General features: G+C 50.2%; 1 protein-coding gene and 1 non-coding gene across 6 annotated transcripts; one reads left to right on the forward strand and one right to left on the reverse strand.

Moving 5' to 3' along the window:
- Nucleotides 1-16,008: 16,008 nt before the first annotated feature.
- On the reverse strand, nt 16,009-78,260 carry VWA5B1 (von Willebrand factor A domain containing 5B1). 5 transcript variants are annotated; one of them, XM_061394415.1, is made up of 22 exons: nt 78,141-78,260; nt 69,671-69,835; nt 67,379-67,531; nt 65,859-66,078; nt 60,363-60,499; nt 59,347-59,478; nt 58,643-58,767; nt 54,393-54,569; nt 49,810-49,920; nt 47,483-47,685; nt 46,440-46,554; nt 44,812-44,997; nt 41,473-41,656; nt 40,297-40,487; nt 34,231-34,432; nt 33,484-33,798; nt 29,810-29,947; nt 24,756-24,884; nt 22,583-22,651; nt 20,766-20,835; nt 19,733-19,850; nt 16,009-18,258 (listed from the first exon to the last, which is right to left on the reverse strand). In XM_061394415.1, the coding sequence occupies exons 2-22, from the start codon at nt 69,807-69,809 to the stop codon at nt 17,764-17,766; spliced, it is 3,609 nt and encodes a 1,202-aa protein (XP_061250399.1). In that variant the 5' UTR covers nt 69,810-69,835; nt 78,141-78,260; the 3' UTR covers nt 16,009-17,763. The 5 variants fall into 5 exon arrangements, with proteins under 5 accessions (XP_061250399.1, XP_061250405.1, XP_061250390.1 ...); XM_061394421.1 differs by having other exon boundaries at nt 41,473-41,587; nt 60,363-60,502; XM_061394406.1 differs by having other exon boundaries at nt 60,363-60,502.
- A 3,460-nt stretch (nt 78,261-81,720) lies between these two features.
- TRNAC-ACA (transfer RNA cysteine (anticodon ACA)) lies at nt 81,721-81,793 on the forward strand. The gene has a single exon. It is a non-coding gene; the product is annotated as a tRNA-Cys (tRNA).
- Nucleotides 81,794-142,924: the final 61,131 nt, after the last annotated feature.

Consider the following 142,924-nt stretch of genomic DNA (forward strand, 5'->3'; position numbering starts at 1 on the left):
TGGCTTTAATTATGTTCGTGTGCTCTCCATCCTCACACTGAACTGCTCCAGGCAGAGATGAGATGCCTTTATTGTGGTATTTACTCTTCTAGATACTTCTCTTTCCCTGTGAGACCCTGAAGAGAAAATTGTCGGTGGAGGAATAGTCACAATGGACATTCTACCAAAACGGATGCCAGCAGGATGGGGCCAGAGAGCTTCACTAGCCTCTGACTGCCCCCTTGGGGAGGAGGGTGGGTTGGACCCTTGTAAGCTGCATTACCCTCTTATTTGATTTCCAGATTCCAGAGCAGCTGGCTTTGAGGTTGTCAGGAGGTACAGAATAGTGATTGCAAGCACAGGCTTTGGTGTCACGTCCAGATTCAAAAGCTGGTTCTGCTTCTTGCTAGCTGTGCCATCTTGGACAAGCTGCTCCTACTTCCTGACCCTCATTTGCCTGGTGTGTGAAATATGGACAGTGCTATCCATGCCTCGACAGGGCTGATGGAGAGATCGCATGAGAAAATGGACATCAAAGTGTCATCCTGTAAGTCACCATGGAAAGTCAGAGTTTCAGTCACTCAGTCGTGTCCAACTTTTTGTGACCCTATGGGCTATAGCCCACCAGGCTCCTCTTTCCATGAATTTCTCCAGGCAAGAATACTGGAGTGAGTTGTTATTCCCTTCTTCAGGGGGTCTTCCTGACCTGAGAATTGAACCTGTATCTCCTGCATTGCAGGCAGATTCTTTACCATCTGAGCCCCCAGGGAAGCCCCCCATAAGTTATTATAATCATACAGAGGAATCTGAACCCAGATGATGGCTGCAAACTTAAGCGGGGCATTTATTTGCATTTTATTATGATATTCTTCATGTCTTGCTAACTTCCATTTCTCTCCCCTTTCTCTGGAGACAAAAGTCTCAAGATGAAGTTGAAGGTAGATGTTTGGGGTAGTGGAAGGGCAAGGTTGTGTGTCCAGAGCAGTGTTGCTCATTGTCCCTTCTCAGGCATCTTCTTGAGTTGCCTCCAAAGGGTAATTCAACCCAGAGGAGGAAAGGGAACTGTCCCAGGTATTGGAGGAAGTCGCTGAGTCTTCCCAGGCACCTGGTGTGGAAGCCTTGTGCAAGTGGGGGCCTGGAGCTGCTCAGGTCTTAGGGTTGACCTGGAGGAGCAGAATCAAATCAGCAGTGGGGGGCCCATCCCCACATTGTGCACGTGGCAAAATGACCTGACCCACACAGGCCAGCTGACCTGTCCCAGGCCTCAGTCAGTGGGCAGCAGAACCAGTGGAAAGAATCAAGTTTCCTTTCAGTGTGCCACACGGCCTCCTGGGCACAGTGCCACGAGTCCAGCCACTGCTTCAGTCCAGAGTGAAAAAAGGAAAGATTTGAAGGGCTGTGGGTTAGCTTCTGGGAAGATGGGTTGGTTCTGTGTTGTTCCCGGGGGGAGCAGTAAAAGTTAGGTGTTAGGAACATAGATTTTGGCATCAGACAGGCTGAAATACGAGTTCTGACTCTGCTATTCACCGTTGCTAAGAGCTTGGCCTCCAAGAGGCTGGATTTCTTCACCTGCACAGTGGGGCTAATAGGGAACGCTGCCTCAGTGATGTTGTGAGTCAATTAGCTAGGAGCGATATGGACTTCGCTCCTTTTGCAATTAGTTCTTCTGTTCTTTGTCTCTGCACACGCTAAGATGTTGAATGAGAAAGTGAAGAGCCAGGAACAGCCAAAACTGTATGCAAAATGAAGGTGCAGGCCTCCAGTGAAGAAGCTACCTGTGAGACAGTGGGCTCCCCATCACCAGAGGGGAGCAAGCTCCTGCGGTGGGTGCCCCCAAGAGGATTCAGGCATCTGCTGGAGAAACGGACCAGCGCCTCTGTGGTACCATGATGCCCACTCTCCCCCTTCCCACGTCTCTGGCTCCAGCTCACCGGGGGCCTCTGTTTTCCAAAGCAGCAAGCAGCCTGCATGGTAATTACTTTTGGACTTATTAAGCATAATTATCCCCTAATCGCATACAACCAGTAATTACTGTGGCTGTTACCAGGGGCCTACCCATGCAGTACCGCCCGAAACCCTGGGGTCCAACACCCAGCTGGGGCTTGAGGTGGGGCTGGTGCTGCCTGCCACGGGGCTGGGGGCTCAGCAGAGATGGGGCCGCCGTGTCCCCCACCGGTGCTTCTCCAGCCAAAGATCAGGCTGGTGAGGAAGCCGCTCAGATGTAGCAGCCCCAGGGCTTTCCGTCCAAGTGTCTCCCCAGGCTGCTGTGCCTGCCCAGGCCACCCGGCCTTCACAGGCACCGCTCCCTCCTCCCGGGACTGTCTCTCCTCTTTTATTCCCCTTCCTTCCCTCCCACCAACTCTACACGGTTCTTGCTTTCCTTCAAATACTTTTGAGTCTCTTTTAGGTACCTGGCCCTTTGCAAGATACTGGAGACATAGCAGTGGGGGAGGGGAAAGGGCCGAATCCATGCTTTCGTGAAGCTGACTTTCTACCTGGGAGAGAGAGAGAGAGGCCAAGAACAAGATAATTCAGTTACATGGCACATTAGAAGGGGCTGAGTGCTCTGGAGGAATCAAGCAGAGTGTTGAGGACGGGGAGCTGTTCTTTGTGGTGGGGGAGAGAGAAATTCACAGTTCTAATGGAATGGCTGGCCTCATGCAGAATGGGAGATTTGAACAAAGCCTTGAAGACCTGCAGGTGATGGCTAATCTCTGATGGTGTGTGGGGAAAGAATTTTCCAGGACGAGGGAAGAAGTAGTGCAAAGATCCTAAGGTAGGAACAAGTTTGGTGTGTCCCAGATACAGAGAGGAGGCCGCCGGGCTGCTAGTGCAGAGGGAGTGAGTGGGGAGAAGTCAGGGAGGAGGTCAGTGCCAGGATGGGGAGTTGGAGGGTTCGAGGTGCTTAGGCCTGGTGTGCCCATGTTAAGGATGTTGACTTTTCCTCCGAATGAAACATTCAAGCAGAGGAGGGGCTTAATTTGACACACACACTCATATACATTTTTTAAATTTTTATTAATTTTTTGATAGCAGCCATTCTGACCGGCGTGAGATGGTACCTCATTGTGGTTTTGATTTGTATTTCTCTAATGAGTGATGTTGAGCATCTTTTCATGTATTTGTTAGCCATATGTATGTCTTCTTTGGAGAAATGTCTGTGTAGTTCTTTGGAGGGTGGGATGATCTGAGAGAATAGCATTGAAACATGTATATTACCATATGTGAAATAGATCACCAGTCCAAGTTCGATGCATGAATCAGGGCACTCAAAGCCGGTACCTTGGGACGACCCTGAGGAGTGGGATGGGGAGGGAGGTGGGAGGGGGTTCAGGATGGGGGACACAGGTACACCCATGGCTGATTCATGTCAATGTATGGCAAAAACCACCAAAATATTATAAAGTAGTTAGCCTCCAATTAAAATAAATTAATAAAAAATTTATTTATTTGGCTGCACTGGGTCTTCGCTGTGGCACGTGAGATCTTTAATTGTGGCAAGCGAACTCTCATTGCAGCTTGTGGAATCTAGCTCCCTGACCAGAGACCTAACCTGGACCCCTGCACTGGGAGTGTGGAATCTTAGCCATTGGACCACTAAGTAAATCCTGTATGTTTATTTTTAAATCTCCATTCTGTCTGCAGAGAGGCTGTTGGGGTTGAGGGAGCCCCACAAGGAGAGATTGTTACAGCAATTGGGTGAGAAACGTTGGGAGTTTGGGCTACAGGGCACCGGGAGCTGGGCGGTGTGGAAAGATTTCAGAACCCTTTTCAAGGTAGAGAGGACAGGATTCCCTGATGGGCTAGATCGGAGGTGGGAGGGAGAGGCAGCCAGAATGACTGCAAGGTTTTTGTCCCAACAACAGGGAAAGAGGGAGCTGCCCCCACCCACCTGGGGAGAATTTGAGGGCAAAGGGGAGGGAGGGCAGTTTGCCGGACCGGCCATGTGAAGGTCTGGACATCTAAGAGGCAGGTGAGCCAGGGGCTCGGAGGAGACAGGTCTGGCTGGAGTGTGTCCGTGGGAGGCCTTCACCCACGATGGCAGTTAGCGAGCAAGTGAGGAAGGGTAAGAGGCCCTGGAATTGAGCGCTGGGGGGCCCCAAGGTTGAGCCGTTTGCGGCCAGCAGAGGACTGAGGAGGAGCCATCAGAGGGAGGAGGAGAATCCAAGGGGAGAAGGCGCTCACCTTTCTATCCTGGGGCGCTCGACCCTGCCTGTGACTTCTGTCCTCACTGCCCTTTGCCTGGTTTATGTCCTTTCTCTCTCCCCGCCCTGCTCAGCCTCTGGGGCGCGGGCGTCCCCTCGCAGCCGCCGGCACGTGCCAATCTCCCCGCGTCTTGTCTGGGAACCGCTCGTGGGCCCCCGCGCCGCGCCTCCTGCCCGCGTAATGCGCTCTAATATTTATTTACATGCCTTTCAGACTATTATTTATTAAGGTATCGCTGCCAACTGTGCGCGGGCTAATTGCTCTTAATGTGCCCCCTCCTGGTTCCCACGGCGACGCCTTTGTGGCGGCGGCGGAGTCAGCGCCGCAGCAGCCGGGAAACCGAGGACCGGCGCGCGGAGGGGGCGGCGGGTGGGCCCCGCGCGGGCGCGGGCGAGGCGCAGAGGGTGCTTAGGGTGCGCGCGTTTGAAGGGCTGGGGACCTGGGGAGCGCGGGGTGGGGGTCCCCGAGCCAGAGCGAGAGAGGCCTGCCTGAGCGCAGTTTGGAGTCTTGGGATGCGGTGGGGGTTGCGTGGGACCCAGATGGGGGTTCTTGGAGCAGGTGGGGGATCACGGGATGGAGGCACGGTGCAGAGGGCCCCAGCTGGGGGGTCTTGGAGCAGGTGGGTACTCTGAGCACGAGGCTGGACGGGACTAAGGTTTGGACGGGCGGCGCTTGGACCTTGGAGGCTCACCTGGCTGTGGGCTGACTGACAGACGGCGGGGGCCGCGGGGGCGGCATCGCCTCCCCGCGCCCCACCCGCGTAGGCGGCCGCCTCGCCTCGCCTGGTTCTCCCGACGTCAGCAGCAGCCGCCGAAGCCGGAGGGAGCGGTTTAATTGGCAGGATTTTGGGTTAAGGACAGATGTGGCTTCCCTGGGTCTGGAGGCTGGGCGCGCGGGGGCGGGGGCGGGCGCTGGTCGGAGTGGGGAAGGGGAGCGGGCGGAACGGACTGGGAGAGACCCCGGCTGGGCGCCCCTGGAGAGAGGAGATAAGACAAGGGGAGGCGACGACTGGGAGACAGAGGCAGAGGAAGGGGACAGAAGATACAGCTGGGCCCAAACTGGCGAGCTGGAGGCTGGAGAGGCAGCCAGGAGAGGGGGCTGCCGGCGGCCGGCTTCGGCCCGGGACCACCCCCTCCCTGATCAGCCCAGCCCCACCCCAGGCAGCAGACTTAATGCGGAGGCCAGCTACTTTGAGGACCTTTATTCGTTTAATTTTATTACCGGTACTGTGGGTACTGTGCTTAATCGGGCTTCCCTGGTAGCTTAGCTGGTAAAGAATCTACTTGCAAGGCAGGAGACCTCCGGGTGGATTCCTGGGTCGGGAAGATCCCCTGCAGAAGGGATAGGCTACCCACTCCAGTATTCATGGGCTTCCCTGGTGGCTCAGACAGTGAAGAATCCACCTACAATGCCAGAGACCTGGGTTCGATCTCTGGGTTGGGAAGATCCCCTGAAGGAGGGAGTGGCAACCCACTCCAGTATGGGTGCCTGGAGAATTCCATGGACAGAGGAGCCCGGCAGGCTACAGTCCATGGGGGTGGTAATATGGTGTTTGCCAACTCTCAGGCCTGGTTGGTGTCACCCTGAAACTGTGTCTGCTGGATGGGAACTGCAGTTTAATAAAGCCCAGGATACTGTGCCCCACCCCCACCCCACCCCAAAGACTGATTTAAAGGGGCGGTGCAGGGATCTCGGGTCCCTCTTCTGAGCTGCAGCGAGCCAAGTGCATTTCCCTCTGTGAACACCGCGCAGGTAGGCGGGATGGTTTTCCAGAAGTACACACAACGTCTCTGAGAGGTGATGTGACTCCCACAGCTAGTGACAGGCAGAGGCTGGATGGAGCGGCCAGCCCAGAAGCTCACGTTTTTTTCCACTACCCAGGGCCAAACCTCTGATTGATGGTGGCTGTAATTTCATCAGGCTTCTGGCCTTGAGGGATGTTGGGGTGGCCGCAGAGCCTTCTGGAACCGAAGCTGGTCGATCTGCCTGGTTGGTGGTTGCGGGAGGCTCCGGGGGGTGCTGTGTACACTGGACATTCCCCAGGTCCCCAGAGCGCGTTTCTCCACGCCTGGACCAGACACGGCCATGCTGGGTGCTGCTGCCCGAATGCTGGGGGCCTTGTGGTCCATGGGGAGGAATCCTCATCCCCAGGAGAGCTGACCCAACCTCACGGGGGCTGAGAGTCCAGGGCGGGGCGGAGGGGGGCGGAATATCCGTACCATCCTTTCATCCTGGAAAGTTCTGGAGTCTGGGATCAGGATGTTACACTAAGGCCTCAGAGGTGAAGGGAACCTTGGAGCATATCCAGTTCTCTGGCACTGAATGATTGCTGGGAGGTGCAGATGGCCCTGGGGCTTCCCCAGTGACTCAGCGGTTAAAAAATCCACCCGCAGTGCAGGAGATGTAAGAGATGGGAGTTCGATCCCTGGTTTGGGAAGATCCCCTGGAGGAGGGCATGGCAACCTACTCTAGCATTCTTGCCTGTGGAGCCTGGCGGGCTATAGTCCATGGGGTCACAGAGGGTCTGACACAACTGAGCTCACACGTGGATGGCCCCTCCCCCATCTTATTTCAGCCTCGGGGATCTGGGTTTTACTACAGAATGGGGCAGGCCGCAAGATTTCTTTCCTGTATTTCCCAGTCTTCTTTCCAGCCCTTGCTCCCCTTCACCCAGTCCTCTCGGCTGCCTAGGACCCATCCTCACTGGCCTAGGTTTCTAGCTTGCAGGTACTGCCCCTCTGAAATCACCTGTCTCTAGCTCTGACCTACACATACATGTTTTCCCACACCCAACAGGGGCAGATTTTGCAGGATCTGAGTGACTTTGGTCCAGGCTCTGTCCCTCTCTGGGCCTCAGTGTGTCCGTCTGTAAAGTGGGGGTGCTGTGGACATTTGGGGGTTCGTAAGCACCCTTTGCAGCTCTTCCTTCTCAGGACTGACCACCGGAGGAGCAGCTGGGATCTGGGTCCCAGGCCCGGGCCCATCTGCTGCTTCCCGTCCTGGGGTGTAGACAGTGGAGAAAAAATAAGGGCCTCTGAGCCCCAGGAAGCAGCATGAAGAGCAGGGAGAGGCAGGAGCTGTTACCCATCCTGCTCTTGTGTCTTGAGCTTCCTGGCTCCTGGCTGCCTCCTGGGAACAGACAACAAGAGCTGGGCTATGGTGGCCTTCTAGGGATGGTGTGGGCAAGAGAGGACTCAGTGGTCAAAGGGGTAGTGAGCCTGCAGTCCCGGGACCTGAACTCGGAAGGGCAGTTCTTCATCTAATGCGGAGGAAGTGAAGCACTCTCAAACACTTCCCTCTCCTACTTGGCTGGGTTAGCCTGGCCTTGGGGTAGCCAGCACTCAGTAGACATGGCGGAGTGAATGAATGAATGAGTGTCTTAGAGTAAAGAGACCTGGCCCTAGAGTTGGGCAGACTTGGGTTTGGTCCAGAAACTGGTGGGTGACCTTGAGCAGATTCCTTCGTGTTTCTGAGCCTCGGTTTCCTTATCTATAACATGGAAATGGTACTTCCTAGGGTTGTGAGGAGCCAAAAAGATGAGTCAATGGGAAGGTCTTAGAATCAGGTCTTAGAATCCTTCTGACATTTAGGATTCCCCAAATCAGACCTTCTATTTATTTTCACTAAAGAGAGAATGACTGGGTTGCCCTCTAACCTTGCACTTCAGTCTGCAGTTACTGAGCCTGTAAGATGTTCCAGGCACTGCAGAGGATCTAGGCGTGGCTGAGGCCCCATCTCTGCTCTCAGATTGCTTATAGTCTGCGAAAGGAGACATCTGAACATGCAGTCTGGAAATATCCCCTGAGAAGTGCACATAATAGCTGCTACCTGGAGTCCAGAGGGCTGTGGGAGAGAGAGGCTGAGTCTGCTCTGGGGTGGGGGAGTGCAGGTCAGGGAAGGCTTCCTGGAGGAGCTGTGCTCCGCACTGAGCTCAGAAGAACTTTGCTTTTGGTAAACCTCCATCATAGGCAGAGAAAACGTGGTGGACATGAATGGCTTGCTTGGGGGACACTCAGAATCCAGCCTTCGCTCTTATGCCACTTTCCCAGGAGGACTTCTCTAATTGCGCTTGAATACACAGCACCCTCCCTTCCCTGTTATTCCCTTCCCCCATACAGCTTCATTTTTCTGCCTTACCTTTTGCTCCAGCCTATATTTATTTGATTTTGTGTTTCTTGTGTCTCTTGGCACTAGGACATCAACCCCATGAGCACAGTGCTATGGATTTAATTGAGTCTCCTCCCACCAAAAACATTTTCAGATATTGAATTCCTAACCCCTACTACCTAAAAAATGTGACCATATTTGGAGACGGGCTCTTTACAGAGGTAATCAGGTTAACATGATGTCATCGTGGTGGGCCCTGATCCGGTATGATGGGTGTCCTTATTCAAAGGGGAAATTTGGAGGCAGGCACGTACACAGGGAGGATGCCGTTTGAGGATGGGGGTCATGCTGCCCCAAGCCGAGGAACCACCAGATGCCGGGAGAGGGGCCTGGAAGAGATCCTTCCCTCAGCTCTGAGAAGGAGTCAGTGCTGCAGACACCTTGATGTTGGACTTATAGCCTGCGGAGCTGTGGGACAACACTTTTCTGTTATTTAAGCTCCTTGTCTGTACTGCCTTTAGGACAGCCTGAGTTCTTCCCCGACTGTATCCCCAGTCTAGAGTGCTGCTGTTCAGTTGCTCGTTTGTGTCTGACTCTGCAACCCCGTGAACTGCAGCACGCCAGGCCTCCCTGTCCATCACCATCTCCTGGAGCTTACCCAAACTCATGTCCGTTGAGTCGGTGATGCCATCCAACCATCTCATCCTCTGTCGTCCCTTTCTCCTCCTGCCCTCAATCTTTCCCAGCATCAGGGTCTTTTCCAATGAGTCTGCTCTTCACATTGGGGGCTTCCCTAGTGGCTCAGATGGTAGAGAGTCTGCCTGAAGTGTGGGAGACCTGGGTTCGATCCCTGGGTCGGAAAGATCCCCTGGAGAAGGAAATGGCAACTCATTCCAGTATTCTTGCCTGGAAAATCCCATGAATGGTGGAGCCTGGCAGGCTACAGTCCATGGGGTCGCAAAGAGTCTGACATGACTGAGCGACTTCACTTTCTCCACATCAGGTGGCCAAAGTATTGGTTTTCCAGTTTCAGCCTCAGTCCTCCCAGTGAAATTTGGGATTGATTTCCTTTAGGATTGACTGGTTGATCTCTTTGCAGTCCAAGAGTCTCAAGAGTCTTCTCCAGCACCACAGCTCAAAAGCACCAGTTCTAGTCCAGAATGGGCTCAGCATTTAGTAACACAGTTGCTTGTGGCTCTCGAATGAACGAACCTTGCTGGTGACATGCAGTGAGGAGGACCAGGTCCTGGATGACCATGTAGCTGGAGGAGAGGACCTTCAGGACAGGACAGAGGTGCGGGGCAGACCAGGGGCTGGTGGCTCCATCCCTTACAAAGCCCGTCTGCCCGCCTTCTGTTCTGCTTTCCAAAGAGGTGAGCTCTTACCGATCAGATTCCATCTGTCTCTTGCCCAGTGTGCCAAGCTCATGGGACTTGAGGGCAGCTCGGATGCCCCCACCTTGGGGGCGTGGGGGAAGAGAACTGGCCCCGGTCTGCTCACCGTCTGTGAACAGAGTCCCGAAACAGGGGCCATGGGCTACACAGGAGTTGCCTCAGAGAGTGCACCATCCAAGGGCGGAGACAGAGCCCTGTTTGGGAAACACCCTGGTCTGATGGAGGAAATGAGATCTGTGCCCTTGGAGAGCCTCCCACCTGATGTGGGTGCACAGCCCCTGCCCCGGGGGAAGAGATTTTCAAGGACGATGGGGGAGACATACACGCATAGGTGCACTAATAAAGTAGCCCATTAGAAGCTGCTCCTGGGAGGCCTGGAAAGGTGTCCTGAAGGAAATGGGTTTGCACAGAGTTGGGGTGGGCAGGAGGGGGTTCTCCGTGGTGGGGAGGGGGAGGCGTGGGCAGGGCAGGGAGGGACCAGGTTGTCACCTCTCCTTTGCAGTCCCAGGTGAGCTGGTCTGGTGTCTGGACACACGGGTGAATACGTGGCCTGCACAGCCTTTCAGTGGGCTTCTTGGCCATCACGAATCACCCATTTTTAGGAGAGAAAAAAAGACTGTTGGCAGGGGACAGGAATAGCTTCTAAAGCCTCCCTTCATCCCTGCTGCTCCTCTTTTCCCAGATGTCTCCGCAGGCCTGGGGTCTGGAAGGCAGTGCATGCCCACAGCACCCTCTGCTGGACAGCCAGCCTCCTGGTTTCTGGCTCTGGGGGAGAAATTCTGAAGTCAGGTAGGAAGGACAGACAGGCCCTGGGTCCATGTCTGGGAGGATCTTGGGGGCTTGAGAGTAGTGAAGGGAGAGGCTAGTTTGGCTTGGGATGACTGCAGGAGCCATCGGGGTACCTTGTCCCCCAGATCTCGGAGGGGGGCGTTCAGGAGCTGGGGTGGCCACCACCCTGGGTATCCAGGACTCCTTCTCCACCCCAGATCATGAGAGAGGATCCCCTCCCAGCAGATCCCCTATGTCTCGTTATATCCCAGGGGACGTGTGTCCCCTTCTTCCTCCAACCTGGCATCTGGGGTGGGTGGACTTTGGGTGGGTGGTCGGGGTGCTTCCAGGAGGGACTGATGGTAGGGGGACTCAGACGGGAATGAGAGCAAGTGTGCTGGATGGAAGAGCAAGAGAGCTTGGCAGAGCCAGGCTGGGACTCAGTGTTTTCTCTCCGTTTCAGGAGAATGGAGCCTAGAGGAGCTCAGGTGGTTTCCCTGGTGGGAACCCCTTGGGGTTTCCCAGGTGGCGCTAGTGGTAAAGAACCCTCCTGCCAATGCAGGAGACATCAGAGACATGGATTCAATGCTGGGGTTGGGAAGATCCCCTGGAGGAGTGCATGGCAACCCACTGCAGTATTCTTGCCTGGAGAATCCCATGGACAGAGGAGGCTGGCGGGCTACGGTCCATGGGGGCGCAGAGTCAGACACGACTGAAGCAACTTAGCACACAGCACAAGGGAGCTCAGTGCCTTGGAGTGGGACGGAGGACTTCAGAGGCTCAGAGACCACAGGTTCACTTTATTCTCTCCTTCTACAGAGCTCCTGGGGAGACCCTGAGTCCCTGCTTCCCTGCACATGTCTTTCCCTGTGGGAGGGACCAGGAGACCCGTACAACCATCCCAGCAGGACGTGCATGTTCACACACACACCTGGCTTTTGCAGGGTGAAGAGGACCAAGCAGCCAACTGCAAGTTTCCTACAAAGGTAGATGGTGCCTGGCTCGTGTTAAGTCAGTGAGGTCTGAAAGGACTGTGCGTCCTCCAGCAGCGTGGAGCTGTGGTGGTGATCAGAGAAAAGGGCTGGTCTGTCTCAGTGAAAGCCATTAACCTGGTTGAGAAATCACCCGTGGGGGCTGCCCGTGAACAGTGTTTCGGCTGACCGTTTAAGCTCAGCCTCTTGGCTCCTGGAATTGTTTCCACGAGGGGCTGTTGGCATGCTGCTTCTGGCCCATTGGGAGTTCCTGTTTTAATCAACTGTTCTCCCTGGACTCTGCCAAGCTATGACTGATTTTGAAGAAATGAGGCCAGCTGCTAGAGGACTTCCGAAGGAGCCTCAGTGTCCTGACTGGGGGTCAGTGTGGGTGGCTTCCCAGGCAACACGGTGGCCCTCTAAGGACCATATTTTGTGGGATCACTGGTGACTGCTGCGAAAAAGCAGAGATGGAAGCAGCTCGGCAGAGAGGCCACAGCAGGCGTCACCAGCACCTCTCAGCTCCGTTCAGCTCGGCGCACCAGGGCTGAAGCCCTGCCGGCACCTGCCCTTTGCCAGGTGGCTTTCTCTAGCTGCAGAAGTCAGCTCGGCCAGTGCACCCATGGCTGGCCATGGATGCCGAGGGGTGAAGGTCCCTGGGAGGGACCCTCAAGCAGTGGCCGAGTGGAGCTGGTGCGCCGCCCCCCATTCCATCCCTGTGAGCGCTGAGATGGGCATCCACTCTCCTTCCTAGAGAGTTTGAAACTCAAAGTCCCACATCCTGGGAAGATTCCCACCCCATGCCCAAGTTCCAGGCAACCTAGGGGACAGTTGGTCATCCGAGAGAGAGAACCCAGATCAAGACAAATGTAACCGTACTAAGTGAGGCAGAAAGCTCACTGAACCTAGTTTGAAAGCCAAGCATGAGCTCTGAGAACAAAAGAGGGTCCACACCCAGAGTCATAAGCTGGTTAGTACCAGTCCTTCTATGGGTGTCCTCTGTGCTATTATTTTAATTCTTCACGTGCCTAGGAAGTGAAGTGCTTCACGTTCCTGGAAGCACATGAATACACTATTTACAATGAATCCTCATCTCAGACTCTGCATCTGGGGGAACTACAGTGACCAACTTGTCCTGATTTTCCTGGGATTGTCACAGTTTTGAAACTCAAAGTCCCACATCCTGGGAGCCCCGCCCCCCCCAACTCCTAAGTTCCAGGCAACCTGGAGGGACAGTTGGTCACCCAAGAGAGAACCCACATCAAGAGTGATGCAAGCACACTGAGGCGGAAAGACCACTCGATTCTAGTTTGAAAGCCAAGTGTGAGCTTCGAGAACAAAAGAGCAGACTCGAGTATAATTTTTGTCACATCGTCAACAGTTTTTATGAGCTAAAAGCCTTTAAGAGAACAGTAGCCACTGTGTAATATACAAAGAAGCCATTCTGCTGGGAACAGGCACAGGCACACAGCTCCAGGGTGGGATGCACTAACTGTTGGTGGACGTTAGACGCTGGTGTCCAGGATTCCACAGTGTCTACAGAACTGGCTACCAGGCAGAAAGGTGAGACGTGGTCCAAGATCGAGAAGTGTGGGGATATTACAGGTGAGCAGGCAGGGGTGGGGTGGCGCGCGGTAGGCACTTGAGGCTCTGGGGTTGGGGGGACAAGCACCGGCCATGCCACTTGAGCTGAAGCCGTCTGGGCGATTAGTGAGACTGGACTGTGGTGCACCTGTGTTCAGCCACAGTGAGACGAGGCGCTTGGCCTTGGGAAGCGGCTGTAGGCTCAAGACAACTGGCTCCTAGCCAAGGAGATTTGCAGCATGAACAGGAGAAATCCCACTTTGTCAGGTCACCTGGAAGGCAGTGCTGTGGAGAGGCTGGGGGCTGGGTGAACACGTGGGTCAGGGAGCTCCATTGTGGGGGCTGGAGGCCTGGCCGGGAGATGCTGCCAAGTTCCTGACCTTGGGATGGATCTCTGTAGATCAGACTATCCAGCTGCAAAGTGCCGCACCCGCCCCTGCCCTGGTTATTTTTACGCTGGCTCCGCAGAGCGTGGCACAGCTGAGCCATGTGCCCATTTTTGTTGTTTTCTCTAGTCCCTGCTAGGTTGGTGGGGTGGGGGGTAAAAAAAGATCTTCCAAATGCCATAGCAGTGAACACACAACCTACTTCCTGGGGTAGCGGCTGCCTTCTCTTTCCCTCCCCAGGGCACCATAAGGGCGAAGAATGCATTTGTGTCTGGGGACCACCTACATTCCAATATGCAAATATCTTGAGGCAGTATTTGGACCCCACAGTGGAAATTGCCAGAGTGTCACGAAGGTTCCAGCTAGGCAGGTGAGCTGGGTGGCCGGTCCCCTGGGGTAGGCTGCACTCAGATCTCAGGAGACCCCTCCAAATAAGGGTAGGGACAAAACCTGGGGCAAGTCAGGATTTAGAGGAAACTTCCAGAGGACTTTCCGAAAGCAGGAAGAAAGGAGGAGGAACCTGGCTTTCTCAAACATCTGAGAAGCGGAAGAAAACCCACCAGCAGCTAGTTTGGGAATCAACTCCTCTTTTCATCAGTCACAGTAGCAGAGCACAGTCGGTGACATTGGTTTGGTCCACAGGCAAGGGACAGGTTGGGAAGCATGAGTGCTGGCTGGAAACCGATGCTACTTATCTCCAAGTCCAGAGTAAGTCTGCCTACGTGAGGCGCCCAGTTTTCCTGGGATCTGGAGTTGGTTTCCTCGGATGAGGGGTTCTCAGAGAGAGGGCTCTGCCTCTGTGTGTAGCAGCAGGTTGAGCCCTTGAGGCCGGACAAGGAGGCCCCCAGCTGTAACAGCTGGGGGCTGTTACAGTCAGTTTTACCCCCGCCCCACACACACACCAATGAAAAAGCAAGTTTAGGGCCGTCTTCAGGGCCGATGGGGCCTGAGGCCACACCCACAGGTGGCAGGACCACAGGAAGGGGGCGTGGCCCGTCAAGACACACCCACCTGGATTGCCAGGAAGTGAGGAAATGTGCGCAGAGGAGACACCCTTCAAATGCTTCTCCCCAACCTCCAAAAAGAACAGGAACACCACACCGCCCCAGTGTGTCTGGCAAACAGTAGGCTCTCAATAAAGGCTTTTTATGGTGACTGCAGCCATGAAATTAAAAGACGCTTGCTCCTTGGAAAAAAAGTTATGATCAACTTAGACAGAATATTAAAAATAGAGACATTACTTTGCCAACAAAGGTCCATCTAGTCAGAGCTGTGGTTTTTCCAGTAGTCATGTGTGGATGTGAGAGTTGGACTATAAAGAAAGCTGAGTGCCAAAGAATTGATGCTTTTGAACTGTGGTTTTGGAGAAGACTCTTGAGAGTCCCATGGACTGCAAGGAGATCCAACCAGTCCATCCTAAAGGAAATCAGTCCTGAATATTCATTGGAAGGACTGATGCTGAAGCTGAAACTCCAATACTTTGGCCACCTGATGTGAAGAACTGACTCATTTGAAAAGACCATGATGCTGGGAAAGATTGAAGGCGGGAGAAGGGGTCGACAGAGGATGAGATGGTTGGATGGCATCACCGACTTGATGGACATGAGTATGAGCAAGCTCTGGAAGTTGGTGATGGACAGGAAGGCCTGGCATGCTGCAGTCCATGGGGTCGCAAAGAGTCAGACAAGACTGAGCGACTGAACTGAACTGAAAGGCTTTTTGAATGTCAGCACCTGAAGAACCTGAATGGAGATCTAGCAGCATGTTCCCAACTGAATAACCTGGGGAGAGAGACTCACATCACCTCCTGGAGATGGACGATGCGTATGTATGCATTCATGGGACTGGTTGTCCTGACTTCAGGAAATCTGTTTCCTTAGTGTTTCCCCAGCATATTTGCCTGCTGGACAGATTCTCATGAATGGCTGACTCACCTGTCCACCAAGAAACAGTGCTGGAAATGCTGAGCTAGCGTCACCTCCTCCTCCTGCAAAAGATGAAATGAGGCCCAGAGGAGGTGGGCGACTTGCCAGAAGTCACACAGCACGCTACCGGCGGAGTTTAGAATGGCACTTAAATTCCCCAGCTTTCAACTCTGCATTCTTTTGAGCGGTGCCATTAAGCATTTGTATCCTCCTGATTCTTGAGCCAGGCAGGACATAAACGACCTTCTGCATGACCTAGAAAGCAGGGGCCAGTTAACAAAGAATCCAGATGAGTCCACATCAATCCTGATTACAGGGGCAGTGGTTCATCTACACAAGACCTTTTGTACTATTTACCTAAGGTGCTTCCCTCTTCCTTAGAACTAGTCCCTCTGGTCCTTTGCTTGGCAACCCTGGGGGCAGATTTCTGAGACCCGTGTCCTGTCAATACCACCAGAGTTCTTTAAACAAAGTCTCTTATCCAGATGTCCCCCAAAGCCCTTGGGTTATCTGAAGTCAAGGAGGATCTGTTCCTCTGCACCTTTCGGTGCTGGGTAGGGGAACCGCTCCCTGGAGAAGGGGGTGGTATGCCCACCACCCTGCTGGGCTTCTCAGTTCCTCCTTCTAGGAGTCTTACAGTACTGGTTTCGTACTGGGCAGGTAATGGACCACCTGAGCCCAGGTCACCCAGAAGCAGCCGAACACAGGAAGTTGGACAGCCCAGTCCCAAACTGGTCATGGTAGAGGGGGAGAGAGGCCCAGAAAGCATGTGGGACTTGTTCAAGGTCACACAGACAAGCACGCCGCGGTCACCATCTCAGAGATGGAGGATCCGGGACTGTCGGAGCAGGAGAAAGTCCCCGCTTCTCAGCTCCGGGGCACCCCGAGAGGGGAAGCCACTTGCCCAAACTAGTGCCAGGCGTTTCAGCTCTCAGCCTGACAGTAGTTCCATTCACGGGGATGGCACGCCCTGTCCTGAGCGGACTGCCTTTTCTCCATGTGTGATGGGCGTCCTGCTGACCCCGCCCTCTCTCTCACCCCTTGAAGACCGGGCACTGAGTCTTCTTGGGGCTTCATGAAGGCGTTTGATCCTTGGGGTCCCCCTGAAGGGGACATCTGGCAGGGGCAGGCTTCATGCCAGGGTCCTGGGCCAGAAGGGACCACCTGGTGAGGAGAGATTAAGGCCTTGGGGAGGGGGGTGGGCAAGGGTGTGGACTCAGCCTGGGGTCCCAAGCTGGTGGGCTTCCCAGGTGAGGTCCAGACCCACCCCAAGGGAGTCTGCAGGGCAGAGGTGACTGGGCACCGGCCATGAGGGAATCCTAGGCTGGGACACACCTGTCCCCAACACGGCGGGCCTGAGAGAGGGAAGTCCCCAGGGGCTCTCTGCTTTGACGCTTGAAGCGTCTTTCACTTCATTGACTAAATCACAGCCCCCAGCTGAAGCCACCATCCCCAAATGCACTGCAGCCAAGCATGGGGCTCTGTTGCCAAGAAGGCCCCTTTCTTTCTCTCACCGTGTGCATGGCAAGAGAAGGCCTCCACTATCCCAGAGTGCAGCCAACACCGGGAGCCTCTCTAGCCCCTCAAGACAAGTGGATAGAGCTTGCATTACGTAATTCTGGAAAGTGTATATCAATTACTTAAGGAGTCCTCTCATTTCTCCACTGACTTCTGTGACCATGGCTCTTCTTTTGGGACTGGTTTTGCACAGAATGTGGCTTTATGCTAAACCTCACCTTGCAGGGAGTCTTCCCTCGTCCTCTTTTTGAATAGGAAATCACAGTCTGCAAACCAACACTGAAATATAGGAAGGGCTTCCAAGCCAAAATAAAAGTTCCCCAGGTGACTGTCGTAAAGTGCTGGGGAGGATGGTTCTCCAGGCAGTTTGTGGGTGGGATTTAGGGTCCTGGACTGTCACCGTGGAGTCAAGGGCCTGTCCCAGAATGCAACTGGCGGAGGTGGTCTCCCCCTGCCTAGATGCAAGCTTGCAGGTCTGGTTACTTTCAGCTTTGGGGTCTGTTCATCCATCCTTTATCTGGGTCGGGGGTGGGGGGTGCTCTGCCCATGTGCTCCTCCTCCAGAGAGAACTGAGATTTAAACTGTATATAGTCTTTCTCCAACCCCCAGTGGCAGTCAGTTCCGTGGCTCCCCAGAAGTCCAGGCAGAAAGGAATCTGGACATTCTCAAGACCTAGTCCAACTCCCTCACCTCACCCATTTCTTTTACGGGTGGGGACACTGAGGCCCAGAAAGGAGGCAGGGGCTGGCCTAAAGTCACACAGGTAGGTGGTAGCAAAGTTGGTGTTGAATTCAGGCCTCTCGATTGCCAGTCTAGGACTCTTTCTAGCAACAGTATATTGGCTATAGTTTTCAAGAGTGCCGCTTACAAGGCCCACGGGGTTCCCCTCACTCTCCCACGCCACCCCAGCCTCCCCACCGCCCCCCTACACGTAATTCGGGTTATAGCAGAGCATATTGAACTCCAGGTTCTCGTCCCAGTGCCGCAGGAGTACGAACAGCTGGCGGGCGGCAGCCTTGAGTGTGCCCTGCGTGCGGCCCTCAGGTACCTCCTGCTGTTCCAGCCATGAGCTGGCCTTGGCAGCCACCAGCTCCCACTCGACGAAGTAGGAGGCAGAGCTGTGCTCCAGCCACGCCAGCGCCACCACGGTGGCCCACAGCTTCCCCATGTGCTCCACCACGGCCCTGGGCTCCTGGCCCGGCCTGCCCTCGGCCAGCGGCTCCTGGGAAAGGCCGTCGCGGGAGGGGTGCAGGGGCGCGGGGCTGGTGCACGGCTGGGGACTGGGGGGCTGGCGGGTGGTGAGCGACACCCGGTGGCAGGTGAAGGGCGAGGTCCACTTGAGCTTCTCCATGGGGACGCGGATGGCCTCACAGAAGGCTTGGTTGAGCAGGAAGGCCCCGGAAGCCAGCTGCAGAGACACCTGTGTGTGTGAGGGGAAGCCCCTCAGTGGGCATCACGCTTTTCAGCCCACAGAGCCCCAGGCCACGGCCAAGCCTGGGCACACAAGCGCACCCGTTCACCTCCCCCAGCCAGCTCGCCCTGCCCACCCATGGGATTTGTGGGACCCCCAGACCAGCTGAGCATTGCCGCACCTTATCCCACTGGTGCTCACACTGATGGCTCTTCCAAGTGCAGCTCAACATCTTCACTCTAAACCTGCCTCTTGTCCTGGGCAGCTGGACCCACCTCAGCCCCTGGGACCATCCACTGTGGTCCAGGCAGCTCAGCACCTGCTTCCTCCCTCTGCCTCCACTGGTTTCTGAGTCCCAGTGAGCCCACTCTCTAGTCAGCTCTGCAATCCGCCATCTGCCACTTCACATTATCCCTAACCCTCCTTACCTTCCCTGTCCCCCCACCTCCCCCCATCCTTTCCGTGTCCTGAGGGGTCTCTGCAAGGCATAGGGCACGTCACTCTTTGGAGGCCATCCACTCAGTAGTTTCAATTTTCTTCTGGGATAAATCCAAGCTATAATCCCCAGAGCTCTGGTTTGTGCTTGACTCTTTCCCCTCCCCGCTGTTCTCTAGCCCCCAGGTGCTCTCTCTCCTCTGTAAACTGTCGCCACAACTCCTCGCCCTTTAGGTCTTGGCTTAACCATTTGCATCCTTCCAGAAGCCATGCCTCATGTCTCCCCATCCTCAAGCCTGGAGTTGGTGTCTCCTCCTTCCCTCATTAGTGAGTGAAGTCGCTCAGTTGTGTCCGACTCTTTGCGACCCCATAGACTGTAGCCTACCAGGCTCCTCTGTCCATGGGATTTTTCAGGCAATAGTACTGGAGTGGATTGCCATTTCCTTCTCCAGGGGATCTTCCCAACCCTTGCCTCCAAACCTGGTGTCTCCCATCACAGCACCTGGCGATCAGAGCTGCCTGGTTCCTTTGAGGTGTCCCCACTGGACACTGAGCGACTGGAGCTCAGAGACAACACTCACCTGGTCCAAGGTCATCTCCCAGGGTCTAGCACCATGCCTGACTCAACAGACCCTTGTGACTACATGCCTCCTGCTCTGTTGTCCGGGGTGTTTGGAGACTCCAAGTGACCGTAAGCACTTGGGTGTTCAGGGGCTGGGACAGGGCAGGGAAGCTCCCACCCTGTCCATCCTTCCAGCACCTTCTTTCCCCAACTTTGCTGAGCCCCAGATGTGGCAAGACCAGGCCCCCTTGCTCCTCAGTTCAGAGACACTCATTCCTGGCTGGGGCTCCTCACCCTGCCCCGCAGGCTGGCGTGTCTGCAGAGCCACTTGCTAAACACAGTACACGTCCCCAGGGTGTTCTTTTCACTTGCTGGTGACTCATTTCAAGGCTTTGTTTTTATGTATTGAAAAACAGACACACACATGGCACCAGTGTGGCCCCTCTGCTGCATGTGGGGCTGAGGCCTGGGGTCTAGGGCACTCACCAGCGGGATGTAGTCAGAGCTCTGGTTCCCCTGGGCTGAGTCTGGAGTCTTGGTCAGCGGTTTGCCCAGGAAGCCCTTGGCTGCTCTTGTCAACAGCCTAGACTTGTTGAGACTCAGCCTGTGTGGGCAGAACCGAGGAGGAGTGACCACCGCCATCCCGGGGGTGTCCCTGGTCCACCCCCCACTTCCCAGAGGCCCCTCGACAGCCTCTGAAAGTCCGGGCCAGAAGGGGTCTGACAGATGATCTCCTCCTTGGACAGCGGGGGAAACTGAGGCCCAGGGAGTGTGTCTCCCCAAGGCACTCACTCGAGCAGCAGCTCGAGTGAGGGGCGAGGTAGTACTCTTTTTAGGACCTCTTTATTTTAAAAAAAAAAAAAAAGTTTTTAATTGGAGGATAATTGCTCTACAGTGCTGTGCTTGTTTCTGCCACAGGTCAACATGAATTAGCCAAAGGTATCCATCTGTCCCCTCCCACGCGAGGGCTTCCCACCTGGTAGCACAAGTGGTAGAGAACCTGCCTGCCAATGCAGGATCGTGAGACGCGGGTTCGATCCCTGGGTGGGGAAGATCCTTTACTGGAGGAAATGGCAACCCACTCCAGTGTTCCTGCCTGGAGAATCCTCATGGACAGGGGAGCCTGGTGGGCGTCAGCTCATGGGGTCGCAAAGAGTCAGACACGACAGAGCGCACGCACACCTCTCTCTTGACCCTCCATCCCATCCCGGGACCCTCTTTTGACACCATGTTCTTGGTCAGCCCAGTGTCAGACAGTCATGTGCCAGCCCTCCCGGGGGGACCTGCACTTGTAAAGAGACCATGGAGGTGTGGGAAGGGGATGTGGGGCGGGGGGAGGTTTCAGCAGTGTGACACCTGAAGACGATGCTGTCTCTGGGCAAGGGTCCTTCCTGCCACCTTCAAAGTGTTCACGTTTGTGCAGCTGTCAGGCTGGGCCTACCTCTGGCCCCCAAGCCAGGGGCAGTGCCCTGAAAATGGATGGCAGTAGAAGGATCCCCCAGTGGAAATCCCCACGTACCTGGATCCAAAGAGAGTGTCTGAGGCCTTCAAGGAAGAAACGGTGTTGGTGGCCAAACCTCGCAGGGGACCTGGAGAGCCATAGAGTGCAAGTTAGGACCTGAGAGATGACCTTGTCCCACTGCTCACCACCCCGCTGGGGAAACAGTCCCAGAGAGGGGCAGGGGGCTTGCCTGTATGCCTACGGATCCAAGCTAATGATGAGGCTGTTTCTGAGCCAGTGGGTGTGGGGAGGGGTGAAAGATGTGGGTTTCTGGGGAAAGAAGCAGCCCTCCAAGTCCCCTTGGCTGGCAGCCCTTGCATTTTCTGGAAGTTTCCCTGTGGGGACAGTGACAGCTGCAGCCCAATCCCCCTCAGCCCCAAGCAGGGACACTGACTTTCTTCTGTGGGCACACTGACAGAAGATTCTGGGCAAAGGGAGGTGGGAGACTGGTCCTTCAGCTGGGAATTGGGATGCCTGACTCCTGGCCTAGCTCTGTCACCAACTTGCTGTGTGACCTTGGGCAAGTCATTTCACCTGCTCTGAATCTCAGTCTCCTTCCTTTAAAGCTTTAATTCCAAATAGGAAAAGGAGTACGTCAAGGCTGTATATTGTCACCCTGTTTATTTAATTTATATGCAGAGTACATCATGAGAAACGCTGGACTGGAAGAAGCACAAGCTGGAATCAAGATTGCCAGGAGAAATATCAATAACCTCAGATATGCAGATGACACCACCCTTAGGGCAGAAAGTGAAGAGGAACTAAAAAGCCTCTTGATGAAAGTGAAAGTGGAAAGTGTAAAAGTTGGCTTAAAGCTCAACATTCAGAAAACGAAGATCATGGCATCTGGTTCTATCGCTTCATGGTTAATAGATGGGGAAACAGTGGAAACCGTGTCAGACTTTATTTTTGGGGCTCCAAAATCACTGCAGATGGTGACTGCAGCCATGAAATTAAAAGACGCTTACTCCTTGGAAGGAAAGTTATGACCAACCTAGATAGCATATTCAAAAGCAGAGACATTACTTTGCCAACAAAGGGTCATCTAGTCAAGGCTATGGTTTTTCCTGTGGTCATGTATGGATGTGAGAGTTGGACTGTGAAGAAGGCTGAGCACTGAAGAATTGATGCTTTTGAACTGTGGTGTTGGAGAAGACTCTTGAGAGTCCCTTGGACTGCAAGGAGATCCAACCAGTCCATTCTGAAGGAGATCAGCCCTGGGATTTCTTTGGAAGGAATGATGCTAAAGCTGAAACTCCAGTACTTTGGCCACCTCATGCGAAGAGTTGACTCATTGGAAAAGACTCTGATGCTGGGAGGGATTGGGGGCAGGAGGAGAAGGGGACAACAGAGGATGAGATGGCTGGATGGCATCACTGACTCGATGGACGTGAGTCTAAGTGAACTGCGGGAGTTGGTGATGGACAGGGAGGCCTGGTGTGCTGTGGTTCATGGGGTTGCAAAGAGTCAGACACGACTGAGCGACTGATCTGATCTGATCTGATTATGCATGGAGCTGTTTGGAGACTAAAAGAACCACCAAGGACTTTGTTGGGTTAAGACACTCTCTCGGCCCAAAGATCAATTACTATTTTAACTCAAGGGAGAGCTGGCAGGGACTTTGCTGGTGGTCCAGTGGCTAAGACTCTGCACTCCCAATGCAAGGGGCCCTGGGTTCCATCCTTGGTCGGGGAACTAGATCCCATGGGCCGCGACTAAGTGTTCACATGCTGTGACGATTGAAGACTCCAGGTCCTGCAGCTAAGACCTGGCACAGCCAAATAAGTAAAAAAATATCAAAATGAAAAACAGGAGCACTGGCAGACTGCGCTCACCTTCAAGAGTAGCGTACTTCTCACGGGCCATGCTCTCACTGAAGGGCGTCAGGGTGCTTTCCTCCACGTCTACAACAGAGGGAGCCAGTGAGGCCTGAGCTACCCGGCCCTCCCCTTCGCACCTCCAGACCCCCCAGGAGGATGCTGGTCTGAATTCATGGTACCTAGGGGGGCAGGGGGAGAGCAATGTCCAGGTTCCTGTCCCTGCTTGGATGGGTCTTCACCTCCCAGAGACACTGCCACGGCTCCACCACAAGAGTTGGACACGTCTGGGTTCAAATCCCAGCCGTCCCAATGGATAGCTGTGTGACCCCAGGGAAAGTTACTTCCTTTATAAGCTTCGATTGCAAACCAGGGCTAATAGTACTGCTTGGTGGTGTTGTAAGGATTAGATGAGATAATACACAGATAGTGCTCAGTGCCTGGCCTGTGGTATGTAATCTGCAAAGCTCCGAGCTATGCACTCAGCAGGGTAGTGGGAGCATGTTAGAGGCCTGAACGTGGTGGTTGGAGGTGGTGGGGGGAGGGGTAGGTTCATGTCAGTTCTCCAGGAGGCACCAGAACGTGGCACTGACTTGTCAGAGGGCTCTGAGCCTCAGTTTCCCCATCTGTAAAATGGGGATAATAATTACACATATGTGTACTGTGGTGATTATTCTTATGATTATTATTTAATAGCTGGAGAGTGATGGGCAATGTACTGTTCAGGAATGATCGAAATTATGGGAAAAACTTCACACACAGAAATGTTATGCTGAGCCTCTGTCTCCCCTCTGAGACTGTTAGCAGCTCTTTGAGGGCAAGAAGCTCTGTCTACTGCTGGGTGCCTGTGTGGGGTGGGGTAAGGTGAGCACAAAAGTGAACCAGTGGCTGAATGACTGAAGCAACCAGAACATGGTAGTTAATCAATCTCATGGGCTCTGGAGCTGACAGGGCTTGTTCGCATCTTGGCTCTACTGTGCCTCTGCTGCGTGCCCTCGTGTAAGCCACTTATCCCCTCTGAGCCTCACTTTCCTCATCTCTTAATGTGGAAAATGAAAGAAACTCTCTCAGATGGGGGTGAAGAGTCATGGATAATGAGAGTAGTGCTGAGCACCTAGAAAACCCTCTGTCAGTGTTAGGCATTCCCTCCTTGGGGAAGGAAAGGGAGGGAAGGGCCTGGGGTACACAGAGTTTAGCAGTCATGCACACCGGGTATGAATTAGGAGACAATTAGAAAAGGAGGGATTTGTGATTTTGATGGGAGTCATGGGCCACCAAGAGCTGAGCTACAGAGGATGGAAAGGGTAGACCAGAAGTTTCTTCTAGACTGGGAGCCCAGCTTGACTCAGGGGTAGAGCAGGTTCCCCTTGGAGGCTCTGAGGAACCAAGGAGTGGGCAAAACTCCTTAATCTCTGAGGAAATCCTCGGATTTTCACCCCCTCTCACACTATTCCTTTTTGAACCCATCAGTGTCCGTGAGTACTTTCTAATCCCTCAGGTACAACAGGGCTGTTGTCTGGGTGTTGGGGCTGGCAGCCAGGTGGGACTCTGATGCCCTTTCCACACGCAGAGGAAGGCAGGAGATGCTCAGGGTGCGTGAGGGCACGGACGAAGGGGCTGGGATGGGTGCAGCGGTCAGGCTGTCTGTAGCAGGACAGAAAGACACGCAGACTTCCAGGACACAGGCTGTCCTGTGAATGTGAGCAAGGTCGCCAAATGACCAAATCATGGATCTTCAGGGACCCAAGCTTCAGGCACAATGGAATTTGGTGACGGTCGAGACGAAGCTTTGGGGAATCCTAGAGTAAGCAGACGGTGGGACCCGAACAGATGGAGCTGCCTTTTCCCTGGACTTTTAGGTTTCCTGACATTCAGTGCCTGGGAGGACTCGGATGTTGGAAGCAGGGAACAGCCTGGGGTCACTGGACCTTGAAAAGGGAGAGCTGGGGTGTGGTGTGGGGCACGTGGGCAGGGAGGCCAGTCTGCTCTCTGGTCCTGGCGGCATACCTGGGCCATGCTCAGCCCCTCTGCCTTTCTCAGGCCTCAGAGAATTCAGGAAGCCTGACCTTGCTCTGGCTCTGGCTCTGTAAGGCCCGGACTGGAGATTCAGAGAGAATCCGTCATGGCTTCGGACACGAGGGTGCAGGAACCCAGAGGCCCAGACTCCAGAACACACTGAGGCAGTTCTTACTTAGATTCTGATATTTGCTGTCCCCTGCAGCTGAGTCTTCTCCGAGCATGGTCTGGGACCGCCCGAATCCAGAAGTGCCCTTCCACTGTCGAGTCAGGACCCGAGAGCTGACCATCCGCAACGCAGCACCTTCACGAGGACGAGGAGAAGGTGGTCAGGTGGGTACAACTGTGCTAGGCTTTTGCCTTGTCCCCAGGGTCTCCCTGGTGGGCCAGATGGGAAAGAATCTGCTTGCAATGTAGGAGACCCGGGCTTGGTCCCTGGGTCGGGAAGATCCCCTGGAGGAGGAAATGGCAACCCTTTCCAGTATTCTTGCCTGGAAAATCCCATGGACAGAGGAGCCTGGCGGACTACAGTCCACGGGGGTCTCAAAAGTCAGACATGACTGAGCGACCGGCACATTCAAGGCTGGCAGGAATGGTTCTAGCTTCAGCCTGTCAATTATCTAAAAGGAGGAAGGCATTGCAGAAGGCAAGACTGTGAGATTTGGAGCCAGAATGACCTCGGCTTGAACCCCAGCCCCATCTCTTACTAGCTGGGTGGAGTGCTGACCACTCTGAGCCTCAGTGTCTTTACCTGGAAAATGGGGATAATAATACTCACCTTGCCAGGTAAGTAGTATTGCTGAGATAATGTTCAGAAAGCACAGTGTTAGTTAGAAAAGGTTGGTTTTCTCAGAAGCACCCCATTTCCCTTCCTCCCAGTCTGCCACCTCAGAAACTGAGGTCCCAGTTTCCGCCTCCCCAGAGCATCACCAGAACGTCCCAGAGCATCACCATCAGAGATGAAGCTACAACACCCAACAGTGCGTTCTGGGGAACTCCGTTCTTGGAGAAAACTAATTTGTAAGTTGTGCCTAAAAGTGAAGAGTTCTACCGAAGAATAAATTTTGAAGACGTTTCATACTGTTAATTGCTCAGTTGTGTCTGACTCTTTGCAACCCCATGGATTGCAGCCCACCATGCTCCTCTGTCCATGGGATTTTCCAGGCAAGAGTATCGGGGTGGGTTGCCATTCCCTTCTCCAGGGGATCTTCCCAACCCAGGGATCAAACTGAGGTCTCCCACATTGGAGGCAGACTTTTCACCGTCAGAGCCACTAGGGAAGCTTTATTGACTATGGCAAAGCCTTTGACTGTGTGGATCACAACAAGCTGTGGAAAATTCTTAAAGAGATGGGAATACCAGACCACCTGACCTGCCTCCTGAGAAATCTGTATGCAGGTCAAGAAGCAACAGTTAGTACTGGACATGGAACAACGGACTGGTTCCAAATTGGGAAAGGAGTACGACAAGGCTGCATATTATTACTCTGCTTATTTAACTTCTATGCAAAATGCGAGGCTGGATGAAGCACAAGCTGGAATCAAGATTGAGGGGAGAAATATCAATAACCTCAGATATGCAGATGACACCAACCTTATGGCAGAAAGCAAAAAGGAACAAAAGAGTGTTTTGATGAAAGTGAAAGAGGAGTGAAAAAGCTGGCTTAAAACTCAATATTCAAAAAATGAAGATCATGACATCCAGTCCCATCACTTCATGGCAAATAGAAGGGGAAACAGTGAGAGACTTAATTTTCTTAGGCTCCAAAATCACTGCAGATGGGGATTGCAGCCATGAAATTAAAGGACACTTGCTCCTTGGAAGAAAAGCTATGACCAACCTAGACAGCATATTAAAAAGCAGAGACATTACTTTGCCAACAAAGATCTGTCTAGTCAAAGCTATGGTTTTTCCAGTAGTCATATATGGATGTGAGAGTTGGACTATAAAGAAAGCTGAATGCCAAAGAATTGATGCTTTTAAAGTGTGGTGTTGGAGAAGACTCTTGAGAGTCCTTTGGACTGCAAGAAGATCCAATCAGTCCATCCTAAAGGAAATCAGTCCTGAATATTCATTGGAAGGACTGATGCTGAAGCTGAAGCTCCAATCCTTTGGCCACCTGATGTGAAGAACTGATTCCTTAGAAAAGACTCTGATGCTGGGAAAGATTGAAGGCAGGAGGAGAAGGGGACACTAGAGGATGAGATGGTTGGATGGCATCATCGACTCAATGGACATGAGTTTGAGCAGGCTCTGGGAGTTGGTGATGGACAGGGAAGCCTGGCGTGCTGCAGTCCATGGGAAAGAGTTGGACATGACCAAGTGACTGAACTGAACTCGTCCTGTAGTCCATTCTCTGGGCCTCTTGATGTATACTAGCACCCTAAAGGCTCTGAGAAGTCCTACAGTAAAGAAAGCTTTTGAGCTTTATTTAATCCAGTGGTTGGGAAATGTTTTCCCCCAATCTGGTATTTCCTGTTTTTTTTTGTGCTGAATGGCCATTAACAGGACATGAAACTGGGGTTCCAGTCTGCTAGAACACACTTTGGGAAGTGTTGATCCAGACCTCAGGGGGCTATGAGACTTCAGTTAAGACACAGGCCTGGTCCCTAAAACTCCCAGACTGTTTTTTCAGCTACAGGGGCTAAAATGATCAGAGACGAGTGGGAGGGGGTGAGCATCATTCAGGGTGACAGTGCCCAGTGGGTGAGAAGGCCAGTGGAGTGACAGCTTGGGCAGCTGGTCAGAATCTGAAATCAGAGGAGGTGAGGCAGAGAGAGAGGGAGTTGAATAATGAAAATTTTGGTGCCGTAGATTTTTAGAAAGTAGGGCAGAGGGGCAAGAGGAATGAGAAAAGGCGTATTTTATTTCCAAATACAATTCTGTCAAGAGGTCTGCTTTAAAAAGAAAAAGCTGCTGCAAGGGACAGAAAATGAAATTTAGGAAAGAAAAAGTACATAGAGTTTATAAACCTATGAAAAGTTTTCAACAAAGAAGCTAAAGAAATTCCCCAAAGATACTTTCTTCCCCTCTCAGATTGTAGGTTTAGAAAGATAAACAATTTTCAGTGTTGGCGAGAGTGGATAACACAGGATAACCTCTGAAGGCAGGGCTAGTTTGATAGCTTACGTTACAACAATTTAAGATGAGTCAGGACTTCCCTGGTGGTTCAGTGGTTAAGAATCCATGCTTCCACTGTAGGGGGCATGGGTTTGATCCCTGGTTGACGGGCCAAAAGATTTTGTTTTTTTTTAAAGGGCCAATCCTTTGATATGCAATCTTAATTCTGAATGTCAATTAACCCTGAGGGGATAACCAGACCATGTACAAAGATGTCCTTTGCAGCATAATTTACAATAATCAAAAGGGGGAACAAACAGACGGTTTAATAATAATAGTGTTAGTCGCGCAGTCGTGTCTGACTGTTTGTGACCCCATGGATGGTAGCCCGCCAGGCTCCTCTGTCCATGGAATTCTCCAGGCCAGAATACTGGAGTGGGTTGCCATTCCCTTCTCCAGGGGATCTTCCTGACCCAGGGATTAAACCTGGGGGCTGGTCAAATAGGTTGAGATAAACCTTAAGAGGCAGTGGAGTGGGATCGCAGAGGGTGCAGACTCTGAAACCGGGTCGCTGCGAATTAAAGCCTGACTGCCCTTTGTGCTGCGTGACTGTGGACATGACTCACCCCCTTTGCCTCTGCTTCTGCATCTGTAAAACGAGGGTAATGGTATCTTCTCTGCAGAGCTGTTTGAGGACTAAATGATTTAATATATATAAAGTGCTTGGAACACTGTCTAATTGGCTGTTATGATGATTGCTCCCTGCCGTGTGCTTAGTCATGTCTGACTCTTTGTGACCCCATGGACTGTAGCCCATGAGGCTCCTCTGTCCATGGAATTTCCCAGGCAAGAATACTGGAGTCGGTGGATCTTCCTGACCCAAGGATTGAACCCCCGTCTCTTGCATCTCCTGCATTAGCCAACAGCTTCTTTACCACTGGAATTGTTACTATTAAAATGAAAAGTGGAAACATATTTCCCACACCCAGAGTTTGTAAGATACAGCACATATTGATATGATTCAATTCACGCAAAATGATCTATCTTTTGATTTCTCTACATATAGATACTCATAGAAGTCTGGAAGGATGATCACACCAAGGGGGTAATTAGTACTCATTTCGGGATGACTGTCAGTTCCAGTCACTTTTACGTGCTTAATGTCTTCCTATATTTTATTTTTATTTATTTTCCATTGAAGTGTAGTTGGTTTACAATGTTGTGCTAGTTTCGGGTATGCAGCAAAGTGATTCAGTTATACACATTGTATCTATTGCATTTAGGTTATTACGACGTATTGAGTATAGTTCCCTATGCTATACAGTAGGTCCTTACTGTTCACCTATTTTATATACAGTAGTGTGTATCTCTGAGAAGGAAATGGCACCCCACTCCAGTACTCTTGCCTGGAAAATCCCATGGATGGAGGAGCCTGGTAGGCTGCAGTCCATGGGGTCGCTAAGAGTCAGGCACGACTGAGTGACTTCACTTTGACTTTTCACTTTCATGCATTGGAGAAGGAAATGACAACCCGATCCAGTGTTTTTGCCTGGAGAATCCCATGGACCGAGGAGCCTAGTGGGCTGCCTGCCGTCTATGGGGTCGCACAGAGTTGGACACGACTGAAGCGACTTAGCAGCAGCAGCAGCAGCAGCAGCAATGTGTATCTGTTAATCCTCAACTCCTAATTTATCCTTCCCCCACTTCCCTCTTTGATAACCACAAGTTTGTTTTCTCTGTCTGTGGGTCTGTTTCTGTTTTGAAAGTAAGTTCATATGTATCATTTTTTTGTAGATTCTACATATAAGTGACAGCCTATGAAATATTTGCCTTTCTCTGTCTGGCTTACTTCACTTAGTATGATCACCTCGAGGTCCATCTGCATCTTTCAATATTTTAGAATTTTCTACAGTGACACATGCCAAATGGAAATAGGACAATAAAGTCAAATTCATTTAGTAGGAAAAAAGGGAGCAGGATAGTTTCACAGCCCTCTGCAGAGCAGTAGGCTGGGAGCTCGTGAGCCTCCCACACCCTGGAGGTCAGACCCTCTCTGCCTGGGGCTTTTTCACTTCTAGGCCTTTCTCTGCACCCGTTCCCACCGGTCTAGGCTCCTTTGCACCCCAGACCCCCCTCCGGCCCACTGGGAGGACCCTGCCTCTGCCTTACCGGAGTTGGGGTATCCCACCACGGTGGGCAGGTAACGGCTCTTGTTTATGTCCACGGGCACAAAGGCTGTGTACTTGCTGATGACGTTGCAGGCCTTGCTGGTGTGCACGGCATTCACCTGGTAGCGGCGGCTGGACCCTGCAGAGGGAGGAGCCGAGGGCACTGTGCGGACTCGGAAAGCCCTACTCCACAGGTGCTAAAAGGAGGGCCAGGCCAGTGGCCCCGTCTTCAGAGTTCAATCAGGCCTTGCAATTAAGGGGCTACCAACTCGCCATTCAGATCAGATCGGATCAGTCGCTCAGTCGTGTCCGACTCTTTGCGACCCCATGAATCGCAGCACGCCAGGCCTCCCTGTCCATCACCAACTCCCGGAGTTCACTCAGACTCACGTCCATCAAGTCAGTGATGCCATCCAGCCATCTCATCCTCTGTCGTCCCCTTCTCCTCCTGCCCCCAATCCCTCCCAGCATCAGAGTCTTTTCCAATGAGACAACTCTTCGCATGAGGTGGCCAAAGTATTGGAGTTTCAGCTTTAGCGTCATTCCTTCCAAAGAAATCCCAGGGCTGATCTCCTTCAGAATGGACTGGTTGGATCTCCTTGCAGTCCAAGGGACTCTCAAGAGTCTTCTCCAACACCACAGTTCAAAAGCATCAATTCTTCGGTGCCCAGCCTTCTTCACAGTCCAACTCTCACATCGATACATGACCACAGGAAAAACCATAGCCTTGACTAGATGAACCTTTGTTGGCAAAGTAATGTCTCTGCTTGCCATTAAGGATGTTAAAAAAATAAACTCTCAAAATTATTAAAAACTCCACCATCATTTCATAAAATAAGGCTATTTTAATGTAAAAGAGGTAAGATAGCTAATAAAAATGACAGTTACTTTCCTTAAATAACTTTAGTGTTATTTAAAAAACCCAAATCTCTGTGTTGGCAGTATTTTCTATTTTCATTTTGCAGCTGTGTGCTGATAATCTTTCTGCAGGTCTCCTGGCTGCATGGGGACCATAGATCCACCTCATAGAGACAAACCAGAAAGGGGGAGTGGGGCACACAGGGTCACACAGCAACTTAGGAATGGACCTGAGATCAGGACACAGGATGGCCTGACCCCAAAGTCCAGACTCTTCCTACTGAACAGGTGAGGAGGCTTCTTGGCATGAATGATGGACAAATGTCCTGTAAACCATAAGGAAAAGTGCTCATGGGAAGAAAAAAATAACATATACAAAACTACAAATAATATAAAACAAAAACCATGTAGTATTATTATATAAATAAGGCATAAATTATAACAAACAATAGAACTATTCTCGATGTATATCCATATCTGTTCTCCAAATATGCTTCATCAAGAGCTCACCGATCACTTTCTTGAAAGTTTGCCCCAGTTCCTGGAGTAAATGTGCCTCCCCACCATCCCTGTTACACAATTGCTTGAATTCCTAAGTTTCTTCTTAATAGCATTAGGACAAATGCACTCAATTAATGGTGTGCAGCCATGAAATTAAAAGACGTTTACTCCTTGAAAGAAAAGTTATGACCAACCTAGATAGCATATTGAAAAGCAGAGACATTACTTTGCCAACAAAGGTCCGTCTAGTTAAGGCGATGGTTTTTCCAGTGGTCATGTATGGATGTGAGAGTTGGACTGTAAAGAAAGCTGAGCACCGAAGAATTGATGCTTTTGAACTGTGGTGCTGGAGAAGAGTCCCTTGGACTGCAAGGAGATCCAACCAGTCCATTCTGAAGGAGATCAGCCCTGGGATTTCTTTGGAAGGAATGATGCTAAAGCTGAAGCTCCAGTACTTTGGCCACCTCATGCGAAGAGTTGACTCATTGGAAAAGACTCTGATGCTGGGAGGGATTGGGGGCAGGAGGAGAAGGGGACGACAGAGGATGAGATGGCTGGATGGCATCACTGACTCGATGGACGTGAGTCTGAGTGAACTCCGGGAGTTGGTGATGGACAGGGAGGCCTGGTGTGCTGCGATTCATGGGGTTGCAAAGAGTCGGACACGACTGAGCGACTGAACTGAACTGAACTGATAATTATTTGATTTATATTGGTTGGCCCCCCAGCTAGTCTGTGTCAAGCACTCATAAGTAAGGACGGGGATGACGGTGGTCACTATGCTGTTCAGCCTGACCCCCAGCTGATCCGTACTCAATAAATGGCCTCGAAAGGCGACGGGTGGACCGATTAGACCCAGAGGGTTCTGTGGGAGGAGAGGTGTGGTCCAAGAGGAGCTAGGGAGGTGGAATAGGGTGGTCCTCATGGTACTGTCTCCAGAGTCCGACAGTCCAGTTCAGTTCAGTTCAGTCGCTCAGTCGTGTCCAACTCTTTGCGACCGCGTGGACTGCAACATGCCAGGCCTCCCTGTTCATCACCAACTCCTGGAGCTTACTCAAACTCATGTGCATATAGTCAGTGGTGCCATCCAACCATCTCGTCCTCTGTCATCCCCTTCTCCTTCTGCCTTCAATCTTTCCCAGCATCAGGGTCTTTTCCAATGGGTCAGTGCTTCACATCAGGTGGCTAAAGGATTGGAGTTTCAGCTTTAGCATCAGTCCTTTCAATGAATATTCAGAACTGATTTCCCTTAGGATGGACTGGTTGGATCTTGCAGTCCAAGGGACTCTCAAGAGTTTTCTCCAACACCACGGTTCAAAAGCATCAATTCTTCAGCACTCAGCTTTCTTTATGGTCCAAGTTTCACATCCATACATGACTACTGGGAAAACCATAGCTTTGACTGCTGCTGTTGCTGCTGCTAAGTCGCTTCAATCATGTCTGACTCTGTGCCACCCCATAGACGGCAGCCCACCAGGCTCCTCGGTCCCTGGGATTCTCCAGGCAAGAATACTGGAGTAGGTTGCCATTTCCTTCTCCATAGCTTCGACTAGATGGACCTTTGTTGGCAAAGTAATGTCTCTGCTTTTTAATATGCTGTCTAGGTTGGTCATAACTTTTCTTTCAGGGAGCAAGCGTCTTTTTATTTCATGGATGCAGTCACCATCTGCAGTGATTTTGGAGCCCAAGAAAATAAAGTCTGCTACTGTTTCCCCATCTATTTGCCATGAAGTGATGGGACGGGAGGCCATGATCTTAGTTTTCTGAATGTTGAGTTTTAAGCCAACTTTTTCACTCTCCTCTTTCACTTTCATCAAGAGGCTCTTTAGTCCTTCACTTTCTGCCATAAGGGTGGTGTCACCTGCATATCTGAGGTTATTGAGGGACCCATAGCAGGGGGGAAGGAGGGAAGAGAGAACAGGTCACCGGGCAGATCAAGCAGGAGGTGGAGCCCTCGGCTGTGTGTGTCGGTGTGTGTGTGTGTGTGTGTGTGTGTGTGTGTGTGTGTGTGTGTGTGCGTGCGTGCGTGTGTGTGTGTTGGGAGGGGGACAGTGGGGGTCAAGGGATGCAACTGGAGGCAGCGATGGGGAAAGGAGGTGGAGCGCTGGGCGGTGGCAGGGCTGATGAGAGAAGTAAGGGGTGGGGCCGGGAAACAGGGCGGCCCCTGGGGGAGAGGCAAGGGGCGGGGCTTATCGGAGGGGCGGGGCCGCTGTGAGGGCCAGGGCTGTGGTGGGGGGCGGGTGCCGCGCGGCTGGGAGGGGTGGTCCTGTGATGAGGGAGTGGGGCCGCGTGGAGGGGCGGGCCCGCTGCGCTCACCTTGCTCAATCTCACCCTCTCGCTCCGCCAGCTGCTCGAAATCCCGGATGATGGCGCGCGCTGCCAGGTGGTGGAAGGTCTCGCTCCACAGGTTGGGCTCTTGCGCGCCGCCCCTCTCGGGGCCGGGAGGCCCCAGCTCGAAGCTCACTTCCCACTGCAAATGCTGGCTGTCCCGCAGGCCCTTGACCACGGCCTTGCCCAGCACGGGGCCTGGGGTGGCGGGCCTGCTGGGGCTGGCCCGCTCCTCAGACTCGGCCAGGGGCTCCCAGTCGGAGGACGTCTCCGTCGCGAAGGCAGAGGGGTGATGGGACGGCTCTGCGGGCGGAGGAACAAGCAGGCTGAGAGCTGAGCTGCAGGACAGAGGGCCCACTCCCAGGGGACATTACATACCTCCCCGGGATGCAGACACTAGGCAAGGACAGTCCCGCCTCGCTCCTCCCGCCCCAGGGAACCCACAGTGTTCCTTAGGAGAACAGGGGTAGCACGGGCTTGTCCCCAAGAGTAGGGCAGACCCCCCTCCCCGGAAGTCAGTACCTGAGGGGGCCAGAGAGTGGGGAGCACTCTGCGGGGAGGACATCTGGGACCCTCGCAGGTAGCCCAAAGACCAGGTTGATTGGGAAGGAGGGGTTGGTGAGGTCCCTGGCAGGGATGGGCCATATCAGACACCGCCCCACCTCCCCCAGGATGGGCTCCAGCTTAGGATTCCTCCGTGTCCCCAATCAGATCTTGGACCCTGTGGACACTTACCCAGGTCCCCAGGGCTGCGGCTCTCTGAGGAAGGCTTCAAATTGGACCCAAGATCCAACTCTTTCATGGGGCTCCAGGCCTGGGTCTCCTGGTTGGAGGGCAGGAAGGGCTGGCAGCCTTGGGGCAGCAGAGAGGGCCTGCGGGCCCCTGGACCCCGGAGTTTGGGACCCTGGCTCAGGTCCGGGCCACCGTTCTGCAAGGGCTAAGAACGAAAGAGGAAGAGGAGAAAGCTGAGCTCCTGGTGGTGGGCCCCCTCCCCTCTGCCCCCAGCCACAGCTCTTTCCCTGGCACATCACAGCTCCTCCCTGGGTACTGCCCCCATAGCACCCAAGGACACGTGACCTGCTCTCCACTACCCATGAGAAACATCGACACAAATAATCCCAAATCGTGGATAAAGTCCAAACCACAGAAAAACATGGGAAAATCATGTACCATGGATAATATTCTAAACCCAATTTTTTGTTTGTTTTGTTTTTGGCCGTAAAGTTTAAAACTTTGTGTGTGTGGTTATAATTATCAACCTTTCCCCTTATGTCTTCCCATTTGTCATGCTAAAAAGTCTTTCCGAATAGGAAAAAAAAATTCTAGAATTTTTGTGATTCTGTTTTTGTTTAAATCTTTGATTCACACAAAAACAAAAATTATTTTGGTGTGAGGAAATAGAAAACAGCCTTTTCTTTGATTTTCCGAATAGTACAAATGTCATCACCGTTTACCGATGACAGTTCATTCATCGAGTCCCTGCAGTTTATCAGTTCTCCATCTCTATCCTAACAAAGCTGTCATGAACATTTGGTTTTATTTCTGGACTTCTGTTTTGTGGATTTAATCTGTCCAATGCTAGTACAAAACACTTCAAAAGGCAAGAAGTCAACTGGGAAATGTATTTGCAGCATGCATGACAAACATCATTTTCAACAAAATGCTTTTATGAGAAAAGTATTATATAAGCCTGTGAAAAAATGCTCAGTCTCAGGAGCATATTCTAAATTGAAATAAGTTATGGTTTTTCCATCTATGGATTAGCAAATATTTAAATGTTTGACGACACCCTTGTTGCCAAGGAGGAGACAGGAGTTCTCATGGACTGTTGATGGGCCACTGCGCTGAAGCACTCCTGTGGGAGAACGATTTAGCAATGTGCCATCTGTCAGCATTGAAAATGCACAAGCTCCTTTGACCCAGCGATTCCACTTTTAGGAATTGAATTCTGTGGCAACACACAAGGATGAAAATATCCATGTGCATGTGCTGTATATTTGTTGTGGGACTGTTTGAGAAAGTGAAAATCTGGAAACTTTCTAAAAGGCCATTGATAGGGGATAGTGTATACATCATGGTGGTTGTAGTTCAGTCGCTAAGTTATGCTGGACTCTTGCGACCCCGTGGACTGTAGCCCACCAGGCTCCTCTGTCTGTGAGGTTTCCCAGGCAAGAATACTGGAGTGGGTTGCCATTTCCTCCTCTAGGAAATCTCTCCAACCCAGGGACTGACCCTGAGCCTCCTACATTGCAGGCAGATTCTTTACCACTGAGTCACCTAGAAAGCCAAAATATGTTACGGTACCTCTATGCAGTGGAGCATCACACAACGCTGAAATGAAAGTCGTGGGTTTTTTCCACACCAAGACACGAAGATATCCAAGATAAAATGTATATTTTAAAAAATTTCAGCTGTTCCATATTTTGATTGTGGAGAGAGTTACATGACTATATGTATTTGTCAAAACTCAGAGAGATGTTCACCAAACAGAGTAATTTTTACTGGATATAAGAAGTGAATTAAAAAGACATTTAAAAAGTAAATTGGAGAGCAGTTTGTATATGTGATTATTCAAAACATATACGTGTGTTGCATATGTGTGTTTTTGAGTGTGTGTAGTATTTTTGGAAGGAAATGGCCCAAACCAAGTGGGCACAAGGCACAAGAGAGGGGTACTTTGACTTTATATTCAACCGAACTGTTTGAGGGTTTTTCTTTATTGAGAACACTAGTATGCAGGTCAGGAAGCAACAGTTAGAACTGGACATGGAACAACAGACTGGTTCCAAATAGGAAAAGGAGTATGTCAAGGCTGTATATTGTCACCCTGCTTATTTAACTTATATGCAGAGTACATCATGAGAAACGCTGGACTGGAAGAAACACAAGCTGGAATCAAGATTGCCGGGAGAAATATCAGTCACCTCAGATATGCAGATGACTCCACCCTTATGGCAGAAAGAGAAGAGGAACTCAAAAGCCTCTTGATGAAAGTGAAAGTGGAGAGTGAAAAAGTTGGCTTAAAGCTCAACATTCAGAAAACAAAGATCATGGCATCTGGTCCCATCACTTCATGGGAAATAGATGGGGAAACAGTGGAAACAGTGTCAGACTTTATTTTGGGGGGCTCTAAAATCACTGCAGATGGTTACTGCAGCTATGAAATTAAAAGACACTTACTCCTTGGAAGGAAAGTTATGACCAACCTAGATCAGATCAGCTCAGATCAGATCAGTCACTCAGTCATGTCTGACTCTTTGTGACCCCATGAATCGCAGCACGCCAGGCCTCCCTGTCCATCACCAACTCCCAGAGTTCACTCAGACTCACGTCCATCGAGTCAGTGATGCCATCCAGCCATCTCATCCTCTGTCATCCCCTTCTCCTCCTGCCCCCAATCCCTCCCAGCATCAGAGTCTTTTCCAATGAGACAACTGTTCGCATGAGGTGGCCAAAGTACTGGAGTTTCAGCTTTAGCATCATTCCTTCCAAAGAAATCTCAGGGCTGATCTCCTTCAGAATGGACTGGTTGGATCTCCTTGCAGTCCAAGGGACTCTCAAGAGTCTTCTCCAACACCACAGTTCAAAAGCATCAATTCTTCGGCGCTCAGCCTTCTTCACAGTCCAACTCTCACATCCATACATGACCACAGGAAAAACCATAGCCTTGACTAGACAAAGCAGAGACATTACTTTGCCAACAAAGGTCCATCTAGTCAAGACTATGGTTTTTCCTGTGGTCATGTATGGATGTGAGAGTTGGACTGCGAAGAAGGCTGAGCACTGAAGAATTGATGCTTTTGAAGTGTGGTGTTGGAAAAGACTCTTGAGAGTCCCTTGGACTGCAAGGAGATCCAACCAGTCCATTCTGAAGGAGATCAGCCCTGGGATTTCTTTGGAAGGAATGATGCTAAAGCTGAAACTCCAGTACTTTGGCCACCTCATGCGAACAGTTGTCTCATTGGAAAAGACTCTGATGCTGGGAGGGATTGGGGGCAGGAGGAGAAGGGGACGACAGAGGATGAGATGGCTGGATGGCATCACTGACTCGATGGACGTGAGTCTGAGTGAACTCTGGGAGTTGGTGATGGACAGGGAGGCCTGGCATGCTGCGATTCATGGGGTCGCAAAGAGTTGGACACGACTGAGCGACTGAACTGAACTGAAGTATGTATTACTTTTGTAATTAAAGAATATTAAATTAGTTAAAAATAAAAGTTGTACCTCTGGGAACATGTACACCTGCCTGGAAGGAGGAGGGTGTAGGGGAACAAAGACACTTGGGTGTAACAGAGAGAAACTGCCCCTTAGTTTTTAGACTAATGGTTAACTACAGAGTCTTTCTCATCTCTATCAAATATTTACTGGAAAGAGGACTGTACTTCCCCAGTAGAGGGGGCTTCTTGGGGGCAGGGGTTAGAGATGGCCTTCCTGGTTCCTCTGGGCCTGAGGTCCTGGGGATGATACAAGGGTCTGGGAGATGAAAGAGACTGGTCCCTTTTAGGATGGCCTCAGTGGGAACTGGTACCCAGACAAGGCTGCTGAGTCCCGGGAGGTCCTTAACCCCTTTATCGCCACCAGAGACTGGGAGTCCCCTCACTCCTGCTCCACGATCACCACCACACTGAAAAACAGAGACTCCTACAGGTTCCACAGCAACAAATTAGTCTAAGACTCAGCCCTTCACCCATCCACAGGCTGCAGGGAGTGTGTACGTGTGTGTGTGTGTGCATACATATGCATTCGTGTAAGGATACTGGGAATTATCACGTTGTGGAAGAAATCAAGACGGGGATAGGGAACAGTAAACAAAGATGGGTCAGAAGTGAGCAGGAGAGAAGCCAAACTGTCCAGAGCTCTCACCAAGCAGAACTGTGTGTAAAGGATACCATTTCACCCAACGGTCTCACCACGGGGCATATACCCTGAGAAAACCACAACTTAAAAAGACACATGTACCCCAACCTTCACTGCAACACCATTTGCAATAGCTAGGACATGGAAGCAATCTAGATGTCCATTGACAGATGAATGGATAAAGAACTGTGTTACATATACAAAATGGAATATTACTCAGCTGTAAAGAGGAATACATTTGAGTCAGTTCTAATGAGGTGGATGAACCTAGAGCCTATTATACACAGTAAAGTAAGTCAGAAAGAGAAAAACAAATGTTACATATTAACGTGTGTGTATATGGAATCTAGAAAGATGGTACTGATAAACTTATTTGCAGGGTAGCAATGGAAACGCAGATGTAGAGAGCAGACTTGTTGACACAGGCAGGGAAGGAGAGAGAGGGACGAGTGGAGAGAGTAGCCTGGAAACGTACTCACTACCGCATGTCAAATAGAAGCCAGTGGGAATTTGCTGGGTGACTCAGGGAGCTCAAACCAGTGCTCTATGACAGACTAGAGGGGTAGGCTGGGCTGAGAAGTGGGAGAGAGGCTCTCGAGGGAGGGACATACGTTTACCTACGGCTGACTCGTGTTGGTGCGCCGGAGAGACAGACACAACATTGCAAAGCAATTGCCCTTCAGTTACAAACAAATGCATTAAAAAAAGAAACCAAAAAATAAAGGACACCTACTGTGTGCCAGGCGCTGCACTAGCTACTTTATCTCTTATCAGCAGATGCTGCAAGAGTCTTCCACCTATGGTTGGCTCCCAGTAAACATCTGTTGGTGACTCTTAGTCCAGTCGTCTGACAAGCTAGTCTCTCCTTTGCAGACATGAAAAGGTGGGACTCAGAGAGGTTAGGCAACGTCTGTCTGACTCCAGTCAGTGTCTTCTAACCACATCGAATGGTTCCTGGCTAAGCACAGAGAAGCACCTTCAGGGACAAGGTGGCAGTGTTTCCATCGCTGGGGAGTGCAGAGAGCTTATGTATATGTGCAGATAGGGGAGGATGGGGTTATTGGGGGGAATGGGAGGATAAAAGGCTACTTTTATGGAACCACAGACTCACAATGACAATGCTATGCAAAGCCCATTTGTAAGAAAATGGGCTGAGGCATACAGATCATAGCAAACATCCATCTGGGTTACCACGGTGTTTCTCAAACCCGGTGATTTTGCTGCCCTGCCCTGGGGACAGTTGGCAGTGTCTGCAGACATGTTTGGTTGTCCCAACTGGGGATGGTAGTGTTACTGGCAACCAGTGGATAGATGCCAAGGAAGCTGCCCAACATTCTACAGTACATAGGACAGCCCCACAACCAAGAGTTACTGCTTCAATAGTGTGGGGGCTGAGGAACCCTAGTCGAGCTGGACACTGGATAATTGGTCCTGCTGTGCCTCTGACTCTGAGATGATCTCTGCCCCAGATGAATGTACAACCCTTGAGGTTTGCAGAGGGTGCAGAAAGGGATGAAGAGGGGAAAGCAAGGGCTTTGCAGGCAAAAGGTCCTGGGTTGCAATCCCCTGACTGGCTGAGTGACCCTAGGTAAGTCACTTTACCTCTGTGACCCTCACTTTCCACACCTGTACAGAGTAGGGGTGGCTAGCTCCTACATTCCCTCCTTTCCAAGGGGTACTGTAAAATCAAATGAGAGTGCAAATGCGGTGCTGTTTGACAACTGGGAAGTTCTATGAGAAGAGAATATGTGATGTCGTTGACCGATGAGTACCATTATTAGGAAGGTGTCAATTGGAGGTCAGGTAGGTAAAGATTTGGAAACAGGAGGAAGTGACTCATGTTGGTGTAAATTGCAGTCAAGCTCCATCCTTCTGACTGAAGCAGGAGACACAGCTCCTCCCATCTATGGTGAGCCCTAACTCCAAAATTCCCTGCTAGGGTACCTGCAAATCAATCTGCCACCAAGGAGCATCCAGGCTGGTCTGGTTGGTGAGGTCCTGCAGCTTGGTTTTCCGCAGCGGGTATCTCCTGGTAGCCGTTGTGGGGTCACTGGCTATGAGGGTCCTTGGGGTGGGCTTATGGTTGGTGATCTGGTTGGTGCTATATGCCCGCCGTCGCTGGGAGAGGTCTAGACCTGGGCAGGAGTGGTGACAGAGAAGCAAGCCATCAGGGTGGAGAAAGAGAGAGTGGCTTATAGACCCCTTGCCTGCTTGGATGCTTCTTGAGGTTTCTACTGCTTACCTAATGGGTTGGGAAGATCCCCTGGAGAAGGGAAATGCTACCCCTCCTGTATTCTGGCCTAGAGAATTCCATGGACTGTATAGTCAATGGGGTTGCAAAGAGTTGGACATGTCTGAGTGACTTTCATGTTCACTTACCTACTGAAACATAGGCGGGTGTCTCACCTCACCTGGCATCCAAAGCCTTGCCTAACCCAGCTCTAAACTATCTGCCCAGCCACTCTTTCTACTCCTTTTCCAGGCATCTGTGCTCCAAACATACTGGCCGTGTGTGTGTTCTCTAGCCACAACACCTCGACGTCTTAGCTCAGGCAGTCCCTGCTGCCTGGAATCTCCTCTCCCCACTTCTAAGAACTGGTGCCCTCTTTATGTCTTTGCTAATATCCTCTGCCAGATGTCCTTTTCCCTGGGATTCCTACAGTTTGTTAAGCTTTCCTATGGTCCTTGTCACTCTGCTTTCTAACAGAATTAAGGACAATTGTGTCTTTCTCAAAGTCAGAAGGCTTCTGAGGGACAGGTGCCATGTTTGAGCCATCTTTGCTTCCCATTCTGTGCTCAGGACCTAGCCTTAGTAGGTGACCAGTAAATACCCTACGGATGGAAACTAATGCCATAAAGAAGTTTTGGAGGAAGATGGATACAGACTCTTTATCTGTACTCTACCTCTTTCAGGTTCCATGAGCTTAGTCAGCTGAGTTGCTAAAATTCTCCAAGTCTCGGTTTCCTCATTTGTAAAGTGGATGTAATAGTAACCCGCCTCTGCAGCTGCTAACCATTCACTGAGATTGTTAATAAGTACTTAGCACATAGTAGGTACTCAGTAAAAATGTAGCAGTCATGGCTTCCCTGAAGCTGAAGTACAAACAGCAGCCAACTAACCGGGATTGGGGGTGGCGTCTCCGCTGGACGGCTGGGCGTCTTTGGCCTGTCTCGGGTTGAACGGTGCCCCCACGCTCCTGACACAGTCCCCGCTGTCTGGGTTGGGCTCCTCATCCTGTGAGTGGTAGAAGACAGAGCTGCCGGACTCCTGAGAGTGCAGCATGCTGTATCGTCTTCTCTTGTCCTGGAGGGAGGGAGAGAAAAGAGGACTTAGAGTGAAGCTAGGTGTCAAGAAGGACATCCAAAGGGCAGCAAGGGGTGTGAGAGGAGATGGTGGAGGCTCCACCTTTGAAGAACCAGAATAATAGGCAACGGTTTTGCTTGCTCGGGGAATTTAGGCAGACTGCTGTTTAAGGGCGGAGAAGGCAATGGCACCCCACTCCAGTACTCTTGCCTGGAAAATCCCATGGATGGAGGAGCCTGGTAGGCTGCAGTCCACGGGGTCGCTAAGAGTAGGACATCACTGAGTGACTTCCCTTTCACTTTTCACTTTCATGCATTGGAGAAGGCAATGGCAACCCACTCCAGTGTTCTTGCCTGGAGAATCCCAGGGACAGGGGAGCCTGGTGGGCTTTTGTCTATGGGGTTGTACAGAGTCGGACACGACTGAAGCAACTTAGCAGCAGCAGCTGTTTAAGGGACGATGAATGGAAATGGCTTTTCATATCACTTATGCTGTTAATTGGAGATCAGCCCTGGGATTTCTTTGGAAGGAATGATGCTAAAGCTGAAACTCCAGTACTTTGGCCACCTCATGCGAAGAGTTGTCTCATTGGAAAAGACTCTGATGCTGGGAGGGATTGGGGGCAGGAGGAGAAGAGGACGACAGAGGATGAGATGGCTGGATGGCATCACTGACTCGATGGACGTGAGTCTGAGTGAACTCTGGGAGTTGGTGATGGACAGGGAGGCCTGGCGTGCTGCGATTCACGGGGTCACAAAGAGTCAGACACGACTGAGCGACTGATCTGATCTAATCTGATGCTGTTAATATTTATAATTATATTCTTTGTTAAATTAAAAGTGTAATTCTAAATGTATTGCTGTCTCCAAATAGATAAACAAAAACAGCAGCGTGAACTATCTGCTGCCCTCATTCCATTCCCCACGTTATAAACTATAAAAAATATAAAGGTTTTTGTGGCCACCTTGTATTACAAAATCTGGACCATATTACTTACATTTTGTCAGTAGCTTGAATTTCACACTTAAAACATTTTGGAAATCTTTCATATCAACTACTCTTTTAAACATTTGACTGTACGATACTGTACCACCCCTTATTATAAAGCATTTGCTTTGTGGCCATTTATGTTTTTGCCACCATAAAAAATACTACAATAAATTCTTGGCCATAAATCTATTATATCACTTTTGTTTCTATGTATTTGACTCTTAGGAGGTTTTGCTGGGTTGAATAGTTATATATGTCTAATTTTATTAGTTATTTCTAGAAGGCAATGGCACCCCACTCCAATATTCTTGCCTGGAAAATCCCATGGATGGAGGAGCCTGGTAGGCTGCAGTCCATGGGGTCGCTAAGAGTCGGACACGACTGAGCGACTTCACTTTCACTTTTCACTTTCATGCATTGGAGAAGGAAATGGCAACCCACTCCAGTGTTCTTGCCTGGAGAATCCCAGGGACGGGGGAGCCTGGTGGGCTGCCATCTCTGGGGTCGCACAGAGTTGGACATGACTGAAGCGACTTAGCAGCAGATTGCCTTTCAGGAGGGTAAGTCATAATCACACTCTTTACCCAACAACTGTTCTAGTAGGAGGAGAAAGCATTGCTCGTCTCATGCGTTAGGACAAAAGAATGGACTTGATAATCCCTGCTAGTAGTAGTAGTCTGGGGATGACCTACTACCTCCCAGGCCTCCAAGAAGGGTCTAGTCTGTGCAAAGTCTTGACCAGCGTTTGGTTTAGCATGTTTTCTCTGCAGTTGAACACCCTACTCTCCAGAATACACTTAATATTACTGACCATGGTTCTTAAGAGATTCCATATCTATATAACATCTGAAAATTTCAAATGAAATCCTAACTTTTCTTGAAAGATTGGAAATACATTTAACACAAGGTCTACATTCTTCCATGGCAATGCTTTGTTAGACCTGAGTAGGGGCTGACAATTTAGACAGGATGTGTGAATTGATGCTTTTGAGCTGTGGTGTTGGAGAAGACTCTTGAGAGTCTCCTTGGACGGCAAGGAGATCCAACCAGTCCATCCTAAAGGAGATCAGTTCTGAGTGTTCATTGGCAGGACTGATTTTGAAGCTGCGATTTCAATACTTTGTCCACCTGATGTGAAGAGCTCACTCATTTGAAAAGACCCTGATGCTGGGAAAGATTGAAGGCGGGAGGAGAAGGGGACAACAGAGGATGAGATGGTTGGATGGCATCACCGACTCAATGGACATGAGTTTGGGTGAACTCCAGGAGTTGGTGATAGACAGGGAGGCCTGGTGTGCTGTGGTTCTCGGTGTCACAGAGAGTCAGACACGACTGAGCGACTGAACTGAACGGAACTGTGTGATCCAGTTTGCTATATTCCTCACCACCACTCATTTCCTCTCTGTCAGGAATGTCTGCCATCCTTCATGATATTTTCCCCTTCAATTTTTATAACAAGTTCATTTCATTCATTTTATACCTGCCCAGTCCCTCTGGGCATTGAGTTTGTGACTCTGGTTTAAAAAGAAAATAAGATGACAAATCCTTTAAAGGGGAGTTGAGAGACTTACTAAAGAGTAAAGAGGGAAGCTAAGTGAGAAAATAGCTTTTGGGCAATCTTCTACATTTTAGCATTTAGGGTTTCACCTCCTTTGAGAAGCTCCTCGCTTTTATCCCACTTATGCCACCACATACAACAGAATTATCCATGTTAAGAAATAAAACACAAATTCTTCTAAGGATATATGGCTGGATTAGAGTGTTTGGGGGAAGGAAACATAAGTGCTGTTCTGAACTGAATTGTTCATCGAATATACCCATAACCTACTTTGGGTCAATTATGTAAAATGTATGTTCTTGGGCCTTAGCCACTAAGTTTTATTCAGTAGACCTGGGTTGGAGCAAGGGCTCTACATTTTAAACATGTTCCCCAAGTTCTTCAGCTGCAGGGGACCTAGAGAACCGCAGACTGAGATAGTAGCATTTATCCAAGCGGTGTCACCACTTGACTGAATGCCTATGGCCTAACAACTATACCCCACAGCAGTAAACCCAAATCCAATTGGCTCCTGGCTGCCACAAATAAACAGTCTTTCCAGCCAAGGATGGCCTTGTGGGCAGGGTTCTGGACCCCCACCGACTCCTGGAATTTCTAAAATACTTACAGTTCTAGGATTGGAGATGTATAAAGAGGCATCACAGACAATGCCATACCCCACCAGCCGTTCTCCAGGGAAGAGGGAGCTGGTGCTGACAGGTGAGATCAGGACCTCGGTGGTCTCAGGAAAGACCCACTCCACAGTCACATCACTCAGGACTGGGGCCATAGCCTTCTTCAGGGATTTGACCATCTGTTGGGCAAGGTCAGAACACAGGTTGCAGGGGATGTGTGCGTGGGGATATGCACACGTGAGGAGCATGAAGACCATGTGAGCGTGAGCATGAGGAGGAGTAGCAGACAGGAAGTGATGAGAGACCTTGGGGCGGCCTGTTCAGCGGTGAACATGCATCTGAGCATCTCAGACTCCTAGAATGTCAGAGCTGGAGCAGATCTTTGCTGTCACCTCTAAGCTTAGCATTTTATAAATGAGAAAAACCCAAGACTCAAAGTAGGATTATGATGAGTCAGGGGCATACAGCAAGTTGTGTCAAAACATGGCTCGAATAGTGATTTTGAGCAAGTCAATTTGTCTTCCTGGGCCACAGACCTTCCTGGGCCCCTTTCTGTTAAAGGGAGTTGGTAATTCTCCACTCTCAGTGTAGTTGAGAGGACTACTTGGGATACTGCATTTCAAGTATCTGCCACAAGACAGGTGTTCAATAAATGACAGCTAGTTTAGCACTTAGTGGCTTAGCATCCCCTAGAGTGATTTCCTCAAATGTACTACAAAGGTGGAGAAAAAATGATCTGGGGAGTATGGCAGCCGTAGAGATGCACTTTCAATCTTTCCTTTGAGACAGACTGTGCTCTTTTGCTGCAAGGAATGCAGTTAGATGGCAGTCTCCACATGCAATGCCTCATCTTTCAAACCAAGACCGCACAGCTCCCTGGAAGCCCCGAGGCAACAGATGAGCAGTGCCTGGCCTTTCCACCCAACACAGATGACCTAATGGGCAACTCTTGCTCCAGAGATCCCTGGTGGGTTGGTTAAGACCTTGCCAGACCCACACTGACGTCTGAGGCTCTCCCTGCTCAATTCTGTTTCCCTCCTTCCCTTTCACAAGTGCTGCATCTGCACATGGACTCAAGAGTTTTCCTTCCTGTTTCCTCTTCCCTTCCACAGATTTTAATCCCTCAAGAAACCTCTTGCTCTTCAGCTTTCTTGTTTCTTGTCCCTGGAGGATATGGACCAACACAGAGACTCTCTAAGGGCTGGATTACTTGTGCCAATTATACAGGACATGGAGAGAAGACTAATGGCCTTGATTTCTTCTGGGCCCTTTAGATTCTTCTGAACCATCATTTATCATCATCAGGAACACGTCCAGAAAGGACCCCAGACACAACTCATATCCAAGAGGCAGTGATTCCTTTGGCAGCCCCAATCCAACCCACCCAGGATGAATGGAACATATGACCCAGTGGATGGAGACAAGGGCATCTAGTGTCCTGCACTAACTCCAGAAATTGCCCACTCTGTGCCTCCACCTGTGATTCTCCCTGAGGTGCAATGTGGCCTAGTGGAGAGCTCAGATTTGGGGTGAAATCCCAGTTCCACCACTGAGTTGCTGTGTGGCCAGTCTGGGCTTCTGAGGTTCCAGCACCAGAAAAGACTGAGGTCCTTCTGCCTACCTTGGGTTGCAGCCGCTCCCCCTCCTCCAGGAACTCAGCACTGCCCTTGGACACAGTTGCCAACCCTTTCACCAGTCTGTGGCAGACGTTGGGTCCAATTCCAAAGCTATAGCACCTGGGAGAGGAGGAGAAAAGAGACTGGTACTTCCCACCCTCTCTGCTATTTTGTCCCCTGATAGGAAAGGGGCAGATCATGAGCTATCTCAAAGCTGGCCCTGGCTTCAGGCAGAGGGTGAGGGAGAAGGAAGAAGGGCATCCATGGACACTCATTCACACATGGACAGCCCATCACCTCCCACCCCAGTGCAGAGCCAAAGCAGGAAGGGCTTTCTCTGTTGAGGCTAATCTTTGGGACCTGGATGCAAGGTCGTGAGCATCTTATCCTTCCTGAACTGTTGTGAGGAAAAGGCAAACTTTGAAGTCAGCCACACCACCAAAAAAGGTCCATCTAGTCCAGGCTATGGTTTTTCCTGTGGTCATGTATGGATGTGAGAGCTGGACCATAAAGAAAGCTGAGTGCCGAAGAATTGATGCTTTTGAACTGTGGTGTTGGAGAAGACTCTTGAGAGTCCCTTGGACTGCAAGGAGATCCAACCAGTCCATCCTAAAGGAAATCAGTCCTGAATAATCATTGGAAGGACTGATGTTGAAGCTGAAACTCCAGTACTTTGGTCACCTGATGCGAAGAACTGACTCATTTGAAAAGACCCTGATGCTGAGAAAGATTGAAGGCAGGAGGAAAAGGGGATGACAGAGGATTAGATGGTTGGATGGCAATACAGACTCAGTGGACATGAGTTTGAATAAAGTCTGGGAGATGGTGATGGACAGGGTGGCCTGGCCTGCTGCAGTCCATGGGGTCACAAAGAGTTGGACATGACTGAGCAACTGAACTGAACTGGACACCACCCTGGAAGCAAAGCACTGGAGGAATGTGGGTCCTTGCTTTTCCTTCTGGCGTTTTCCACATTACCCCAGGTCTGGCATCCCCAGCCCAGGGCAGCCCAGAAAAGCCGAGCCCTAGACCTTCAGCCTGTGCCCACCTGGTGGAGAAGGCATGGTTTCGCACCAGCTCCAGCACCTTCCCGGTGTTGCTGATGGCCCCGTCTGTGATCAGGAAGAGAAGCCTCGGACAGCCTCGGAGCACTGGCTGCCGGATGACCCACTTGAGCGGGGAGAGGATGTTGGTGCCACCCATGTCAGCTCGCATTTTCTGGATGCTATCGCAGGCCATGGCCAAGTTCTCCTACAGAGGAAGGTGGAGGGCAGGGAGGTGGTCCCCAGGGCTGTCATGTGGCATGGAGACGCCCAGAACCCGGAGGATGAGTGCTTTGTTGCCCTGAATTTTAGTTCAGCCTCACTAGACTTGACTCCTCTTCCCGGTTTCATCTCTGCCTCACGTGCAGGAGGAACAGGTGGTCATTTTCTGGTGTGAAGTGCCTAATAACACCATCTACCAATGCCCCAGATGCCACCACTCACGATGTATTAACTCGCTGTTGCCCTTTCTTTGTTCCTCTTTAAAAATGTAAACATCCCTGGAAAAGGTAGCACATTAGATCCTGATTGCTCAGCACAGAGGAGGTTTCCTTTTCTGATGAGTGAGGCAGGAGGTGTGGTGGAAAGACCAGTAGTCTAGAAATCTTAAGACTCAAGTCCTGGCTTGACTGTGGCACTAAATTCCTAGGATCCTTTGAGGAAACCATTTCCCTCATCTGGGCTTCAGATCTCCACCCTTGTGGACCAGTACTGTGAGACACAGTTGGCCAAGGGTTCTGGCACTGGATGGATGCCACTGGGCACGGACAGATTCCTGCTGGATGTTGCATCCTCCTGATCCTGACTCAGGAAGAAGCTCTTCCAACATGCACACTCGGAGCGATGGAATATATCAAAAGTCCTCAAAGGCATATGTACCCTTTGAACTAGCAAGACTAGAAATTTATTCCAAGGGAATCATTAAGGATGGATGCAAGGCCTTTGCTGCAAAGATGACTAAATCGAAAAAAATGGGGACGACTTAAATGCTCAACTGGAGGGGCTTAGTTAAATAAGTCACAGTCTATCTGTGTAGTGAGATACTAGGCAACTATTGAAATTATGTTGCAGATTAATACTTACTGGCATGGACATACGCTCAGGATAGGCTGTTCTGTTAGAAAAATAGGTTATACAGACAGTATGGGAGGTCTAATCCTATCTTTATTGAAAATGTGTGCAAATGCTTAGAACAAGAGGGGATTTATACTAAGCTGTTAATAGTGGGTTTTTTTCTCTTTTTTCTGACTAATGATGGGTGATTTTCAAATTTTTCTTTTCAACCATCTCTAGATTTAAAAATCATGGGACAATCAATATATATTATTTCTGTATTGAAGAAACCCATAAAGAAGTTATTTTTAATTGAAAAGGGGTTCCTATGTCCCTCTTTTCTCATTTCCTACACCTTTTCTCCCCCTTTCTCTCTCCTTCCCTCCCTTCATTTCTTCCTTCCTTTTCCCCTTCTTCCATCCATCCCTCCATCCCTCTGTTCCTTCTTCCCTGTGTCTAGACCTGTATAGGGACACACCCTCCTCCCCCTTCTTTTTGGCCTTGCTGGACAGCTTGTGGGATCTCAGTTCTCCAACCAGGGATGGGACCTGGGCCACAGCACTGAAAACCCAGAATCCTAACCACTAGGTCACCATGGAATCCCCTAGGATACTCCTGTTCTGAACATCCTGCTGGGGCCAAGGTCTTCTTGTTCCAAATTGTGCCTTGTGGTTTGGAAATCTTCAGAAATCTTAAGATTTCTAGACTAGTGGTCTTTCTGCCACACCTCCTGCCTCACTCATCAGAAAAGGAAACCTCCTCTGTGCTGAGCAATCAGGATCTGATGTGCTACCTTTTCCAGGGATGTTTACATTTTTAAAGAGGAACAAAGAAAGGGCAACAGCAAGTTGGCACGTCGTGAGTGGTGGCTGTGGAGCTGTGTGGAGCACCACGCTCAGCCCCCTTGCTCACCTATTCACTCCTCTGCCCCTTGCCATTCACGCCTTCACTCAACCTTGCGTGAGTCCATCATTCTTATGAGAGGGAGGCTTCAGTGGGTGGGAGGCCTAAGGTACCCTCTTCCCTGTGCTCCCTCGCTGAGCACACCCATACTTTGCCCCACATGTTCCTTATTTTGGGGAGGGGGAGGTCAGCGGATGGCCTGCAAGGGGAGAAACTCCCCTGTGGTTCTCTGCTCCTGGCCTCAGCAGCTAGGTTCTACACGGGGTTAGGGTCCTCTGAGGGCAGGCCTTGAGGTTACCTCCTTTTTCCTTTTCTTCCCTTGCCTCTGCTCCTCACCACCCAACGCCTCTTCGTCCCAACCATGCCCCCTCCTTACCTCACTGTAGGTCTGACTGGAAGGGAAGAGGGTTTTAAATGTGGATCCAAACCCAATGACATTGAAGAGGCAGGTTGGCACGAGGCTCTTAAGAGCCACCAGCATGGCATCCTAATAGGGAAGGAAGGGACTTTTAGGATTCCAGAAGGGGTTCTTCCTTTGGTCATTACACAGCAGTGTTCTCATACCAGCAGAGAGGCAGCCTCCAAGGGAACCTTTCGCCCTCTGCCTGTACCCGATCACGCTTCCTCCCCCAGAGCAAGAAATTCACTGATGCTGACCAGAGGCTGGGCCAAAGCCATCATCATAAAACTCCTCATCCATGTAGCAAGTCTGATTTCTCAAAGCCATTCTATTATAGTTTGCCAGTTCCATTTCACCTCCTACTGACCCTGAGCGGTAAGGAGAGCCGGAAGTATGCATTCCTTTCCGCCAAAACAAAATTGACATCTAAGGGAGACACATGGCCTGGTCTCGCTGCCCATGGAACAGGCTTCTGTCTGGCTGTCATCCAGGGCCTCATCAGAAACCGCCCCCCACCACTGTCATGAGCTAGGGATACATTTCTTAGGGAGAGTCTCTTTAGCTCATCTGTTGAATGCCCAGAATGTACTTTACATGCATTATCTCACATAATCTTCACAATAATGCTTTGAGGCAGGCACAACATCACCCTCATTTTATTCAAGAGAAAACTGAGGCACAGAGAGGTGGAGTGACTTGTTTGCGAGCATCTGGATTGTAAACTAGTGGAGCCAGGACTCAAATGTGTCACTCTGACTCCAAGCCTGTGAACATTAAAGGGTCTGACCCTATTTGACTAGGCAACACCAGGAGACCTTCATCAAGGTATATTCTAAAAATAATGACGCAGAGAGAAGGTGGTGATGACAAGTGGGAAAATGATGGTATTGATGATGAGGAGGATGTAATGCAATGATCAATGTCAAGCAATCACTATGTGCTAAGCACTTTACATTATCTCTTTTCATCTCTATAACATATATTACAGCATAGTGGTTAAGAAGATACACTTGGAAGTTAAACATATCTGGGTTTCAATCTCACCTTTACTAACCTGACCTTGGGTTAGTTATGTTATTTTTCTGAACTTCAGCATGCCACACAGTAGAATATTCAGTAAATGGTTATTATTACTTACCCTATCAAATACATATTAATAAAAATACCTCTATTTTACAGATAAGGAAACTGAGGAATTGCACTGGGTCATAAAACCTAAGAACAGGGCTGAGGCTTTCAAAGCACAGCACTGAGATCTTCAGTCATGTTGGTTCTGCCTTGGCACAGAACTCGGGAATGAGGGGCTTTTCCCCACCCTCACAGAGTTTATTGATGGCATCCCAGGGATCTCGGCATAGCTTCACAGAAACAAACTGTTATACTCCAAAATCTAGAAGCAAACAGTTGCAAGTAGATCCTGGCAACTTTCACACCATATGGTCTTTCAGGCTCCACAACCCTGCAGCCCCTCTCCCACCCCGCTTTGTAAATATTAACATCACTGTTCTGTCCCTCTCCTTTTATTACTTGTGTCAATACATTTTGGTTTTCTGCAAAAGAAGTCAATATCTGTTTATTTTTTCATTGGCTGCTAATGTGTATTGCTGCTAGCAGGAGATTCTGCTGATCCATATAGACTGTCTCTGCTCACACCTATTACAATTTTTAAAGCCATGTTTTTGGCAGCAATTGGTAGCTGAAGGAGACCAGCTGCAGGAAATTAAATTGGCTGAACTTTGCCTTTTGGCGTGACTGTTTAGATTTCTATTCTCCCTTATATCCCAAAGCCTAGGTTTTCCTAAAACTTCAACCTAATGGGCCACCTAAAGACTTCAGCAACCCCAAAATGGCCTCATTGTCAATGGGGAAAGGGACATGTGGCTTGAGTAATTTCTGTGACTTTTTCTAACAGGGGCACATTTAGCAGAATGGGTTGTGCCAACACAAAGCCATTTGTGAAAGGATGACCTTGAGCTCCCTGAGCTGAACTGGAAAAGAAAGCATGAGCGACTCCAAGGGGAAAGGGACCGAGACACAAATCAGAGCTAGAGAAAGCTATTGTCAGGGAATTCTGACAATAGGTCTTTAACTCAGAAACTGGATTTCCACTCATCAACAAACTCCATCGAACTGGTAGTAACTGCCTGGAACACCAAGCTAAGAAGGATATACAGATTGAGACCAGGCTCAGCATTGAAAAAAATGTCATGGTCAATTATATTTTTATTTTTAAATGAAACAGAGATTAATATTCTTTAATGATAAAAGGTATAATTCACAAAGAAGATGGACATCATAAACCGTTAGACATCATGGTCAATTATTGATGTCTGTCTGGACTTGGGAGAGGGGAATGGAATGATGTGTGACATATGCTTGCCCTCCCTGAATGAATCCTCCCTTCTCATCGAGAATAAATAAAGCCCAGAGTTGAGAATCAACTTGTCCAAAACCACATAGCAAGTCTGTGGCAGAAGTGACCGTGCAACCCAGGCATTGCTTTTCCCACAGAGCTATGAAGCAAGAATAATAATCAGAGAAGACAGGTTTTCTTAGTGGAAGAGTCTGTATAATCCCCTGCCAGCAAGGTAAGGAAAATGAGCACCAAGTCAAGATCCAGAAGGCTTAGGTTCTTGAACCAGCTCTGTGATGTTGGGAAGAACACTTAGCCTTCTGTGAACTCAATTTCTTTACTTGGAAAATGGTGGGGAAAGGGGATTGAATGCTCTCTAAGCGATGTTTTAGGTATGTGATCCCATGATACTCTAGAGTAACTGAAGAGATGTCTTACAAATTGGTACAGCTGTGGAATGGAATATACATGGCCACACAGGCCTGCCGTGTGCTTCAGCACTCTAGCACTGTGGACAGCTCCCCACCTTGCTGCTTGCCTTTGATGGTGGGCAGGGGTAGTCCTGCACCTGAGTGTCAAGAGGCCTCAAACAGGAACTTGGATCTGATGTATGACTGCTCTGTCATACTTCAAGAGCAAACCCAGTCATGGCAAGGCCGAGGAGACAGCTGCCATCATGGATCCCACTTAACCCCATCCCTCCCTGCTGGTTCTGTTGCCCTGGAAACAAGAGGTTGCTCCAAGGACAAGCTAGGGGGAGGGATAAACTTTCAGGCAACAGCAGAGCCCTCTCCTTGGTCACTCACCCCTTGCTCTCTTGAACTGTAATCCTTTACCCAGTTCAGTAAACAGTGACCAAGGGCTCTTTATGCACAAACACAGAGCTAGACCCTATGGGGAGAGAGACGAGGAAGATCTGCTCTTTCCCCTCAATAAGGGAATAATTCCAGAGAAGGAGGCAGACATCTGCACAACTGAAAACACACAGAAGAGTTGGGTAATGCCATAATTGAGGTGAATGATCTTCTGAAGGAGCCGGGCTGCTTCTGGATGTGTGTGTGGGGGGTTATTCTTCTTTCACCTGCTCTCCTTCGGAACTCCCAAAGCATCAAGACCACACTCCCAGGAGCGCTGGGTTAACAGGGCTGTGCACCTCACTGGACTGTGAGCTTCTGGGTTTTTCGTTTGGTTTGGCCAAGCCACATGCTGTGTAGGGTCTTTGTTCTCCAACCAGGGATTGAAACCCAAATCCTCGGCACTGAAAGCATGAAGTCCTGACCACTGGACCACCAGGGAGTTCCCCACTGTGAGCTCCTTGAGGGCAGAACTGTATTTACAACCTGCCCTCTTTCCAGACAGTAAAGAATCTTCCTGCAGTGCAGGAGACCTGGGTTCCATCCCTGGGTCAGGAAGATCCCCTGGAGAAGGGAATGGCTACCCACTCTGGTATTCTTGCCTGGAGAATTCCATGGACAGAGGAGCCTGGTGAGCTACAGTCTGTGAGGTTGCCTGGACATGACAGAGCAATTAACACTTACACTCTTTCTGGATTTCCAAGCATCGGGGCTTTGCACATATTAGGCATTTGAAAAAAAAGAGAAAAGATGAATCAAATCATTTCACTGGATTTGACACATTCCTTGATGGCAGGGGCCATATCTAATGAATCTCTGATGTCACATGGTAGAAACAGACAGACAGGGGTTTAATTTTAGACCATGACCTTGGGTACATTACCGAAACCCTCAGGATGGGTTTTCCCATTTGGAAAACGGGGACAACTGGACCAGCCTCACAGGATTACTGTCCGGATTAAACACCAAGCTGTGCACTAAGTGGCTGCACAGAGCCTGACTCATAGCAGGTCCTCAGCCAATGCTAATTTCCTTCCTCTCTGCTCTACATCCCTCTCCACTGAGTACTTAGTGAAGCGTTTTAGCCAGAGCAGGCACACAACAGAGCTGTGGAGAATTCCAAGGGGAGTTGCTGATGACTTCATTCCTTGAAAATGGACAGCAGTTAACCTCCGCTCATATCACTGAGCAGAGAGATCTCTGTCTAAACTGATACAAAAGAAATTGCTCGTCATGTCTCTTAGCCAGAGATAGTCACTTAAGGAAGTGGCTCAGGTGTGGAAGGAGAAAGTGCTGAGAAGCTCGTTACCCTGGAACCCTAGATCCTGGGGGTGGGGTCCTCGTAAATGTACCTTGACACATTGGATGTTGGTCCCATTCATACTGCCACTCCTGTCGACAAGGAAGATAAACTCCCCACGGGTCTTCCTCAGGTTCGGCTGGACTGATTGGAGGTCGGGGCAGAAATTGAGCATGATGACAGAATGGTGGGGGATGTCCTTGTGAAGGCGTTTCCGGATGATTTCTGTCTGGAGGAGAAAGGAAAACTCTCACTTGAGCATTCAAGGGGCCCAGAGCTGGGGGCTCACCCTGGTGGCCCCCATCACTCTCCAAGTTTGATCAGAATCCCACTCATCCTCTGCGTATAAGACTTCCAGGTTGACCCTACCTGGCTCTTCTGCTAGATGTTCACAGGTTGCAATAGCAACAGGGACTTTGGAGGCGGGAAGACCCGGGTTTGAATCTCAGCTATCACTGTCCAGTCGTGTGATGTTGGGTCAGTCCCTCCTCAGGGTCTGTTGCTTCTTTGGAAAATGGGACAGATAAAGTCCATTTCTCAGGGTGGTTCTGAGGATGAACTGGGCTGGCCTGCAGATGGGAAGGCCCCGACACGCGTGCAGGCCCTCAGCTGAGTAGCCGTTTCTTTCCCTTTCACATCCAGGGATAAGCCACTCTCGGGCTCACCTTGGCTTCTCTGGTTTACCGATTCTCTCCCTCTGATAAACTTCCTACTCACGCTTCAAGTTTTACCTCTTTGGAAATCCTGCCCCCATCTTACATGAACTTAATTACCTAGTTTTCTTGCCCATGAAATGAGGACAAGAGTACATACATACTTCACTGAGTTGTATGGCCTAAATGCAACACTTGTAGGGCACCGCTCAGCAGAGTAATTGTTGCTGAACAGCAACCATCGCTGCTCTTGCTATTTGCCGCAGGGACCCAGGCATTTCTCACACTGTGAGTTTTTTGCTCATCTCTCTGTCTCCCCTCTAATTTGGGGGCTACTTGAAGGCAGACCATGCTTGAGTCTCTTGCATCTCCAGGGCTCCACATAAAGCTTGGTATAAAGATGGGCTCAGGAAACATTAAAGGAAGGATACCACCACAATTCTGTATCTTTTCATGGATCCTCTTAGCTGGCCTTGTCATGCTGCTACTGAACTGTCTTTGACTCTTGCAGTCATCTCTGCACCAAATCTCATTTTCTCCATCCTCACCGCCACCCTCCCTCACCACCCCATCTTTCTCTGTCTCTGACTGTCTCTGTGTGTACACGTCTTTCTTTGTCTATTTCTCAGTCTGTCTGGGTCCCTTCCTCAGTTCAATAGATGACATCATCACCTGCCCATCGGGTTAAAGCAAAGATCCAGGAGTCGTCCTTGACCCCTCCCTCTTCCTCATTCTGTGTATCTACTCCCTCAATAGAGAACCGCCAGTTCTGTAGCTCAAATACCTTCTGAACGTGTCCTCTTCCCTGTCCCCACTGTAAACACCCAACTTGGGCTTCCCTGGTGGCTCAGATGGTAAAGAATCCACCTGCAATGCAGGAGACTTGGGTCTGATTCCTGAGTTGGGAAGATCCCCTGGAGAAGGGAATGGTAACCCACTCCAGTATTCTTGCCTGGAAAATCCCATGGAGAGAGGAGCCTGGTGGGCTGCAGTCCATGGAGTTGCATAGAGTCAGACATGACTGAGGGACTAATACTTTCACGTCACTTTCTTTTTTTCAGGACCTTTGCCTGGACCTGTGCAGTAGCCCCTTCCTGGCCTCTTTCCTTTTCTCTCCCTGTGATCTGTTCCATACAGAGCAGGCAGTGTGATCATTCCTGTTACTCTCATGCTTAAGCAACAGCGTCCTCTCATTCCCGCACCAGGGCTCATGAAGCCCCTTATGGATTGACCCCTGCCTGCCTGTCCACCTCGTGTTTGCCCCACATTTCAGGCCACAGGGGGCACATTTCTGTCTTCCAAGCATATCACCATTGTTCTGCCTCCAGTTCTTTGTACCTCCTCCCAGGGTTTCACAACCCACCAGGTCTCGTTTTGAGATAAGCTTCCTCCAACATTTGGCTTCAGCACCCAGGCCTCATCACTCATCCTGTCACTCTGTTTCAGGTCTTTCACAGACCCTGGTCCTTGCGTAACTGATCTTGCTCGTATGTTTGCTTCTTGTCTGTTTCCCTGGGCTAGAATGTAAGCACCAGGAGGAAAGGATGTGACATTTTCAGTCCTCCCAGTGCCTAGAACAGAGCCTGATGCCTAACAGGGCACTTACTGTTTGCTGAATGAATAAATGAGAAGATGAGTCTCGTGGGTTTTTCTGTCTGCAACTGACCTATGTACATCATTTAAAAAAAATTTTCAGTCTGTCTCTCTTTCGTCTCTGCTTCTCTCTGCATCTCCATCTGTGTCTCCCTCTGTGTCATTTGCCCCCACTTTGTTAAATCACAGTTTTTGACAGCTCAGCCCACCCAGCTCTCCCTGGCTGATGCTTCTGGGTGCTCACCTCCCTCCCTGGTGAGGGATCAGGTCCTCCCTCCCACAGCGAGGTCCTTAGCCAAAAGCTACTGCCCAACAGAGCTCTCTAGATGACAGAGCCCAAGGCAGCAATGGCCACGTCAGTGACAGGAGCCTGATTTTCGCCTCTCGGAGGGTTGGGGTGGGGGCCTCGGGCTCAGGATTCTCTGATGTCTCCTTGAGCTGCCATTATCCAATTACAATAAACTCATCACTTCTTAGCAGCTTCGGGTTGATGGCTGTCATCCCTGAAGCTCATGAGAATACAGGGTATTTGCATAACCAACCCAAGGTGGCAAATTAATTCTCATTTGCTCTGGCGGTCCCAGAGCTAATTGATTTAAGGCTTGGCAGGCGGGCAGGCAGGGAGGCTCACTGCTGATCCCCCCTGCCTGCACGCTGCAGTTCTCGGAGCCCAGTGGCACCCCGGCATTGCCACCCCTACTCTGAGAACCTGGCTCCAGCCTCTTCTCCCAACTGACTCATCTGGGGGCACCTCTGGGAGGGCAGATGTTTCCAGCAGGGTCTCCAAGGTGGGGGTGGGCACTGAGCCATCTGTACCTTCCCTGAGCCATCCCCTACCTCCCTCCAAGTAGGGGCCTTCGGTGGGATCTCTACCAAAGGGAAGGATATCAGCTGTAGGTTTTCTCTGCATTCCTGTCTGTTCCTCTCCACTGTCCTCTGTCCGTCAGACCAGCAGGGGCCAGAGAGGCCCTTAAATTCAGCACAACCTCCCCACATGAGCGGGGTGATGTCCTTAGCCTCAGTGTCACGAAAGCCAACTCCCTTTTCCCAGCTCACCAGTTATTGTGGGTGCTAAGCTGCAGTTTTCTCACCTAAAAAGGGAGATGATAGAAAGCAGTGTGCCCTGATTCTTGAGCCTACCTTGGCACTCAGGACCCAGGGCGGTGTGCGGTGACACCAGGAGGAGGGAGACTGTGGGGGTGGCTTGTGGCTGAGGCTCAGCATCCTCTTACCCCCCCCTTCCCCACCCCCAGCCCCTGCTGAGGATCCCCTTATCCTTGAACTTCATGGGGGAGGGGCAGGCTGAGGGAGAGGGTTTCTCTGGCTTCCCTGGCTCTGCCTTTATTCTTTACCTAATAGCAAGCAATGACCCCAAAGGAAGGCAAATCAAGAGACCCATTCAGCAGGTGGGTAAAGGGAGACCCAGAAGTACAGATGGAGCCTGGAGGGCACCCAGCCGTAGGGCCGTTGGTGCCTTTTGGGGGAAGACTATCCTGAAGAAGACCAAGGTCGTTTCTGCCACCAGCCTAAAATTTTTCTAGCTTAGGCACCTTGAAGGGCTTCCCTGATAGCTCATCGGTAAAGAATCTGCCTGCAATGCAGGAGACCCCGGTTCAATTCCTGGGTCAGGAAGATCCTCTGGAGAAGGGATAGGCTACCCACTCCAGTATTCTTGGGCTTCCCTGGTGGCTCAGCTGGTAAAGAATCCACCTGCCATGCGGGAGACCTGGGTTCGACCCTTGGGTTGGGAAGATCCCCTGGGGAAGGGAAAGGGTACCCATTCCAGTATTCTGGCTTGGAGAATCCCATGGACTGTACAATCCAAGGGGTCGCAAAGGGTTGAACACGACTGAGCGACTTACATGCTTTCAGGCACCTGGATGGCACTGGGAGCAGGTGACCTGGCAGGAGGTGGGATTGTCAGCTTGCTGTGTGACCTCAGGCGAGTCACCCCCACCCCTGCCCTGAGGCTCAGGCTTCTCCCTGGCCCGGCGCAGACCCGGTGCCCAGAGCCACCCCAGTTCTGCCACCGCTGACGCTGCTCAGCCACCCTCACCTTTCGCTCTGCACTGCTGTCCTTCTTCATCCCTTTGATGAAATCTGCTCTTCCCTTCAGGTGCTGGTCAAACTCCCCCAGGGTCATGTCCCCTTTCTCCATCAGGACATGTGGCAGGTGGGGCTCTGTAGAGATGAGACAGTACTGTCCGAGCGTGAAGGCAACATAGGGGACCTTGGTTGAGGGGTGGATCTTCGCTGTGGGGGAACTCCCAGTTGGAAGAGGGGGATGGGAACCCTGGACGCTTGAGGCATGTGGGGCCATGAAGACTCCTTAGCTGGGAGTCAGGAGAGTGCATGACTCGACTTTACCCATCTGTAAAACGGGAGTGATCCTGGGCTCCAATCTTTTTGCATCTTGACATTCTAACAATTCTTAAAGAGATAAAAGAGTTGCTCCCTGGGGGTAAAGAACTGTTGGGGTCTCACCAAGCAAGCTTAGGTGTTCAGCTGGCCTGAGAGCAAAGTGCAGCAATGGGTGGATGAGACAGTGGGGCCTCAGGAGCTGAAATGGGGCAGGAGACACTCAACTCTGCTAATCAGAGCCACGTTTACACGGAAGCCAGTAGTTGGTCTCCTCTCCTCTGCCACATAGCCTACCCTCTCCCTGGCTATGGGGTGGGCAAGGGGCAGTCTGTGTGCCCTGGGATCAGCACCTCCTCCCTCCCACCAGCAGCCCCGGGGGCCCCCGCTGGTGCACAGTACCGCTGGGGTGGATGAGGATCTCCACGGGCCGGTCGAAGGTGTGCCTGTTGGCCAGGGTGACGATGATGCTCTCGGCCGAGCTTGCGGAAGGGGCGGCATCGGCTCGGATCTCATGGGTGGGACTCTCTACCCCTGAGTGGCGCAGAAAGATGGGATAGGTTCAGGGGTCCCCAGAGAGAGAGGGCCTTGGTGGGGGGACCCGGAGACCCAGGCCGGAGGTGACTGCCACTCCAGCCCCATCAGGGGCTCCTGGCCTGCTGGGGTGCAAAACTGTGGACAGCCCTTCTCAGTCTTCCCATCTGTAAAATGGGAGCTTAGCTAGACAGGGTCGGATAACCTCTCCTGCCCTGACCCCGGGACCCAGTGGGGGTTAAAGGGGTGGCTTCCTCTCAGGCCACAGAGACAAAAGGAGCTTCACGCTCCATCGGAGGGCACTCCATAAACGCCTCTCATGCTGAATGTCGGCTTGCTCTGGGAGAACTTACTCATGGACCGAAACCACATTCTTTTAAAACCTTGACTGGGAGGGGGAGGGGAACCATCAGAACAGTGGTGCCTGACTCTGGCTCCCAGTTAGAATCACCTGGGAGCTTTTCAATGTTTCTGGTGTCCAGGGCTCTCACCCCCAGACCAGTGTCATCATCAGAAGCTCTAGGGTGGGATCTAGGTGGCTGGATTTGGAAAGGTACCCCACTGAGAGGACCCCCACCTCCACCCCAGGGGAGGACCTGAGAAGCATCTCTGTGGCTGTGGCCTCCTGGAGAGGACCTTGGACCTCCGACCTCGGACTTTGGACTGCTAGGCCCATGTGGACATTTCCCCAGGGAAGCCATGGCGGGGAGGGGAGCGGACAGTCTTGAAATCTGTCCTTGGGAAAGAGTCCTGTTGGGTGGCAGGTTGGCTGCAGGCTGTCATCCACCTGGGCCGGCCAGCTTTCCCTCCTTCCCTTCCTCTCCCCACCCCGGGACCTGGAATCTTCGTTCCAGCCCCATCAGGGTCTAGGCAGCTCCGCTCACCTGCGAGCAGGCAGGGCCCACGAATCTCCAGCTGGAAGTTGAACTCGTATTCCATGGGGTTGGACACGTCGGTGTCCAGTAGAGTCGACAGGCACAGTCTGTTCCAGGAGTCCAGGCTGCCAAAGCAGTGCTTGTCTCTGCTGGGAAAGGGGCCGGGAGGAGGGGAGGGGGGAGGAGACTCAGCAAGATGGGAGCACTGGCCTCAGTTCCCACACTCGCACTGGGCAGAGCGTACATCCTCACCTGGGTCTCTCGGACTCAGCCGTGGGACAGTTTACATAGCATCACATCACATCTGGAATCCCTGCTCTGTCTCTGTGAGCTGGGGACCCCTGCCTGAGCCACTCCTCCTCTGAGTCTCGGTTTTCTCGTTGAATAGGGATCATGGCAACACAGCTGTCTCTCGTGAGTGCTTAGCAGAGTCATCTGCTGCTCAATCGTCTCTGGCCCTCTGTCTGTTGTCCCCACCTGGGCTCTCATCCCGCTCTATTTCCCTCCCCTCCACAGCCTTGGCCTCTGAGGTTTTTGTTCTGAATATGCACAGAGCGTTGTAAGGCACCATGACATTTGGTTGAAAAGATGGCACTGTGTTAGGAATCTCATTCAGCAGCTTCCCTTTTTTTTCACCCAATGCTGCATTTTAAAGGTCTGAAAACCAAAGTCTTTGCTGCTGCTGTGATTCAGCTTGTTTCCATGATGGCTCATCGGTAAAGAATTTGACTGCCGATTCAGGAGACTCGGTTTGATCCCTGGGTGGGGAAGATCCCCTGGAGGAGGAAACGGCAACCCACTCTAGTATTCTTGCCTGGGAAATTCCATGGACACAGGAGTCTGGCAGGCTACACTTCACAGGGTCGCAAAAAGTCGGATGTGACTTAGCGACTAAATAACAGCAACAATGGTCCGACTTGAGGGCCTGTGACATTGTCCTGGTTTCTTCCTGCCTCCACCTCCCGGCGTCCACAGGCCACCCCCATGAAGACCCTCATCTGTGTTCCCTTTTTGAACGTATGAAAGGATTTCTCTGGGATCCCTGGGTCAAAGGGCACACATCAAATTCCGCCAGACTGCACTGCAAGGTGTCTGGGCCAGTGTTCACTTCCACCGGCAGTGAACCAGAGTTTCCCTCCTCACCCTCACTAACATTTGGTATGGTCTGTTTTTCTTACTTTTTCTCATGTCACTCTATCTAAGCCACTTTTTCATCGGAATTTGATGCAGGCAGGTGTCTGCATCCCCTGCAGTCCCAAGGGTGCCTCTGTTAACTCTTTACAGCTGGAATGGGCAGGAATCAAAAATTTATCAGGGCCACCTCAGGGGAGCTGTGTACTCCCAAGCCTCTTGTTCCTTGATCCACCGAGGTCTGAATGTCCTCAGCTCTGCTAGTCCTGCCTCTCAAATGTACCAGGCTTGCATTTACCAAGTGTTTTGCATTTACAAATGCACGATGGCAGCGTTTACACAGCTGACACACGAGCTGGTGCTCCCTGGCCTGACCCTGGATGGTGCCAGCAGCTTCTCTGTTGTGCCAGCAAGTGTCCTCACTCTAGATTTCGAGGCCCTCCATGATCTGACTCCAGCACTCCTCTCCTGTTTGCTATGTTCATACGAGCCTTCCTGCTGCTCTTCAAACACACCAAGCCTGGCACTGCCTCAGGGCCTTTGCACTTCCTGCCTGCTCTACTCCCGGCTCAGGATGTTCTTCCTCCAGATGATTTCCATGGCTTGCTCCCTTCATTCAGATCAGGCCTCAGATGTTGCCTCAGTTCAGCTCAGTTGCTCAGTTGTGTCCGACTCTTTGTGACCCCATGGACTGCAGCACGCCAGGCCTCCCTGTCCATCACTAACTCCTGGAGCTTACTCAAACTCATGTCCATCAAATCAGTGATGCCATCCAACCATGTCATCTTCAGTCGCCCCCTTCTCCTCCTGCCCTCCATCTTTTCCAGCATCAGTCTTTTCAATTAGTCAACTCTTTGCATGAGGTGGCCAAAGTACTGGAGTTTCAGCTTTAGCATCATTCCTTCCAAAGAACACCCAGGACTGATCTTTAGAATGGACTGCTTGGATCTCCTTGCAGTCCAAGGGACTCTCAGGAGTCTTTAACACCACAGCTCAGAAGCATCAGTTCTTTGGTGCTCAGTGTTGGGGGCCAGAGTGAGGTACTCCGCCCGTGGCAAAGGTCATGAGGAAGGAGGCTCGACATACGCAAAGGCGGGATCGAGCCTCAGGAGTCCCCCTGGAAATCCTCGAGCATCTACCCTCATAACCAGAGCCTGCCTACTTTACTACTTTGTGCTCTCACCTACACCTCTGACTTTACGGGTGGCTGTCCCCCACCACCTCTTTCAGAGAAGGAGTTAACCTAGAGCTCCAGTTAATAAAAACTCCTGGGCATGACAAGAGTGTTTTAACCTACAAACTCCTCTGAAGGTTCTCTGGCCTGCCTGACAGGCTTGTCCGGCCACATGTGATTGCTCACAGCCTCCCAACCATGAGAGGCACGAGATGCTTTAAACCTTCTAAAAACAGGTTCCTTAGAAAAGTTAGAAAACTATTAGTATAAGTATAATGGGCTGATTAGAAATTGTATTGGTGAAGGGTTTTTCATTTGTTGAGCCAATGTTTGTTGCTAAGTCTCCATATCCCCTGCCCTTACACACATTAATGAATATATAGAAGAAATAAGTATTAACCTTTGATATTAATCATGTTAGACCTTAGGCTAAGTAAATTCTTTCCTTAACTAAAACCCACTACACCCTCACCCTATAGGAATGTAACTTTATTTGGGTGGCGTCTGTTTTAAGAATAATCACCCCTGGAGAAATAAGTGTCCTGGTTGACTAATCGCTGTCACAAGGAGAGGGTCATAAATTGTCAGCAGGCCCCCCTGGCCAGAAGATGCTGTAACACCCCTAAGACCTCTGTATACATTTGTATGAAGCACCTGACTTTGATAAAAGTCAGGATTGCTGACCCCGTGTGACTTTTGCATAACATCTCAGTGTATAAAAGTAGACCATGGAAAATAAAGAATTGGGATCAGTTCCTTGAAAGACTGGTCTCCCCATGTCGCTCTCTCTCTCACTCAGGCTGAGTCTCCATCTGGAGCGAGGAACCCGCCATGCTTACTAATTATGCCTGGGCTTCTAAGATCCGACCGGGGAGGCCTCAGTGTCTCCTCTTCTTTGGGAGAACAGAAGGACGCCTGCGGCCTCCGTAAGTGGTGCAAACTTCTTGTCTTCAAGTTTTATTGGTCTCCCGCGTAAACCAAGCTACTCAGCCTCTTTTCTCCACTGAATTTTCCTACTGAGCTATCCTCATTCTATTACTCGTTACATCTCTAATTAATGTCTAATTGAAGCTATTGTATCCTGATCCTCGCCGACGCCATCCCCGCTTTGAATACCCTGGATCAGCCGGGGCTGGACCCCGGCAGCTCAGCTTTCATTATGGTCCGAGACTCAGATGGTGCCTAAGCCTCGTCTCTTCTAATGAGCACCTGCCGCATCCTGTCCCTCTCCAGCCTCAGTAGTATTTATCTCCATAGACCTCATCACCTAATGTCTGACATATCTATGAGCCTGTTTCTTTATTGTCTGCCGCCTTCATTAGCATGCTAGCTCCTTAAAGGCAGGGACCTTGCCGCTCTGGTTTACTGCTGTATTCCCAGCACCCAAAACAGTGCCCGGCCCATGTGTGTGCTTGGTCCTGGCCCACAGTAAGTGTTTAATCTGTGGAATGACTAAGGAGTGCCCTCCAGGCTGGCCCCTTATGGGAGGCTGCAGTAACCCCCTCCTCGCCAGCCTGGCCATCAGTTCAGTTCAGTCACTCCGTCGTATCCGACTCTTTGCAACCCCATGGACTGTAGCACGCCAGGCCTCCCTGTCCATCACTAACTCTTGGAGCTTACCCAAACTCATGTCCATTGAGTCAGTGATGCCATCCAACCATCTCATCCTCTGTCATCCCCTTCTCCTTCTCCCCTTTCCCAGCCTAGTCACAGATCATCCCTTTAACCTGCAGTGTCCAGGAGACTATTGACATGGCCCTCTGTGATCCAGTGGGCACATGCCTCCAGCTGTCCCCAGAGCCCTACAGAGTATGTGTATGAAGCTCCTGGATATGGACAGTGTTTATATCTTCCCGTATTTCAACTTGACTCAAAGATTCAGAACGAGAGTAGGGGAGGGGGAGTTAAGGAGTTTGTTGTTTAGTCACTAAATCATGTCTGATTCTTTGAGACCCCAGGGACTGTAACCCACCAGGCTCCTCTGTCCATGGGATTTCCCAGGCAAGAATACTGGAGTGGGTTGCCATTTCCTTCTCCAGGGGATCTTCTGACCCAAGGATTGAACCCACGTCTCCTGCATTGGCAGGCGGGTTCTTTACTGCTGAGCCACCAGGGGAGACCAAATGATAAGATGCATCAAAAGGTACCTCCCGTACGCAGCAGGCTTCTTAAACCGGGCTTCCTCTCTCCCTGTGGAGGAGACGCTAGTCCCCTGGGTCCACGGTGGGGAAATAGGAGGATCCCTGATCTCAGCTGCAGGTGCCTCAGGCTGTGACCCCTTTGCCCTCCTCCCTACCCCTGGGGAGAGTACAGAGAAACTGTGCTGCAATGTCCTACCCGACCCTGTTGAAAACCCTTGTTAATGGCTCCTTATTGCTCTGGGGAGCAATCCAGAGTTGGCCAGGGCCGCAGGGTGTCCTGTATGTCTGCAGCCTCATCTCATGTCACCCGTGCTTCCGGTCCTCTGGGGCCCCGTCCTTGCTGCCTCAGGGCCTTTGCCCCTGCCGTTCCCACCTATAGGAACGTTTCTCCCTGTGCCTTATCTGTCTGCCTCCTGGCTCAGCCCTCAGCTGAAATATCACTCCTCAGAGAAGACTGACCTGGCCCCTGGACCTCCCAGGGGTTGGGTCCCTCTTTTATATTCTTAGCCAATGAACGTCTCTTCCATTGCACTTTCACGTAATTAATTATGCATGCAAGTTCACAAACAGTTCACCTTAGCCGTGTTATTGGCTGCATAATGATCTCTTCCACCAAGTTCCGGAAAGTTCCAGAACCGTGTGCGTTTGTTCCCTCTGTGTTCCTGACACCCACCCCAGTGACTAGACACAGTGTGTGCTAAGCCGTGTCAGTCGTGTCTGACGCTCTGTGACCCCATGGACTGTAGCCCGCCAGTCTCCTCTGTCCGTGGGACTCTCCAAGCGAGAATACTGGAATGGGTTGCCATTTCCTTCTCCACTAGCACATAGTAGGTGCTCCAAAAATGCCTCTTGGGTGCATTAAAGTATCAAGCCTGGATATTCTGATCCCAACTCCAACACTTCTGATCAGTACCAACATCAGCCATTTCAGGGAGATTCTTTGACAGTCTTCAAGAGGTGGCAGCTACAGAGCTTAGCATCACCGCCTATCCTTTATCTTCCCCCACACCCTGACCCCCCACTCCATGACCCTGGCCTTGTCTGGCAGGGGGTCCTCACCCGTGGACCTGCTGGCTGGGGGTGCCGGTGCTCTCCGTGCAGAACTGGGGCACGGTCGGGGCGCAGACAGCAGGCAGCTGGACCCGCACAGCCCCACTGGGCAGCGTCGGGAGCTCCGAGGAGGTGCTGATGAACACGAAGACATTCTCCATTGGGGCGATGGTCCCCAGGTTGACCACAAAGAGGATCCGCTCCAAATCCTCGTCCAGAGCCACCTTTCCTGGTTGGCAGGAAGGAGGGATAATGGAACATTTGCAGAATGGTTCCTACATGCCAGGCCTGGAGTCAGGGGCCGTGAGCTGCTTCTCTCTCATCCCCTCTAAGCTTGCTGTGTGTTGGGTTAGAGGAGCTTGTGCGCTGATGGGAAAACTGAGGCTTAGCGTGGGGGCGCAATGAGTTCGAGTTATTCAACAAATAACTAATTTCTTGAACCAGGACCTGAACCTACGTGGGTCTGACGTCAGGCCTGTGTACTTTACACTGTGCCCTGCCGGGAGTGGGAGGCTGGGACCCATTCACCCCTGATGGAGGGTGACATCTCCATCTTCAGACTCTATGTCCCCCTAGGATTTACACTGGAGCGTCTCACCTCTCTCAGAATCTGTGCTGTTTCTTTTCATCGGAAAGGCCCATCCCTCATTATTTCTTAGCCCATCTTATCCACCCACCCAGCCCCTCCACGAAAACCTCCCTGGTCCCAATGTGGCCCCTTCTTTTCCCCCTCTGACATGATCTGGACCATTTTTGGCATGGCCACATTCAACTTCCTATCGTAGTCACTCCCTGGCATGCCCTAGCTGTTCTTCCAGGCTGGGATAAGTCCTAAACTCTTGGGGGGCAACTTTGCATCTTACACAGCATGGGTGTTCAAAGATTCTTGAACATCAATGATCAGGTGAACAAACTTCATTTCCATCACAGATCCAATGGTGAGAATCTTTTATATCATATGATCCTTGGTCTGGACTCAAGCCTTGGCTCTGCCACTAATATGCTCTGTGGCCTTGGGCTGGGCACTCCTGCTCTGAGCCTCAGTATCGTCCATAGCAGGAACCCACAGCCGTTGTGTGAGTACTGACTCTGCACCAGTGACAGGGATGAGCGTTCTGCACGCTCTTTGTGAGATTTCGATGGATTATTAGTTACATTTTACAAAGCAAGTCTTCATTTCTTATCTAAGCTTGCAAGCGACAGGACTGGAAGTCAAATCCTGGTATGACTCATTCTACAACGTCTGAGCTTAAATGATAATATGCTTTTCTTGTGTTTAGAGATGTCTTAAATACCCTTCAGTTGCCTCCTTTGACCCTTACCACTCTTCCCAAGTGAGAGGAGAAACAACTGCCTGTTTTACAGACAGTAAGGTGAAGTTCAGAGAGGTTAATTATTGGGCCACGGTCGCACAGGATTCCCGACTCTTAGTACAGTGCTCTCTCTACCTGATCCCACTGCTCCCCTTTCGGTCTGCATGAGACTTCAGCCTCGCCCAGGTCCCGCCACAGCCCCTCCAGCCCTCTTACCTGTGACAGTCGCAGCTCGAATGCCGGTGGCCTCAAAGTGGCCACCCTCTATTTTGGCTTTGTCCTTGATCTGTACCGTCACGACACGGTCCCCAATGACCGCCTCAAAGCCGATCACCGTGGTGTGCTCGTCCAGGGGGTACACGAAGAGACCTGGCGGAGCAGGGCCCGGGGTCACAGGGTGACCCAGCGCCGCTCGGCGTGCCCGCCCCCCGGATGGAACTAGAGCCCCTGGTCTGCCGTTTGAGCACACCATGGCGCTCACTGCCACTTAGAGGGCTCCCGAGGGGACTCGGGCTGGCTGCCCCCCGATAGGATGCGTAGAGTGGCGGGTTAGTAAAGGGACCGCTGCTCCCCTGTCCCAGCCATTTCTTACTCTGTGCCATGCTGCAAGCTCACCACGACCACCCAGCACTCTGCCCACCTGCCCCACCCTCGTGGCCCCAGGGAGTAGAAAAGAGAATGAAGAGACCGAACCTCTAAAACAGGCAGCCTCATCCACCCGCTTCAGGGAGGAACTGCACTCACCGCGGGGCAGGTGCCAAGATTCGCCCCCCGGTGGCCCTGGCCTGGGGCTGGTCTCTGTTGAGTCTTTGGGAGAAGGGGGCGCTCATGCCTATGTGGACCCTGAGCCTCTGAGAAATGTCCTGACCACCTTCTCCCCAGAGCATCTGCCTCCTCCTTCCTCCCAGGTTTTAGATTCCCCCATCCTCCTGGCTCCACTGGTGTGGCCAGGGTTTCTGATTTTTCAAGAGAGAGCGGCAATCTGGATTTCTATGTGAGCTGTTGTGTGGGTCTAACAAGACACTCCTGTGTGGTGGATTATCACCCGTGGTGCCCAGGAGCTGGTCTTTGGAGGAAGAGGACTAGGGTTCTAATCTGAGCCCTGCCCTCTGCCCCAGTCTGGTGACATTCAGCATCTCGAAACCTCAGAGCCCTGTCTGAAAACGGGGATGATAGAGTCAAACTCAGGGTCATTGTGAAAATGGGAGAAAGAGCCACCATTCACTAAGCTCCACTCCCCATAGTGTGCGTCCTACATTTTTATGTCTCAGGGCAGCGCTTATCAGACTTTAAGAAAACACGAGTCACCTGGGGGAGGGGGGCGGGTCTGGTTAAAATGCAGATTCTGATTTAGTAGTTCTGGGGCAGGCCGAGATTCTGCGTTTCTAACCAGCCCTGGGTGATGCCGATGGCTGGGGGAGCACACTCGGAGGACCGAGGTCCTATCTCATTTAATCAGCCCACTAACCCAGGGGCAGCACAGTGGCAGGACCATGGCGAGCTCTCCATAAATCCCAGTTTCCCATCCCTCTGAGCCTCAGTCTCCTCATCTATAAAATGGGGGCACTGGTTTTTCCACACATGGAAAGCTAAAGGACTGTCTTAAAGCTGTTCAAGTAACACAGTCTCTTTGGTTCCCCGTCAGTCTCACATTAAGCTGTCCTCTGTAGGCTTCCTGAAACAGAGGGACAGGATCTTTGTTCTGCCTGCAAGATTTCTGTGGGGAGGAAAGTTTCCCTTGTAGGTTTCTTTTGGGAACTCAAAGGATTTCAGACACTCAGGTCAGGTTGGAGGGTGGGTGCCCCAAGAGGTGAAGTTTGGGAGTTAGGAGGCCCCCATCACTGTGAATGAGAAGGGATGCGAAGCATAACTATCCTTTATACAGGACCTTCCTGGCCAGGCTTCTGGTAACTCCCTTCCTTACATGCAAAGACTAGAGCACAATTTACAAACAGCCCTTGCAGGGGAACGTCGGTGCACACTCCTGACTTCCGAACACTGATGATTCACATTCGCAGACTGTTTTCCATTCCACGCTGCCCTTCCTCACGCATTACCTCATCTGCTTTTCCCTCAAACCCTGGCATCCAGAGAGACACAGGAGCATCCTGACATCGAGGAGGACTGCGGCTTCCCCAAGGTCACGGGGACGAGAGCTATGCTTAGCACTGGGAGCTCCGGGCCTCCAGTGAGTCCACACACATCTCCTCCTGTGAGACTCCCTGGGGGATGTGGAGGACTGACTATCTGACCGGTGGGCATGATCTGTGGACATCAATAGGGCTGGGACAGGGCTGGGGCAGAGCCCAAAGCTGGCTTCAAATCCTGACATGACTTGCCCCCAGCTTTAAGACCTGTTGGGCAAAAATGGTATTCCTACTTTGCAGGTGGGTAAACCGAGGCTCAGAAAGGTGACGTGACTTGTCTGATGTCAGCTGGCTGATGCATGTCAGGACGGGGGATTAAGCATGCCCGTGGCCCTGGGGAAGCCCCCGCAGGGACCCTTACCCTGGAAGGGCTGGGCTTCCAGGTTTCCATAGGTGAGGGAGGCGGTGAGCCCCAGAGCGTAGCCGCTGACGAAGGAGGTGACGTCGGACGCGGTGAGGGGCAGGGCCGCCCCTGTGATCTGGTTCAGCAGACCCGGCATCTCGCGGGCTACTCGGCCTTCAGGACCTGCAAGAGGTGGCAAGGCAGGAAGTGGGGAGAGGCCCCCCGCGCCACCATGCCGCCCGGCTCAGTTATCCCCCTTCAGCCTCCACAGGCAAGCAGAGCCTCATTCTCTCCATTTCCCCCCAACCACTTCCCACAGTGATGCTCGACCACCCCTCGGAAGAGAAGGCGTGATTATGCCCTCTGTTTTCACCTCCCAGTAGAGGAAATGAGGCCTGCAGACACGAGGCCTGGCTGGATTCACGTGGGTCTCCCACTTCCACCTCATCCCTCAGATGTGACCTGGGTGCTCTCAAACCTTTGTCCGTGCCACACTCTACCTGGAAGGCTCAGTCCGTGAGCCAAAATAAACCAGCCACGTCCCACTGCCCTTAGGTGTCAACTCAGGGCCCCCTTTGCAGGGAAGCCGGTCCACCATGCCAGGCTTCTCACAGAGCATAGCTTCTCTCCTTCCAGCAGTCTGTCAGGATTCATCCTGTCTCCATGAGATTACGTTACTCACGTCTATCCTCCCCTTTAGGAGAAGGAAATGGCAACCCACTCCAGGATTCTTGCCTGGAAAATCCTGTGGACAGAGGAGCTTGGGGGCCACAGTCCACAGGGCCGCAGAGTCGGCCACACTGAGGGACCAAGCAGCAGAAGCATCATCCCCTTTGGAGAGCGCGCTCCTGGTCTCTTGGTGCTTTGCATGGCATCCTAAGTGCTGACTGAATAAGTAAAAGCGTGGTTGGGAACTTCCCTGGCGGTCCAGGGGTTAAGAATCTGCCTGCCAATACCGGGGACACAGGTTCGATCTCTGGGCCAGGAAGATCCCACGTGCTGGGGAACAACCAGGCCCACGGGCCACAGCTACTGATGCCCACCTGCTCGACAGCTTGTGCTCCACCACTAGAGAAGCCGCCGCAGTGAGAAGCTCCTGCAAACTGCACCAAAGAGGAACCCCGCCCTCGCTGCAGCTGGAGAAAGCCCGTGTGCAGCAAAGAAGACCCAGCACAGCCAGAAACAACAAAAAGATGACTGTGATCACGCCAACACCAGTGACTGCCGAGCGCATTTCAGGGCAGGTGCCGATTCTCTGTGAGGTTCCTGAGACCCTCCCAAGCAATCACCTGCCTTCGAGGGGTGGGGGAAGGAGCGGGAAGAGAAGCCGACCAAAGGTTGCGGATACAAACTTGAGGTCCTTTTTGGGTCTTCTTCTGGGTGATGGCTGCGGAAGCCGCAGCGGGCTGGTAGCCTGTTGCCATTTATTTGCAAGGCTGTTCTGTGACTGCTGATGACCCTGTCTTTTCTCTGAGAAGGGAACTCTGTGCTTTTCCATCTTCCTTGTGTTCCCAAGCAAGGATCCTCAGGTGCTCCCACCCTCTCTGCCGGCCCAGGAGTATTGATTTAATTAGTGGCTCCAGCCCAGACAGCTCTCAGCCCCCCGGCATATCTGCAGCATGCTGACTGACAGCAGGAGGCAGATAAGGAGCCAGGAGAGAGGGCTGGATTCCCAGCCGCCTTCTCCCGGGAGTTCTGTCTCAAAGCCCAGGGCAAAGCCGGGGGCAGAACCAGATGGTGGGGCTCCTTTCCTGAGAGAATCACCTCCCTGGCCCTCCACACTCCTTCCCTCCACCTCCTCTTCCTGGTTCCCTCCTGTCCAGAAGGTTGATGGCAAGCCAGCCCCCAGATGTGTGGGGAGCTTGAACTTCAGCTTGGGTTCATCCTGGGGTGGGGGGTGGGCTTCCCCGATGGCTCCGTGAGTAAAGAATCAGCCTGCAATGCAGGAGACACAGGAGACTTGGGTTCAGTCCCTGGGTCGGGAAGATCCCCTGGAGGAGGAAAAGGCAACCCACTCCAGTATTCTTGCCTGGAGAATCCCATCAGAGGAGCTGGCGGCCTACAGTCCATGGGGTCACAAAGCGTTGGACGCGACTGGGAGACAAAGCATGCATGCACAGGGTGGAGTTTTGCCAAGGGTGCCCCAACCAGCCCAGTCATGCCACACCGCCCTGTGCCCACCCAGTTTCCTGGGGCCACTCTCCCCCAGGGAGTGGGGCTTGGGTGACGGATGTCGCTAATGCAGGCAGACTCACTGAGCGCTGATCGTTTCCCATTTGCCCTCTTGGAAAGAGTGCACTTGAAATTCTGCAGGGTCTACTTCATGCGTCATCTTTATCAATTCCTCCAGCATTGATAGGAATCTACTGTATTCTGGGTCCTGAATTAGCCACTGGGGATGCAAAGATAAGACACGGCTCCATCCTCAAGGAACTTACAATCCTCAGTTAGAGGGGACGAGGAGTGGGGGAAGTAATAGAATAGCATCAGTGGCTGGAATTTGTTGAAAATTGAAACTGTGCCAGGCACACCTATTATCTCATCTAATTCTCACAACCTTATAAAGTGCATTGCTTTGCAAGTGAGGACATCAAGGTCTCAAAGAGGTGTGTTTGTTTTTTGCACAAGAGTTTGGGGCCCCCCAAGGACATATGGGTGCCAGGGATGCGTGGGTGGGACTTTCTCCTGGAGGACCCCAGGGGCATCCCTGCAAGAAATGGGGACCAGCGCCAGGAACGCTGAGCATCATCCCTCCAACCATCCCAGCCTGGGGCTCTGGTGGGCATCACCCAGGAGACACCTCGTGGGGAGGAAGGCACCAGCATCCCCTGGACAGTGTGAGAAGCCAGGCTCGACTTCAGGAGCAGAGCGGTGTGAATTGGTCCAGAGAGTGGCAGGGGCTGCTCTCAGTGGGTCAGTGTGTAGCCAGGCCCTTACCCTCCTCGTCTTCTTCCTGATTGGCCAGAGCACCTGTCTTTCCCCAAACTGCTGAGATGCAGGATCTGGAAAATGGGCTGGTGAGGTGAGAGGGAAGGGAAAAGGGGATGAATGGACTGGCAGAAGGAATGGGAGGGGCCCCTGGACCTTAGAGGAGCCATGAAGAGAGCAGCGGGTGCAGAGAGGGTAACAAAGAGGATTTCTAAGCGAGGAGCCACTTTAATCCCTGGCTATTCATTCCCTCTTTTATAAAACCAGGTGAGGACTTCCCTGGTGAACCTGTGGTTAAGACTCCGTGTTTCCAATGCAGGGGGTGTGGGTTTGATTCCTGGTTGGGGAAGTTCCCTGTGCTGTGCAGCACAGCCACACACACACAAAGGAAAAACAACAACAACAAATCCCAGGTGAGTGGAAGGGCCAATAGGTCCTATTTCCCTGGCACTGAAGGTTAAACCGAGTAAGCATAAAGTACCCAGCACAGTGCCTGGCATGTAGCAGGCACTCAATAAATACTTGTAAAGTGAAATGAACGAATGAATGCGGGCAGTCTCCCAGGGACGCTAACCTTTAGTGCTCAAATACGTGCTGGGCAGACGGTGGAGAACAAGGCAGATGAGGGATATGAACTAACAGAGGCTACAGATCCCAAATACAGCTGCAAGCCAACAGATTCAAAACCCAAGTCCTTGTCTCTGTCACAGCTGCCTCCGGCTTGTCCCGCAGTGATGTCCACTCCCAGTAAAGCCGCCAGAGCAGTCCTTAGAAGCCATGGATCCAGTCATGTGGTCCCAGAGTTCGCCGCCCTGCCAGCTCTCCACGCCCCTGGAGACCCCCGATCCAGGCCCCACACCGGTTTCCTCTCTGGTTTCCCCACTGGTGACTCTGCTTGGCTCTTCCCCCACTGGAGAGCTTTCCAGCTGGGTGTTTCCACTTCTAGGGATGCTTTTCCCCTAGCTCCCTCCCTCCTTCAAGTCTTTGCTCAAAGGACGGCTTCTTCTTAATCCTGGGTTTAAACTTGTAACCTGTTCCCCCAGCTTCACTTCCAAACCCTCATCCTGCTGTTTTATTTTCCCCAAAGCACATATTACTAACATACTCCATGTAAAGCATTTATTATGTTTATTGCTTATCGTCCGTCTCCCCGCACGAGGGCGAATCCTGGGGCCTGTGTTTCTCACCGATACTTCCCGAGCGCCTTGAGGAGTGCTTGTGCTGTTAGTAGGTGGTGAATAAATAGTGTCGAATGAATCAATCGATACGTATGGTCACAGGGCAAAGCCGGCCATTTCCGAGTTTCCCATTTTTCCAGGGGACGGAGAGATATCCCCTGACCACCAGGTCCAGGGCAGCTCTTCAGGGAAAATGTTGGAATTAAATCCATCGTTTAGGCTTCCCTCCCAGAGCTTATCAGTCAGGGGCCCAGATACACCCTCCCAGCCAGCACGGTGGTCCCGCCCGTCTTTGAACAGACCATCCACCCAACTGCAGAGGGTGCTCTGTTGTCCTGCCCTTGAACCAACCCCCGGCCAGCTTCTCCCTCTCCTAACCGCCCACCACTTGGCGGCCGGCAGGCTCCTTGACAGGCTGTCTGTGTCCTTGTCCGAGGACCTGCTTCCCTCCTTCCAGCAGGGGCTGCTTATTTCTTGCATCCCCCAGGTTGGGAGGCTGACATCTCTCGGCTACATCCCACCCGCTCTGTGTTGCTTGCCATCCTCAAGGCTCCAACCACGCCCTCCTTTTAGCAAACACTTGGCCCCAGGCTCCTGGCTTCCCTGCTCCCCAACCCCTGCCATCACCCAAGGGGACTTCAGCTGCTGTGGGAACTGTGCATGCAGCGTCTTGGGGTTTTATCCTCCAAATCCCACATCTCAGGAGCCTCTGCTGCCACTCCAGCTCAGCCTCCCATTGCCATGCAGTCCTTGAACTTGAGGCACAGCCCGTGGTCACTCCATCTCCAGAACCTGAGTCACTTGGCACTTTTAAGAGCAGCTTCTCAACACGTCCCAGCTCTTTCTTATTTGTTTTTTTCCTTTGCAGTCATCACCCTCGGATAGACTGTATCTTCTGCTTCTGTATTTGTTTAATGCGTCTCCCCAACTCTCTAGATGATGTATAACCTCCAGTGAGGGCAAGAATTTTTAGCTTGTTTCTTGGCTCTGTCTGCCACCCAAAGAATATTATGGGGTATAGTAGATATTCAATAAATATTTGTCAAGTAGCTGAAGTATCATTGCGAGTGCTTTATGTATACTGCTTGGCAAAAAAATTCATTCGAGTTTTTCTGTATGAAAACTTGAATGAACTTTCTGGTCAACCCAATACAATGAGGGCAGCACCCCACAGAGAGCGGGCTATAGTCCATCAGATCAGTCGCTCAGTCGTGTCCGACTCTTTGCGAACCCATGAATCGCAGCACGCCAGGCCTCCCTGTCCATCACCAACTCCCGGAGTTCACTCAGACTCACGTCCATTGAGTCGGTGATGCCATCCAGCCATCTCATCCTCTGTCATCCCCTCTCCTCCTGCCCCTAATCCCTCCCAGCATCAGAGTCTTTTCCAATGAGTCAACTCTTTGCATGAACTGTGTACTGTTCAGTTTGCATGGCCAGTGTACTGGAGTTTCAGCTTCAGCATCATTTCTTCCAAAGAACACAGTCACCAAGAGTTGGTTGGACATGACTGGGAGGCTAAAACACCACCACCAGTTCAGAAGCAGGTACTCTTACCATCCATGTGCTACAGATCGAAAACACCGAAGCTCAGAGAGGTGAGGCAACTTCCTTAAGCCCACCCAACCTTGGGCTGGGCGTTAACCAAAGCAGAAGGACCAGAGCCCAGGTCCTTAACTGTGAGGCTACCCTGCCTCCTGCAGGAAGCGTCTCCCTGAGTCTTGGCACTTCTGCCCACATCCTCCTGACATCCTCTGCTCTCTACCCCCATGGGGGCAGCAGCTTCAGTGTTCTCTCCTGGAGCATCTCTACCAGCTCCTACCTGCTCCTTCAACCTCCAGGCTGATTTCCTCCTAGTCCCCTCTGCCATCTCATAGGTACACATGCAAGTGTGAACACACACACACACACAGGCACACACGCGCCTTCCCTTTCCCTTGAGCTTCGCGGCTCCCCGTTGTGTCTGTCCTGCAGGTTAAACTCCCTGAGCAGCACTCAAGGCTCCTCCCCACCAGCTCCCTGCCGCCACCCGAGTCAGCTCCTATTACGTCCTGCGTGTTCCCTTTGCTCCAAACACACTGACCTTCTCACCATGCCCTTCCTGCACTGGAGCCTTTTCCGGCAATGATCATGACCTTCCTCTCTGCCTTTCAGAGTCCTCTTCACCACTCAAGACCCACTTCCCCTGTCACCTCCTCCCCAAAGCCTTCCCTGACAACCCAGCCCATCAGACATGCCCTCCTCGGGGTCTCCACAGTCTCTGGGCATTGTCTGCCACCTCGCACATCGTGGAGCTCTGTAACTACCCATCTGCAATGGCTTGTCTCCTCCTGAGGGTCGTGGGCACAGGAAGAACAGGGGTGCCCCTCCCCTTTCCTGCGCCCCAGCTCCCTGCAGAGGAAGGGTCTGAAATGGAATCATCTCCTAGGGTCATCAAGTGCTTTGCGATCATCGCTAATGCTCACACACACCCTCACATTACAGGTAGGGAAGCTGAGGGTTAGGGATCTGGAAGCCAGGACCACATGGCTGGTGAGGGGTCAGGATGGCTGAGATAGGAAGCAGCCTTCCTTGAAAGCCTGTACTTCAGGATTTCCCTGGTGGTCCAGTGGCTGAAACACCATGCTCCCAATGCAGGGGCCTGGGTGCAATCCTGATCAGGGAACTAGATTCCACGTGCCTCAACCAAGAGTTCAAAAGTGAAAGTCAATATATTAGTTGCTCAATCGTGTCCAAATCGTTGTGACCCTGTGGACTGTGGCCCTCCTCTGTCCACATGATTCTCCCGGCAAGAACACTGGAGTGGGTAGCCATTCTCTTCTCCAGGGGATCTTCCTGATCCAGGGATCAAACCCAGGGCTCCTGTCTTGCAGGCAGATTCTTTAATCTGAGCCACCTGGGAAGCCCTGAGTTCGCACACTGCAACAAAAGGTCCTGAATGCCGCAATGAAGATTAAAAATCCTGCCTGCCGCAAGTAAGACCCATCACAGCTAAATAATTCAGTAAATATTAAAAAAAAGTGCACCTGTGCTTTCCCTTCCCCAGCTGCTTCACGGTCCATGCTGAGCACAGGGAAGGGGAAAGGAAGGAGGGAGGGAGGGGGAGAAGGAGTGAAGTCCAGGACTCCGGTGAGCTAGGGTTGTGAGTGCCGGGGACCCTGGGCTTCCTCTGCTCTGATGCCTCTCAAGATGCAGCCGGGACCCCAATTTGATCGTGAGCCCCACTAGCGCCCCCCCCCTCCCCCACCTCCAGGTTGTCCTGGAACAGCCTGGGGTGCAGGGTTCCAGGCGGAGCGCAGAGGCTGGCTGACAGATGACTGCAGCGGTGTGACTTGATTCAGATGCGATGTGAGAAGGCTGCGTGGGGAAGGAGCTGGGAAAAGATGCTGGGCCCCGCCTGGCCTCAGTCGTGATGACGGCCTGCACTGGGCTCCTGGGTCAAGAAGTGGCTGCATGCCTTCCCTGCCAGGGGGCATTGACTTTCTTCAGTTTCAGAAAGAAATTGGAAAGCAAGACGCTTGTGGGGCCGCAGCGAGGTCCCAGGAGCTAACCTACTGCCTGGGGATAGAGTCCCTGGACAGCTACTTCTGGGTGACCTTGGACCAGTTACTCAACTGTGCCCTGCCAAGGACCTCCTGTGTAACCTCAAGCAAGTGACTTAACAGTTTGGTGCCTTAGTGTCTACATCTGTAAAATGGGCCCAGGCCGGTTCTCCTGCCCCACTCCTAGGAGACTGGGACGATAAAGGAGAGAATGCCTGTCAAGTGAATGGGTGCAAGCAGGCAGGTCCTGGTGGGGCTGGGGGCTTCTCCTGTCTCCCCTCCTCCATCAGCCCTCCCCGAGGGGCCACTTCCTGACCCCTGGGCAGACCGCTCCACTGGAAATGTCCTTCCGTCTCTGCCTGAGTGCTCATCTCAGTAACTCCTCTGATTCTGCCCTTGGAGCTGTTCAGTTCAGTTCAGTTCAGTTGCTCAGTCATGTCCGACTCCTTGTGACCCCATCGACTGTAGCACTCCAGGCCTCCCTGTCCATCACCAACTCCCGGAGTTACTCAAACTCATGTCCATTGAGTTGGTGATAGCATCCAACCATCTCATCCTCTATTGTCCCCTTCTCCTCCCACCTTCAATCTTTCCCAGCATCACAGTCTTTTCAAATGAGTCAGCTCTTCCCATCAAGTGGCCAAAGTATTGGAGTTTCAGCTTCAGCATCAGTCCTTAAAGGGAGGCCTCCTCCCTCCACCTGGAAAGTCATTCTGGAGGCCTCTCACCCCTCACCCCAGTCAGATCGCCTCCAGATTATGTCCACAGAGTTGGAGGCCCCCAGCCGAGGGGCCTCAGCCAGGCCTAGGAGAGGTGCAGATGGTGAGCTGGCCCACTCACCTTGGGCTCGGGGGTACGCCTCCTCTGCCCTGCGGTCGACGCCTCTCGGAAGTCCATGCCATAATGCCCTCACTCAGGGTCTGTCCCCCAAGGACCCCCGCACCCACTGACCAACACTGACAGTCCTATCAAAGTGGGGGCAGAATTGATGGGTTCCTAGGATCCGATCTGATTGTTCTAAGCTTCTAGAATTCTGGGGCTCTCAAATTCTGGTCCCACTTCATCTAAACCTCCCACCATGGGTTCATATCCCCCCGGTGTGGGTAAACAAATTGGTGCTTCTGGCATCCCCTCTCCCCACCTTATTCACCCCACACTCCAACCAGTTAAGACCCCTTGAATTCGTCCAAACGAGCCTGACTTTTCCAGCTTCCATATCTCTTCTGAGGCTGCCAGTTTCTGCCAGGAATGCCATCCCCACACCAACCGCCTCCTCTAGAGGAGATCTGACTCATCCTTTAAGACCCAGCTCAAATACCACCACCTCCATGAAGCCTTCTCGGGGGTCCTGTGCTGAACAGAACTACCCCACTCCCACCCCCAGCGCAGTCAGCCCCTGTCGCATCAGCCATCTCATTATCCGTGTGCTGCGTGTCCTTTCAGCCAATGCGTGTGGGACACGGTGCGGGCCTGGGCAGGCAAGGGCTGCACCCCCAGGCAGAGATGCCACCCTCCTGAGCAGGGAGGTGGTCAGCTCCTAGAACTCAGGGCAGGCACTCTCTCTCCCCATCGTGCATCTGGCACATAAACTGCTCGACAAGGAACTCAGGGAAGCGAACAGCAAGTGCTCCGTTTGTGGACTCAGTGCATGAGTGGGTGAGTGAATGGCTAGGGGCGATGAGCGAGGGGTGGGAAGAGGCCTTGGCGATGGGAGGAATCCCTCTATCTTAGCCCAGCGCCGGGAGGATTCCATCCCAAACACAGCTGCAGTCCCATTGTGGGAGAGGGCCCGGGGGATGGTCAGGTCACTTGGGTCGGAGCGGCGCTCGGTGTGCCTGTGCGGCCCGAGGGACCTGGAGTGCTGCCAGGACGGGCATCCAGGGCGGCCAGCCGTGCATGTGGCCGAGGCCTGAGCCGCCCACACCTTGGGAGACTTCCAGCTAAGAGGCTGCGTCCAGACCTGCTGGAGGAGGGAGAAAGGGGCATATTCGGATCTGAAACCTCCAGGTTCGTGAGTGCCAGTGGGTAGAGTTACTGATGAGAATCTTTGCCATGTGACATTCAGGAGAAGTAAAAGTGGAGGTATGAGTCACTCGGTCCTGTCTGACGCTCTGTGACCCCGTGGACTGCAGCCCACCAGGCTCCTCTGTCCATGGGATTTTGCAGACAAGGATACCCTAGTGGGTTGCCATTTCCTTCTCCAGAGGATCTTCCCGACCCAGGAATCTCCTGCATTGCAGGCAGACGCTTTACCTTCTGAGCCACCAGGGAAGCCCACATGGATACCCGAGCAGGTTGCTATTTTCTCATCCATGGGATCATCCTGACTTAGGGATCAAACCCGCGTCTCCTGTGTCTCCTGCATTGGCAGGTGGGTTCCTTACCACTGAGCCACCAGCCAGGGATGCCCACTGTGAGGGTTACAAGCAAGTTCTTGCTCACCCCAGTGTCTTGTTCTCCATGAATGCTGATGACCGCTTTCATGTCCTTCTTCCACTGGGATTTCCTCCTAGTCTTACTTTTCCCCCAAACTCAGACTGCTTCTGGGCACCTATGTTTTTTGGCATTTCCCATTTAAAGGAGTACGTCAAGGCTGTATATTGTCACCCTGCTTATTTAACTTCTATGCAGAGTACATCATGAGAAATGCTGGTCTGGAGGAAGCACAAGCTGGAATCAAGATTGCCAGGAGAAATATCCATAACCTCAGATATGCAGATGACACCACCCTTATGGCAGAAAGTAAAGAAGAGCCTCTTGATGAAAGTGGAAGAGGAGAGTGGAAAAGTTGGCTTAAAGCTCAACATTCAGAAAACGAAGATCATGCCATCCAGTCCCATCACTTCATGGCAAATAGATGGGGAAACAGTGGCTGACTTTACTTTTCTGGGCTCCAAAATCACTGCAGATGGTGATTGCAACCATGAAATTAAAAGACGCTTACTCCTTGGAAGGAAAGTTATGACCAACCTAGACAGCATATTAAAAAGCAGAGACATTACTTTGTCAACAAAGGTGCTTCTAGTCAAGGCTATGGTTTTTCCAGTGGTCATGTATGGATGTGACAGTTGGACTATGAAGAAAGCTGAGCGCTGAAGAATTGATGCTTTTGAACTGTGGTGTTGGAGAAGACCCTTGAGAGTCCCTTGGACTGCACGGAGATCCAACCAGTCCATCCTAAAGGAGATCAGTCCTGGGTGTTCATTGGTAGGACTGATGCTGAAGCTGAAACTCCAACCCTTTGTCCACCTGATGGGAAAAGCTGACTCATTTGAAAAGACCCTGATGCTGGGAAAGATTGAGGGCAGGAAGAGAAGGGGACGACAGAGGATGAGATGGTTGGATGGCATCACAGACTCAATCGACATGGGTTTGGGTGGACTCCAGGAGTTTGACAGGGAGGCCTGGTGTGCTGTGGTTCATGGGGTCAAAAAGAGTTGGACAAGACTGAGTGACTGAACTGAACAGTTGTGGCCATGGCCACCCCTAGCCCCCATCCCTACCATTCAGCCACCCCAAGGACCCCCTTTCCCAAGGCACCCAGTCAAGGTGTGGACTGAAGAATATATTCATTGCCTCAGTTTCCCTTTGAGGTCCAAGGCCGGTTGATGCCAAGCTGTGAGGCTGCAACTTCACACATGAGAGAGGCTGTGTAGACTGAGGCCACTGGACAGGTCAAGGCGCCCAGGCCTGAGTGCCAGCTCTGCCAACCGCTCCACGTGGGCCCTGGACTGGGACCCTGCTGTCACACATACAGCCTGTGCCCACGTCTCAGCTCTGGCACCACAGGTGGCTGCTGGCTTAGTGTCTGTCTTTGTCCAGCACCCCTGAGGGTGGACGCCTTGAGGGTAGGGACCAAAGTTGTCTGGTTCCTTGTTCTATCCCCTAGCATGCACAGCAGTGGCTGCAACAGTTATTCAAAAAAGAATAAAGATACTAAAGATACTGAGCAATGAAGACCTACCAGGCATCGTTCTAAATACTTCTCATGAATTAGCTTAGGTAACCCTCCGGACAACTCTGTAAAGTAAGGCATGGATATTATCCCCATTTTGCAGATGAGAAAACTGAGGCCCAGAGTGGTTAGATCCCTTGTCCAAGGTGATATATTTATAAGTGGAGCTAGAATTAGGACTCTAGCTTCAGAGATCAATGTCTTAACCATAAGGCTACATCATTCCCTCAATATTTGCAGAAGGAAATAAGAAGTCACTTTCCAACTCCACCCAAATCTTGGCATCTTCATTTAACATCACGAAGAGATGGGCCTGGCAAATGAATCCCGTACCCCTTTCCCAAATTGACAGTCCACGGTTCTCTCTAGAAAGAAGAGAGTTCTCTGCTTTTTTAAGGCAGCTGAAGCCTGGGCATTGGTCCCTCACTTGAAGATTCCTTTTTTAAGGGGGCCATACGTCTAACTTCCCTGGTGGCTCAGATGGTAAAGCATCTGCCTACAATGCAGGAGACCCAGGTTCAATCCCTGGGTCAGGAAGATCTCCTGGAGAAGGAAATGGCAACCCGCTCCAGTATCCTTGCCTGGAAAATCCTGTGGATGGAGGAGCCTTGTAGGCTACAGTCCATGGGGTCTCAGAGTCGGACACGAGCGAGCGACTTCACTTTCACTTTCATGTCTGACTGTTGAGTCCCTGCCCAGAGGCAGTCCTGAGTGTTTCTGCCCAACCTGGGGGCACATCTCATTTAATCCCCATAAAGACCCTATGGGGACTTCCCAGTGGTCCAGTGGTTAAGAATTGGCCTTCCAGTGTAGGGGACATAGAATTGATCCCTTGTCAGGAAACTGAGATCCCACGTGTGGCAGAGCTACTAAGCCCGGGCATTGCAAATAGAGAAAGCTCCCACACCACCGCAACAAGCACCCAACACAGCCAAAACAATAATAATAAAAAAAAGACCCTATGAGGAAGATCAGCTTCACTTCACAGCAGAGGAAACCAAAACACAGAGAGGTGAAGTAACTCTCAAGGTCACACAGCAAGTCATAGTAGAGTCAGGATTTGAATCCAAGCAGTCTGGTTCCAAAACCTGGGTTGCCCATGGAGTCTCCCTGCGGTCTGCTGGTCAGGTCCACGTGCCAAGGCCCAGTCAGTGCCCCCCAGGGACCCTGCTTGCTCTGACTCGGTGCCTGCGATCCTTTGGCTCAGATTGGGGCAAAACCCATAGGTCCCACGTCCCACTGGCTCCTGCCCCTCTGACGTTCCTTCCAGCAGTAGGGGGCAGAGATGGGAGTGGGGATGGGCACATCTTTCCCCACGCTTCAGGCACAGATGCTGGATCCGCCCCTCGGCTCTCTTCCTGCAGCATCAGCACCATTGAGGTGACTCCCACAGGAAGTCATCTGAACCAAGAGGTGAATGGACCATAGAGGATGCAGGCAGCAGCCTCGAAATGGATCTCAAGGGGCAGCTTACTTGCAGGAGAACCTTGGAAGAGGTCTGCGGTGTCTTTTTTTTGTTAGGACTCCATGTGGTAAAGTGCCAGCTGACAGTTGGCAGGGAGTGGGGAGTCAGTTGAATGATCTGGATATTCCCGACCCTTGTAGCAAGCTGTCCCTGGGTCAAGCACTATGCTAAGTAATTCATGTCGATTACCACACTGATTCCTCCTAACCCTATATTATTATTATTATTTTTTAAACAGATGATCCGAGTGAAGCTGAAACTCCAATACTTTGGCCACCTGATGCAAAGAACTGACTCATTGGAAAAGACCCTGATGCTGAGAAAGATTGAAGGCTAGAGGAGAAGGGGATGACAGAGGATGAGATGGTCGGATGGCATCACCGAGTCAACGGACATGAGTTTGAGTAGACTCCGGGAGTTGGTGATGGACAGGGAGGCCTAGCATGCCACAGTCCATGGAGTCACAAAGAGTTGGATACGACTGAGCGACTGAACTGAACTGAACTGAGTGAACCTAAGAGAGGTTAAAAAACTTGCCCAAAGTCACAGAGCTAGTAAGTGGTACGTCTGGGACTTGAACTGGCAGTCTCACTCCAGTGCCTCGGCATTTACTATACTGTTGGAACTAAATGCACAGAAGCAAGAGAAAAGCCTTCCTGATGTAGAGTGGGGCTATCAGCAACAGAGATGAAACCAACCAGAGGCAAGTGAGTAGGAGACCCCAGCCTGAGGGTCAAGAGCTCAGGCTCTGCAGTCCCAACAGAGTTGGGTTGGAAGCCTGCCTCTGACTTATATCTCTGAGTCACATGGACAAGTGACTTCACCTCTCTGAGCCTCAGGTTTCTGATCTGTAAAACGGGTACATTAGAGGCCTACCTCCTGGCATCGTTATGACAAAACGAAGTGATGTGCCAAGCACAGTACCTGGCCTGGAGTAAGGGGTCCTCAAGTCTGGACAGTGTGTCTGATTCAGCAAGAGGGTGTCAGGGGCCAAGCTAAAGGTGTGTGAACAAAACAGGGCTGAGTGTTAAAGGTGAGTGGGCAGCTTTGGCCTGTGTTGGGGAAGATGGGATGAGGAACAAAGTAGGTCAAGGCCAGACCTCCCAATAGGCTTGTGAGGAATCTCTTAGAAAGGGGATGTATTAGGAAAGGCTTCAAGGTCCAAAGAATTGAAAGGACAGAAGTAAACGTAGTGAGGGGTTCCCATCCCTGACCAGCTCATCCTCTCAACTCCACCAGTGAGCCTTAGAAGAATGATTAAGAGTATCCACACCTCATAGGAAGCAATGTATAATCAAAGCGTGTTCACGTCCATAAATTAATTGGAGCTTTCTAAATAGGGGCAAAATAAATTCTTATCCCCATTTAAAGGATCAGGAGCCTGATGCTAGGAAAGATTGAGGGCAGGAGGAGAAGGGGACGACAGGATGAGATGGTTGGATGGCATCACTGACTCGATGAACATAAGTTTGAGCAAGCTCCGGGAGTTGGTGGTGGACAGGGAGGCCTGGCGTGCTGCAGTCCATGGGATTGCAAAGAGTCAGACACGACTGAGCGACTGAGCTGAACTGAACTGAAGGATCAGGAGACTGAGGCTCAAAGGGAAAGTAACACAACAGAATTGGAGTTCCTGTAGCACAGCCTCCTCTATGCTGTGGACTGAATGTGTCCCCTTTAAGTTCATATTTTGAAGCCTTGATGCCCAGTGGGATTGTGTTTGGAGGTGGGGCCTCCCAGGGATAACTAGATTTTGATGAGGTCATGATTATGGAGCCCCATGATGGGTTCTGTGGGGTGCAGGAGGGCCGAGAGGAACTACTCCACGTTCAAGGTCAGGAGGGGTGGTCGTGAGGAGATACCCCTCGTCCAAGGTAAGCACCAGCGGCTGCGCTTTGCTGGAGCAGCAATGAAGAGATATCCCATGACCAAGGTAAGAGAAACCCAAGTAAGACAGTAGGTGTTGCAAGAGGCATCGGGGGCAGACACACAAACCATAATCACAGAAAACTAGTCAATCTAATCACACTAGGACCACAGCCTTGTCTAACTCAATGAAACTAAGCCATGCCCATGGGGCCACCCAAGACGGGCAGGTCATGGTGGAGAGGTCTGACAGAATGTGGTCCACTGGAGAAGAGAATGGCAAACCACTTCAGTATTCTTGCCTTGAGAACCCCATGAACAGTATGAAAAGGCAAAATGATAGGATACTGAAAGAGGAACTCCCCAGGTCCGTAGGTGCCCATTATGCTACTGGAGATCAGTGGAGAAATAACTCCAGAAAGAATGAAGGGATGGAGCCAAAGCAAAAACAATACCCAGTTGTGGATGGGACTGGTGATAGAAGCAAGGTCTGATGCTGTAAAGAGCAATATTGCATAGGAACCTGGAATGTTAGTTCATGAATCAAGGCAAATTGGAAGTGGTCAAACAGGAGATGGCAAGAGTGAACGTTGACATTCTAGGAATCAGCAAACTAAAATGGGCTGAAATGGGTGAATTTAACTCAGATGACCATTATACCTACTACTGTGGGCAGGAATCCCTTAGAAGAAATGGAGTAGCCATCATGGTCAACAAAAGAGTCTGAAATGCAGTACTTGGATGCAATCTCAAAAATGACAGAATGATCTCTGTTCATTTCCAAGGCAAACCATTCAATATCACAGTAATCCAAGTCTATGCCCCAACCAGTAATGCTGAGGAAGCTGAAGTTGAATGGTTTTATGAAGACCTACAAGACCTTTTAGAACTAACACCCAAAAAAGATGTCCTTTTCATTATAGGGAACTGGAATGCAAAAGTAGGAAGTCAAGAAACACCTAGGGTAACAGGCAAATTTGGCCTTGGAATACGACATGAAGCAGGGCAAAGGCTAATAGAGTTTTGCCAAGAGAATGCACTGGTCATAGCAAACACCCTCTTCCAACAACACAAGAGAAGACTCTACACATGGACATCACCAGATGATCAACACCGAAATCAGATTGATTACATTCTTTGCAGCCAAATATGGAGGAGCTCTATAGAGTCAGCAAAAACAAGACTGGGAGCTGACTGTGGCTCAGATCATGAACTCCTTATTGCCAAATTCAGACTTAAATTGAAGACAGTATGGAAAACCACTAGACCATTCAGGTATGACCTAAATAAAATTCCTTATGATTATAAAGTGGAAGTGAGAAATAGATTTAAGGGACTAGATCTGATAGACAGAGTGCCTGATGAACTATGGACGGAGGTTTGTGACATTGTATAGGAGACAGGGATTAAGACCATCCCCATGGAAAAGAAATGCAAAAAAGCAAAATGGCTGTCTGGGGAGGGCTTACAAATAGCTGTGAAAAGAAGAGAAGCGAAAAGCAAAGGAGAAAAGGAAAGATATAAGCATCTGAATGCAGAGTTCCAAAGAATAACAAGGAGTGATAAGAAAGCCTTCAGCGATCAATGTAAAGAAATAGAGGAAAACAACAGAATGGGAAAGACTAGAGATCTCTTCAAGAAAATTAGAGATACCAAGGGAACATTTCATGCAAAGATGGCTCAATAAAGGACAGAAATGGTAGAGACCTAACAGAAGCAGAAGATATTAAGAAGAGGTGGCAAGACTACACAGAAGAACTGTATAAAAAAGATCTTCACGACCAAGATAATCATGATGGTGTGATCACTCACCTAGAGCCAGATATCTTGGAATATGAAGTCAAGTGGGCCTTAGAAAGCATCACTACGAACAAAGCTAGTGGAGGTGATGGAATTCCAATTGAGCTATTTCAAATCCTTAAAAATGATGCTGTGGAAGTGTTGCACTCAATATGCCAGCAAATTTGGAAAACTCAGCAGTGGCCACAGGACTGGAAAAGGTCAGTTTTCATTCCAATCCCAAAGAAAGGCAATGCCAAATGAATGCTCAAACTACTGCACAATTGCACTCATCTCACACGCCAGTAAAGTAAGTCTCAAAATTCTCCAAGCCAGGCTTCAGCAATATGTGAACTGTGAACTTCCAGGTGTTCAAGCTGGTTTTAGAAAAAGCAGAGGAACCAGAGATCAAATTGCCAACATCTGCTGGATCATCGAAAAAGCAAGAGAGTTCCAGAAAAACATCTATTTCTGCTTTATTGACTATGCCAAAGCCTTTGATTGTGTGGATCACAACAAACTGTGGAAAGTTCTGAAAGAGATGGGAATACCAGAGCACCTGACCTGCCTCTTGAGAAACCTATATGCAGTCAGGAGGCAACAGTTAGAACTGGACATGGAACAACAGACTGGTTCCAAATAGGAAAAGGAGTACGTCAAGGCTGTATATTGTCACCCTGCTTATTTAACTTCTATGCAGAGTACATCATGAGAAACGCTGGGCTGGAAGAAGCACAAGCTGGAATCAAGATTGCCTGGAGAAATATCAATAAACTCAGATATTCAGATGACACCACCCTTATGGCAGAGAGTGAAGAGGAACTAAAGAGCCTCTTGATGAAAGTGAAAGGGGAGAGTGAAAAAGTTGGCTTAAAGCTCAACATTCAGAAAACGAAGATCATGACATCTGGTCCCATCACTTCATGGGAAATAGATGGGGAAACAGTGGAAACAGTGTCAGACTTTAATTTTAGGGGCTCCAAAATCACTGCAGATGGTGATTGCAACCAGGAAATTAAAAGATGCTTACTCCTTGGAAGGAAAGTTATGACCAACCTAGATAACATATTAAAAAGCAGAGACATTAGTTTGCCAACAAAGGTCCATCTAGTCAAGGCTATGGTTTTTCCAGTGGTCATGTATGGATGTGAGAGTTGGACTGTGAAGAAAGCTGAGCACCGAAGAATTGATGCTTTTGAACTGTGGTGTTGGAGAAGACTCTTGAGAGCCCCTTGGACTGCAAGGAGATCCAACCAGTCCATTCTAAAGGAGATCAGTCCTGGGTGTTCTTTGGAAGGAATGATGTTAAACTGAAACTCCAATCATTTGGCCACCTCATGTGAAGAGTTGACTCACTGGAAAAGACTTTGATGCTGGGAGGGATTGGGGGCAGGAGGAGAAGGGGACAACAGAGGATGAGATGGCTGGATGGCATCACCAACTCGATCGACATGAGTTTGGGTGAACTCCGGGAGTTGGTGACAGACAGGGAGGCCTGGTGTGCCGCAATTCATGGGGTTGCAAAGAGTCAGGCACAACTGAGCGACTAAACTGACTGATGATGGGTTTATACAAGAAGAGGAAGAAACCAGAGCTGTCTTTCTCCACCTTGCCAGGAAACAGCAAGAAGGCACCCAGCTGTCTGTAAAGCAGTAAGTATTTCTCCCCCAAGAACTTGACCTTGCTGGCCCCCTGATCTCAGACTTCTGGCCTTAAAACTACGTGAAGTAAATTGTTTAAGTCACTCAGTTGACAGTATTTTTGTTACAGCGGCACAGGCTAAGACGGTGTTAAAACCAACCTACTGCTTTGCTCAGCTGGGGCTTGAGAGTTGCAGAAGCCAGCTCCATTGGCCACAGGTATTCAGATCTGCTGATCAGAGTTAGTGACCAGGGCTGGGGGTGAAGATGCTCAAAGGGATCCAGCCCAAGATCACCTTTTCTCTTCCCCCAATTTGCTGTTAACATCCTCCCAAAGGCTCTGCTGCCCCTCTCTCGGGGAAACCAGAGCGTGTCCTTCGTGTTGTTGGGCAGGTCTTTCTCATCCCCCTCCTCTGGACACAAGGCACATTACACTTCTCCGCCCCTCTCAAGGTGTGGTTGTGTGTCTTGTTTGGCCAATGAACAGAGTGGAGGTGAAGTGGGTCACTTCCAGGTGGAAGCTGTAATAGCCAGTGTGCAATTGGCCATATCTTATTCCCTGCTATGGTGATCACGGAGACACGTGTCTGCGAGGAGCCTCTGTTATCCTGGACCTAAAAGTGAGAGCGTGCACGACCCCCAGATGTGTGGCTCAAGCCAGAATGAAAACACTGCTGCTTGTTACTGCACCATCACCTCATCTACTAGCGAGTCAGTCCATGGATGGGTCTCTGAGTAATTATGGTCCCAAGGACAGAAGCCACACTACTGAGCAGAGAGTAAGAGGTGGGGAAAGGGGAGATTGGCCGGTGAGTCCACTAGAATACAAGCTCCATGAAGGCAGAGTCTTGCATATTTTGTAGACAGTTGTATGCCCAGTACCTGGCAATCAACAGATACTCATTAAATGTTAAATAAATGAAAGAATGCCCTAAGGCAAGGCAGGCATTGCAGAAGCAAAAGACTTGAGCAAAGTGCATGGCCCTTGCAGGGATAGTCATTCACTCATTCATTGGTAAACTTTACAAATACTAAACACTGACCACAAAAGATCTCTAAATCTCCCCAAGAATTTGACCAGAAAGAGGCCAAGTTAATCCACTTAAGACACGGTAGAAAATGTCATAGGAAATGGTGGAAAAAAGTTTTCAACATGGATTTCATTTTAAGAAATGAAACTAAAAATATAAAAATAAAATCTTGAATTAGTAAAATAAGATTGCAAGTGTAACCGCATGCTAAAATTTTCAATGATCATGGGAACTTCCTGGTGGTCCAGTTCTTAAGACTCTGCCCTTACACTGCAGGGACACAAGTTTGAGCCCTGGTCAGGGAACTAAGATTTCACTTACCATGTGGCCAAAAAAAAAAAAAAAAATTTACAAAGAATAAAACAAGTGTGGTTGGGGCAGTAACATTTTTGAACGTTATATGCTAGAATGATGTGACTTTTTTTCATTTCATATTTCACTGTCTCAGCAGAGTGCTTGATGTTTCCTATCATAAACTCAGTGTGACCAATTTTCTCTTGTGTTATCAACTGGCCTACCCCTGCCAACTTCTCATTTGTCTATGAATTTGGGTGGGATTAAAAGACTCCTACAAGGGGCTTCCCTTGTAGCTCAGTAAAGACTCTGCCTGCAGTGCAGGAGACCTGGGTTTGATTCTGGGGTCAGGAAGATCCCCTGGAGAAGGAAACGGCAACCCACTCCAGTATCCTTGTCTGGAGAATCTCGTGGACAGAGGAGCCTGGTGGGCTGCAGTCCATGGGGTCACAAAGAGTTGGGCACGACTGAGCGACTAACACTTACTTAAAAGAGTCCTCCATCTTCCGCTTTGATTGGAGTCATTAAAACCCACAACTTTCACAGGACGGCAGTTTCACCATGCAATGTGTGGCATTGTATGGTCAGCTGCTGACCCCACCCACCAACCAAAGAGGGTCTGGCGGACATAGATGTTACGTGATGGGCAGGGACAATGCTGGCGAGGAGAGACGGTCACACAGGGACTACAACTCAAGTGGCTGTTTCATTAACGTTCTTCTGTTATGACTTTTTGGGTAACTTACAGCCTCACATTTGTGGGGTCTCAGATGGTGACTACTCAGATCCCTGCAAAGGGTCTGCACACACGGATCAGGAAGATCCCTCCTCCAGGCTCCTTTTGTGTCTGTGCTGGAGAATCCCCTGCAGCTGCCATCCCGACTCTGCACCTCACTGTCTCCAGAGGGGCACCCATGGAAGGAACCACTCGGCCGATGCCCTGCGTCCCGCAGTTTGACCCCTAGTATGGTTAGAGGAGAGGGGAGAAGAATCCAGCGAAGGGTTTTCAAACTGGGGACTGGAATCCCCCTCCCCTCCCCACCCAGATCCTGGTGAGGATTAGAGCTGTGAAATTTCAACTCCTCAGAGCAAAGAGTTGGAGGCGACTGAGCACCTGAGCCTGAACTCACTCCCCGAGGTCCAGACCTGATCACCATGCTCTCTGCTCCTTCAACAGTCTGAACAGCATGTCGGATCCAGCCTCCCTGATGGTCACCCCCAGCTGCCTCTGAAGCCTGGTCTGGTGTCATTCCTCCACTCTTGCCCTCTGTCCCTGACAAGATAGAATATATGCCCCTCGCAACCTCATGTCCTTGCCATGTTCTTTCCTCAACCCAGAGCATGCTTGAGCTGTCTACATGTTTCTAAACCTGCTGATCCTTCTGACCCTTTCAAGTCCCACCTCCTCCCTGAAGCCTCCCCCGATGCTGTATCTGGGGGTGATTGCTCCCCGCTCTGAGCCCCTGGGACGCAGGTTGGCTCAGCCACATCCTGCTGTGATCATCGCCATCGGCAGAGTGGTCCTAACATCCCTTCTGAAGAAGCAAGAGGGCCTGTGCCTGTCGCTTCCTCTCTGGGCACCCAGCACCTACTCAGGAGCTGTCTGCGGGATGTGCCCACCTCCTCACTTCATTCCTGCTGAAATGTCTCTGCCGTCTGCTATGTGACCTCCAACCAAGCTCTTGGACCTCTCCAAAGCTCAGTTTCGTCATCTGTAAAATGAGAATGAAATAAAACCCCACAGGGAAGATGCCCGGTACGGAGACATCACAAACGGGGAGGACCCTCTGTACTGGCCCCCTTCCTCCAGCTGCTTCTCTGTTTCTCTGGGAGGTCATCGCTCAGGGCCAGGACTAAAGTGAGGCAAGGGACTGGTCAGTGGAGGCAAAAATTCCTCAGGGTCCAGCCTCTGGCCTTCTCCTTTCTTCTCTCTCAAAGTGGCTGACTCCTGCCCTGCTCCAAGCTGTGAGCAGATGGCTCCCACCTGCCTGTCTCCACTCGGCCTTAAGCTCTGGGCTTCAGGTTCTTACAAGCCTCCTCGGGGTCTCCTCATGGCTAGCTCGAAGAGACCTCAAACTGAAGAAGTCATGTCATGGGCACTGCTTTGTCTTATCCCGGATAACAGATGCATCTTGCTCTCCACAATTGAGACTGCAGTGCCCAGCAAAGAGCCTGGTGTAAAGCGGGCCCCCAGTGATGAAGGGTTTTCATTCCTTTCCCTCTTTCCACCCTAGGTGGTTCTCTTCATGCCGACTGATTTACTTAAAACGAGCCGACCAAGACTCCTGCTCCTCCCAGCTCTGCCTGTCCTCACACCTCCCGCCACGTGTGAATGCTCCCCTGCCCCTCTTCATTCACCCATGTATCCACATCCCCCCACCATTTCCTTCAGGTCCCCACCCGAATGTCACCTCCTCCAGGAAGCCTTCTCAGCTCCACACGGAACACCCCGAGTCCCAGTCCCCTCTCTTAGAGGGTCTCATGGGCCAGCCATTCTGCTGGCTAAGTAACCCCAGAGAACACAGGTTAGGGAAAGGTTCCAGCTGGATTTTCATCAGGCAGTGCCCCATGGACACATGCTTTTCAAGAAGTTTGAAAGTGAAAGTCGCTCAGTCGTGTCCGACTCTTTGCGACCCCATGGACTGTCCACGGAATTCTCCAGGCCAGAATACTGGAGTGGGTAGCCTTTCCCTTCTCCAGGATATCTTCCCAACCCAGGAATAGATCTGGGGTCTCCTGCCTTGCAGGCAGATTGTTTACCAACTGAGCTACCAGGGAAGCCCTTAAGGAGTTTAACACGGGGTGAAAAGATTTGCGCATCTCTGGTGACTTGGAGCCGTATTTTGTCCGCTGATCCCACTGGACTGTTCCCCAGGCCCTGAGGGAAGTCTGTGGACTTCTCATGTCTGGTGACCCTCTGCTTGGCCTGGCCCAAGCCACCTTCCCAGTGTGGCTGAACTGGGAACGTCCATGAGACCACAGGCAACCTAAGTCAGCTTGGCCACGGGTTACTCGGGTCATGTAGTTGGAGGGGTTTGGCCAGGGCGTGCTAAGAGAGACCTGCTCACCCAGGAGAGAGGACAATTTGAACCTGAGCAGGAATCCGAGGCCAGGATCCTGGAGGGGCAGGGTGCCTCCCCCGGGTGCCTCTTTCGCTGTCCCCATTCCCTTAGAGGTGCCCTTTCCCCCAGAAAAGCATCAGCATCTTCTATCAGGTGAGGGGAGGCCAGCGAGCAAGCGAGTCCCGCTCAGGGAGGGAAATGCTGCTCTTGCCTCCGGGCCAGGACCACCAGCAGCACCCACCCTCCAGGCAACAAACCCCTGGCCAATGGCTGGAGTCCCTTAGGCAGCTATCTGGCTGGGATTTGGGGCTGGTTTCCTAGACCTGGAGTTGCCTAAGGCTGGGGAGGGAGCATCCCTGTCCCCCTAAGCCCAGGACCCTTGGCCTGTCTCACGTCAAAAGAGCAGTGGGGTGTGCAGGCCAGCCATCAGGGCACAGTGCCGCCTCCCCAGTGCCCTGGATCACCACCTGTGGGGGCGGTGGGGAGGCTTTGGTTGGAATCAGGGGACGCTCTGTCCCTGCGGAGGGATGCTGACTGAGGCTGGGTGACAAGTACTGCCTGCAGCCAACCTGTCAGGTCTTGGGAATCCTGGAAGACAGCCTCTGGGTCAAGTTCAGTCCACAGCTGCCTGCACGTGTGCATGTGCGGGCACGCGCACATACACACACACACACAGATACACCTCACACTGTCCCTGCACACCAGCAGACACAGGGATCCCACACACGTGCCCCTAAACACACGCACCATGCCCCCACCTTACCAACCCCTGAGGCTCCCTCCCTACCCTTCACACCTTCTAGGGACGCACAGCCCCCCCACAGGTGTCTAGAGCAGACATTCTGCGGGCACCACGCCCCCCCCCCCCCCGCGCCCCACCCCCGCCCCCGTCCCTCTACACCCACCCCACCCGCCCCCCCCCCCCCCCCCCCCCGCGCTCAGGTCCCCTCCCCTACAGCCAGGCCCCCTCCCCCAATTCCAGCTAAGCGAGGGAGCCTCGGGTGGCTTCTGCCCTCCACCCTCGGGCAGGACGTCAGGATTCATCCAGCGCCCCTGAGCCTCTGCCCAGATCCCAGCGGCCGGGGAATCCAGGGAAGAGGAGAGGAGGAAGGACGCTTAACCCGCTCTTAAATCTTCAAAAAAAAAAAAGGAAAAGACAGGAAGGAAGGGGAGCAGGAAGAGAGACAGGAAGGTGCCTGCGGCTCTGGGAGGAGAGGTGGGGAGGGTCTAGCATCCCCCCTCCCCCGCCCCCACTCCGGGGCCCACCGAGCCTGGGTCTGAGCCGCGGGGCGGGCGGGGCCAAGGGAGCCTCGGGCTCGGGCTGTTGGCAACGCTGCTGGAGATGCGGGAGATGTTATGACGGGACTTCCAGCCCCGGCTTGACGTGTTGGCAGACGCCACTGCTGCGCGAGGGTGCCAGGCTCCCCTCCCCTCCCCCAGCCTGCCGCGGACCCCTGCTCCCTCCCAGAACCCCACTTACCTGGCAGGAGCCTGGGGTTTCCGGGCTCTGAGAAGGGCTCTCGGATCAGCTAGCGGCTGGCTTTGGGGACAGTCACACGCCCGGAACCCGGAGGGCAGCGGGCACAAGCCCAGCAGCCAGGGGAGGACAGCCCGCAGAGCTCCTGATGGCCCCAGGGCCCTGGAGACTGGGGGCGGGGGGGGGGGGCGGGCAGGAGACGGTGGAACAGGTGTCAGGGCGGGTGGGCGGGGGAAGAGGGCGAAGAAACACATAGGGGGTGGGAGAAGGTGAGATTCATCCACAGGAAAAGAAAAAGAGAACTAATCACACACACACACACCCAGAGCGCTCCAGAAAGAGGGGGGGAGTGGAGGAGGGGGGGAGGAAAGGGGAGGGGACCTGGCAGCAACATGTGGTCCGGTGAGCTCTCACTTCTATCGCTGGAGCATCCTGAGCCCTGTGTCCGGCAGGTCCATCCCACTAGTGCCCGCACACAATGTACACACGCTGATGTATGCACACTCTCACACACACGCACACACTGGGGACAGCCCAGCGGCCCCGTCCTCATCCTCACACAAACAGGGCCAGCCCTTACCTCACCCCCGAAGCAACAGGTGGCTGGGTAAACGCTCCCTGTTGTCCACAGCCCCAGCCGCTGCCTCTCGGAGCCCAGAGCTGCTGGAGGGGCACCCAGGGCAGGGCTCCGGTGCCGAGCCCAGTGCCCGTGGCCCTGGCAGCGGCTTGATCGATGCCCACATGCAGTGGCTGTTTGGTGGCCTGCAGGAAGCAGGGCTGTTTGTTTTGTCAGAGCGTAACCATGACAATCACCCCATGCGCACCGCTGGTGCGGCTCCCCCTCGCCCTCTCCCTCCCCCCTTCTCGGGAGCACAGGAGAAGGCCGAGGCCACTTAGCAGCCTCTGCTAATTCCTGCTGGGACTGATGGAAAGGGCCTGGCCAGCAGTCACAGGCCTGCGGGCAGCCCCTCCCTGGGGAACAGGGTTGCCTCGGGTCAGCACTTGACGGGGCCTGTCTGGGCCCTGGGGGGCCCTCTGCCCGAGATCAGAGCCAGGCTGGCCTCATCTGTATCTCCTTGACCCCCAGCAAGTGTCCCCCAGCATTCTAGGACCGAGTGATAGACCCTGACCATTTGTTTCCATGCTCTGCCCCTGCCCTGCTGTGGCCATGATCAGCCAAGCAGATGGCTCTGGTCATCTTGCTAATCACAGGCACGTTATTGCCGAGACCTTTGGCCGTGCCCATCCAGCCTTAGAGTCCTGAGATGTTACCTCCTACCTCTGGTCATGCCAAAGCCACAAAGGAAGCATCTAGGCTTTCAGGTAAATTCTAGGAGGCATCAGACTGAAGACCTGAGCTCTGAGTACAAAGTTGGGTGGCCCAGTGAGTCAGAGGCTTATGATCAACGACAGCAGATCTGGAAGCCAAGAGGTCTGCTAGCTGGGATTGTGAAGCCTAGCTTTGGAGTCTGGAGTTAGGTACAGGATGACACTAAACAATCAAAAACCTATGTTGTTGTTGTTCAGTCGCTCGGTCGTGTCTGACTCTTTGTCACCCCATGGACTGCAGCACGCCAGGCTTCCTGTCCTTCACCCTCTGCTGGAGTTGGCTCACACTTATGAACATTGAGTCGATGATGCCGTGCAACCGTCTCATCCTCTGTCGTCCCCTTCTCCTTCTGTTCTCATAGAGAAACAGCAGATCAGAGAGGTCTGGAGTGATTTAACCCAAGGCTGCACAGCTAGGAGGTGGCGGAGTAGGAATTCAAATTTCTGCCTGTCAGATGCCAACGCCTGGGAACCCCCCCATCACACCCCAAAGGCCTTTTATAGCTCTCACTGTGTGCCAGGCCCTGGCAAGCAAGGCCTGGAAGAGGTGCATGCTGCTGTTCTGCACGAAACCCTGGGAGAAAGATGCTGTGATCTTCATTTCAGAATGATTGACATAATCACATTACTATATTTAAAATAGATAACCAACAAGAGCCTATTGCATAGCCACAGAACTCTGCTCAATATCCTGTAATCATCTACATGGAAAAAGAATTTTTAAAAAGAATAGATGTATGTATGTGTATAACAATCACTTTTCTGTACATCTGAAACTAACACAACATTGTGTATCAACCACAGTCCAATATAAAACAAAGATTTTTAAAAATGAGCTCGGAGAGGCGAAGCAGTTTGCCCAAGGCCACAGAACAAGTAAAAGAGATGAAATTCAAGGCCAGGTCTGTCTGATTCCATCTTTCCACCCTGTCTCCTTCACTACACATTCAGGTCAGAGGACCCATCCCTTTTCTGAACTCTGCCTAAGGAGAGAGACATCTGAGGATGGAATGGGGCCAGTGGTGGGCGCAGTGGGGTAGAAAGGTCTGAAGGGAGCAGAGACACAGAGTTGGATGCAGGAGCTCCCTGCTAGTGTGACACGCGATCTTAGCCAGGAGTCTGATAGTCAGTGATTCCACCACTAAGAAGTCATGTCTTAGGATCCTCGAGTGCTCTGAGTCCCATCAGACGTTCACTGAATGTCTGCCTGAAACCCTGGTAGACATCTGTGTAGGTGTCAGCCAGCTGAGAGCGTAGCCCCAGCAAGAGAATTCTGGAGAAGAGTTTGGAGGGAGCAATTCTGTGTGTGTGGTGTGTTGGGGGGTAGGTATTGCTGGGCAGAGGGCATGGAGAAGGGGCAGAGAGGACAGGAAGCTAGCTTGTAGGCAAACAAACTTCTCCAAGTCGGTTGTTTTGCCTGGGTCACCTCTGAATGCCTGCTGGGGTGTAAGATCGGTCCTGAGTAGAAAATGATGGTTTTGGGAATGGAATGCTGCCTTCGTCAAAATGGAGACTCATCATGATTCACTTCAGTTTGAAACTGAAATTTGAAACCCATGATGAGCTAGGCTTTGGGTTCAGGGCTTAAAGAACAGAGTGATGAGCAAGACTCAGATTGCAGCAGCTTGGTCAGGTGGGACGAGGCACAAGCAATCCCAACCAGCTTTTGTTCCACTCAACCGTCCCCTAAAGCCTTTCCACACACACCATCTGTTTCATTCCACCATCACTGGTGCAGTAGGCAGGATCAGCCTTGCCCTAGACAGCCTGGGAGACTGAGGCGGAGAAGTGATAGCACTGGTACCTGCAGTGGCTTTGAGCCAATTTTCGGCTCAAAGAGTCCCAGTTTCCTGGAGGTTAGGTACTGGGCTCACAGAGCATCAGTTCAGTTCAGTCGCTCAGTCGTGTCCGACTCTCTGTGACCCCATGGACTGAGGCACACCAGGCCTCCCTCTCCATCACCAACTCCCAGAGCTTACTCAAACTCAGGTCCATTGACTTGGTGATGCCATCCGACCATCTCATCCTCTGTCGTCCCCTTCTCCTCCCACTTTCACTCTTTGCCAGCATCAGGGTCTTTTCCAGTGAGTCAGTTCTTCACATCAGGTGACCAAAGGATTGGAGTTTCAGCTTCAGCATCAGTCCTTCCAATGAATATTCAGGACTGATTTCCTTTAGGATGGACTGGTGGGATCTCCTCGCAGTCCAGGGGACTCTCAAGAATCTTGTCCAACACCACAGTTCAAAAGCATCAATTCTTCGGCGCTCAGCTTTCCTTATAGTCCAACTCTCACATCCATACATGACTACTGGAAAAAGAATTCCAAGCCTCCCTACTCCTGAGGTTCCCAAAGTCCAATTCTCAGCCCCTACATAGTTCAAAGTCTCTGTTCTCCTACCATTCAGGTTCCATATTCTCTGGCCATCCTTTCCCCTCAGCCTTCCCCAGCCTAGAGTTTGCATTTTGGGATTAAAGTTCTCTGGGAATCAAGGTCAGCCAGGTTGAGTGACTCCATGAGAGGTGGTGGGAGACAGAAGATCTTGGATGTGCCCTAGGAGGTAGAGAAGGAGGCCAGCTTGGAGTTACTCTCTGGAGCTGCCTCTGCTTGAAACCTTCAAGACTTTACCCATTGCATTGGTTTCCCAGCACCTGCTGACCCAGGGATTGAACCTGCATCTCTTGGGTTGACGAGTGGATTATTCACCACTGCACCACCTGGCTGAGTAATATGTGGTTAAATGTGGACTCTGGGGTTGGATTGCCTGGGCTGAAGCCCTGACTCTGTCATTCCCTGGCTCTCTGCCCCTCAGTTTCCCACTGTAAAATAGAGATGACTTGAAGTGTCATTATGATAATTAAATGAGCAAATATTTGCAAAGCACTTAAGATAGCGGGACACTTAGTAAGCATTGTATGAGTGTCTGTTAAACATTAAATGTCTGCTAAAAGACTCTGATGCTGGAGGGATTGCAGGAGAAAGGGACGACAGAGGATGAGATGGCTGGATGGCATCACCGACTCGATGGACGTGAGTCTGAGTGAACTCCAGGAGTTGGTGATAGACAGGGAGGCCTGGCATGCTGCGATTCATGGGGTTGCAAAGAGTCAGACACGACTGATCGACTGAACTGAACTGAACTAAACTGAAACCAATGTTACTGTTTTATAGGTGTGAAAACTAAGATCCTTGGGCTTTCCTGGTGGTTCAGCACTAAGGAACCCGTCTGCCAATGCAGGAGACACAGGTTCGATCCCTGGGCTGGGAAGGTCCCCTGGAGAAGGAAATGGCAATGCAGTCCAGTACTCTTGCCTGGGAAATCTCGTGGACAGAGGAGGCTGCAGGCGGGCTGTCATTCATGGGGGTGCAGAGAGTCAGACATGACTTAGCAACTAAACAATGACAAACTAGGATCCAGAAGAGGGAAATGACACCCCTCAGGTTCCCCAGGGTACAGGCCACTTCTGCTTCTTTCCTTTAGAGTCACTCTCAGGGGAGAGTAACTCTTCCTCGCATTTGCTGTGCAATTGGAGGAAGCAGGCGGATGGCCTGGAGGGGCAGCGGGAGAGGAGGGCAAGAGTGCAAAGGGGAAGGGAGGATCCCAGTGAGATGGAGAGCAGCAGCAGCAGATTTCACCTGCCCCAAACACAGACCTCTTTTCCTACCCGCCCCTCTGTTTGCAGGATTGGAGAGGTTGTGCAACGATTTCTGCCCACACAGAGGAAAACAAGGCTCCAGAATGTGTAATCAACACAGTTTGAGTGAGAAGGGATGCCAGTCCTCCAGGAGGTAAGCAGTAGGGGGGTGCTCAGGGCAGGGCTGGCAGAAAGATCAGAGAAAGTCTGGATGGGTTATGAGGCTGAGGGTTGGTTCTTCCCCTGGAACATTCTGTGCAGGATAGGCAGGCTGCAAAGACGTTGCATCTGATACAATCCCTGTCTCACACTTAATTCTTGATGCAGCTTTGAGGTCTAGAGGGCAACAAGTCCAAGCTTTGGAGACTGACATGGGTCCCATTCTTGGCAAAAGAATTTATGAATGTTCTTCCTCTCCTCCCAGGCTTTGTAGTGGACAGGAAACAGCTTGAATGACCCAGTTCCTCACCTTCCCTTGAATCCTTGCTTTGTGCCATGTGACTTGGCAATTCGTCCTCCAAAAAGATGGAATATAGCTCCCATCCCTTCATCTTGGGCTCAGCTCCTTGACTTACCCAATGGGATATTGGTGGATATAACATAACTAACGGCTTACAAAAGTCTTGCCTGGTTAGGCTTGTTCTTTTGTGCCTTGACCTCATTGCCATGTGATGAGCATGCCCGTTGGTGCCAGGAGGGGGATGAGGAACCCACAGAGCAGGACCAAACTGCTCCAAGCAAGCCCAGCTGATATCACCTAACGGCAGATGCATGCACAAGTCCAGTCAAGCCTGATCAAGCCTGGGCAAGATCAGCCAGCTCTCAGTTGATCTGGGATCAATGGTTTTTTAAGTCACTGAGTTTGGAGTGGTTGGGTTTGCAGCATTTTCTGACAGGAGTTGATTGATAAGCCACCTCTTGTAGATTTCCTCTTCCTGATGTCTTTGGAACACACCCCTGCTCTCCATCCCACTTGCCTCAGTACCGGCCTCCTCACAGACTTGGGCTCCCTGTCTTGAGTGTCCTGTGCTCCCCTCCATCCCCTGGCTGCAGCCAGGTCTCTGTGATATCTGATGGGGGCTGTCCCTACCTGTTATCCCCTTTCTCCACCCAGCCTGAGACCCTTCAGTGACTCTGCCATGGCTTCTTAGTAAAAAGTTCCCCTTCTTGCCTTAGCATTCAAGGCTCTTTATGATCTTTCCCTTTTTCTGGCCCTGCTCCTGCCCAGTCCCCATGTGAACTTTTCCTCCAGCCACGTAGAACTGCTGTGGTTCCCTGAACCTCAAGTTGCTTCATACCTTTGGGGTTTTTAGCCAGTGTCGATCCCTCCATCTGGTGGATGAGTTTTCCCTTCATCTAGCTGTTTTCCACTTTTCCTGAAAAGGAGAGCTGAAGCACCCTTGGAAGGCACCTCCTTGAGAAAGTCTAACCATCCCAGTTAGATAATCTGCCTGAGGGGCCTCAGTTCCCATGCTGGGCACGGTTGGTGCTCAATTAATATCACATTGGAGGAATGCATGAATGGGGAAATGAATGAATAAGCCCTTCTCAGGGGCAGTATCATGTCTAACAGATACCTGTATTTCCAGCATCTAATGATCAACCTGACACATAGCAGGGCTTCATGAATATTTGTTGAATAAGTGAGTAAACAAGCACATGACCCTACATGTGCGTGTCCCAAAGAGTCACATATGCTTCTCCCCGCTTCCCCAGAGAAGATGGCAGTGGGTGAGGGGGCCTTGGCATCCGTCATTGTGGGGGCAAGTGTGGCGGGAATCATCTCCTCTGAGTCTGGCCAAGAAGAGTTACTTTGTGTGTAGAGAGTTTAAAAGCAATAAAGGTAAAACCAGTTTGCATTTAATTATCACTATGCATTGGAACGGAGAAGGCAATGGCACCCCACTCTAGTACTTTGGCCTGGAAGATCCCATGGACGGAGGAGCCTGGTAGGCTGCAGTCCATGGGGTTGAAAAGAGTCGGACACGACTGAGCGACTTCACTTTCACTTTTCACTTTCATGCATTGGAGAAGGAAATGGCAACCCACTCCAGTGTTGTTGCCTGGAGAATCCCAGGGACGGGGAAGCCTAGTGGGCTGCCATCTATGGGGTCGCACAGATTGGACACGACTGAAGCAACTTAAGAGCATGCATTGGAAAGTTCAATGTCATGATCAAAAGGTCCTCCCACACTGAGCAGACCCTTCCATCTGCCTCCGCCTTGATGTCCTGCCATGGGGAAGATACCTTCCCTTTATCCCTGGTGCTCTCATCCCCACGAGAGTCTGCCGCATCAGAGGATGCCCTTGGAGAGAGGGGGCAGTTGTGTCTCTGGTGAGCCCAGCCTGGGTTTTCACGAAGGCTGACAGTCTTGGTGCAATGCTCTCTAGTTCTGGTCAGATGCCAGGAAGCCACTGGCAGCATCAGGGGGCACATAGGTGGCAGGTGGCAAAAATAGGATTGGTACCCAGGTCTGCGTGCCTCCAGAGCCTGTCATCTTCACCTCCCCGGGGTCCCATCTCCAGCTGGCCCTCAGGCTTGCTCTCTTCCTACTGCTATGGCTGACACCCTTGGGTTTGGCTGAGGACCCAGCATTTGCCGAGGGTGGGACTGGGTCAGCCTGGACACTGCCCTCCTCATCTTTGGCAGCCAGAACTTTGAGGCAGAGGCCAGCCCTGGCCATGGGGACCAGTCTTTAGTCACTTGGCACTCGCCCAATCATGGTACCTGTTACTGGTCTCCTGGAAGACTGGCTGTGAGCTTGGTCCCATCACTTGCTATTTTGGGGGACCATTTCCCCTTTCTGAGGCTTGATTCTCCTATCTCTAAAGTAGAGATGGTAATTTTTGTTTCCCCCAGTGAATGGCAGCCCTCTCCATCCTCACCTTCCCGCACCCTTCCCACTCCACTCCTCCCCCCAGCGCCATGCAACCAGCTACCTGGACTTTTTTTCCAGCTCTGCAGCCACTGTCATTACTAAACCACCCTCGTCTTCCTCCAGGTTGCCTTCAACAGACTTCAGGCTCCTGCTTTCCCTCAGCATCCCCCTCATGCCAGTCTCCTCTCCACTCAGCAGCCAGAGTGAACCTTGAAAGCACTAAACTTCATCTCAAGACACCCTGATGAAACCAGCAAATGTTTCCCATTGCTCTCAGAATGGAGACACAATTCCTCTTTACGTCTGACAACAAGGACCACCACGTCTGGTCCCTGGCGATTTTCCCACTTCATTTCCACTCTGCAGCCCCAGAAAGATCAGATTCCTTGCAAGCCCTCACAGTCTCTGAGCTACTCCTGACCCATGTTTTGTCCAAGCTGTTCCCCTTTCCCAGGCCATTCTTCCCTCCTTTCTTAGTTAACATGACTTCTTCTGATGTCAGTTCAAGCATCACTTCCTCAGGGGACCCTCAAGGTCAAATTTTCCAGTTACAGGCTCTCGTTGCCCCAAGTACCTGTCCATTGTAGACTTTTTAGAACCTGTCACAGCTGTAACTTAGCATTTAATTATGGGAGAACCGAGTGCATGTCTTTCTTCCCTGCAATACAAGCCCAGTGAAGGCCGATACCTTATCTCTTTGGGCAACCGTATCTTCCATGCCTAGTGTAGTGCCTGGCACAGAATAGGCACCTAGTAAATAAGCTTCACTGAACAAGTGAAATAAAAACATTAGAAGGAAAGATTTTTGTCAAAAATGTAAATCCTAGGTACCAATTTGGGAGTATTCCTCTACCCACTGTACAGATAAGGAAACTGACAGAAAAGCGAAGGGACTTAATCCTGTCTCCTGGCTTAGCAGTAGAGCCAGGACTGGAACCCAGACATAGCTCCCAACACAGGGAGGGGTTTGACTCCTGCCTGCTGAGCTCAGGTGGCTTCTGCCTCCATCTCTGGTGCTTACTGCCTGCACCTTGCTGCCTCTCCAGGAGCTGGGCTGCCTGGAGTTTGCAGATGCTGCTGGGCGGGGGACAGTTAGTGCTGGCGGGAGATGTCTGCTCTGCCATCAGGGTCTTATTTCTTATTCATGATCTGTTACCGTACAAGGAGCTTAGCTGCAAACAAACAGGCAGACACAGCTCCTTGCTTCAAAGCCATCCTGGGGGCAGGAACAGAGCCTGGTCTGGCCAGGGTCCCCAGGGTGTAGTTGAGTGGGCCAGGAAGAGGCGCGGGCTGGGCTCAATGCGGATGGCACGGAACAGGTGGCTACTTGAGAGCCAGTGGAAGGCAACGAGGGAGGGCCACATCTCTGGAGCGATCATCTTGCAGCGACCTTCCAGCTCTTTAAAAATAGACACACAGCAAAGAGGGGGAAGAGGCAAACAAAGAAAATAAATTCTTTCAAGTGTGGTCAGAAGCACTTTTTTATGTTGCTTGCCCTCTCATCTCTCATGCTTTCTTCCCCCTGGGAAATGAGGATAATGCATTTCTGGTGCCTGAAATCTACAGGCCAGCCTGGTACCCTGAGTGAGCCTGCGGAAGCCTGCAATGAACCTGGCCCTGTGGCAGGGGCTTTCAGTTTCACGTAATCCTCAGAATAGCCCTGGGAAGCTTTTGTGGCTCTTCTGTTTGGATTCAACAAATATTTGAGCATCTTTTCGGGGCCCCAGGGCCTCCATAGTGAATCCCTGCTGTCATGAGTCCCACATTCTACATCTCTGAAACCATGAGAGAGTTGATGCTATAAAGGGAAGAGTTTGAGTGATGGGACACAGAGTCACCAGGGTAGGGGGTGGTGCGTTGGATTGGGAAGTCAGGGGAGGCTTCTTGGAGGAGTTGATATCTGAGCTGAAGCCTGAAGGATGAGGAGAAATCCAGCTGTTGAAAGAACGGGGTTGCAGAGGAGCAGTCAGTGATAGAGCAGCAGGTGCAAAGGATGGGAAGGGTTATCAAGGACCCAAGGAAGAGAGGAGATAAGACAGGCTGGAGCAAAGTGAGAGGGACCCATGCAAAGGAGAGGGAAGCTGAGAGGTGACGAGGACCAGTGGGGTTGGAATTTTACTCTGAAAGCAACGGACCATCCCTGCAAGGCTACAAGAAGATATGCTTCTGTCTACTTTTATAAGATTGACCTAGGCACTGTGTAATGAATGGATTCAAAGCTGAGAGAGGGTCATTGGGAAGCTATGGTGGTAACAGAAGTCCAAGATGGCAGCAGCCAGTGGTGGTGACAGAGGTGATGGGAAGCAGGGCATGGCTGGGTGTGGGAGTCCAGGGAGAGGGAAGAGTCAAGGGCACTTCCTAGGTTATGGGTTTGTGCAATAGATGGTGATGGTGCCATTCACAGCGGTAGGAAAGGTGCAGGGAGAACCAGGCAGGAGTTGGCATCGGTGGGAATCTAGATTTTGTTTTGAATATAAAAGTTTCAGGGCAAATCATGTAACCAGGCAGAGTTTATGGTTGGATGTATGAGTTTGGAGCTCAGATAACACTCGGCGGAAGATAAGATTTAGGAGGCACAAAGTTGTAGATGGTACAACCCAGCAGGACCCTTCATGGACTGAGCTGGTTAATGGCCAGTTGCAAGTTCCGTGATGGCGGGGACCATGCCTGTCTTTGTCTCTGCTTTCTGCTCCCTCCCCACTACAAACTAGCATTACGGAAGACTGAAAGGTGAATACGCTGAAAAAGCAAAGGTGTGATCCTGTTTTATAAGAGACCGTTCAGAAGCAAACACAGCTTCAAAAGCACAGAACAGAAAAGCTGCAGGATCAGTTTGGAATCCAGGGCCATTCAGATGAGCCAGGGTCAGCAATTGCCTTAGCCTCACAGAGCCTGCCCTGCTGGGTGGTCCAAACTAAGAGGCTAAGTGCACTTGTGAGGCAAACATTTGAAGAACTCGAGAACAAGCAACTTCTAAGCCTTTTGGAAGGATCTGCTGTGTGCTCAGGGGGTTTGTGCACCTTTCGTTTCGCTTTCCTGAGCACGTCTGTGTCTTTGCTACTGCACTTATCTTATTGCCCTGCAGGCCTTTACACCGGAGACACCCTTACATCCTCCGACCCAACACCCTCTCTGTCCGCAAAACCAAAAGCTTCACAAGGGTAGAGGGCTTTATCTGATTGATTTCATAACCTCAGAGGCTGGCTGGGTGCTGGGCACGTGACAGACGACAGATAACCAATACTCACAATAGCTCAGTGGGGTTATTGAATAAATGAATTCTTAGCTATTTATTGAAGCAAATTCCTTAAGGATCTCTCTTAGGTGATACTTTCTAAAATTACTATGTAGGATCCAATGGCAACAGAATACATTGAGGGTTTTAAAACGTATTATGTGGTAGCTGTGTGATCTGGAATAAGTCTCTGAGCCTCTCTGGGTTTTGGTTTCTTCTAAACAGCCTAGAAAGGGTTGGCAACATCTGTAGCATGCACGAGTTTATACGTGTTCATTAAAAAGCAGAGACATTACTTTGCCAACAAAGGTCCGTCTAGTCAAGGGTATGGTTTTTCCAGTAGTCATGTATGGATGTGAGAGTTGGACTGTAAAGAAAGCTGAGCACTGAAGAATTGATGCTTTTGAAGTGTGGTGTTGGAGAAGACTTGAGAGTCTCTTGGACTGCAAGGAGATCCAACCAGTCCATCCTAAAGGAAGTTAGTCCTGAGTATTCATTGGAAGGACTGATGTTGAAGCTGAAACTCCAATACTTTGGCCGCCTAATGCGAAAAACTGACTCATTTGAAAAGGCCCTGATGTTGGGAAAGATTGAAGGCAGGAGGAGAAGGGGACGACAGAGGATGAGATGGTTGGATGGCATCACCGACTCGATGGACATGAGTTTGAGTCAAGTCTGGGAGTTGGTGATGGACAGGGAGGCCTGATATGCTGCAGTCCATGGGGACGCAGAGTCAGACACGACTGAGTGACTGAACTGAATTGATTTGGGTGGCGAGGGGGGTCCTGGCTGAGTGAAGGCTAAGGCAGGGTACTTAGGGTACCTCTTCTTGGGGAAGGCAGACTGAGCTTTGAGTCAAGGCCCAAGGTTAGAAGTAGAAAGAGGTAGAAAGATCGGTAAAGTGCCTGGTGGAGAAAAATGCTGAGACAAAGACTATATGTTATTTTTACAGTAAAAATTAATCAAGGGACTTCCCTGGTGGTCCAATGGTTATAAATACTCCTTCCAAGGCAGGGGACATGGATTTGATTTTCTGTTGCGGAAGTAAAGTTCCACATGCTGCAGGGCAACTAAGTCAGCTAGCAAACATGAGCCCTGCTCTCCAGAGCCCACGCGTGCTGCACAGCCAAAATTAAAAAAAATCAGGATATCCATGGACATCATCGAGCATAGCTGATTCTCCCTCCAAAATATCCCCAAGTCCACCCACCTCTCCCCCTCCCCCTCTGACCCTCCAGTCCTTCTCCCCCCGCCAACCCCCTCCCCTGGCCATTCCCCCAGACTCTGCAGCAGTCTCCTCACTGCTCTCTGCCTCCTTTCTTGCTTTGCGCAACAGGATGACATTTTAAAAATATAAATTAACTCACATCCCTGCCTTGCTTAGAACCCTCTGGGGATTGCATCATGCTCAAAATAAAATCCAAACGCCTCACTTTGGTCTTGAATGACCTGGCCCAGCCTCCATCTCTAATCTCACCCCCACCTCTCTCTCTTCAGTGGGAGTCCCACCCGTTTCTCCTCTTCTCAACTCCTCAGGCCCAGCCTTCAGGCCTCACCCCACCGTGTTCCCTCTGCCTGGAATGCTCCATCCCTCACTTTGGGCAGGATGGCTCTCAGGTCTCAGCATAAATGTCACCTCCTCAGAGAGGTCCTCCGTGACTACCTGATCTCAAAATACAACCTCCAATGAGTTTATATCATTGAATGGCATCCTTTAGTAGCCATCCTTGCAATTTTTTGTCTGTTCATGTGTTTATCATCAGCTGCTAGACCATGAACTACACAAAGAACAAATACCATGCCACATTTATTCCCCAGTGAATCTTCTGGCACATAGCAGATGCTCAGTAAATGGTCCTTACATGAATAAATCCTCCCCAGTTGGAACGGACCCCAGCATGGCTCCAACACAGTGAAGACAGAGGGAGGAGGAAGGCCATTTGGGTATCTTGAGGCTTCAGTGTGGGGCCCACAGGACCACAGTGCTCTCGAGGGCAGCGTTTCAAGCACGCACAGAAACTGCATCCAGCCCTCGGGCGACCACAAATGGTCTTGCATGGAGTGTGCTGGACTACGCCTTCCCCGAGACTTCCAGAAACACTTAAGGGAAGGCACTCTGCGGGGTTCTGAGGTCCCACCCAGTCGGTGGCGCTCCACGCCTGTGGGTTTTGTATATTTCTGTTGATGACACTTGTTAGTTGCTCCCCTTCTTGATGGCCCTTGGCTCTCCGTGGTAAATTCAGCGCCATCTGGATTTATTAATTGCATCTGTATTCCAACCCAAGGTGCATCCTCTAACAGGGAGTCAAGCTGAGCATGCCCTTTGAAAGCTGGCTCTTCCAGAGGCCAAGGGCCTTCACGAAACAAAATGACTTATTTCTGGGAAAAGGCATAAGCAGAATCGTCTCTCACAACTTGTGCATCGTTCCTGTCTTCTGCAGGTATTCACTGGCCAGTGTAACATAAGCAAAAAGCATGAATTTAAACTGGCTTCTGCAGGAAGTTTCTGGCCTATGCTGAACCTGCTATTTCAAGGTGAAAAAGGAGGGTGTGATGCTTAAGAACCAAAAGATACCCATTCACCTATTTAGCTCCTGGATGCCCCAGACATCCCCAAGGTGAGTGCCTGTCTGCTCCAGTTCCTGAATCCCTGCTATGGAATCAGATGGAACAGCTCACGTTGGCAAAGGTACCCAGGGTCCAGGTCCAGCTAGGAGCATGGTCCAGATAAAACAATTTCTAGTCTTCCTCCTTATCAAGAAGCATTTCTCTTTTTTTTTAAGTTTATTTTATTGAAGTACAGTTCATTTACAATGTTGTGTTATTCTCCTGGATGGCAAAGTGATTCAGATATATATACCAGATACATAAATTCTTTTCCATACTCTTTTCCATTATGGTTTATTACAAGATGTGTGTGTGTGTATGTGTGTGTGTGTGTGTGTGTGTGTGTGTGTGTATGTGTGTGTGTATTAGTTGCTCAGTCGTGTCCAACTCTTTGCAACGCCGTAGACTGTAGCCCACCAGGCTCCTCTGTCCATGGGATTCTCTGGGCAAGAATACTGGAGCGGGTTGCCAGTTCCTCCTCCAGGGGATCTTCCCGATCCAGGGATCAAACCCAAGTCTCCCACAGCGCAGGCAGCTTCTTTATCATCTGAGCCACCAGGGACGCCCTATATTGAATTTATTTCTAGTCCCCTGTGCTATACAGCAAGACCTTGTTTTTTAGCCACTTTATGTACAATAGTTTGCATCTGCCAATCTCAGACTTCCATCCGTGCTTCTCCCACTCCTGCTCCCTGGCAAGCACGGGTCTATTCTCTATGTATAGGAATCATAGGTAAGTTCATCTGTGTCATACTTTAGAGTCCACGTATAAGTAGCATTTTGTCTTCCTCTTTCTGGCTTACTTCACTTAGTATGATAGTCTCTAGGTCCATGCACGTTGCTGAAACTGGCATGACTTTGTTCTTTTCTTGACTGAGTAATATTCCCGTGTGTGTGTGTGTGTGTGTGTGTGTGAGAGAGAGAGAGAGAGAGAGAGAGAGAGAGAGACACCTTCTTTACCCTTTCACCTGTCAATGGACGTTCAGGTTGCTTCGTCTTGGCTACAGTGAATGGTGATGCTATGAACATATGGGGCGCATGCATCTTTTTGAATGGTACTTTTGTCTGGATATATGCCCAGGAGTGGGATTGCTGGATGATATGGCAACTCTATTTTTAGTTTTTTGAAGAATCTCCACACTGTTCTTCATAGTGGCTGCACCAACTTGCATCCCCACCAGCAGTGTCAGAGCGCTCCCTTTTCTCAAGGAGCACTTCTGTTTGGGGTGGGAAGGGGCTGGAGGAAGAGGCCAGAGGCGCCCCCAGGGGTCTTCTATGTCCCGCGGGGCTAGCGGCTACTACTGTTCCTTCTCAGCTTCATTTGTGAGAATCCACAAACTCATTCCATGATGGGACTTGGGCAAATTACATGGCTCTCTGGACCTGGAAATCCCTTTCTGGAAGTAGGAGCAGTGATCCCTGCCCCACAGGTGGTGGTGAAGACAGGTGAGATCAGGTAGACCAAGGGCTCCGCAGTCAGGGACTCCCCCCACCTTGGTCTCAGCCCCTGTATCAGAATCAGGACCTTGGCAGGTCGCTCTAACGGGCCGCCAGCCCAGTTCACTGAGTAGCCACCTGAGAGCACATCACACGTCTTGACAGAGTCCTGTTTACAGTGTCCAAGGTGACGCTAACGAAGACAGCTGTGATTTAGGGTGCGCTCTCTGTGTCCCAGGGAACTTCCGTCTCTCAGCAGACCTGGTCCTCACAATAGCCCTGCAAGGTAAGTCTTATTACGATCCCTGCTTTGTAAGTGAGGACACAGGGACTCAGAGAAGTGGAGGCATTTAGGAGGCAGAGCCAAGACTTGAAGCCAGGATGCTCACCTGTTTCCTCAGCGCCATGCTGGCTCTCCCTCCCCTGCACAAGAACTTTTCATGACCTTCTCCCTCATCTTGCCCCAATCTTATTTATTTTTATTTTTTTTAAATTTTACTTTATTTTTAAACTTTACATAATTGTATTAGTTTTGCCAAACATCGAAATTAATCCATCACAGGTATACATGTGCTCCCCATCCTGAACCCTCCTCCCTCCTCCCTTCCCATAGCATCCCTCTGGGTCATCCCAGTGCACCAGCCCCAAGCATCCAGTATCGTGCATCGAACCTGGACTGGCATCTCGTTTCATACATGATATTTTACATGTTTCAATGCCATTCTCCCAAATCTTCCCACCCTCTCCCTCTCCCACAGAGTCCATAAGACTGTTCCATACATCAGTGTCTCTTTTGCTGTCTCGAACACAGGGTTATTGTTATCATCTTTCTAAATTCCATATATATGCGTTAGTATACTGTATTGGTGTTTTTCCTTCTGGCTTACTTCACTCTGTATAATAGGCTCCAGTTTCATCCACCTCATTAGAACTGATTCAAATGAATTCTTTTTAATGGCTGAGTATTGAAAGGAAATTGTTTCACAATATTGTGTTGGCCTCTGCCATGCTTCAACACGAAGCAGCCACAGGTTTACACGTGTCCCCTCCGTCTTAAGCCTCCCTCCTGCCCGCTCCTCCTTCCCGCCCCTCTGGGTTGTTGCAGAGCCCTGGTTTGAGCTCACTGGGTCGTACAGCAGATCCCCACTGGCTATCCATTTCACACGTGGCAGTGCATATGCTTCCACGTTTCTCTCTCCATTCGTCCTGCCCTCCCCTTCCTCCATCACCTGCTTTAATGGTGACTCCTCCTCCCCACCTAGGAGCCTTGTCCTCACCATGACAATCACACCACAGACACGTGCTCAGGCCTCTAGGTGGGACTGATTGATCCATGGCTCCCCTGAACTCTCAGAGACAACTGGTTGCCGTGACGCATCTCTGGCCAGCTTGAACGTGGTTTTTCTCCCTCAAAGACTTTGTCTCTTTCAGGTTGGACCCTGGGCTTGGTCCCCAGAGAACAGAGAAGCCTGATTTGGCATCCCCAAAGAGCAGTCCAGGGTCTTCTGGGAGCTAGGCGTTGCCATGGCATCTACCTTAGCTTCCCTGAGGCTGGGCTCAGCCGGCAAGGTCCAGCTAAAGCATCTCATCATGCCAGGCTGGTGGCCACGTTGCCAAGGGAATGTCAGCTTCTGAGCAGCTCTGAGGCTGTGGACCCTGGGGAGGAGGAGCAGGGAGCAGGGACAGGATTCAGGAGGACAGCTCCCTCCTTAGGCTGGCTCTCTGCTCCTGAATGGTCCCTGCCTGTGGATGTCTCCCTGAGAGCCTGGCATGGTGCTGGTGGACAGCGCACGCTCATTCCTTCGCTCCTTGGCTCAGCCCATGTTCACTGAGCACGCTCTGTGCCGACTACTGGGGGTGCATGGAGGGAGTGAACCCACACACAGGGCTGACCCTCGTGGAGCTTATATGTTAGTGGAAAAGGGAGCTACTCCTGATTGTGAAAGAACAGCTGGGACAAAGGCCACCAAGAGAGTGACGTGGTGCTTGCCCGACATAGGAGAATTTAACCGAACCCTGGAGGTCAGGAAGTCTACTTGAGTTGAGACCTGAATAGGTGTTAACCTGGAGGAGGAGGAGGAGGAGGAGGAGGAGGAAGATGGGGAGCAGAGGCAGAGAACAGGGAGGGCCTGCAGACTGGGCTGAAGACTCTGGCTTTAACCTCAAGGGCAATAAGACGCCGTCAAGAAGCCTTAAAGCAGGGGGTGGTGCGATCTGATCCACTATGAAATGATCACATAGCTGCCGATGAAGATTTGGAAGGATGGCTCCAAGCAGACATGGTGAGATCAGAGGTCATGAAAAAAGTGCTCAAGAAATATTTTGAACTTGTTTTCCAAATCTGTCGCCTGTCTCCCTTCCCCACCACCACCACCTGGGTTCAAGCATCTTGATCGCGTTCATGCAGCTCTAACCAACCCCACCCGTGCCCTCCGCTGTCTCCCTCCTGTTACTCAACTTGCTGCAGGGAGTGCAAAATTCCCAGATTCCTAAGTCCAGCTGTGCCCTGTAGAGACTCCATGGTGGCTCTCTGTGTCTTCCTTCCTTCAGCCTGATATATGTGGGGGATGTCTTTCGTTGTAGTAATATTCCCTACCCTCCCAAAGCTTCCCTCAGCTTCTGGAACATTGTCGTTGTTGTTCAGTAGCTGAGTCGCGTCCAACTCTTTGCAGCCCCACGGACTGCAGCACACCCAGCTTCCCTGTTCTTCTCTATCTCCCGGAGTTTGCTCAAATTCATATCCATTGCATCTGGAACACAGGGTGACTTTTATCCCCAGGCAGACTCTCTGCCTGGAATGTCATTTCCTCCTTCCAGTCTGTAGCATCTCTGCCTCATCCTTCAAGAGAGCCCAAGAGGTCCCAGCCCAATATCTTTCCTGTACCTCTGTCCAGATTCTGATTTATTTCCATGCTGCTTCTTTAGGTTAACGGGAGAACAGATGTTTTGGAGCATCACCTAGATCAGGCTCTCAAAAGTATATACATTCATTTAATCCTGGAAACAATTGTTATGTAAAGAAACCATTGTTATTTACACTTTTAAAGATGAGAAAACCAAGCCTCAAAGAAGGGAAAGAAATCACCCAAGGATATACTGCAAGTAAGGAGAAGAGTTGGGGGTCTGTCTGCAGTCTGGGATGAAGGTTGGGGAGGCATCATTTGGCTTCCTGGTGTTCACTGCAGTGGGGAAGGGAAGGAATTGGGAAATGATGCAACTAAATGAAGATAAATCTCATCTCCCTCTGTATCTGTTCCCTGCTTGAGGTCCCTCTGTCTCAGACATTATTAATACTGGTGTCTTATGTTATAAACATTTGCCTTGGAAACGAACAGAGATCATTCTGTCATTTTTGAGATTGCATCCAAGTACTGCATTTCAGACTCTTTTGTTGACTATGATGGCTACTCCATTTCTTCTAAGGGATTCTGGCCCGCAGTAGTAGATATAATGGTCATCTGCATATTAAAAAGCAGAGACATTACTTTGCCAACAAAGGTCTGTCTAGTCAAGGCTATAGTTTTTCCAGTAGTTACGTATGGATGTGAGAGTTGGACTATAAAGAAAGCTGAGCACCGAAGAATTAATGCTTTTGAACTGTGGTGTTGGAGAAGACTCTTGAGAGTCCCTTGGACTGCAAGGAGAGCCAACCAGTCCATCCTAAAGGACATCAGTCCTGGGTGTTCATTGGAGAGACTGATGTTGAAGCTGAAACTCCAATATTTTGGCCACCTGATGAGAAGAGCTGACTGATTTGAAAAGACCATGATGCTGAGAAAGACTGAGGGCAGGAGGAGAAGGGGATGACAGAGAATGAGATGGTTGGATGGCATCACTGACTCAATGGACATGAATTTAGGTAAACTCTGGGAGTTGGTGATGGACAGGGAGGCCTGGTGTGCTGCAGTTCATGGGGTCACAAAGAGTTGGACACAACTGAGCGACTGAACTGAACTGAGTTAAATTCACCCATTCCAGTCAATTTTAGTTCGCTGATTCCTAAAATGTTGATCTTCACTTTTGCCATCTCTTATGGATGTGAGAGTTGGACTGTGAAGAAGGCTGATCGCCAAAGAATTGATGCTTTTGAAGTGTGGTATTGGAGAAGACTCTTGAGAGTCCCTTGGACTGCAAGGAGATCCAACCAGTCCATTCTGAAGGAGATCAGCCCTGGGATTTCTTTGGAAGGAATGATGCTGAAGCTGAAACTCCAGTACTTTGGCCACCTCATGCGAAGAGTTGACTCATTGGAAAAGACTCTGATGCTGGGAGGGATTGGGGGCAGGAGGAGAAGGGGACGACAGAGGATGAGATGGCTGTATGGTATCACTGACTCGATGGATGTGAGTCTCAGTGAACTCCAGGAGTTGGTGATGGACAGGGAGGCCTGGCGTGCTGCAATTCATGGGGTCACAAAGAGTCGGACACGACTGAGCGACTGATCTGATCTGATCTGATCTGACCACTCCCAATTTTCCTTGATTCATGGAGCTAACATTCCAGGTACCTATGCAATATTGCTCTTTACAACATTGGATTTTACTTCCATCACCAGCCATCCACAACTGGATGTTGTTTTTGCTTTGGCTCCATCCCTTCATTCTTTCTGGAGTTATTTCTCCACTGATCTCCAGTAGCATATCGGGCACCTACTGACCTGGGGAGTTCCTCTTTCAGTGTCCTACCTTTTTGTCTTTTCATACTGTTCATGGGGTTCTCAAGGCAAGAATACTGAAGTTGTTTGCCATTCCCTTCTCCAGTGGACCACATTTTGTCAGAACTCTCCACCATGACCTGTCCGTCTTGGGTGGTCATACACGGCATGGCTCATAGTTTCACTTAGACAAGGCTGTGGTCCGTGTGATCAGTTTGGTTAGTTTTCTGTGCTTGTGGTTTTCAGTCTGTCTGCCCTCTGATGGAGAAGGATAAGAGGCTTATGGAAGCTTCCTGATAGGAGAGACTGACTGAGGGGGGAACTGGGTCTGGTTCTCATGGGCATAAAAACATGCACACACACAAAATAACGTGAACAAGTGTACTGCACATGAATATGTGTCTGGTTCTATGTAGACTACTTGGTTAGCGTTATCTCAGTGAAAACTTTCCAAGAACCGGAAAAGGAGGTGCCATCATTATGCCCTCCCCTGGAGGGGAAACTGAGGCCCATGCCCTCATCCACAGGAAGGGAGTCTGGACTGGGCTGGCCCCCAAGCCCACAGTCCCTCCCTCTATGAAATACACTTTGCACATCTACAAGGAATGATTTACCCTGGGTCTCAAGGTCATTAGGAGCTTAACCACTTCTGTGGCCCTCCTAGTTTTTCCCAGCCCCTGAACCCCACTGCTTTTTCAGCCTCAGATCTTGAGCTTCTGGAATTCTCCAGCCAGAAGGACGCGATCTTGATTTCAGTTGACAGCACTCCATATACGCCTCCATGCATCTGTCCAGCCAGTTTCATTAGCGCCTGCCATTGCCATGCCCTCGCATGTGCAGGAACTCTGCAGATTGGAGAGCCTGGCCCTGAAGGAACTCATGGGCCAGTGCTGTGCCCTGCCCACCGAAGCTGTCAGTGGCATTGCAGAGGCCAGTTGGAAAATCTAATTTCTGAAAGGACCCGGTGATTATCGAAGGTTGGCAGCCTGAAGGCTTGCCCAGAAAATCCTTACTTTTCCCACCGCCACTGAAGTCTGGGGCAGATGCTGCAAATCAATGGGAAAGGAATGAGCTCAGCTGTGGCTTCTCCCTCAGGAGCATCAATGATAAGGAAGCATCTTGTGGAGTCTCGGCAACGTTGTCATGGTTGGATTTCCCCTGCCTGGGCCGCTTGCGGAGGTTTTTCTTCGGGCAGATTGTCACTGCTTCTCCATCTGCACCAGCTCAGGAGGCATCTCTCAACATCTTGCTGTCTCTGTTGACGTTCCTGCCAGTGGGGTGGCTGTATGGCAAGCTCTGCCCTCCTAAAGAAGCTGCTGTAACAGCTGGCATTTTTTCCATGTGTTCTATATGCCAGACTCTTTGCAGGTGATGCTACAGCTACAGTGTGTACCCCCTCCACGATCCTGTAACGTAGCAGGTGTTGTCCCCATTCTACCGATGAAAACACTGAGGCTCATCGAGGGAGGGCGCCTGGGTCAAGACCAGACGGCCAGGCAGTGGAGGGCTGGGCCAGGAGCCCTCGTCCCTCTGATGCATGCCTACGTTGAGTGTATTGGTTCATGGCCAGGTAGCCCTGCCCGCAGGGTAAGCACTAGACAAAACCGTGAGGTTTTCTAAATTTTTGATCCCTTTGCTTTGGGGGATTAAGGAGGTCTGAGTACCTCAGAGAAGCCCAGGGAGGGGAAATGAGTGTCCACTAGATACAGTTCTCAGCTTCCATGAAGATAGTATCTAAAAGCTGGGGATGTGGAATCCATTTGTGTAGGTAAGATGGGGGTTGGATTTCCAGATGGACCCACAAAATCCCATTTGACCCTTAACTATTTGGAGGATTACTAGTCGTATTTCAGCTTCACCCAAGTGACACTTAATCAACCCTGTTGCTGCAAGAAGGCACATCCCAAGATCTCACTCATGATACCAGCAACGTGTTTCAATGTCCACCCCCGAGCAACAGCCTCAGAGCTCCACCAAAAGGGCAAGTATGTGTGCTAAGTCACTTCAGTCGTGTCCGACTCTGCGGCTGTATGGACTGTAGCCTGCCAGGTTCCTCTGTCCATGGGATTCTCCAGGTAAGAATACTGGAGTGGGTTGCCATTTCCTTCTCTAGGGGATCTTCCCGACCCAGGGATGGAACCTATGTCTCTTATGTCTCCTGCATTGGCAGGCGGGTTCTTTACCACTAGCGCCACCACAAGGATGGGGCTTAATTCCTTTATCTATAAAGGAAAGACCCCTCTGGGCACTGGTGAACATGCCACATCTGTTTAAGATATGGACTAACACACAGCAGGTTCTTAGTACAAGCTGACTGAAAAAAAAAAAAAAAGGCAGAAAGTGGGGCGGGGGCAGTGGGGAAGGTGGGCGGGAGGGGCTGTAAGAAATCAGGAAGGGAAAGACAATGGGCAGACAGGAAAACAATTGCTTTGGTCATTGTGCAGGTGTTTGGGGATGAAGGGCAGATGCTGCAGGTAAGTCAGCCAGACACGCCTGAGCTAAACTTGGCCTCCACCTACCCGATGTTGCTTCTGGCTGGCTGGCCTGTCTCAAAGACAGAGCTCTTCAGTGGCAGGGAAGATGGTCCTGGCTGCCCTCCGTAGGGACACTGCCCTGTTAGACACAGCTCCTGCAGGTCCTGGCTGCCAGTGCAGGGCTGTGAGGCTGGCGCTCGTACCTCACAAATGACTCCTTCCCATCCTGGTGCCCATTTGCCCTTTCCTGACGGAAGAGACTTTGTCTGGCAGAGAAGCATCACTGGGTGTTGCCATGGTGATGACTGTGATATCACTCGGGAGTAAATCAGATTGCAAGTCTCACAGTGGAACCGTTCTACATCGGGAGGGTGGTAAGGAACGAGGAAGGGGTTGATATGTCAAGGGGTCTGCACTAGAAACGGGATTGCTGGATCACATGGCGACTCTACTTTTAGTTTTATAGATAACTTCTAGACTGTTCTCCATGGTGGCTGCTCCAGTTTACATTCCCACCAACGGTTCAGAAGGGTTCCCTCTCTCCCTTCGGAGAGTCTTCCAACTCTCTCCCTGCTTTGTCACCTGAGATGAGGCTCCTCGGTTCGTTCATTCATGCAAGTCATTTCTTGAGCACCTACACTGTATCAAGCACCAAGCTAGCTTCTGGGGATGGAACCGCAGATACGAGAACGTGGTCCCTGTGTGGCTGCACAGTTTAAAGTCTAGTGGGAGGCACAGGCACATAAGAAATTGTACCATAATGTTTAGAGGAGGCAGCCCTTCTGAACCGTTGGTGGGAATGTAAATTGGTGCAGCCACTATGGAGAACAGTATGAAAGCTCTTATAAAACTAAAAATAGACTTGCCATATGATCCAGCAATCTCATTGCTAGGCATATATCCAGACAAAACTAATTCAAAAAGGTGCACACATCCTTATCTTCATAGCAACACTGTTTACAATAACCAAGACATGGAGACAACCTAATGTCCGTTGACAGATGAATGGATAAAGAAAATGTGGTACATACACACATTGGAACATTACTCAACCATAAAAAGTGAAATAATGCCTTTTGCAGCCACATGGATGCAGGCGGTGCTAGTGGTAAAGAATGTGCCTGTCAATGCAGGAGATGCAAGAGACATCGCTCTTGGGTGTTCGCTCCCTGGGTGGGGAAGATGCCTTGGAGTAGGAAGTAGCAACCCCTCCGGTATTCTTGCCTGGAAAATCCCATGGACAGATGAACCTGGTAGGCTACAGTCCATAGGGTTGCACAGAGTAGGACACGACTGAGCACACACACACACACACACACACACTCACACTTCCCAGCCACAAGGATAGAACTCAAGAGAACTTACTAAGAGAAGTGAGAAGGAGAAAGAGACACCGTATGATATCTCTTAAATGTGGAATCTCAAATATGGCAGAAACGAACCTGTCTACAAAAACAGCAACAGACTCACAGGCATAAACAGCTTTGTGATTGCTGAAAAGGGGGATGGTGGGTAAGGAGGGTTGGATTGGAAGTTTGGGACTAGCAGATGAAAACTACTATATATCGAATGGATAAACAGCAAGGTCCTACCGTATAGCACAGGGACCTATATTCAATATCCTGTAATGAACCCTAAAGGAAAAGAAAGAGAAATCACACCATAATTATCGCTACCATTGTGATTCATGCTGTGAAGGAACATACCGGGAACGTACTAGTTTGCTTAGGCTCCCATAACAAAGTATGGCACATACCAGCCATACCATCACAGGTTAGGGTGGCTTAAACAACAGGAATTTATTTTCTCAATTCTGGAGGCTAGAAGTCCCAGATCAAGGCGTTGGACAGGGCTTGGTTTCGTCTTTGGTCCCTCCTTGGCTTGTAGTTGGCTGTATTCTCTCTGTGTCTTAAATAGCTTTCCTTCTACACTTTTCTTATAAGGACACCAATCATGTTGGATTAGGGCTCAGCTTTCCCATCTCCTGTGAGCAATAAGAAGCCACCAGTGGGCTGTAAACAGAAGAGCACCTTAATCAGCAAGTTCTTGCGAAAGATGGTTCTTCCAACGATTTGGGAAGGATGCCCATTACAGAGGCTATAAGAGTAGCTTAGGTGGACTGTTATTTGCCTCCAAATCTTTCTCCCTTCCTGGCCCTTGTCATGGTTTCCTTTCTATGGAAGGAACACACATTTCTCCCCTATCGTCTTGGGCCTTAACTATATAATTTGCTTTAACTAATAGAGTGTTCGCAGATGTAATGCAAACAAGGGCTTTACAAGCAGCTGCACGGTTTGGCTTCTACTCTTATTCATCACCTGCCTTGAGAAGAGAATGCCCTGGGTAGCTACCGGTCCATGAAGAATAACGAAACCTAGAGAGGAAACCAGAACTGACCTGTCGCCTAAAGAAGTGGTCTCCCAAACAACCCATACACCTATCCTCAAGAAATGTAGTGGAAAGTCATCGGGATTTGGAGGGGGTTGTTTGTTATGTGGCATTATCATACCAACATCTAACAAATAGACTAAGCAGGAGATGGGGTTGACTTGAATTAAGGTGATGGCAATAGGTCTGGCAGAAGTGGGCAGGTTCTAGATGTATTTTGTAGTTGACAACATATCAGTGGCATTTACAGGGCTGGACAATGGGAGTTAGATTTCAACATGTGAATTTTGAGGGGATGCTATTCAATCCATAAGATGTAGCAGGTACTGGGAACAAAAAGTTGTATTGCCTCTTAAGATTTAGATGGAGAAGTCATAGAGCCTCATACCCACTGCATTTGATTTATTAGTGACATCAAGTCACATGGCCAGCTCAGATTCAAGGCGACGGGAGAAGCAGATTCCACATCTTGGTGGGAGGAGTTGCAGAGCCACACCTACAAAAGGGCACGCAGATAGGAGGGACCATGTGTCTATTGTTGGAAGCAAGCATCCCAGAGGCTTTGAGGATGAGTGAGTAGGAAACTTTAGAATTCTTCCTGGTCCCCACCAAACGACTTGGCAGTTATCTGGGGACAGAAACATTTGAAAACCAACATATCCCCAGGAAAGTCTCTTCTCACTCCTCTTCTCAGTCTAGCTAGTTATTTGAGGATATCCATTCTGGAACGATTTCATTTTACAGCTCGATAATGACAGAATTGCTTTGAGTGTGAAAATGATGAAGCCCTCAACATCCAGAGGCAATGGGCTGATGACACGGGAAGCTTGTGTTTTGCTCGCCCATCCCATCCCTTCCCATCCTTCCTTCTTATGACAAGTAAACTCTGGTGCTCCTTTTGTGAGCTCCACCTCCTCCACCAGAGGCAGGAGTGTTTGGACTGTCAGTCAAGGTGTCCTGCTCATCACCTAGCAGAGAGGTGGACCCAGGACCCAGGGCTGCTCCCAGAATTTGCGTCTAAAGAGAAGTCATGTGAAGACAGGGTGAATATGATTCACCCACGGGGCCTGGCTGGGATTATGGTTTGGTTTCCTGCTCGCTGGATTTTTGGTTTCTTGTTCTTCCTGAGACTTGGTTTGTGTGTTTATTCCAATTTTCCCTTTGATTTGTAAGCTTTCCCACATCTTCCCAAAGCTCTTCATTGCATTGCTTAAGTGAGCCAGTGGATTTCTTCTTTTTAAATTAATTTTTATTGGAGTATAGCTGCTTTGACAAACCTAGATAGTGTATTAAAAAGCAGAGCTATCACTTTGCCAACAAAGGTCCATATAGTCAAAGCTATGGTTTTTCAAGTAGTCATATACGGTTGTGAGAGTTGGACCATAAAGAAGACAAACACAGAAGAATTGATGCTTCTGATTTGTGTTGCTGGAGAAGACTCTTGAAAGTCCCTTGGACTGTAAGGAGATCAAAACAGTCAGTCCTAAAGAAAATCAACCGTGAATATTCATTGAAAGGACTGACGCTGAAGCTGAAACTCCAATACCATGGCCACCTGATGTGAAGAGCGGACTCTTTGGAAAAGACCCCAATGCTGGGAAAGATTGAAGGCAGGAAGAGAAGGGGACGACAGAGGGTGAGATGCTTGGATGGCATCATCAACTTAATGGACATGAGTTTGAGCAAACCCCGGGAGATAGTAAAGGACAGGGAAGCCTGGTGGGCTGCAGTCCGTGGGGTCGCAAAGAGTCAGACACGATTGGGCGATTGAACAGTAACAAATACAAACAGCAAATTTTATTTTTAGTTGTTGTGTGTTTACTTCTATGGACATCAATATGAATAGTGAGCACCTCATGGCTGAAACTTTGTGGCTATTATTTTTTATGTGCTTGGATGCTCAGTCGTGTTCAACTCTTTGTGACCCCCCTGGACTGAAACCCTCCAGGCTCCTCTGCCCATGGAATCTTCCAGGCAAGAATACTTGAGTCGGGTGCCATTTCCTACTCCAGGGGATCTTTCCAACTGAAGGATGGAACCTGCGTCTCCTACATTGGGTGGCAGACTTTTTACCACTGAGCCACCAGGGGAGTCCTGGATAGATGGTAAAGGATTCGGCAATCATCAGACAAGTGCAGCTTTAGACACAGGGCTTACCAAGGAGGCATCAGAAAGAGGGTTGTGGACAGTGGGGGAAGCAGGGCAAAGGGAAGCAGGGCCGGGTGGGCTGGACCTGGGGCCAGGAGGGTCAGAGATCCCTGCAGAACATTCCACCTCAGGAGTGGTGAGGCAGTGTCTGAAGCTCCCTCCAAGCAGGGCTCTGTGGACTGGATCCCTGTCTGCCTTGCCATGTCCTAAGCCTGGTGCCTGCTCTGCTTTGGGAAGATGAACTCAAGCCCCACCTCCGGGGATGAGCTGTGCTGTGACCACAGGGGCAGGCGAGGGCGGCCTCCGTCTCTTCTCCCCTGCCTTGGAGTCGATCCCTTGCTAAATTCTTTCAAGTCGGGAAGTGGCAGAAGCCACAGGTCTGGGGGATTAGACAGGGCTGAACTTAAACCCTGGCCCTGAGGAGTCACCAGCTTTGAGACCTTAGCTCAGTCCCCTCCTACTCTGAGCCTCAGTTCCTCATCTGTAAAATGGGAGTGATAAAATTTTGGGGAAAATGTGTTCCTCATCTAATTCCCCCGGAGATTTGGAATGGCAGCAGACAGGGACAATAATGGTCAGTGACTCATGCAGCTGCAGAGAGAACAGATGCGTGTTCTGCAAGGGCACCCAGCGCGGGGCTCTGTGAATACACGCTGCTTTACTCGCTCAGATGAGGCCCCACGAAACTTACCCCCAGCCCCTTGTGGGAGGGAGGGAGGAAGTGGCCGGGGAGGGCTGGTCCTCTCCAAGAGTCTCCCTAACTCAAACACAGCTGCTTCTGGGAGCCAGGCTTTGTTCTGGGAGGCGGGGTGCGTTTCTGCCTGTCTTCCCATTTCGCTTTCTCTCCCGTGTGTCTCAGTTAGTGGGTTTAAAATCAGAGAGACCCGTTCCAGGAATCTCAGCTCTATCACCAAACAGCCTGGTGACTTTCATCTCTATGGGCCTCTGTTTCCTCATCTATAAAACAGGAATGAGAATAATGGCTTCTTATGGATTCTTACAAGGAATAAATAGGTTGGAGAATGTGAAAGGGTCCCAGAGGGCTCCCAGAACATAGCAGGTGCCCTGACACTCTGTGGCTTTCCTTTCTGGCAGGAACTCAGCATCTCATGCTCCAAAAACCCATTCCACGACCTCAGTCCCTCTCGGGGAGGAGTCCAGGTCCACGCCCTCCCCTCTCTCTGTGTCTCTCTGCTATGGCTCCTGCACGAGGTGACGGAGGACGGGAAGCTACTGTGTCCGTGTGTCCAGGGCGCTGGCTGGGAGTGGAGCTGGGGCATGAGCAGCCGGCTGAGGGACAGCAGCCTGGGGAGAGGGCCTTTGTGTTGGCGAGTGCACACAGTCAGGACTGACAAGGCTCAGGGTTCCCTCTCCATACGGGCCTATTAGCTGAGTCACTGCATTCCTCTTAATAAACTCTAATGAGCAGCGTTTAAGCAGGGCGCTGGCCCCAGGTGAGTGGGTGGGAAGGTAGGGATGGGCCACAAAGAGCAGCGACAACAGCCATTCCTTACTGAGTGCTCAGCGTGATTATTCTTTTTATTTCCACTTTATTTTTTTATTGAAGTATAGTTGATTTACAGTGTTGCATAAATTACAGCAAAGTAATGCAGTTATACATAAATATACGTTCTTTCCGCTCCAGTATTCTTGCCTGCAGAATCCCCATGGAGAGAGAAGCCTGGTGGGCTACGGTCCATGGTGTCTCAGAAAGTTGGACACGACTGAGCAACCGAGCACGTACCTTCTTTTTTATCTTCTTTCCATTGTGGTTTGTTGCCAGATATTGAATGTGGCTCCCTGTGCTATACAGTAGGATCTTGTTGTTTATCCATTCTATATATAATAGCTTGCATCTGGTAACCCTGGCCTCCCAGTCCCTCCCTCCCCAGCCCCTTGGAAACCACAAATCCATTCTCCATGTCTGTGTTTTTCTGTTTCACAGATAAATTCGTTAGTGCCATATTTTAGATTCTATGTATAAGTGATATAATACATTTGTCTTTCTCTTCTGACTTGCTTCTCTTAGTATGATCATCTCTAGGTCCATTCATGTGGCTGGTTCTTTTCGTGGCTGAGTAATATTCCATTGTATATACACACTGCACCTTTAGCTATGCGTGCGTTGACGGATATTTAGGTCATTTCCATGTCTTGGCTCCAGTGAATAGCACTGCTGTGAACACAGGGATGCCTGTATCTTTTTGAATTACGGTTTTGTCTGGATATGTGCCTAGGAGTGGACTTGCTGGATTATACAGCATGGTTATTCCAAGAGCTTTATGTATGCTCCTTTATTTAATCGTGATCTTTGCTCTTTAAGAGTTTATACTAATATTAATAATGCTTATAACTACCATTATTTAGTACTTACTCTGCTCCAGGCTTCCCTGATAGCTCAGTTGGTAAAGAATCTGCCTGGAATGCTGGAGACCCCGGTTCGATTCCTGGGTTGGGAAAATCTGCTGGAGAAGGGAAAGGCTACCCATTCCAGTATTCTTGTGTTTTCCTGGTGGCTCAGCTGGTAAAGAATCAGCAGGTAAAGAATCTGCCTGCAATGCGGGAGACCTGAGTTGGATCCCTGGGATCAAACCAGTCAATTGTAAAGGAAATCAGCCCTGAATATTCACTGGAAGAACTGCTGGAGAAGGGATAGGCTACCCACTGCAGTATTCTTGGGCTTCCCTTGTGGCTCAGATAGTGAAGAATCCACCTGCAATGTGGGAGACCTGGGTTGGATCCCTGGGTTGGGAAAATCCCCTGGAGAAGGGAAAGGCTACCCACTCCAGTATTCTGGCCTGAAGAATTCCATGGACTGTGTAGTCCATGGGGTGGCAAAGAGTCAGACACAACTGAGTGACCTTCACTTTCACTGCTCCAGGAGCTTCCCTGGCAGCTCAACTGGTTAAGGATCCACCTGCAATGCAGGAGACCCTGGTTGGATACCTGGGTTGGGAAGATCAGCTGGAGAAGTAATAGACTACCCACTCCAGTATTCTTGGGCTTCCCTGGTGGCTCAGCTGCTAAAGAATCTGCCTGCAATGTGGGTGACCTGGGTTCAATACCTGGGATCAAACCAGTCAATTGTAAAGGAAATCAGCTCTGAATATTCATTGGAAGAACAGATGCTGAAGCTGAAGCTCCAATACTTTGGCCACCTGATGCGAAGCACTGACTCATTGGAAAAGACCCTAATGCTGGGAAAGATTGAAGGTAGGAGGAGAAGAGGGCAACAGAGGATAAGATGGTTGGATGGCATCACTGACTTGATGGACATGAGTTTGAGCAAGCTCCAGGAGTTGGTGATGGACAGGAAAGCCTGGTGTGCTGCAGTCTACGGGGTCGCAAAGAGTCAGACACGACTGAGCGCCTGAACTGAACTGACTGAACCTGCTCCAGGCACTGGGCTAAGCGTTTTCCACACATGTTCTCAGTTATTCCCTTGCTGCCCTATAAGCCAGGTAACTTTACTCTGCCCATTTTACAGATGACGGAACTGAGACTCCAGTAAATTCCTGGGCTAAGTCGGAGCGTCTCATGTGTTAGCATGCATGTAAAACAGCTGACGATCCTATTCAATCCCAGAAGGTCTGGGTTGGGGCCTGAGTTCTGCATTTCTAACAGGCCCCTGGTGATGTTGGTGCTACTCATTTGGGGACCATGCTGGAGGTGGGAGGTCCTAGATCACCCAGCTGAAGGAAGACCCATTCGGAACTGAGGATGCCCCATCACATGGTTAAATCAAGTGTGGGACCAACTTTGAAAAACACTGTAATGATAGTAAAAAGAGAACATATGAAAGGGCATGGGAGGAAAAGGCCATTTCTGATTGGAGGGTTGAAGGAAGGCTGCCTGGAGGAGGTGGTCTGAGTAGGGCCACAGAGATGGAAGGGAAGGGGCATCTCAGGTTCAGGGAACCCATGAATAAGACCATGGAGAAGGAAAAGGGTGGATGTGTTTGGGGGATACGATTGCTGAAGCGTAGGGTATGTTATGGAGTGAATTATATCCCCCCAAATTTGTATATTGAAGCCCTAACCCCTAGTATTTCAGAATGTGACTTTGTGTTCAAATAGGGTCAGTGTAGATGCTAACATGTCAAGATAAATGAGGTGGTATTGGAGTAGAGTGGACCTCTAATCCCAGAGGACCAGAGTCCTTGCAAAAAGGGGAGATGTGGACACAGAGACATGTGATCGCCAAGGAGCTTCCAGACTCCTGAGAGGTGCCTGGAACAGACCCTCCCCGAGCTCATTCCGAGGGAATGAGATGCTCCCCGAGCTCATTCCGAGGGAATGCGATGCTCCCCGAGCTCATTCCGAGGGAATGCGATGCTGCCAGCACTTGATCTCGGCTTCGCACCTCCAGAGCTGTGAGATGATACATTTCTGTTGTTTAAACTGCTCAGGATGTGGCATTTTGTTGCGGCAGTCCTAACAGGGTGTCTGTTGGGTGCCTGGCATGTGTATGTTGGCAGATGGCCTTGAGGGAGAAAAACCCTCTTTGGTGCCTGGAAATAGCACTTTTAGCCCCAAGAAGGTACCTTGTTAGAGGGAAAATCGGTAAAAGAACGGCTAGCTCATTCGAGAGGAGCCCCGTTCCGTGCCTGGGACCTGCGTGAAAGCAGATGTAAATGAGACATCTTTCTGCTTCTAGAGAAAAATAAACCCAGCGCTAAGGCAGACATCAAAGATTTCTAAGAACTGATTCAAGTTTCTCTCCTTCTGTGAGAAGGTCATAGAGAAGAAGATGGGACAAGAACTACCAGATGTTGAGTCCTGCTCGGGGTCAAAGACTGTCCTGGACACTCTCCGTGCTTTCATTTCATCCCACCGCACTCTTAGAAGGAAGGTCTTGTTATCCTCATTTCACAGAAGATGAGGCTGAGGGTCAGAGAGTTTAGGTCACTTGCTTGAGGACCCGCAGATAAGAAATAGCACGACAGACATTGCAATCCAGTGGTCTAATTTCTCCCATCCTTTCTACCACAGGAGAACACATCATGATGGGAAAAGTGACCCAGAGCCAGGCCACCATTCATGGACAGGAATGAACCCAAGACCAGGAGGCTGGCAAAGAGATCTGCCTGCAGAATTCTTCCCACGTGAGAGAACACCCCCTTTATTGTTTGAGCTACTTTTAGTCGGGCCGTATGTTTGCCACTGAAAGCATCCGAGCAGAATCGGCTGTGTAACATAGGCCAGGTCTTGAGATACATCCCCAGGGACGCATGCCAAGAGGAGCTAATAAACAGTGCCCCTGCGTCCGCACCCAAATTCTGATCCAACTGAGAAAGAAGAGCAAGAGAAAGGCAGATGGAGCCCCCAGCGTCACCTTTACTAAAGATAAAGTGGCGGCTGCAGAGCGCGGCTCTCTCTGTGGGGAAGTGGGCTGCCTTCTGCTGCAGCCAGAATGGGCAGGCTCGCCCACCCAGCTGTGGGCAGCCTGGGGCCGCGGCGGGGACTGGGAGAGCCAAGCAGAACCTGGCTCCTCGTGGGCAGCTCACTCCCGAGGGAGAGCGGGGAGGAATGTGCTGGGCTCCTCTTGCCAGTTCCTTACCCCAGACTCACCTACGAGCTAGGTCACTCTGCGGGGAGGGCATGTGACGGGGAAGAACCATCAGAGAATCTTGAGAGCGTCGCTTCTAGAGGATTCATGGAGAATGAGAAAGATATTTTTTTTTCTGGAAATATAAAATTAAAGGAAAGAAAAAGTAAGAGACAAAGCGGAGTAATTATTGTGTGTTAGTAACACATAATAATCTATTATAGATAATTTTTGGTTACAAAAATGGGAAAAGTCTTACACTCGTGCAGTCTATGTTTGAGCACAGACAGGCATGGAAGTGTATACAGCCAGGTTTCCCTGAGGGGTGTGGGTCGAGGAAGCAGGGAATGGTGGTGAAGTGTGTTTGAAGGGGTGGAGGCACTGAGGCTCACGGTTCTTGCCCGCTAGGAGCTGCCGGTCCTGTGGGGAAGCTCAGATGACCTTCTGGATCCCATCCAGAACATGAGGTAGAGTTGTGAGTTCAAGCTGGTATCGGACTGTGCAGATTGGTCACGGGAGATGGAAGCAGAGGAGGGCTCACAGAGGAGATGAACACGGACTAGGAGGCCAAGCGTGCAGACCTGAGGTTCTCAGAGTGGCCCCCAGGCCAGCAGCATCCACACCGCCCTGTGATAAGTGCCCTCGTGTCTGGCTACAGTGGGCCTCCTAGTGGCTGCTCCTCTCTGTGGCCCCAGTTCTGGCCCTTTCCCCCTGTCCTTCCAGGTCTGGGATGGTAGTAGCTTTTTTTTTTCTTTTTTAATGTGCAGGGTCTTAGCTGCGGCGCTCAGGAGCCTCCATCTTCGTTACAGCATGTGGAGGTCTAGTTTCCCAACCAGGGGTGGACCCCGGGCCCCCCTGCACTGGGAGCTGAGTCTCAGCCACTGGACCAGGGAAGTCCCCTGGAATAGTAGTAGCCTACTGCTCTGTGGTCCCTTACCATCCTTCATGGTTGTCCTTAACCCTGCCCACATCTCGTAAACATAGTCTCTTCATTACAGTTTCTTCCTGGTATGAATGAATGAATTCCATTCAACTCTTGAGTGAGATCCTTGATGATACAGACACCAGCATCAATAATGGTTAGCCTTTATGGGGTGCTTTCCTATGTGTGACTTTTTTTCCAAGAGTGTTACATGCTTTAACTCATTTAACCCTCCATGTATGGTAGGTGTTGTTTGGCCTTATTCTTGAATGAATGCTTGTCACCTTTGGCCTATGAACTTTGGTGGCGTTAGTGGTAAAGAACCCACCTGCCAGGGCAGCGGACATGAGATGCAGGTTCGAAGCCTGGGTTGGGAAGATCCCCTGGAGGAGGGCATGGCAACCTACTCCAGTATTCTTGCCTGGACAATCTCAGGGACAGGGCAGCCTGGCGGGCTATAGTCCATGGGGTCACACAGAGTCAGACACGACTGAAGTGACTTAGCATGCAGGCATGCATGAACTTCAGTCTTGGCTTCAGATGAAAGAAACAGAGCCAGACATCAAACGGAAGCTCCTGGGATGGTATATGACTTTTCTGGCCATGCTGATGGAAACTGATGTTGCAGAGGCCTGGTGACAGTCAGTGACAGCCTCGTGGTGGGGGTTATTTCCGCTCCCCACCCAAGCTCGCTGAGTGCTGGAACTGTTTCCTAGGCTGCCGGGTCCTCCAAGCGTCCAGCGCGGGCTGAGAGGCTGGCAGCGGATGCTCCCTGAGCTCCTATAGACTGATTGATTGGCTGCTACTGTGTGGCTGAATGAGTAGATGCTTTCAGAGCAGCTGCTGCCGGGGGGAAAATTCCAAGTGCAAAATATTATTATTAATTGTCACGATTGCTCATTCGGCTGCAGGCACTGTGTCTGCTTAGAAGAAAGAGATAAGGCATCCCTGCCAAAGTAAAAGGACTGATTAATGCTGGTGGATTTTGTCCTCTGAGAGGAGGCTATAGACTGTTATGATTTTCTTTTCCATGACTTCTAGACCAAATTAAAAAAAAAAAACCCAAAACATCTGGATTTTGAGGCCTGGCTAGGCCCAAGGCTGTTTGACCTTGGGTGGATTACTTAACCTCTCTGCCTAGCGACTTCATTGATTAAATTGAGAAGTTAGGACTAGGTGCTAAGAGCTCTTCTAGGGACTTTCCTGGTCATCCGGTGGTTAAAGATTGTGATTCCAGTGCAGGGGGTACAGGTTCGATCCCTGGTCAGGAAACTAAGATCTCACATCATGAGTGGCCAATATTAAAAAGATATATTAAGAAATCTTTTGAAAAATCTATTAAAAAGTAAGCTTAACAAAATAAGATGCCTTCTAGCAGTCCCCCAAAAATGCTGGGCAATGCAACATCGAGGCCCGCTGATCGACTCTGTGTTTGTCCATCCTTTGTCCTAATGAAAGTGAAGCCGCTCAGTCGTGTCTGACTCTTTGCGACCCTGTGCACTGTAGCTGGCCCAGCTCCTCCATCCATGGGATTTTCTAGGCAAGAATACTGGAGTGGGTTGCCATTTCCTTCTCCTGGGGATCTTCCCAGCCCAGGGATCGAACCTGGGTCCCCCACATTGTGAGCAGACCCCTTACTGTCTGAGCCACCAGGGAAGTCTTGTCCTAATGGGGCAACCTTAAATGCTATGTCTCTTGTCTCCTGGGTCCCTTAGGATGTGAAAGTCAAATGTATTTTCCCTCTGTTGCTGAGAGCCATGGGCATAGTGGGGAAGGAAGCAGACACAGAGTCCCGTCTTCCTTCTCCTCCCTCTTCCTCCTCCTCCTCCTCCGCCTCCATCATGGTCACAACGGGATCAAGAAGAAGAAGGGCAACCGCTACCCCCAGCTGGTACTGCTGGAGGCTTTACACGGCGCCCAATCACTGTTATCAGTGCTCCAAAGAAATGAATCCTTTCAGTCCTCCTAACACCTCCAGAGGGATGTGCGTTATTACCCTTTACTGATGAGGAAATGGAAACACAAGGAAACAAAAAAGTTCCCACCCACTTCTCTGAGGTCACACAGCTGGAAGTGAGAGCTGGAAGGAGGCCATCTAGCCCCCTGCATCTCAACCTGACTCCACCTGAGAATCCCAGGGGAGCTTGAAAAATACTGAGTTCCATTCAAAGATTCTGACTGTACCTTGGTTTGGGGTGCAGCTGGGTGTCTGGGTTTTTTAATTCCTCCCCCCCCCCCCATGATTCTGACATGTGGCAAAATTTGAGAACCACTAATTTCACCTAACTACCTATTTCACAGGTGAGGGAATTGACCCTCGAAGTAGGGAGGTGGGTTTGCCTGAGCTTCTCCAGCATGCGTGGCCCTGGCGCACAGCCCTTAGGGATGAGCGCCAAGGAGGGGTGCTGAAGCTTGAGGAGGTGCTTCTCCTCTTCATGGCCCCCTCACAGCCCAGCATCTCTGAATCTCCCCCAGGTAGCACTGGGACTGGTCTTCACTATGCCCCCCATGCCTCTGCCAAAACTGGCATCAGTCAAGCCTTGAGGCAGCCAGGGACCCCAAGGATGGGGCTGACGAGAGGAGATCAGGGATGGAGGCCTTGCTGGGTCAGCCCTGGGGACCTGATTATCCTTCACCTTGGCCTGAGCTTGGTTCTCATCTTCCCCCAGCACATGATTTCCTGAGCTGAGACCTCATAGGTTTGAACTGGTGGAGATCAACAGTGTCTGTTCAGTCGTGAGCACTGACGCTGAGCACATTGGCCCGAGGCAGAAAGAGCCTGGGGGCTTGGACTAAACAGACTTCTAACAGCAACTTCCTAAGAAGTGCTTCCTGTGGGCCAGGCACTATGAGTATTATTCCCTTTGAGCCTAACAAATAAAAGTGGTAAATCCTATGAATCCTGTGTTTTCACTGTGGAAACAGCAGCCTAGAAGGAGTAAATGATTCGCCCAGGATATGTCAACTGGTAAATGACAGGATTGAAATTTGACTCCAGGTGACCTGTGCTGTCAGCCGAAATGCCACCTCTTCCAGGAAGTCTTCCCTGAACATCAAGACAGGGTAGAATAGATCTTTGTATTATGCTCCAGCATTCACTAGCGCTACTAATCTCCCTTAATTATTAAGTATTCATCAGTGCTGTTATTCAATGAGGCTCTGTCTCTCCCACTAGACTGTAAGTTCCTTGGGACGAGGGCATGTTTTTGCTCAATCCTCGCCTCCATATCCTTCCCTCATTTCCCCAGTTCTCCCACAGTGGCAGACCAGTTGCTCAAAAAATGTTGAAAGAAAGAAAAAATAAATGGTCCAACTGATCCCAAAGTCAGTGTTTATACCCATCCCACAGTCCGACAGATTTCCCCCAAGTTTACATCAACTAGTGGGCAGTGGTCTCCAAAGTTAGCGTCTTCTAAGAAAGGAGGGTGCTCCAGAGCAGAAAGGCCTGGGGTCCTTGTCATACTAAGGATACAGGGAATCACTGAGAATTTTGTACCCGAGAAGAAAAAGGATTCCATCACAGCTGTGCCCTCATGCAGCCAGCATTGCTGGTCCAGAGGGGGCCAAGGGGCCTGGGCTGGGCAGGAACAGATATGGCCATTTGGTTGCAGCATCAGAATTCACTAAACATGTGCCGGGATATAACCTGTAGAATTGCATTTAGCCATATGTTGCAGAATCCTGGCTTCCCACCTACCGATGCAGGAGACATAAGAGACGTGGGTTTGATCCCTGAGTCGGGAAGATCCCCTGGAGGAGGGCATGGCAACCCACTCCAGTATTCTTGCCTGGAGAATCCCATGGACCCAGCAGCCTGGTGGGCTATAGTTCATAGGATCGCAAAGAGTCGGACACGACTGAAACGACTTAGCACAGAACAACAGAATCCCAGCCGATAGATCAAACAAACTGGGCTTTGATTTTTACATCTGACAACCAGTCCTAACAAGTAAAGTCCCAGGCTGTCGCAGCTGTTCAAGGAAGTCCTTGATGACTCAAGATCCTTCCAGACGCTCGCTAAGCTTTCCCCAGTGTGATTTTTTTTTTCATCTTCTTTGTCACAGGATGGTTGCTCCACCTCATGGTGTAGAGTCTGAAGTTCCAGGTGGGAAGAGAGGATAAGGGCAGTTGAAAGTGAAAGGCCAAAGGCCAACAGTCACCTGGGACCCTTTATCAGGAAAGCAACGGCTTTTTCTAGAAAACCATCCAGTAGAATTTGACTTGGATCTCATTGGTCCAAGCCAAGTCACATGGCACCTGAGCTTCAAAGAAAATCAAGCCTGGGGAGGTGAATGCTTTTCAAAAATTGGGATTCTGTTAGAAAGAAAGATGGGAAAATGAGTAGGTCCTTGGTAATGCCTGCCAGACAGGCTTTGTGTTAGGCACGCAGAATATGAGGATGAGGGACACAGCCCCCTCTTACCGTGGGACATATTTCCTGGGAGAGGAGCCAGACACAAAAATCACCTCTCACCGTATGATGTGTATATCATTAGAAGAGTGGTGAGGGCAGAGAAAAGAGACAGTAGGTAGATGACCTGGGAAAGCTGGGGTAGGTATCACGAAGATGAAGTTTTGCCATTTGGGAGAGATGACAGGGGGGTATAGCAAACTCTAGGAGATAGTGGAGGACAGAGGAGCCTGGCGTTCTGCAGTCCCCGGGGTTGCAAAGAGCTGGACATGACTTAGCGACTGAAAAATAACAATAATTTGTCATTTAAATAACGTAAGCATCTGATCTTTCAAAAGCTGGTCGCAAACTCCCTGTTAACTCCAGCCCTTGGGATGACTCCATTCTGAATACTTCAGATTCACATGTAACTAGCTCTGTCTTTTATTCTTTAGATTGGGTCTGGGAGGGTTTGGCAGATAAACAATGAGAGCCTGACCATTCGAAACCAGATTCCGATCTATCTTTCAGCCTCAGCTCTTGGGTTTGCTGTATTCTGCAGGCTCCAGAGCCCCTCAGACCACTTGCCCTCCCCCTTATTCCATAGTCTGTCACTTCTCTTTGCTCTTTCTTCTGAACATGGGCTATTTTTTCTTCCTGGGAAGCTCTTCCATCTTTATCCTCTGAGATACACTCTCCTCTGCCACTGACTCATCTTTGGCCAGCTGTTTAGAGGGCAAGAAAGGACTTCACGGGAGTGAGATGTCCTTCAGGGAGAAGGACAGCAGTCACACGGCTGGCAGAACTTGGCTTTGCTGGTCTTAGGAATGAGGGAAAAGCGGAAATGAGCCCAAATCACATAAGGGAACGAATCACTGAATCCCTGAAACACTCCTGTGTGGTAGATAATTTTATGTTCCTCTGATAGCCTGGGACGCTGAAACTCTTTGAGCTGAAGCAGTTTCTTCATTATTGTAGTAAATAGCACACCTGGATTTGAATCCTGCCCGTCCAGTGCCAAAGGCCACTCCCCTTCCACCAAACTTTTAGCGTCTTTTGGCAGCCGTCCTTGTCCTGGGCTCCGCCTTGTTTCTGCCGGTCAGCCCTCCCGCTGAGAGGTTTTATTTCTGGGTATTCCAGACAAAGAGTTTCTACCTCGAGTCTCCCCCTGACTCTTCACCCTCATTCGGAGTTGGAATAAGGGTTCTCAGCTGGGCGGTGTGTGATTTGACACTCCAGATGGCGTCTGAAAGGCCTGGAGACATTTTTGATTGCCACGCTGCGCAGGTGAGCTGCCCCTGGCATCTGGCAGGGAGAGGTCAGGGGTACTGCTCAACGTCCTCCAGGTCCAGAACATTCCCTGACAACAAAAAAGATATCCCGCCCCAAATGTCGGATGTGCTGAGGATGAGCACAGGAGCTAATCTCCTTTCGTTGTTCAGTTGCTAAGTCGGGTCCGACTCTTTGCAACCCCTTGAACTGCAACACGCCAGGCTCCTCTGTCCTCCACTATCTCTTGCAGTTTGCTCAAACTTAAGTTGGTGATGCTATCTAGCCATCTCATCCTCTGTCATCCCCTTCTCCTCCTGCCCTCAATCTTTCCCAACATCAGGGTCTTTTCCAATGAGTCAGTTCTTCACATCAGGTGGCCAAAGTATTGGAGCTTCAGCTTCGGCATCAGTCCTTCCAATGAATATCTTTTAGTCTTCCTGAAAACTGAGATAACAGTTCTTTCTCAAAGGTTCCCTGAGCAACTGTTGCTTCACTTTCCCTTCCTGCTCTTACTCTATGCAAAGCAGCAAGATTACCCTGTGCAGGTTGCATTTTCTATGCACTGAGGGGCCTTCCTTTTCCAACCATTTCCTAAGTCTTTGTGCATCAACTTCCATTATTTATAGTTATAATTCTCATGAAGAGCTTGGCCTCCAGATTTGGGCCTCCTGGGGTTTGGATGGTGAGCCATGACTCACCTGAGTCAGCTCCTCAAAGGTCCAACTTCAACACGGACATAATAGCACACACCCTGTGAGGGTGGTTTTGAGGATTTAATGGGATAATTCACGTGAATTGGAGCACCAGGGTAGATGGGAAATAGTATGTGTCTGGCATTATCGTTATTCTGAGCTTTTTATCTCACCTCTTCGCTCTTTTTGGAGCCATTTCATTCGATTGGAAAGCATCTGGTATAGTGGGAAGGATACAGAATATGGGAAGACCCATTCCAGAGTTCTGATCCCAGCTCTGCTGACTTGCTGGCTGTGTGACCTTGCATGAGTTACTCTTCTGAGTCTATTTCTTCATCTTTAAAGAAGGGATAAATAACACGACTTCATAATTCTTGCAAGTAAAGTAGGGATAAATAACACTACTTCATAAGTCTTTCAAGGATTAAGCAAGTTAACCGTCTGACATCTAATAGGTTGTCAGTAAATACGAGCCACCCACTCTATCTATTTCTGAGTCTTCCTGGGCATTGACAAATGAGTATTTTGAAGTATCTTACACCAAACTTGCAGAAGAAGAAATCTCACCTGAGAAAGATTTGGGAGGATGATCTTCTCAGTGGGGATATCAAGAAGACTCAGCTCAGTGTGATGCAGGGGCTAAGACTGTGCTGCCCTTTTTGAGGTTGAGTTCTCAAGTTCTCAAGAACGTGTGGATAAAACTCAATATATAGACTCATTTGGGGATTGTCCATGGAATTCAATATTGAAAACATTGTTCAGAAATGACATTCCTTGTATAACTGAATCATTTTGCTATACAGCAGAAATTAACAAACTGTAAGTCAACATTGTAAGTCAGCTGGTTCCAAATCGGAGAAGGAGTAAGTCAAGGCTGCATATTGTCACCCTGCTTATTTAACTTCTATGCACAGTACTTCATGCAAAATGCCTGGCTGGATGAAGCACAATCTGGAATCAAGATTGCAAGGAGAAATATCAATAACCTCAGATATGCAGATGATACCACCCTTACGGCAGAAAGCAAAGAACTAAAGAGCCTCCTGATGAAAGTGAAAGAGGAGAGTGAAAAAGTTGGCTTAAAACTCAACATTCAGAAAACTAAGATCACGGCATCTGGTCCCATCACTTCGTGGCAAATAGATGGAGAAACAGTGGAAACAGTGGCAGATTTTATTTTCTTGGCCTCCAAAATCACTGCAGATGGTGACTGCGGGCATGAAATTAAAAGACACACTCCTTGGAAGGAAAGTTATGACCAACGTAGACAGCATATTAAAAAGCAGAGATGTTACTTTGGCAACAAAGGTCTGTCTAGTCAAAGCTATGGTTTTTCCAGTGGTCATGTATGGATGTGAGAGTTGGACTATAAAGAAAGCTGAGTGCTGAAGAATTGATGCTTTTGAACTGTGGTGTTGGAAAAGACTCTTGAGAGTCCCTTGCATTGCAAGAAGATCCAACCAGTCCATCCTAAAGGAGATCAGTCCTGGGTGTTCGTTGGAGGGACTGATGCTGAAGCTGAAACTCTAATACTTTGGTTACCTGATGCGAAGAATTGACTCATTTGAAAAGACCCTGATGCTGGGAAAGATTGAAGGCGGGAGGAGAAGGGGTCAACAGAGGATGAGATGGTTGGATGGCATCACTGATGCGATGAACATGAGTTTGAGTAAACTCTGGGAGTTGGTGATGGACAGGGAGGCTTGGCATGTTGCAGTCCTTGGGGTCGCAAAGAGTTGGACACGACTGAGTGACTGAACTGAAGCCAACTATAATTCAATAAATTAAATTTTAAAAAATAACATTCTTAGCCTGCAGGAGGTGAAGATAAAAGTGGCTTTGCTTCATTTCTCTATGGGAGTTAATGAGTAGATAACTTTCCTCTCACTAGCAAGAGAGGAAAGAGGGTGTGATGCTAGAATCCTCCGTTTGGCCCTCCAGACCTTCTCTCCACGTGGCCTCCTCCGTGAGTACTGCCATTTTTATGCCTGAGCTGCCTAGCAAGGGGAGGGGGTAGAGACATCTGTTTCCCACCCCCTCCAGGCAGCTTCACGCCAGCTGGCTGGTTTCCAAAGGTCACAGCTTTGATCCAGACAACTGTCTGCATGCAATGTTCTCTCTCTCTGGGCTCCTGCTAACTGTTCCCTGCCCTCTCCTTGGCAGCCTACGGGTTCTGGCCCCAGCATAAGTCTCCCTTATGCTGCTTCCTACCCTGCCCATATATCTACAAACAGTCCTTTAATTTTTTTTAAAAAGTTTTATTATTTATTTGGCTTCACTGGGTCTTAGTTGCAGTACATGGGATCCTTTAATTGTGATGTATAGCATCTAGATCCCCAACCAGGGATTGAACCCGGGGCCCCTATGTTGGGAGTGTGGTGTCTTGGCCATTAGACCACCAGGGAGGCCCCCAAATAGTCCTTTTCCTAAATTCACCTCCAGTTATCCAGTGGGAGTGTGCTGCATATTTCCTGCTGGCAACTTAACTGATCAAAAGCACCTTGTCACAGACACTCCATCCAGCATTTTCTTGCAAGTTCCTGGTTCTCTTTTGTGGTGACACGTATTAGTGTCCTCCAGCTGCTGTAACAGAGGAGCGCACACCGGGTGATTGAACGATTGAAATTTCTTTCCCCTCACAATTCTGAAGACTAGAAGGTCAGGGTGAGGTCAGGGTATTGGCAGGGGCCGTCGGGGGCCAGGGAGGAAGGGTCTGCTCCCGGCCTTTCTCCTTGGCTTGTGGGTGGCCGTCTTCTCCCTGTGTCCTCTGCGGTCTTCCCTCTGTGTGTGTCTGTGTCCCAATTTCCTCTTCTTATAAGGACCCTGTTCATACCAGATTGGGACCCATCCTAATGACCTCTTCTTAATTTAACCACATTGAGGCCCCCATCTCTGGTGTGGATGGTCTTACAGACTGTCATATAGTGTGAAGCAAGCCAGAAAGAGAAAAACAAATATCATATATTAACACGTATATGTGGAATCTAGAAAAATCGTATAGATGATCTTACTTGCAGAAGAGAAGTAGAGTCACAGATATAGACGACAAATACATGGACACCAAGGGGGAAAGGGGGTGGGGAGACGAGCCGGGAGATTGGGACGGACATATGCACATTACTGATACTGTGCATAAAGTAGATAGGGCTTCCCTGACAGCTCCGTGGGTAAAGAATTCGCCTGCAATGCAGGAGACCCGGATTGCATTCCTGGGTTGGGAAGATCCGCTGGAGAAGGCACAGGCTACCCACTGCAGTAGTCTTGGGCTTCCCTTGTGGCTCAGATGGTAAAGAATCTGTCTGCAATGTGGGAGACCTGGGTTGGATCCCTGGTTTGGGAAGATCCCCCGGAGAAGGGAAAGGCTATCCACTCCAGTATTCTGGCCTGGAGAATTCCATGGACTCTATGGTCCACAGGGTCTCAAAGAGTTGGACACAACTGAGGGGCTCACACTTTCACTTGCATAAAATAGGTAACTAATGAGAACCTACTGTATAGCTCTAACTCTTCTCAGTGCTCGTTAGTGGGGACCTAATGTGAAGGAAATCCCCAAAAGAGGGGCTACAAGTATGTGCACAGCTGATTCACGTTGCTGCCCAGCAGAAACCAACACAACATTGCAAAGCAACCACTCCAATCAGAATTGATTTAAAAACAACCTCAAGAAACAAGAAAAAAGTCAAATAAATAACCTAACTCTACACCTAAAGCAACTAGAAAAGGAAGAAATGAAGAACCCCAGGGTTAGTAGAAGGAAAGAAATCTTAAAAATTAGAGCAGAAATAAATGCAAAAGAAACAAAAGAGACCATAGCAAAAATCAACAAAACCAAAAGCTGGTTCTTTGAAAGGATAAATAAAATTGACAAACCATTAGCCAGACTCATCAAGAAACAAAGGGAGAAAAATCAAATCAATAAAATTAGAAACGAAAATGGAGAGATCACAACAGACAACACAGAAATACGAAGGATCATAAGAGACTACTATCAACAATTATATGCCAATAAAATGGACAACGTGGAAGAAATGGACAAATTCTTAGAAAAGTACAACTTTCCAAAACTTGACCAGGAAGAAATAGAAAATCTTAACAGACCCATCACAAGCACAGAAATTGAAACTGTAATCAAAAATCTTCCAGCAAACAAAAGCCCAGGTCCAGACGGCTTCACAGCTGAATTCTACCAAAAATTTAGAGAAGAGCTAACACCTATCCTGCTCAAACTCTTCCAAAAAATTGCAGAGGAAGGTAAACTTCCAAACTCATTCTATGAGGCCACCATCACCCTAATACCAAAACCTGACAAAGATCCCACAAAAAAAGAAAACTACAGGCCAATATCACTGATGAACATAGATGCAAAAATCCTTAACAAAATTCTAGCAGTCAGAATTCAACAACACATTAAAAAGATCATACACCATGACCAAGTGGGCTTTATCCCAGGGATGCAAGAATTCTTCAATATCCACAAATCAATCAATGTAATACATCACATTAACAAATTGAAAAATAAAAACCATATGATTATCTCAATAGATGCAGAGAAAGCCTTTGACAAAATTCAACATCCATTTATGATAAAAACTCTCCAGAAAGCAGGAATAGAAGGAACATACCTCAACATAATAAAAGCTATATATGACAAACCCACAGCAAACATTATCCTCAATGGTGAAAAATTGAAAGCATTTCCTCTAAAGTCAGGAACAAGACAAGGGTGCCCACTTTCACCATTACTATTCAACATAGTTTTGGAAGTTTTGGCCACAGCAATCAGAGCAGAAAAAGAAATAAAAGGAATCCAAATTGGAAAAGAAGAAGTAAAACTCTCACTGTTTGCAGATGACACGATCCTCTACATAGAAAACCCTAAAGACTCCACCAGAAAATTACTAGAAATAATCAATGACTATAGTAAAGTTTCAGGATATAAAATCAACACACAGAAATCCCTTGCATTCCTATACACTAATAATGAGAAAACAGAAAGAGAAATTAAGGAAACAATTCCATTCACCATTGCAACGGAAAGAATAAAATACTTAGGAATATATCTACCTAAAGAAACTAAAGACCTATATATAGAAAACTATAAAACACTGGTGAAAGAAATCAAAGAGGACACTAACAGATGGAGAAATATACCATGTTCATGGATTGGAAGAATCAATATAGTGAAAATGTGCCGGGAGCCGGCATATTGCATATTGAGTGCATATTGCATATTGAGTGCAGCACTTTTCAGGATCTGGAATAGCTCAACTGGAATTCTATCACTGCCGGTAGCCAGCGTGAGGAACTCCGCCCATGACAAAGGTCATGAGGAAGGAGGCTCGGCATACGCAAAGGCGGGATCGAGCCTCAGGAGTCCCCCTGGAAATTCTCGAGCATATACCCCCAAAACCAGAGTCTGCCTACTTTCTGCTTTACGGGGGGCTGTCCCCCACTACCTCTCTGAAAAAAAGTTAGCTTACAGCTCCAGTTAATAATTCCTGGGTGTGACAGTGTTTAACCTACAAACTCCTTTGGAAATCCTCTAGCCTGCCTGAATAGGTTTTTCCGGCAACATGTGATTGTTCAGAGCCTCCCAACTGTGAGAAGCAGGAGATGTTCTAACTGTCTAAACACAGATTCTTTTGAGTAGTTAAAAGATTGATTAGAAATTGTATTGGTGAAGGGATTTTCACTTGTTGGGCCAATGTTTGCTGCTAAGTCTCCATATCCCTTACCTGCTGTGTCCCTGGCAGTGTATTGGTTAATATAATTGGTGTAAATAGTAGCTTTAATGTTTGTAACCTGGGACCCTTGAGTTAATTCTTTTTCTTGTTGTAGCCCACCACACCTTTGCTCTGTAGGAATGCAACTTTATCTAATGCTTTTGGAGGGTGGCTCCTGACCAATCACCTTTAGAGAAAAATAAGTTTTCTGAAGAAAAGGTCTTAAAATGTTAACAGGCCTCCAGGCCAGAAGATGATGCAAATCACCTAACTTTTGCATATGCTAAGTTTGCAGGAAGAAAGCCTGGCTTGCTGCCTGACTCTACCCCTTCCCCCATTATCCTCTATGCATAACTTAAGGTATAAAAACTACTTTGGAAAATAAAGTGCGGGCCTTGTTCACCGAAACTTGGTCTCACCATGTCGTTCTTTCTCTTACCTTCTGGCTGAATTATTTAGCCTCTTTTCTGCACTAAATTTCCTCACTGAGCTATCCTTATTTCAGCCTCTTTTCTCCACTGAATTTCCTCACTGAGCTATCCTTATTTCAGCCTCTTTTCTTCACTGAATTTTACTGAGCTATCCTCATTCTATTACTCTTTATATCCTTAATTAACGTTTAATTAAGCAATTGTTTCCTGATCTTCGCCTACGCCGTCTCTCCTTCGAATACCCTGAATCAGCCGGGGCTGGTCCCCGGCAAAAATGAGTATACTACCCAAAGCAATTTATAGATTCAATGCAATCCCTATCAAGCTACCAACAGTATTCTTCACAGAGCTAAAACAAATAATTTCACAATTTGTATGGAAATACAAAAAACCTCGAATAGCCAAAGTGATCTTGAGAAAGAAGAATGGAACTGGAGGAATCAACCTACCTGACTTCAGGCTCTACTACAAAGCCACAGTTATCAAGACAGTATGGTACTGGCACAAAGACAGAAATATAGATCAATGGAACAAAATAGAAAGCCCAGAGATAAATCCACACACATATGGACACCTTATCTTTGACAAAGGAGGCAAGAATATACAATGGATTAAAGACAATCTCTTTAACAAGTGGTGCTGGGAAATCTGGTCAACCACTTGTAAAAGAATGAAAGTAGAACACTTTCTAACACCATACACAAAAATAAACTCAAAATGGATTAAAGATCTAAACGTAAGACCAGAAACTATAAAACTCCTAGAGGAGAACATAGGCAAAACACTCTCTGACATACATCACAGCAGGATCCTCTATGACCCACCTCCCAGAATATTGGAAATAAAAGCAAAAATAAACAAATGGGACCTAATTAACCTTAAAAGCTTCTGCACATCAGAGGGAACTATTAGCAAGGTGAAAAGACAGCCTTCAGAATGGGAGAAAATAATAGCAAATGAAGCAACTGACAAACAACTAATCTTAAAAATATACAAGCAACTCCTACAGCTCAACTCCAGAAAAATAAATGACCCAATCAAAAAATGGGCCAAAGAACTAAATAGACATTTCTCCAAAGAAGACATACAGATGGCTAACAAACACATGAAAAGATGCTCAACATCACTCATTATCAGAGAAATGCAAATCAAAACCACTATGAGGTACCATTTCACACCAGTCAGAATGGCTGCAATCCAAAAGTCTACAAATAATAAATGCTGGAGAGGGTGTGGAGAAAAGGGAACCCTCTTACACTGTTGGTGGGAATGCAAACTAGTACAGCCACTATGGAGAACAGTGTGGAGATTCCTTAAAAAACTGAAAATAGAACTGCCTTATGATCCAGCAATCCCACTGCTGGGCATACACACTGAGGAAACCAGAAGGGAAAGAGACACGTGTACCCCAATGTTCATTGCAGCACTGTTTATAATAGCCAGGACATGGAAGCAACCTAGATGTCCATTAGCAGATGAATGGATAAGAAAGCTATGGTATATATACACAATGGAGTATTACTTAGCCATTAAAAAGAATACATTTGAATCAGTTCTAATGAGGTGGATGAAACTGGAGCCTATTATACAGAGTGAAGTAAGCCAGAAGGAAAAATACCAATACAGTATACTAACACATATATATGGAATTTAGAAAGATGGTAACAATAACCCGGTGTACGAGACAGCAAAAGAGACACTGATGTATAGAACAGTCTTATGGACTCTGTGGGAGAGGGAGAGGGTGGGAAGATTTGGGAGAATGACATTGAAACATGTAAAATATCATATAAGAAACGAGTTGCCAGTCCAGGTTCGATGCACGATACTGGATGCTTGGGGCTAGTGCACTGGGACGACCCAGAGGGATGGTATGGGGAGGGAGGAGGGAGGAGGGTTCAGGATGGGGAACACATGTATACCTGTGGCGGATTCATTTTGATATTTGGCAAAACTAATACAATTATGTAAAGTTTAAAAAAAAAAAAGAATTAATTTAAAAACAAAACCAGAGCTATTAGAAAAGAAACTCTACCTCCAAGCGCTGTCATATTTTTAAGTACAGGGGTTAGCACTTAAACATATGAGTTTTTTGTGGGACACAGTTCATTCCATGACTTGGTGGTTGAGACAGGGGAATGTGATTAGTGGGCAGGAATAAGACTTGTTGAAGGTGTTCAGGACACAGCAGCATTCAAAAGGGACCAGGTCCCTGCTGTGAGGGGCTGATATTCTAGTAGGGGGTGGGGAGGGGAGAGGAAGCAAGAGAGAGAGAGGCCACAGATAAATCAATAAACAGAATTATTCCAACTGTGACAATGTTAGATATGACAAAATCACTGTGTTAAGTTAGACCAGTCAAGGGTGGTCTCTCAGAGGAGACTTGAAATCTAATACCTAACAGAGGTAGGGAGAAGGCAATGGCACCCCACTCCAGTACTCTTGCCAGGAAAATCCCATGGATGGAGGAGCCTGGTAGGCTGCAGTCCATGGGGTTGGTAAGAGTCGGACATGACTGAGCGACTTCACTTTCACTTTTCACTTTCATGCATTGGAGAAGGAAATGGCAACCCACTCCAGTGTTCTTGCCTGGAGGATCCCAGGGATGGCGGAGCCTGGTGGGCTGCCGTCTATGGGGTTGCACAGAGTTGGACACGACTGAAGCGACTTAGCAGCAGCAGCAGCAACAGAGGTAGAGTAGTCACGATCTGAGTTCCCCACGTGGAGAGGAGCATTCATGGCAGAGCAAACATGGGTGAAGCATAAGCAACGGGGTGTTTTCATCCAGAGAGTGATTTTGCTGAATCAGAGAGAGAACTCTGGGGGTGGGGGGCATTTTTGTTTTCACTGGAGAGAAGTTTCGTTTTATTTAATTTTATTTTTTAAGACAGGTACAAAGGGTATTTAATAAAGTAAAATCAAGTAGCACTTGTAAACCATGGAAATTGTTGTTGTTGTTTAGTCGCTAAGTCATGTCTGGCTCTTTTGCAAACCCATGAACGGTATCCCGCCAGGCTCCTCTGTCCATGGGATTTCCCACGTGAGAATACTGGAGTGGGTTGCCATTTCCTTCTCCAGGATATCTTCCTGACCCAGGTATTGAACCTGTGTCTCCTGCATTGGCAGGCGGATTCTTTACCACTGAGCCACCAGGGAAGCCAATGGGATATTACTGAGACATAAACAGTGGAAGTGACAAATAGATTCAAAGGATTAGATCTGATGGACAGAGGGCCTGAAGAACTATGGACAGAGGTTCGTGACATTGTACAGGAGGCAGTGATCAAGACTATTCC

This window comes from Bos javanicus, chromosome 2, assembly GCF_032452875.1.
Source record: "Bos javanicus breed banteng chromosome 2, ARS-OSU_banteng_1.0, whole genome shotgun sequence".
Classification (NCBI taxonomy): Eukaryota; Metazoa; Chordata; class Mammalia; order Artiodactyla; family Bovidae; genus Bos; species Bos javanicus.

What these genes read in the sequence shown, in the direction of transcription:
- VWA5B1 (XM_061394406.1), bottom strand. Translation starts at nt 69,809, where the DNA reads ATGCCGGGTCTGCTGAACCAGATCACAGGGGCGGCCCTGCCCCTCACC. An exon ending in CCAGTCAGACCTACAGTGAG is followed by an intron (nt 47,686 to 49,809) that starts GTAAGGAGGGGG and finishes CTTCCTCTGTAG; the next exon opens with GAGAACTTGGCCATGGCCTG. An exon ending in CCGCAGCCCTGGGGACCTGG is followed by an intron (nt 33,799 to 34,230) that starts GTAAGTGTCCAC and finishes CTCCGCCCGCAG; the next exon opens with AGCCGTCCCATCACCCCTCT.